This window comes from Podarcis liolepis (genome assembly GCF_965112155.1).
Source record: "Podarcis liolepis genome assembly, chromosome: 13".
Lineage (NCBI taxonomy): Eukaryota > Metazoa > Chordata > Lepidosauria > Squamata > Lacertidae > Podarcis > Podarcis liolepis.
Window position 1 is genome coordinate 52,135,830 of NC_139573.1, and position 144,179 is coordinate 52,280,008.

The 144,179-nt window shown below is 43.8% G+C and overlaps 1 protein-coding gene and 1 long non-coding RNA gene across 2 annotated transcripts; both read right to left on the reverse strand.

Annotated features, from left to right (window-relative positions):
* Positions 1–28,753: 28,753 nt before the first annotated feature.
* Positions 28,754–96,478, reverse strand: LOC310692424. The gene is made up of 2 exons (XR_014518800.1): positions 96,243–96,478; positions 28,754–29,571 (listed from the first exon to the last, which is right to left on the reverse strand). It is a non-coding gene; the product is annotated as an uncharacterized lncRNA (long non-coding RNA).
* TECRL (trans-2,3-enoyl-CoA reductase like) lies at positions 30,596–66,150 on the reverse strand. Its single transcript, XM_083473311.1, has 12 exons — positions 65,805–66,150; positions 64,206–64,257; positions 58,460–58,504; positions 56,972–57,075; positions 49,306–49,421; positions 47,227–47,332; positions 43,160–43,232; positions 39,807–39,850; positions 38,157–38,214; positions 36,452–36,537; positions 33,460–33,505; positions 30,596–30,785 (listed from the first exon to the last, which is right to left on the reverse strand). Exons 1-12 carry the CDS (start codon positions 66,030–66,032, stop codon positions 30,658–30,660), a joined length of 1,086 nt encoding a protein of 361 aa, XP_083329437.1. The 5' UTR covers positions 66,033–66,150; the 3' UTR covers positions 30,596–30,657.
* Positions 96,479–144,179: the final 47,701 nt, after the last annotated feature.

The window sequence follows — 144,179 nt, forward strand, 5'->3', positions numbered from 1 at the left end:
GGAAGAAATATCAACAACCTCAGATATGCAGATGACACAACCTTGATGGAAGAAAGTGAGGAGGAATTAAAGAAAATTTAATGAGGGTGAAAGACAAGAGTGCAAAATATGGTCTGAAGCTCAACATGAAAAAAAGAAGATCATGGCCACTGGGCCCATCACCTCCTGGCAAATAGAAGGGGAAGAAATGGAGGCAGTGAGAGATTTTACTTTCTTGGGCTCCATGATCACTGCAGATGGTGACAGCAGTCACAAAATTAAAAGATGCCTGCTTCTTGGGAGAAAAGCCATGACAAACCAAGACAGCATCTTCAAAAGCAGAGACATCACCTTGCTGACAAAGGTCCGTATAGTTAAAGCTATGGTCTTCCCAGTAGTGATGTAGGGAAGTGAGAGCTGGACCATAAAGAAGGCTGATCACCAAAGAATTGATGCTTTTGAATTATGGTGCTGGAGGAGACTCTTGAGAGTCCCATGGGCTGCAAGAAGATCAAACCTATCCATTCTGAAGGGAATCAGCCCTGAGTGCTCACTGGAAGGACAGATCCTGAAGCTGAGGCTCCAATACTTTGGCCACCTCATGATAAGAGAAGACTCCCTGGAAAAGACCCTGATGTTGGGAAAGATGGAGGGCACAAGGAGAAGGGGACGACAGAGGACGAGATGGTTGGACAGTGTTCTCGAAGCTACCAGCATGAGTTTGACCAAACTGTGGGACGCAGTAGAAGACAGGAGTGCCTGGGGTGCTCTGGTCCATGGGGTCATGAAGAGTCAGACACGACTAAATGACTAAACAACAACTACAACACACAGTTAATGTAGAAGGGCAGAAAAGGTGCTCATAAACTGAAGGAACTGATGCTGTGGCAAACTAAGTTTAGAAATGAAACAAGGAATGCAGGGAATTAAGAACCAGCCAAACCAGCTAGGAATTCAGATGAGAAGAATTTTGGAAGTATCTCTAATGGCTTTGCATAGTTGTAAAGCTAGTGCCATGGAGTATTTATGTAGTCCTAAAATATGTACAATGAAGGAACCAGCAGGGGGAAATGCATTGCGATTCTATCCCATTCTCTGATATAAAATTTTCACATATTGCCTTGGGCTGAGCTTCATAGCTCTAGGATATTTATTAAGACGGATTAAAAGTGCAATACTTTTCTAATAAAATAACATTATTTATGGACCAGTTTTGTAAGGCTTGTCATTTTCTGCTGCAGGTTTGGCAAATTAAATTCCCTAACCTGATTTCAATAGAGCAGAAAGTCCATACATGGTATGTTGTGCTCTTGCTGTTACTCATTTGTCAGGCCTCTGACAGATGATTGGCGCACAAATTATTCTAGAAGGTGCAAAGTAGATTAATTGAAAGAGGTAAAAATATTCAGTGTTCGGGGGGAAATGAGTTGTAAAGCCTTTATTCATGGAGAGAAAAAGAAGAAACATATTGGTAACATTATTACAAAAGACCAACAATATGCAAATTTCAAATTAAGACATTATAAAATCTGATAGGTAGATATAACAATCTTGTTTCCTAAAACTAAAACTTCTAAAAGTTTTTATGCAAACAAGTTCAAGGATATCGTATCTTCATGAATATTTCCAGAGTTCAGAGTTGTCCCTATGGAGGGATTTCAGTTGCTCAAGAAAGCCATAGAAGTCCTTTAAAATGACACACATGTGCTATTGATGGATCTGCTTCAAGCATCTGATGGAAGTGGGCTCCAGTCTGTGAAAGCTTAAAGGTCAAGGTAAAGGGACCCCTGGCCATTAGGTCCAGTCATGACCGACTCTGGGGTTGCAGCGCTCATCTTGCTTTATTGGCCGAGGGAGCCGGCGTACAGCGTACAACCAGAGCAGCGCACGGAAACACCGTTTACCTTCCCGCCGGAGTGGTACCTATTTATCTACTTGCACTTTGACGTGCTTTCGAACTGCTAGGTTGGCAGGAGCAGGGACTGAGCAACGGGAGCTCACCCGTCGCAGGGATTCAAACCGCCGACCTTCTGATCGGCAAGTCCTAGGCTCTGTGGTTTAACCCACAGCGCCACCTGCGTCCCCTATGAAAGCTTAAGACTCAACAATTTGTTAGTCTTTAAGGTGCCACAATAAACTTTGTTCCTTTTGCTGCAACAGAATAACGCAACCTGCTATGCGTCCTGAGAAATCTCCAGATCAGGACTGGGTTGGTAGACAGAGACCGAGGAGGGGGGATGGAAAGATGATGCAGGGAGGGGTTACAGGGAGGGTCTGAGACCAGGAATGGAGGCTGGAGGAGGTGGGCACTCCAGGATCCAGGTACTCTTGCTGGGGAGGCAGGACTCCCATCTCCCCTCCTGAGAAGAGAAGAGAAGCAATGGCTCACTGCTATGGTGGAGGAACCAGAGTCAGAAGGGGAGGGCAGGACCTGGAAGTGCTCCCATCACTGGGCACAGACACTTCCTCCCCATGCAGTGAGCCTTTGTACCCTTGGCAGCATCTCCCCTACCTTCTCCAAACATCCCTCCTTGTACAACTCTATAATCCCATTTAGATGATACAATTGTCAATGAATGCAGATTGCGTTCACTTCAAGGGGTTCTGAATTTTCTAACAACCCTAATCTCTTTAGCTTCAGTTAGGACTAAAGGATCAGTTGTTTCCCCTTCAGTTCATAATGGTGCAAATAAGGCCTTCAAAGTGGCCCAGACTCTGACCTTTCATTTAAAAAATTGCAAGCCTCTAGCCCTACCGGGACGCGGGTGGCACTGTGGGTAAAAGCCTCAGCGCCTAGGGCTTGCCGATCGAAAGGTCGGCGGTTCGAATCCCCGCGGCGGGGTGCGCTCCCGCTGCTCGGTCCCAGCGCCTGCCAACCTAGCAGTTCGAAGGCACCCCCGGGTGCAAGTAGATAAATAGTTACCGCTTACCAGCGGGAAGGTAAACGGCGTTCCGTGTGCTGCACTGGCCCGCCAGATGCAGCTTTGTCACGCTGGCCACGTGACCCGGAAGTGTCTCCGGACAGCGCTGGCCCCCGGCCTATAGATGTGAGATGGGCGCACAAACCCCAGAGTCTGTCAAGACTGGCCCGTTCGGGCAGGGGTACCTTTACCTTTACCTTTAGCCCTACCAGAAGGAAAGTTATGAAGCAAAAGGTGCAGGCAGTATTCTAAGTGATTTCTATAAGGGATGCCAGCCTGACTGCTCCTACCTTTCAGTGTTTTAAGCCAACAAGTGGAGTCAGAACTGCAATTGCTGAATGAGTTCTTTCGACTCCAGGCTATAGGAATCCCTGGGGTCCTAAAGAACTGCAGCCTTAATCTGGCCCTGCCATCCTACAGTTAACTATTTAACAATCCAGCAGAGATTAGGTCGGAACGACAATTTTCTCCTAATAACAAAAAGTGTAAGGAAAAAACACACATTAGCTGGGGACTCAGAGAGGAGGGATGGAGAGCCACATTCCTATGGTGGGTGCAGAGGAGGGGGTTCTCTTATTTAGCAGGCAGCTTGTTTTCTAGCAAGGAAAGAACAACACACACTGCTGCCCCACCCTCTGCCCACCCACTCATTTGCCTGTGAGCAATTCCTGGTTGACCATGGCTACCAGGCTAGTGCTAAAATGTTGGAATAGGGATGCGCAACATCAACCCCCTGCAAAATAAAGGCCTGTATATTGGGCAGGTTTAATAGAACTATTTAGTGCCTAACCTTCTGCTCTCACCTCTTTATTGGGTCCTCCCTTAAAGAGGGCACGTATTGCGGTGAGACCTGGACAACCGACATCCTGTGTTGTGGGTGGGTTCAATAGGTAAGCCACAACACCCGATTGGTAGGTCCGTCGAAGCTGGGTACAATCTGGCCAATGGGACGCAGTCCAAATGGTTTGAGGGACCTATTTATGCCCATGCACGTGACCCAGAGCTTTCTCTTTTCGGCGCCTGCATCGGAACACACACCCACGTCTACCTATATTTAGGGCTGTGCGCTTGAACTTGCTATACTGTCGTGTGTCGTCTGTAGTTGGGACAGGGGCACAGCAGGAATTTTCTCCACTTGGCTGATTGGCTGTTGCCATTTGGGTTTCGCCTGCCGCATAGCAAATCGTCACAACTTGTAAGGTTGTGGATAGGCTCTGGTTCAGGTGATAGGGATGGGAGAACGCTCTCGCCATTCCTATGTGAAAGGTATTCCGTTAAAGGAATCCAGGGACTCCATGGTTTGGTCAACCCCTGAGAGGAGGTTGTGCCCGTGCCTGAGTCCAGGGGGGCATTTGGGTGGCAGAGATAGCCTGTTCCCGGCTTTCCGCTTATCCAGGTGTTCACTCTAGGCTGACCTATGCTGGTGCCCTGGGCCAGCGCTACCTGCAACAGTGCAGGGAGTTAATTGAACCAGAGCCTATGCAACCAGTCACTTTCTGTAATCAATAAAGTTGTGGCCTAAATTCTGCCAAAAACCAAACCTAAAATTTGAGTCAAATGTGTCTTTATTTAAGGGGGAGTCTGAATACGCAAAACAGAACAATGCCTTTTGTCAGCTGTTCTTCTGGTTTTCAAGCTTGAGCCATGGACTTCTGGGAGCATGAACTGGAGAATTTCACCAGTTCTGGATTCAGATATGTCTACCTGCATCCCTGGCCTTGCCTTGAGAGAAGGTCTCAATGCAAGTTACAAACTATTCATCACTCTCAACATACAACAGCTACTGGATTTCTCCTTTGAGCTGGGATTGTTCAGTGATCTTCCAGCTAAGATGTCAAAAAGTGGTAGAAAAGGTGAGAATCTGTGCTCTGATCTCTGCACCACTGGCTCTGCCTATTGGACAGAAAAAAATCTTATTTAAAAACTAATAATTCAATGGAAGACATGAAGAACCAATCATTATGCTGATGCTACATGGCAAAACACCATTCAGTTAATCAGCAAAGGCCTCCTGTGCTTGACAATGATGTACAACTATTTAAGTACAATTTATTAAATCCATATTTTGCACTCAGTCAGATTATTTATCTTTCTGACTATATTAGTCACCCAAAGTTTAATTTTCTAATAAAAGAACTCCTTAACCTTGTTATCCATAGAGAGTAGGGAAAAGAGAACATTCATCATCTACATTGTTTTTCCAGTTGGACAAAGTTATTATTTCTCCAAGTTAACAATATCTGTATTAATTACAGCAAAACTTTTGCTATAATAATAATAATCTTGGAGGCCTCTTGGATGCCTCTTGATCGATCCAGCTGCCATTTTACAATATTCTTGCATTGTCTCCTGATAGGGAAAGTGTTTTTGTGTGTTTTTTTTAAGGTACAATTGAATTTAAAAATAAGGAAAGGGCTATATTGAAATCAAGCCATTGACTGAAAGTCTGAGTGTAGTTGGCTTTGAGAGAGGTAAGGCGGGGGGGGGAGGGTCTAAAGAAAATAGAGATCAGAGAAGTTGCAGGGGAAATAGAGAAATTCTTTGCATCTTCCTCCACTGTATTAATGTGCCCAGTCTAGCGCAGGGCCAACGAAATGTTTCTTTATTGAGGACTACATTCACTTGAGAATAATTGGTCGAGGATCCAGTTGCTCACTGGGGCAAGACAGTTTGATCATATTTGATCATCTTGGCCCAACTGCACTGACAGCCAATTTGTTTCCAGGTCCAATTCAAAGTGCTGGTGTTTTTGTTTTGAAATATTTTTTCCTCCAGAATATAAACATACAACAAAACCAATTCCGAATCCAAATATCGAGATTACTCTGAATCTCCTGACCTCCTCCCCTTCCCTTCCATGAGCCCTATTGATCCTATTTTCCACTGCATATCAATACTTCTACAATTTATTTTAGTTTTCTAAGTTACATTACAAGTGTGTTTAAAATCCTGCAAATGTTTTAACCTGCTTACAATAATTTTGTATATACAGTGGTGCCTCGCAAGACGAAAATAATCCGTTCTGTGATTCTCTTCGTCTAGCGGTTTTTTCGTCTTGCGAAGCAAGCCCATTGACAGATTAGCGGATTAGCGCTATTAGCGGCTTTTAGCGGCTTATCTACTGATCGGATCAGCTGATTAGCGGCTTAGAAAAAGGGCGGGAAAAGGGGAAAAAACCCAGCAGGAACTCGCAAGACATTGTCGTCTTGCAAAGCAAGCCCATAGGAAATTCGTTTTGCGAAGCACCTCCAAAACGGAAAACTCTTTCGTCTAGCGAGTTTTCCGTCTTGCGAGGCATTCATCTTGCGGGGCACCGCTGTACATTATAAACATTTCCTATTCTGATTTAAAGTTCTTGTCTTCTTGGTTCCTGAGCTTCCCAGTTAATTTTGCCTTTGGGGCATAGTCCCTCAACTTGGTTTGCCATTCTTCTCTGGTCGGGGTTGTCTCTTCCTTCCACCTCAGAGTGCTGGTTTTGACCTATAAATCCTTAAATGGCTCAGGACCACAATACCTCAAGGATCGTCTGTCTCCATATGAGCCTACCCAGACCCTGTGATTTGTTAGGATTTTCATCCTCTCATTGCTCGATCATGTGATCCTTATTTATATTCCACACTTCTGGAAAGTGTGGGAACGGAAACTCAGACACAGCACATGCATTCTCTGTACTTTTGTTTTTAGGGTCCTTGTTCTGTCTCCCGAACAGACAGGATGTTTGTGTGAGCTGCTCCTCACACTGTTGTTATTTTCTTTATTATGATTTGCTTTGATTTGATGTACAGCAATAAAATTAGCGATGCTGCATACTTCCGCAGCAAGCTTTCGTTTTCTCTGCTGTTTGTGTGCTCATATGAGCAGATATGAGTTGCTGAGATACATGACTGCTGCCCAACTCTTCATGAGAGTCCTGTTACCGGAGGGAGAGGCCTCAATATGATTATCATCTGAGGCTCTTCTCATGTGCCTCCTCCACATGAGCTCTGGAGGGAGGCAACATGAGAACGGGCCTTTTCTGCAGTGGCTCCCTGTTTGTGAAATGTTCTCCCCAGGGAGGTTTGGTTGGCACCTTCATTAAACATCTTTAGGCACGAGGCAAAAACGTTCCTCTCCAACCACACCTGGGGCTGCTTGACATCTGATGCCCTTTTAGATTTTCCCACTCCTTGCCACCCGCATGAAATAAAGGGATGGTCTAGTGCAATGATGGCGAACCTTTTATTTTGTACTTGTTGGTGCAGCACTTTGGGGTTTTTGGATGTTGAGTGATAGGCCAAGCTTTTCGTAAGCTTCTGCAGAGATATTTAGGATGGTTTGGAGGTCATCCTCTGAGCGTGCACACACTACGTTGTCATCAGCATACTGAAGCCACAAATCCAACCCAATGGTGTAACGTTGGAAAATGTTGATCACTTCTCCAACCTAGGCAGTTATCTTTCCACAAGGGCCAACATTGATGCCGAAATCCAGCATCGGCCGAGTTCTGTGAGTGCGGCTTTCTCCCGACTGAAGTGCAGTGTGTTTGAGGACCTGGACAATCGCAGGAAAACCAAAATGCTTGTTTACAAAGCTATTGTACTACCAACCTTACTAAATGCTTGTGAAACATGGACCACTTATAAACGCCATCTCCAACTCCTTGAAAGATTCCATCAAAGCTGTCTCCGAAAAGTTTTACACATCACTTGGGAAGACAGGCAAACTAACACCAGTGTATTGTGTGAAGCAAAGATCACCAGTGTTGAAGCAATGATTCTTCGTTAGACTGTGTTGGGAAAAAGCACCAAGGCAAAAGCCAGCTCCAGATGTCTGGAATGCAAAACAGGATGTTGTGGTTTCTCACTGTACTGTTGGGGAAAAGGTGGAGCCTATTCTCTGTACTGAGCACCGGATGTTAGCTCAGTGTGTCATGTGACCTGTGCTGGAAGTACAGGGGAGGAGTTGTGACTCTTCTAATGGAGTCTGAAGGGAACAGTCACATTTCTATGTACTGTTGAGTGACAGGAATAAAACATGTAGAAAGGACTCCTGTCTGTCTCATTTCTCCTCCCTGGGAGAATGCAGGGAGGGAGAGAGAAGCAGAGGGTGTGTTCTTCTCACGACTAATGAGAAGAATCGCCGGGTTTGTTTACCTAGCCTGCCGAGGTCGCAGACGGACGGTAAGCACAGTATCTCGCTCAATTGCCTCGGGGGAGGCCAGGTACCTCTGCCTGTGAGCTGAAGATACTAACAGACTGGTCACATTGTGCGGATGCCTGGTGATCATCTTCCAAAGCAACTACTCTATTCTGAACTTAAAAATGGAAAGCGTAATGCTGGTGGTCAACAAAAAGAGGCTTAAAGACTGTCTCAAGGCAAATCTTTAAAAATGTAGTATAAACACTGACAGCTGGGAAACACTGGCCTGCGAGTGCTCCAGTTGGAGAACAGGCTTTACCAACGGTGTCATGGACTTTGAAGACACTCAAACTCAGGACACAAGGGAGAAACGTGCTAGGAGGAAGGCACGCTTGGCAAATCCACACTGTGATCAACTCCTGCCCAGGAACCAATGTCCCCACTGTGGAAGGACGTGTGGATCCAGAATTGGCCTCCACAGTCACTTACAGACTCATTGTTAAAACCGTGTTTATGGAAGACAATCTTACTCGGCTATGAGTTATCGTCAAAGAAGAGAATAAGAAGAAGCCTTTGTGGGAGGCTGTTCCTTCTCGAGTGTCTCTGCACTGGGTGTGAGTGAATCATTCAAACACTTGCAATGCAGAGATGGAGAAAATTAGCCATCCTCAGATGACGCAGCTTGGGCAACGGGGGGGGGGTGTTTCCCGTGTATGACGAGTATTTTTAATTATAAAATTATGTCAAAAATTTGGGGTCGTCTTATACACGGATAGTGCATGGGGGTGGTGGGACGTGGGATTGATTGCTGCTGCGACCCGGAGCTTGTCAGCGGCTGTTGGGCGTGTTATTGGTTGCTGCGGCAAGGGCTGGTGTTGATTGGCTGCTGCTGCTGCGGTAATCTGGCAGGCGATTGGCGGCTTTTTTGATGTGTGCAAGTGTCAGCGCCGGTCAGACAGGTGAGAAATTTTGACAAACTCCCCCCAAAAAATGTTCAACAACTGTGCCCCCCCCCAAAAAAATATCAACAACTCACAACTCTGAGCAATCCTTCCCAAAAGGAGGATTATACATGGAGGCGTGTTATACATGGAAAAATATGGTAAATTGGGCACTATGAACGCCAACTTTTCAGCCTCTAATTTTAGTTTGAAGGAGGAAGTATGTATGGAGAACCCAGGGATTAGACCAAAGGCCCATTGATTCCATCATCCTGTTCCTCCAGTGGCCAACCAAATGTTTCTGAGAAGCCAGCAAGCTGGGCATGGGTTCAACAGCTATCAAACTGAATGTTGCTCTCAAGCGTGTGGGGATGCTGACATAGCTGTTGGAGAAAACAAAAGATTGTATATGAAATATACTCAGAGTCGCAAAGTGATTTCATGCTCTTTATTCAGCTCATAGTGGTGAGGAGGAATGAACAAAAGTCCCCTCACAGTATCTGCTTTATATACATTATTTACACAATGGGCTGCACATGATTGGCTAATTCCGGAATTCTACTGTAAGCCAATCAGGTTGTGGATTCACTTCTATCTGGAGCAGGATTGGGTGGTTCCTGCCGACCAATCATACTGCTGCATTGTTCTAGGACCAATCAGACTGCTGCATTTTGGATCCTATTGTTCTAGGACCAATCAGACTGCTGCAGTTTGGATCCTATTCAACTCAGTACATAACAGTATACCTTTTGCATTTTACAGCTCTTTACTTCCTAAAGCTTTAAGAAGCCCCAGGGCAGCTCCTATCTAAGATACAACTGTGGAGAATGAGACCAGTGTCTTTTTGGTGGCGTTTATTTAATTACAAATATACAAAAGCAAGTGGGTAGCTGACACTCAGGCAATCATAAACTCAGCGTCATATCCCCCAAAGAGTACGCACGCTGCAGTTTTTACCGCTCTGAATTATGTTGTGTTATCCATAAATGTGGCCATCTTACTGCTCACCTCTAACTCTTGGTCATTTATGAACAGCTTTAAGGCACCAGTGTGAATAGGAATTTCCAGCAGGGGAAGAGATGAACTCAAAAGGGCACTTGAAACCAGGCAAAGGGACACTTTTTCAACCATTCATAAAAAAATAAAAAAAATAAAAATTACACACTAAAACAAAATGCCAAAATCCACAGTAGGGCAAGACCTTTTTAAGACCAGCCAAATTGTCACAAAACACCATGCAGGCTTATGAGTTCTCCACAATTCTTCATCAGGCTAGATGTTAAGCAAATGACGTGGGATTTTGGGGGTGGGTGCTTTTTATATATATATATATATAATTTTTATTAGGGTTTTCAAAAAAAAAATTTGACAAACACAAAAACATACAGACACAACACACACATAACAGATATAATTTTAAAACCTTAATTTCTTAACCACTTTCCCGGACTTCCCCCACCTCCCCTTCTTGCATCCCTATTCCAATAATTAACTCAGCAAGTTCTTATCCCCAAATTATCCCTTATTAACATTTTACTTAAATCATCTTAATTAACCGAATTTAAACTTCTAAACCTCATTTTAAAACATGACATTCACCCCTTTTTCTAAGGTCGACCCAAGTTCCCTTTCCCAAGTTTCCCAATTTTTATACTTATTACCAAACAACTTATCCAATAAAAATATATAATTATACCCCTTTGGATTCCAAAATTCCCCCCCCTTCCCCGGTTTTGATCCCCAAAAATTGTCTTTCAGTCTATCAATTCTCAGCCTGGGTCTATCACGTCCGAGGCCCTTAAGTCTCTTTCAGTCCCTCTCAGCCGGTTTTGTTGACAATCCTTCATGTTGAACATCAAGTCTCAGCGCAGCTTTGACCCACTAGGGTCTATATTTTTTCCAACCAGGCCTCCATATTCGAAGAAAAAGTCCAGATCCTGCTTCTTAGTCTTTTCAGATACCAATGTCCCAAAAGTCCCAAATACTTCAATTTTCACCTTTATCGAATTTGTAATCCAAGGGTCTTCCATCGAATTTGTAATCCAAGGGTCTTCCGGACTCCCCATAGGGGAGAGTCCCCAATCTTCATTCTCCATTTCATACCAAGTTTTCATCATCCGAACCTTGCTTTCCTTATATTCCATCCTAACAGGCCTCTGGTTGTCCTTTTCCACATGCCGCATTTCAGCTCCTCCATTCGACTCCTCTAAAACAAAACAAATTTCTTCTTCTCCAGCTGCAGATTCTTCTTGAATCAAATCCTCAACAGTTTCAACAGAATTGTTTACTTTAGAGTTCAAGGTTGTAAGATTTGTAGCCATAACATCACTCAACTCTTGCAATATTCCCAGGAAATGAAACACTCTATCCAACTCTGCCTGTACTTTTCCATCTACAGCCATTGTAGTATCTCAGAACCCCCTCTAGAGGGATTCTGGTTACGATATTCTTTCTCCAACAATCAGGTTATTTTGTTATTTTGTTCTTATTTCTTCTTAATTTTCCAAAGCTTATAGTCCAATGTAACAAAAATAACCGGTGAAAATAGCACAAAGCCAAGTTTCCTGACTTTGACAGCTCATTTGACAGCTGTCAAACTCCATTTAAAACCTCCACAGGCTCTCTCTCGGTTCGCTCCCGGATCCGGGGGGTTAAACTTCAGCTCTCCCAGTCAATTCTAATCCTCCAGCACCAAACTTATGTAGTCGAATCGTGAAATTAAAAGTTTTTATCTCAACGAGAGAAAGACAGTCTCTCGACCTTAGTTATCCAAATTCTTGCTTTAAGATGACTGCAAGGGGGGGGAGGCGGACTTCCTTTTAGCACCTCCCCCGGTCATGCCAAATTCAGTTAAAAGAAATTTTTAATTCCAATTTCCGTATTACTCACGGGTTGTTACTTTGTAGTCCGAATGGTCAAGGAAAGAAGTCAGCGCTCTCCAGCCATGGCTTGCGGCTTCACTCCGTGGAAGAAGCGGTCTACTCACAGCACCACGCCACTCTCCGTCACCCGCTCCGGAGCCTTTAAAAAGGCTTCTTCGCGGGTCGGGGAGGGCGCTAATGGTGCCCACCGAGTCACCAAGTCCACAGGCTTCAGCGCCTGTGGTTTCTGAGGGTCCCCGCGTCGCTGCTGCGGCAGGACCCCTCTTCCACAGAGCCGATTCCCTCCGGAGCTCGGAGGGAATCCGCCATTAGCTGATCGCACCACCCCGATTTTGGGGGTGGGTGCTTGGTGTTCATGCCATAAAGATTGAATTGGTGCCAGCATGAAGATGGAGTGTTGGAAGAGACGGGAGATTTAAATTGCAAACCTAACCCACAATGATCTTGATTTGGGAGTTGGTTGTGTTGGAATATTTGGGGCAGATACTCTTTAGTATTGGTCCTGTATACCTGAAGGAGCGTCTCTACCCCCATTGTTCTGCCCGGACACTGAGGTCCAGCGCTGAGGGCCTTCTGGCGGTTCCCTCGTTGTGAGAAGTGAGGTTACAGGGAACCAGGTGGAGGGCCTTCTCGGTAGTGGCGCCTGCCCTGTGGAACGCCCTTCCTTCAGATGTCAAGGAAATAAACAACTGTTTTACTTTTAAAAGACAACTGAAGGCGGCCCTGTTTAGAGAAGTTATTATTTTTGTATTTAATGTCTTTATTGTTTTAAAATAAATACATTTATAGAAAGAAAGAAACAAAATAATAGCATAATGAACATTTATACACCCGACAATACAAATAATTATAAATCTTGTGGGGGAAAAGGAAAAAAACAAACAAACAAAAAGTTAAAAAATGACTTCCAGTTAGTCTCACTGTAAGGTAAAGGTAAAGGGACCCCTGGCCATTAGGTTCAGTCGTGGCTGACTCTGGGATTGTGGCGCTCATCTCGCTTTACTGGCCAAGGGAGCCGGCGTACAGCTTCCGGGTCATGTGGCCAGCATGACTAAGCCACTTCTGGCGAACCAGAGCAACGCACGGAAATGTCGTTTACCTTCCCGCCGGAGTGGTACCTATTTATCTACATGCATTTTGACATGCTTTCGAACTGCTAGGTTGGCAGGAGCAGGGACCGAGCAACGGGAGCTCACCCCGTCACAGGGATTCGAACCGCCAACCTTCTGATCGGCAAGTCTTAGGCTCTGTGGTTTAACCCACAGCACCACCCGCGTCCCAGTCTCACTGTACTTTATCTATTAATTCCCTTATACCACACAGTTACATACATATAGTCTCTTTTTACATTCCTGTGAATTGGTCAGTTACTTTTTATACAATACAAGGGTCAGTCTAGTTCTGCCAGGAGGTCTCCTTTTATACTATGTTTTTTTAAGTATTCTTTTAAAATTCTCCATTCCTTATAGACTATTTGTGGTTTTTTTGCCTCTGATCCTTCCTGTCGTCTTTTCTAGCTGCAGATATTCCACCATTAGGGTTTGTCAGTCTGCTATATTGGGTATTGTTATATTTTTCCAATTTCTTGCTACTAAAATTCTGGCCGCTGTAATCCCGTACATGAACAATGTTCTTTTCGATTTCCCTATTTCTTTTGGCAGCATAATTAATAGGAATATTTCTGGCCTTTTTTTGAAGGTAAATTTAAATAGCTTTTTAAATTCTTCATATACACAGATGTCTGTACAATTCTACTACATATGCAGATAAGACCCAATTTCTCTGTTACATCTCCAACATATAGATGATCTATTTTTATACATTTTAGCAAGTTTTTCTGCGGTTTGTTTAGGGAAGTTTTTAATGTTTGATGCTGTATTGTTTTTAATATTCAGTTGGAAGCTGCCCAGAGTGTCTGCCCAGAGTATTATTATTATTACTATTATTATTATTATTATTATTATTATTATTATTATTATTATTATTATTATTATTATTATTTAGTGAGAGCACCCCAGCAGATTTAACATTGCAAAACATGCAGCAAAGAAAAGCATGGAAATATAGGTCGTAATACCTATAAAATATGTCCTTCGAGTCAGTCCCAAAATGTCCCCTTCTGAAAAGCTCTTTCTAAGCTATCCCACTTCCTTAGCACAGAAACAGACCACACGTTTAGTAAGTCATCTTATGGTTTACTTACAAAACTTTTCAAAGGTCAGATTCATGTGCTTTTCCATACAGCAGTCAGAAAAGATGCACAGGCAGTCAAAATGTTGTTTAGTTACAGAGGGTAAAAGGTTCTAAACCATTGGTATAGGGGGGGGGGGTATGCTAGTTTCAGACTCCATTTTGGTCTGTAACAAGAGACTGGTTGAAGCCATGTGCTCAGAGCTCCTTACATACTGAAATCCACATGGCGAGTGAGAGATAGAAAAGGCTTGGCGACTCATTTCCTCCCAAAGTTGGAAGTGATGACATAGACTACACTTGTCAGGACAGCCTAACTCTATGGTTTAACCCCCTCATGCACTAATTGGATTCAAACATGCTAAGGTTATACCCGACCCGAATCCTACAGGTTGTTAGGATAGAATGTTCACTTTTTCACTAGCCTCCACTAGCAGAAAGGAATGCCTTTGTTGAGGTGGGGGGGTGATAGAGCTCCATGTGGTGGGCAGGAAGCTCGCATTTGGGGTCAGAGCGCTGGAGGCTTCAGATCTGCAGGACACAAAATCCCCTCAATATACAACCCGCCTCCAGCTCTCAACCTCCCTGGCCCCAGCTAGGATTGCTTTGCCCATTGGATCAGCCTCTCACATGAGCTCTCTAGGTTTCAGATGAGAAACAGAGATGCTGGAACAAAGAAAAACAACAAAGCAAAATTATGGATCAATGCATTCTAATGTAAAATGTGATTTAAAGAGATTTCGCAATTACAACAAACTTCCTTTCTCCCATGGCACCTCCGTTCTCTACCGAATGCAGTTCTTTGGAGTTCACATTTAAGGTGACTTGAATGTGTTTTTAAAATGACCCTCCTCAGGAGCTTTTATGCCGTTAGCAGCTGGAAGCGTCCTGTTCTTTAAATGCCATTTTTGCTGCTTCTATATATTCTCAACATAGTTCACAGGCAACATGTGACAACCCCTGCCCTGCCCTGTCCAATGCACACCATTCTTTACAGGCTCAAAAATAATCCAATCTGGGTATATTTATTAATTTATTTAAAAATAGACTGCACATCAAGTCTTCAGCCTCAGCTGACTCGCTTTTTATTGGCCGTGTCTTTTATACAGCACTGCTTGTCAGCTTTTGATATCTTTCTTCTGGGGCTGTGATTCTTGAGAGCGAGTGATTTGTCCACATTTTGATCAGGTATTCTCTGCTCTACTTTTCATTCCAAATTTTCTTTTTCTGAAGCAACGAATGTTGCAGAAGAGTGCCTGGTGAAAGAAAGAAAGAAAGAAAGAAAGAAAGAAAGAAAGAAAGAAAGAAAGAAAAGTTTATTGCTTTTGATACCATTGACAATGATGTTACTTCATACTACTATTACTGCAGTAATAGTTGGAAGGCAGATATAAGAATTAAAATATATTAAGAAAAAGTTTAATAATGATTGTAGCCTTATTAGACTTTACTGATTGGTGGGCTCTGCGTTGCTCCCGGACGGGAGGAAGGAAGTCAAATGACACCGAGGGTTGGTTCAGAGAAAGAGTTCTTTATTTCTGCTCTCTGGAGCAGCAGAAAGGCACTTGCGTGGTCAGTCCACAGCAAGTCCAAAGAAATGAGAAATTTCATGCAGTATATATATCCTCCAGGCACCCTCTTCCCCCTTCCCCAGGAATCCAACCACGTCAGCCTATACACGCAGGTTGACATCACATATGTTCTTGCATATGTGTATTCTTAACCATAAAAGGGTATTCCTTCCTGTACTTCTGACCATAAAAGGGTATTCTTGTTCCTACTCTTATCTTGGAGCGAGAGGTCACCAACTCCAAGAACACACTCTGGCGCTGTTCCCGGACTAAGTCTGTGCGTCAGGACGTAAGATAAGACCTAGACATGTCATCCCTACTCCACTGAAACAGCCAAGGTCATCCTTGCCGTCACGAACTGATAAAGGAGAGGGCTCTGAGCACTTGTTTATACAGCCAGGTTTTTGTTTATACATTGACTCAGAGCTCAAGTTAATGGATTTTAGCTAAGGAAAAATAGGGATTTTGGTGCCCGTTTTAAACTGCCTGCACAGTCAGTTTTGGGTTTGGGAAACCCATTCCTTCATGATAAAAGTGTGTAATGGCAATACGTTATATGAAATCGAAATATGGAATAGATGGGAGGTTGGGTCTTTAGTGTTAAGACCAATTTATGTCTTATTGTTTGTTAGGAAAATTCAGTATCTATTGTTATTCCTGTGTGTAAGTTGGTATTTGTGTTTTCTCTTTTTTCTATATCAATAACAAAAAAAGAGACAATGCTGTCCTCCTGGACCAGCCCCGGAGAATGGTTATCAGGAGCACTGTCAGTCCTAAATCCAGTCCTAAATCTAGGACCAAGTCCACAAAGTAGCATTAGCAGAGTGCTTTGGGGGGCCCTGGCAGCTACATTTTGGGGTGCAAGGGGCTATCTTATCTCCAATGCCGTTTAATATCTATTTCAGGGGTAGGCAACCCAAGGCCCTGGGGCCGGATGCGGCCCAATTGTCTTCTCAATCCGGCCCATGGATGGTCTGGGAATCAGCGTGTTTTTACATGAGTAGACTGTGTCCTTTTATTCAAAATGCATCTCTGGGTTACTTGTGGTAGGTTACTGCCTGGTGTTTTTACATGAGTAGAATGTGTGCTTTTATTTAAAATGTATCTCTGGGTTACTTGTGAGGCATAGGAATACGTTCATTTTTTATTTCAAAATATAGTCTGGCCGATCACATGGTCTGAGGGACAGCTGAAAAAGGTTGCTGACCCTTGATCTATATGAAGCCGCTGGGAGCAGTCATTACTTAGGAGTTTGGGGGCAAGCTGTCATCAGTACGCAGATGGCACTCGGTTCTATTTATAACATCTGAACTGGGAGAGACCATGCAGTCCACGAACCACTGCTTGGATGCAGTGATGAGATGAATGGGGCAGGGGAAATAAGCTGAACTTGATTCCTGGCAAAATGGAGGCACTGTGGGTGAATTGGTTTCCATAGCTGAGAAATTGGTCAATTGCAACTGGAGGCACATGGGGCAAGCTTCCGCTGACTGCACTCTGCCAACTCAGCCTGGAGAAGAGGTGAGCAAGAGGTAACATGGTAGAATGCACAGGGGGTGGGGAAGTGTTGGTGGGAGGGTGATTTTGTGTTGGGGGTCTGAGTCGTCTCCGGATTTACACCACTGGGATGTTGGAGAGTATGATATAACACCTTTGCTCAGAGGCCTGCACTGGTTGTAGATTTGCAACCAGGCCAAGATGGCGGTGCACTATTAATAATAATAATTTCATTATTTATACCCCACCCATCTGGCTGGGTTTCCCCAGCAACTCTGGGCGGCTCCCAACAGAATATTAAAAACACAATAAAACATAAAACATTAAAAACTTCCCTAAACAGGGCTGCCTTCAGATGTCTTCTAAAAGTCAGATAGTTGTTTATTTCCTTATTTCCCTGATGGGAGGGCGCTCCACATGGTGGGCGCCACTACCGAGAAGGCCCTCTGCCTGGTTCCCTGTAGCTTCACTTCTCGCAGGGAGGGAACCACCAGAAGGCCCTTGGAGCTGGACCTCAGTGTCCGGGCTGAACGATGGGGGTGGAGATGCTCCTTCAGGTATACTGGACCAAGGCCGTTTAGGGCTTTAAAGATCAGGGTCAATACTTTGAACTGTGCTCGGAAACGCACTGGGAACATTCACAGGAAATCAATCTTTTCATGTGGTTGCACCCACAACTTTGGAACTCCCTGCCTATTGACATCTGACAAGTGCGCTCACTGTACACTTTTCAGTGCCTGCAAAAAAACAATTTTGTTCGGGCAAGCCTATCCAGATGTGTGGAATGTTGTCATGTGCTTTAATCTGGGTGTTGTTTTTTCCATTTATGCTTGATTTCAGTTATTATTTTAAACTTTTAAATAGTTCTTTCTAACAGTTTTTGCTGATAGTTTCATTGTCTTATTCCATTTGAACACCACTTGGAGAGTGTTTCCCCCCCTCCCAACCAAGCAGTATAGAAATTTTAATTCATAAGGTGGGGCTGTGTCCTTGGTGACTGAGGAACATTTCCAGGCCATGCAAGGACCTCATCTTGCATGCCTTTGCTACAACAAAGATGAAAGCACGCATCTTACATTACTCTGGGTGGTTTTTTGAAACACCTTCTCCATGAACAGCACCAGAACTGCAGTATGGATTTCAGCCGGGTGGAATTCAATGCTACCCTTGATGATTACATGTATGTAAAGACTGACAGATGTGAAGGACACCATATTTATCTTATTCATCTTGGCACAAATTTCTTTGGCACTAAAGGCTGGCAAGCTTTCTTTGTCTCATGACAGATAAGACACAAGAAGTCCTTCCCACATGCATTGTTGTCGTTATCGAATGCCAACTCAAATCAATTGTGAGACATTAGAAAGACACAATAAAAGGACAAGCCTAACTCTGCAACCATCTGTTCATTCTGCTGGGAGAATTTGCGATACAATAACACTACAGAATTAACCCCTTGGGTGTGCTTTTTGTTATAAACTCAAATGACTGCTTTCGTGGGTAAACTTACATAGTCAAGTGACTCGGGAGGATGAATGTGTTGGCAAAGACAAAATGAAGAATCATCCCGACAAGACAGAAGTAGTGAGGAAAAGAGAGAAGGCAGATCTGAATAGCGGTGTTCAACGTGTTCTCAGTGGATTGTACAGTCAAAGCTTGGTTCTCAAACGGCTTAGTTGACAAACAAATTGGCTCCTGAACGCCCAAAACCCAGAAGTAATTGTTCCGGTTTTCAAACGTTTTTTGGTAGCCGAACAGCCAACGTGGTTTCTGGTTGAGTGCAGGAAGCTTCTGTAGCCAATCGGAAGCTGCACCTTGGTTTTCGAATGGTTTCAGGAGTCGAACGGACTTCCAGAATGGATTGAGAACCAAGGTTCCACTGTATTCTCCTTGAATAATTTGGAATTGTACCTGGACCCAGGTTTATTCCTGGATATATATGTGGCAGCTGCAGCCAATAATGCTTTTCTCCAGTTTCATCTTGAAATGTGGCCATTTCTAGGAAAAGCCAAGTCTTGCCCCATTTTCAGTTTGTTCTGGGGCTGGGTTCAGACAAGACTCAATGTCAGGGAACTGCCATCAGAGGGAAGAGGAGAGGAAAGTCGCTCCAGTGATGCAGGGGAGGGCACTAGCAAGGAGAGAAAGAGGGTTCCCATGGGGAAAAGAAATCCAGGGGACACCAGGGAGAAAGGGGAAGCCGAGAGCAAGGCGGAGGGGAGGCTCAGAGACTCTTCCAGTGAAATCAGCGGAGAGAGCACAGGACCTCCGCTTGGCACGCCCACGCTGCGCAGAAGGCTTCCATGCAGGGAATCTAGGCGGAGACTTGGAGTCAAACAACTCCTATGTTGGCGCAAATTTAGGTCCCGCCCACTGACGGATTCTGCCAGTGACTAAGACAGTCGCGTTTCAAGGGCTGTCAACCGGGGAAAGTTTTAGCTACACGGCTAGCTTGGAGCAGTTTGCAGTTTACGCACAAGCAACCCCAATTCCCATTACACTCAACTACTCATGAAACTTCCTGTTCTCGTGAGGATTTGTGGCCCAGAGGCTGGCACTGCTTCAAAGAGGACAAGTCTTCTCCCTTCCCTGGTTGCACCACCTCTCCCTGGAGAAGTTTGCAAGGCCTGCCTCCTTCTCAGAAACCCTTTGCTCTGTCACAGCAGGCTGCAACCCAAACCCCTTCCTCACCTTCCACAGGTTGAGAAGAAGCAGTCTCTGGGTCTTCTTCTTCATCTTTAGATCAAAATACAAGAGTTCAGAGGACCATGATCTGAGGATTCCAAATCAATCCATTTGCAATTGGTTTTCTTTCCTGGCTAGTGTAGATGTCCCCATTACATGGGTTTGGAATTCTAATTCTAAAACACTATGATTCTTCCATTCTAAGTTACTTTAATGCACTCCCAAAGATGCTATTTTGTTGTGTTGGGGTTTTTTTTAAAGTGAATTGTGGCTTCTGTCTTTGACCTACTGATTTTCTTTTACTTTCTGATCTCTGCTTTCTCTCTGGGGATAGTTCATTGTTTCATTACCAAGCCTTCCCCTGATTTATTAATGTTGTTTCAATTTCTCTTTCATTACCTTCTTTTCTGTAAACTGACTTTTAATCTCTAACCTAAAGGGTTTTTTTGTTTTTCAGAGCCTACAGCACTTTCCAATTATATACTGCTTTTAATCTTCTGGGGGTTTTAAAAAGAAAAAGAAAAAAATCATTAATTATAATGTAAATGTAAGCTTTCCAAATGCTTTGAAAAAACAACAACCCCTGAACATGGGATTCTCCAGTGTTTGCAGTTTCCGGTGTAATGAAATTGCAGCTGTTCCAGCAGACACAGTAATTTTGTTGAGAGCAACATGCTGCTATTCTGCTTCTTTAAATATTTAAAATCACTTTGCAACTATTTCCACAAAGTACACAAGCAAAAAGCAATTGAGCAAAAATAGCAATCATTAAGTCTGGAGATGTGCTAAGCGCAGCAGGTAACAAAAAGTATACAGATTCACACTTCTACTCTTCAGGAAGCAAAGTCTGGGGTTACAGCTTTGGCAATCAACAAAACAGATTTAAAAGGAAGATGAGACATGGGAGGGTTGTGGGGTGAAGGTGAGGGCTGTGCCAACAAACTTCTTATAAAGTCAAAGAAAAGGAACTAAAGATGAGCTGAAAGTTCTCTCCTTTTCAGTGATTCTTTGGCAATGCCTGAATAAATATTCATCGCGGGCACACGTGCTAAACCCTGTCTGTGGTGCCTACCCCTTTACCTCAAATGATGAGGCAAGAGACCAGAGTATGGGTTCAAATTGGCCACAACTTTATTGAACTCCAGAAGTGGGAAGCTTGGCACAGGCCTTGGCAGGTAACCCTCTCAGCCCGCCTGGCTGACGATATGCAAGCAGATGAGGCCCGGTGAGAGGGGACCGCAAAGCGCAAACTTAGACAGCATGCCCTTCCACCGACCTCGTCCCGGGAGTTTGACCTACATGCCACTGCTCTACGGCCAGGGACTCCCGGTTTTGCCCTTTAACGGGCCCTGCAAGCGCTGCCGCATGGGGAGGGAGCATGAATGCACCCGTCCCAACTTGATGTTAGACTAAAGGATACCTTGCCAAGGCCTAAAAACCACCAAAGTTGTGACAAAATGCTATGGGGAAGGCGAAACCTGCCAATGCAGGGAAAATTCCTTCCTGGTTCTGAATACAGCAACCATCTTACGACCTCAGCAGCGCCCGCTGACCTGGAAGGCAAAATATTAGCCTGTGAGGAAAGAATCATTAAATTGAAGATTGCTGACCTAGAATGAAATTATGGAGGCAAGAAATTATTAATTTGAGGGAGGGTGGGTGGGTGATCCTGGAAGGAAGAACAGCAAAAGAGGCTTGAGCAACAGAGTCATCCTCTTTCCTTTTGGCCTTAGGCCCACCCCTGGCCGGCCATTGTCCTTCTTGGCCAAGGGCCGGTCAAAGGCCGGCTCAAGCAGGTGGGTGGCACCTGCCCAGGTGAGCCCTGCTCGGTGCCACAAACCCCGCCCACCTGTGGGGAAGGAAGGGTGAATATTGTTGCCTTTTCTTGATCTTCACAGGCTTCGTTTGCCCTTTGTGACAAATGACGCCCCCCCTCCAGGAGTTCAGGGGCTCTCTCCCTTCAGAGATATCCTCCACTCCACGTAGGGTGATGTTGAGAAAATTGACAAGGTGGCAAAACTAGGACACTCATCTCCGTGGACAGTTACTGTGCAGGGCATTGTGTTCTAGATTGATCCAGTTTGGTATGTGATTCCTTGCATAATCCAGTCTGGAGTTGGATTCTATATGTGGCTCATTGCTCCCCCATAACAACAACCCTTGTGGTTAATTTAATTTAAAAAATACCCACTTACAAGACATTTGTACTGACATTAAACACAGAACAAAAGTAATATATTTAAGCATTTAATGTGCCTTGTTTTTATCAACGTAGGTGAGAGATTGTGTGTGTACAACTGCTGTACAACTACTGTTTACCGTATTTTTTGCCCTATAGGACGCACCGTCCCATAAGGCGCACCTAGTTTTTTTTTGGGGGGGGGAAATGAAGGGGAAAAAATTATTCCCCCCCCCAGGCGCAGGGCTGGGGCGGGGGAGGCCCGAGCTTCCCCCGACCCCAGCCCCCAAACAGGCAGCTTTCTGCAAGCCGTGGGAGCCCAGCGCTGGCGCCCGCTGCTTGCAGAGAGGTCCGCGAAGCCTGGACGCGCTGATCTCAGCGCGCGCAGGCTTCGGCATGCAGGCAACTCTCCGCAAGCAGCGGGAGCGAGTTTGCCTTTGCCTGCCCTAAATTAAGGATAGCTATTGTGATGCTGTCCAGATGTATTTGAACTCCAAGTCCCATCAGTCCCAGCCACATGGCCAACTCTCAGGAATTATGGGAACTGTAGTCCCATGTAGTCTGGACATGACCCATGTTGGCCACTTCTGCCCCCTAAATGATGGGGGACCAGAATATGTCAAATGTTACCTTCTCTCACATGTGCTTACCTGGACAGCTGGAAGTTCATCTAAGGGTCTTCTGAAGAGGACAGGGCTTTTGCTAGAGCAGTGCCAAGACATTCTCAGCAATGTCTACACTGGTTTGGTCACGTCCAAAGAATGGAAGATGGCAAGATCCCCACAGACGTGCTCTATAAGAAGTTAGCTTCAGGCACCAGGCCCTTTGGCAGACCAACTCTGCATTACATTAACCCTGCCGTGTGGGAATCCCTTGCAGACGACTGCAATGCCTGGAGACAGACACAGACAGGTCGTGCAGCCACAGCCGTGACCAGAGGAGGAATCACTGCTGGGAGGAATTCAGAGAGAAGAAATCCCATGGTGCATCTGCAGCAGCACAACTGGACGCCTTCACCTGCCCCCAAACACATCTCACCTGTATCAGTCTCTACAGCCACAGCCGGCACTGCAAGCTTCTAACAGTTTGACTTTGCCCCAGAAGGTACTGTCCTCTATTGTCTCCTGAGACAAACAGATGCCAACAGCCACGATGTTCTGAACAAGATCAAGTTCAACCCTCCTCTGCTGGCTTCATGACATAAAGCTTACAAGTGCTTTTAGGGGATACTTGGTTCTGCCAAATATTTATACTGTTAAACATAGGTAAAGGTAAAGGGACCCCTGACAGTTCAGTCCAGTCGGAACGACTCTGGGGCTGTGGTGCTCATCTCGCTTTACTGGCCGAGGGAGCCGACGTTTGTCCGCAGACCGTTTTTCTGGGTCATGTGGCCAGCATGACTAAGCTACTTCTAGTGAAACCAGAGCAGCGCACGGAAATGCTGTTTACCTTCCCGCTGGAGTGGTACCTATTTATCTACTTGCACTTTGACGTGCTTTCGAACTGCTAGGTTGGCAGAAGCTGGGACCGGACAACGGGAGCTCAGCCCGTCGTGGGGATTCGAACCGCCGACCTTCTGATCGGCAAGTCCTAGGCTCTGTGTTTTAGACCACAGCGCCACCCACGTCCCATCTTGAAACATACCAGCAAATTAAATGCACTCCCGAAGATGTTATACGATTGCAATAAAATATCTTCTTTCAGTTTGTCCTCCTGACCCCCAACTTTTTTTCTTTTTTCTTTTTTGCCTACTTGGCATTAGCATAATAAATAAGTACCTTCATTGATCTGTACATCAGTATTTCCAGGAGAGAACTTATGCAGGAATGTCTTCAGTTACTCCCTCCCCTTTTAAAATCTTGCAAGGTTTTCCTCTACCACAACTATGTTCAGAGAGTGACATCCAGTGGCTGCCAGCGTCTATGACACTTAAACATAGATCTAATTTACTGAGTTCCATCTTAATGCATCCATTTTCATCTCAAGGCAACCTAGCTAAATGTTTGTCATCATTAATATCGCATGTAATTGCAACATATAGGACTTGCCGGGGGGAATAGTACCTTCATTCTGTCATTTGGTTATTATTTAGTGTTTTACACTTTTATATCTTACCTGTCAAGCCATCTATATCCCAGACCGTTGGAATAAAGCAATAAAACCAAACAGCAAAATAATAACTAGACAACAGAGAATAAAACAGCAGATAGCAGCATAAAAACACAATAGGGGGTTAAAATTGTTTTAAAAATAGGAGGAAGAAAGTTCTTCATCTGGTGCTTGAGAAAGCACGACCTCATAGAATCATAGAATTGTAGAAGGGACTCTGAGTGCCATCTAGTCCAACCCCCTGCAATGCTGGAATCTCAATAAATGGGTCCCCCTCCAGTTTGAAACCATACTGGACCCTGCTTAGCTTTGCAAATGTGCTAGCCGTTTTTACTGCTGCACCTGGCACCAGGTAAGTTTCCCTGAGCAGGGTATTCATAAACCAGCATGACAGCCAAGAAACTACACCCTGCAGTTGTTACCTGCTTCACCACAGATGATGAGGGCACCTGGAGAAGGTATGCCAAAACTCCCCTGAACTGACATTGGAATGGAAATAGGCATTCCTTCAGGTGCCCAGGTGCCCAGCCATAAAGAGTTATGAAGGTAGCAGATGTTCCTGGTGACTGGTCCCAGTTAACAGCCTGCTAGCTGTAGTTTGAGCTAAATGTAGTTTTTGTCCTTTTTTATTAGATATATATATATATATATACATACAACAAAAAACAATTCAAGATTCAAATAGCAAGCGTCTCCCATTTTTGGGAGACGTGAGGGAGTCAGGAAACTAAGTTAATCCAAGAGGAGAAATTAAGAAAGAAGGAATTTTTGTCTTTTTATATGTGTTTTTCTTTTCTTTTTTGTGTTTAATGTTTGTATTTCTGTATTTTGTAACTTTGTATCTTTTTGTATCTTTTTTGTAACTTTGTATCTTTTTTGTTCTTTGTATTTTTCTAAACTTTTTTATGGATAAAACCTAATAAAATATTATATATATAAAAAAATCAAATAGCAAGATTACTCTGAATCTCCTGACTTTCCCCCATCCCTTCCATGGGTCCTACTGATAATATTTACAACTGCATACAGTGGTACCTCAGGTTACAGACGCTTCAGGTTACAGACACTTCAGGTTACAGACTCAGCTAACCCAGAAATAGTACCTCGGGTTAAGAACTTTGCTTCAGGATGAGAACAGAAATCGTGCTCCGGCAGCAGTGGGAGGCCCCATTAGCTAAAGTGGTACCTCAGGTTAAGAACAGTTTCAGGTTAAGAACGGACCTCCAGAACGAATTAAGTTCTTAACCCGTGGTACCACTGCACCAACGTTTATCCAAATTTTATCCTTCCAAATTATCCATACCTTCCATTACTTTACAAGTGTGATTAAAATCCTGCTGTTGTTTTAATCTTACAATAGTCTCATAATGGTCTCAATGTTTACAATGGTCTCATAAATAAATTATAAACTTTTCCCATTCTTTTCTTAAAGTTCTTGTCTTCTTGATTTCTGAGCTTCCATGTTAATTTTGCCATTTCAGCACAGTCCATCAACATGAATTGCCTTTCTTCTTTGGCTGGGGTTATTTCTTCCTTCTGTCTCTGGGCTAATAGCATCCGTGTGGCTGTTGTCACATACATAAACAATCTTTTCTGGTCCTTTGGTATCTCAGTACCTGTAATTCCTAATAGAAAGTCTTCTGGTTTTTTTAAAACAAAATTGTTAATATAGTTTTCGAACAGTGTCCAAAGGTACCCAGTATGCAACATAGACTAAGTAAATGTTTCCAAAGCGAAAATAGGCCACTCCATAGGAATATCTTGAGTCTATAATCACTCCTGCTATATGAAAAAAGCTATATCAGCAGTGGAGCAAGCTGATTGGGCGCCTGGGGCAGCATATGTGCCCTGTGCCCAGGGGCGGGGCCAGTTGCTGGCAGGGCAGGGCAAGCCACAGGGCTTCAGAGGAGTCTGCCTGCCTCCTCCCACTCAGCCGCCCTACAGCTGGGGGGGGGGAGGAGGCAGCAGGCAGATCGTTTGGGGCAGCGTGGAGACTGTGGGCGCCCAAGCCACCACGTCAGTCCCAGGAGAGTCATGTGGCTCAGAAGAAGAAGAAGAGTTTGGATTTGATATCCCACTTTATCACTACCCTAAGGAGTCTCAAAAAGGGACATGGGCGGCGCTGTGGGTTAAACCACAGAGCCTAGGACTTGCCGATCAGAAGGTCGGCGGTTTGAATCCCCACAACGGGGTGAGCTCCCGTTGCTTGGTCCCTGCTCCTGCCAACCTAGCAGTTCGAAAGCACGTCAAAGTGCAAGTAGATAAAGAGGTACCACTCCGGCAGGAAGGTATACGGTGTTTCCGTACGCTGCTCTGGTTCCCCAGAAGCGGCTTAGTCATGCTGGCCACATGACCCGGAAACTGTACACTGTATCCCTCAGCCAATAAAGCGAGATGAGCGTCGCAGCCCCAGAGTCGGTCACAACTGGGCCTAATGGTCAGGTGTCCCTTTACCTTTAAGGAGTCTCGAAGCGCCTAGCATTCTCCTTTCCCCTCCTCCCCCCCCCCCCAACAAACACTCTGTAAGATGAGTGAGGCTGAGAGACTTCAGAGAAGTGTGACTAGCCCAAGGTCACCCAGCAGTTGCATGTGGAGGAGCGGGGAAGCGAACCCAGTTCACCAGATTACGAGTCCACGGCTCTTAACCACTACACCACACTCCCCTCAGTGGTGACACCCAGGGTGGCCCGCCCCCACCGCACCCCCTTCCACTAGAAGGAGAGAGTTGGGTTGGGATCTTTAAACTAACTCACCCAGACTTGCGCTTCACAGGTCTGAGCGGTTTCCCGCTTGTCTCTCAATTTCTAGCCATGGGTCCAAGCAGTCTGGTCTTTGCCTCTCTGCTTTCCCTGGGAAAATCCGCTCTTCAGCGATAAATCAGAGCAAACATCAATCCAGAGAAAACCTGTCTGACGTTTGCTCCGATTCAACGGTAGAGATTGGGTTTCCTCGGGGGAAAGAGGCAGGGCACTGGCAAGTCTGGATGGCCCCCTTAGAGTCACTGACAGTATGGATGATAACAGAAGAGGGAAAGGAATATGGGGACAACAGGATGATGCCTGTGATATTTCAGTAAACATGGTTTATCACAAAGGTAGGCAGGGGAATCTTATGTAAACTGCTTTGTGGTGGTGTTGTTTTACATTCAAGCAGTGTGATTATTTTATGAAATAGATGAATTTAATTAATTAATAAAGTGTGTGCTGCTGATCCAGTACAAATCCACCACCAACAGACTTACGTTATGTCAGATTGTATGCCATTTTATACTGGAAATATACAGGGCCTTTGGCACCGGTTTCAACTGTGCCCACAAACCATGCTTAGCTGCCCCCACACCCACCCACACCTGATGTCACAATGTAGTGTCAGGTGTGAGGCAGGTAGACAGACAGATTGGTGGATCAGTTGCAGTGTTATCTGTTCGTTTATTATTTATAAAAGCATATCAGTACTACTGTATTAGGGCGGTGTGCAATGTAATGCAGATCTGTGTGGAATCACATTGTGCACAAGGTTGGGAAGGAATTAGTTTTTGTAATCAGATTTTGTTCATCCTATCTATTGTAATAAATCTCTCTCTCTCTCTCTCTCTCTCTCTCTCTCTCTCTCTCTCTCTCTCTCTCTGTGTGTGTGTGTGTGTATGTGTAGTGTATAAATTTTAGCCCCTAGAGGGTGCTGTTAACTTACTTGTCTTTCAGTTGAAATGGCAGTTAGTTATTTAGGTTTTTAAACTGTTGTTACCTTGCCTTTCTTTCTTTCTTTCTTTCTTTCTTTCTTTCTTTCTTTCTTTAAAGGTGCAATAACAGCAGAACAGATTAAAATAATGAACTCAGACAGCAGGAGCATTTCTAGATCTCAGAAGGTCTGGGAACTGAATGATCTCTCCCGCCCTCCAACAGGATGATATAAGAGGCTTGCAGTCTGTTGTTCTCTTCATAGAGAACCGTTTGCCGCTGCTTTCGGGTGCTGAAAGCCAAACCTCTTGACTCGTATGACATCTCTCCATAACTACAATTGTTTTCTCAGCTACAGTGGTGCCCCGCAAGACGAATGCCTCGCAAGACGGAAAACTCGCTAGACGAAAGAGTTTTCCGTTTTGGAGGTGCTTCGCAAAACGAATTTCCTATGGGCTTGCTTCGCAAGACGACAATGTCTTGCGAGTTCCTGCTGGTTTTTTTTTCCTTCCTCCCCCCCTTTTCTAAGCCGCTAAGCCGCTTATCAGCTGATCCGATCAGCAGATAAGCCGCTAAAAGCCGCTAAAAGCCGCTAAAAGCCGCTAATAGCGCTAATCTGTCAATGGGCTTGCTTCGCAAGACGAAAAAAACGCTAGATGAAGAGAATCACAGAACGGATTCTTTTCGTCTTGCGAGGCACCACTGTATTCAGTCTAGGAGGTCACTGTTTAGGGAAGTTTTTAATATTTAATGCTGTATTGTTTTTAACACTTGATTGGTAGCTGCCCAGAGTGGGCAGGGTATAAATAAATTATTATTATTATTATTATTATTATTATTATTATTATTATTACTCTAGAAATAACATTTTCCATAAGCAAGCACATTGACTTGTATCCAGTTGAAGTCATTTTGACAACTGGTCATGCGTAACAGTTTTGGGAGAGGAACGCAGATACTGATGGATGTCTTCCATGCATGTCAAAATATGATGTTGCACACAGCTCTCAAAAAATAGCATTTTTTATTTAAAACTCCCGTACAACTTAAAGAATAAGTACTGTAATAAAGAAAATAATGAATATGTTATTGATACAATTGAACTCTATTAGATCGAGTCTCGATACATTTGAAAATAAAAAGTTTTACTTAGTCTGCTAAGTTTAAACTAATTTAATCCATCCATTTCCTGTCATCTAATTCCATAATAACCTAGGAACAGAAGCATATTTAATCACAATTACCATTTAATTACTAATTCAGACCGTGGCTTTTGTATCTGCTCATTCATTCAAGAGTTACCTAATCAGAAGAGGCAAATTAATTCCAAACCCCGAAAGAATAAGAAGTCTGTAATCCATTCAAGCAAGATTCTTATATGAACCTTAGCTTGTTTCTGGTGGACAGTAAACAAAATAATTGCATGGGTGCATTGCCATGTTTAGAACATGAAAAAAAATATGTATTTGCAGCTGTGAAGCTCAGTGACTATGTATCCTGACCCAAAGCATGTTACAAATAAATTCAAGAGAGTGCAATGGGATTTATCTCCTAATCAAGGTGATATCAAATTCTAGCCTTAGCTTTGTTGGTTTAAGCTGAAGAGTTATTACACTGGGTATCAAAAAGCCCTGTGCAGGCCTAGTGCCATGCACTACACAAGCAAACTAAAACCTGATTTTGTGTGTGTCATACAAATCTGCCTGTGTTCTTGGTTTATTTCTACATTTGTGCCTATGATTTATTTGAAACAAACAAACAAACAAAAAACTAGAACCTGGTCTGCATGTGATATTCTATCCACATAACACCGGACCTACATTGGCTCCCAGAACGTTTCCGAGCACAATTCAAAGTGTTGGTGTTGACCTTTAAAGCCATAAACGGCCTCGGTCCTGTATACCTGAAGGAGCGTCTCCACCCCCATCGTTCTACCTGGACACTGAGGTCCAGTGCTGAGGGCCTTCTGGCGGTTCCCTCCCTGTGAGAAGTGAAGCTACAGGGAACCAGGGAGAGGGCCTTCTTGGTAGTGGCTCGTGCCCTGTGGAATGCCGTCCCATCAGATGTCAAGGAAATAAACAACTATCTGACTTTTAGAAGACATCTGAAGGCAGCCCTGTTTAAGGAAGTTTTTAATGTTTGATGTTTTATTCTGTTTTAATCTGTTGGGAGCCGCCCAGAGTAGCTGGAGAAACCCAGCCAAATGGGCAGGGTATATTATTATTATTATTATTATTATTATTATTAGTCCAACATGGAGTTTGGATTTGATATCCCGCTTTATCACTACCCGAAGGAGTCCCAAAGCAGCTAACATTCTCCTTTCCCTTCCTCCCCCACAACAAACACTCTGTGAGGTGAGTGGGGCCGGGAAACTTCAAAGAAGTGTGACTAGCCCAAGCTCACCCAGCAGCTGCATGTGGAGGAACGGAGACGCGAACCCGGTTCACCAGATTATGAGTCTACCGCTCTTAACCACTACACCACGCTGGCTCTCAACATGGTACCTGCAGATTGGGGGGGTCCACAGGGGGAACAGGGTCTTTTTTTTACAATTAATGTGACACACAAAGAAGCCCACAGTGCCAGACCATTGCTACATTTTGTCCAGTTTTATAAATTCCTACTAACAGTGGCTCCAGGGGCAGAAACCGTCTAACCTGCTCCCGACAACTCTTTTGAGCTGGAGATGGCCAAGTTGAACCACGTGACATTTTGTATGTCTAGCACATGCTCTCTGTTAACTTAAAATAGTGCTTTGGATCCTGGGTCCGATATTTGCATTTCCCTTAAACAAAAAACTTAGATGTAGGTGTGTCTGAAAGCATCCTATTCCATAACTAAACAAATCAAATTTCTGTTGTTGTTTTACTTTTCATGCTGGATCTTCACAGGCCGTTTCTGCTTGCATTTATAGTATAAATGGAATCATGGCTCTTTTTCTCCACCTGTACGTAGCGCACTTCTTCAGGTAAAGTTGGTGCTTCTTTCGGGCCCATTGAGCCATCTGGATAGCCATTAGTAACGCAAAAACTCCAACTGAAGAGAGAGGGAAGAGAAAGACTACTGATCTCCAGGTATCGACAGTGGCATGGCAGAAGAATCATTTCCTACCTAACCACATAATGAAGAAGACACAAAACATAACATACTTGTTTTAAGCATATGACCAAGTCTTGCCCATCCCTATCTGTGCAGGAATAGTTTCTGGAGGGGGTGTAAAACTTCTTCTTTTTTTAATTAAGTCCAGCAGCTGCAGCTTATCTTCCTTCTTCCTCATGAGTGAGGTTTAGAGATGGGAGGAAGACTCCTGCTGCCAGACATGATCTCCCTTGTTCTGTTTGGGATTCAATTCAGGTCATATCCTACTTTGAGGGGAGTACTTAACCACAACTTCCTGGTTGACACATTAGGGAAAATGCTGAACCTGGGCATGTGAAGGAACAGCTTGGGTGAAGAAGACATCTGAAGGCAGCTCTGTATAGGGATTTTAAAAAATTGTTTAATGTTTTATTACACTTTTGAATTGTGGTGCTGGAGGAGGTTTTTGAGAGTCCCATGGACTGCAAGAAGATCCAACCCATCCATTCTGAAGGAAATCAGCCCTGAGTGCTCACTGGAAGGACAGATCCTGAAGCGGTGGCTCCAATACTTTGGCCATCTCATGAGAGGGAAAGACTCCCTGGAAAAGACCCTGATGTTGGGAAAGATGGAGGGCACAAGGAGAAGGGGACGACAGAGGATGAGATGGTTGGACAGTGTTCTTGAAGCTACCAGCATGAGTTTGACCAAACTGCGGGAGGCAGTGGGAGACAGGAGTGCCTGGTGTGCTCTGGTCCACGGGGTCATGAAGAGTCGGACACGACTAAACGACTAAACAACAACATCCCTTGCTTTTTCCTGTAGGACTAACTGCAGTCGTTAAAGTTGTCAGCAGGTTTACCATATCCATTGAGTCAATCACCCGTCTCCTACTACCCTTCTGAGAAAAACCCCACCCCACTCTCCCACTATATATAAGGATCTAGTGACTTCTGTTTCAGTGTATCTGAAGAAGTGTGCATGCACACGAAAGCTTATACCAAGAACAAACTTAGTTGGTCTCTAAGGGGCTACTGGACAATATTTTAATTTTTTAATTTATTTCGGCTGTGTCAGACCAACATGGCCCCTTCCTTGAACCTACCCTATCTGTGCAGGAATAGCTTCTGGAGGGACTGTAAAACATTTTTTTTTTTTAATCGAGTCCAGCAGCTGCAGCTTTTCTTCCTTCTTCCTCATGAGTGAGGCTTAGAGATGGGAGTAAGACTCATGCTGTCAGACATGATCTCCCTTGTTCTGTTTGGGATTCAGTTCAGGCTCATGGCCACCTCAGCTCCTTGGGGTTATAGCAGAATCTCAAGAGCCAAGGCGTAACCAGTCTTGGGTAGGGTATCTTCCAGGGAGGCACACTGGGGTGCCCACTAGGATATGCCAACTTTGCTTGCTCCTAAAAAATGAGCTGGGGTCAGCTATGGAATTCTTCCAAGGAAATGTTCATCCTGTTCTATCCACAAAAATGTAACAGAACAAAACTTGTGGGTTTTACCCATCTCTAAAATTACTTTACACCAGGGGTAGCCACTGTAATGCCCTTCAATGTAATGTGGACTCCAATTCCCATCAGCCTCAGTCAACATGGCCAATGGTCAGGGAAGATGGGAAGGCAACACGTTGACTACCACTGATTTACATATGGATAGTGGGCATCATCCAAGCAAGATAAATATAATCCAGTCAAAGGTAAACATGTTCCTCTCCCACTTATTTCACTGGGAGTTCATTCCTAGTTCTCTACAACTGAAGTTAATAAAGGTTCTTAATCATCTGGATCAGGTACATTATCAGTGCTGCAAGTGCAATCTTAGCACAGGGAAACTAGAGGGGCATATTTTGAATACCAGTGTTAGCAGGGGCAAGCAGAAATACACAGTGGAAAAAAATGTATTTCATAAAGGGGTATGGGCTTTTTAATGAATTTGATAGGTTAATCAACAAAGATTTAGCTCTGGGGTCAGCAATTTTTTTCAGCAGGAAGCCAGTCCACTGTCCCTCAGACCACAAATAACCCAGAGATGCATTTTAAATAAAAGAACACATTCTACTTATGTAAAAACACGATGATTCCTGGACCGTCCGTGGGCTGGATTTAGAAGGCGATTGGGCCAGATCCGGCCCCTGGGCCTTAGCTTGCCTACCCATGGTTTAGCTGATTGGTTAGTGGTGCCAATTTTAATCAGCAGGGCTGAAAGTTTGTTTCTTTTGCTTTCTGGTTCACAATCATGGTAGGGAAAGAAAAAGAAAATATTACACATTTCCATTCCTTCATACAACATTTGAAAACTTCAGTCCATTACAGTTCAAGTTATGCTCCCTGATCTTCCTTCCAATGTCTCAAAGGTTAAACAGAGACATGCTTTTTTAAGCATGGTAGAAGTGAGGTGGACGCACACCAAGCCTGTAAACAAATGTGCTTAAATGCAGTGCACTTCCATCACACTTAAATGTATATTGATAATATACAGGTATATTTAAATTCATTATTGAAAAGATGATCAACGACAAATAGTTGACTCAGTTAGGATATGATCATTTTTCTCATCTAGAATGTTTTCTGGGTGATGGTGAACAAGCTTATTCAAAGATCCCAGCTGGAAACTATTTCTGCTCTTACCTGGCAATGTTTGTGTCATCACTGTAAAGCTCATCCAAGAGCCAATCTGTTGCAAATGAAGGGGGAAAAAATCACAGTTCACTTAACAATAAACAGTTGCAAAGCACTGGTAGGTGAGTGGACACAAAGGTGACAAAATATGCATCACAGGTGGGAGGAGACTTGGAGTGCAGCTGGATTCTACTAGAACTATTGTTACAAAGGCAGACCCAGGAAGGTTAAGGGTCCAGTTTGTGAAAATGGATTTCAAAGCTTCACTCAAGAAACCAGGTTGCGGTTCTCCTTAGCATCCTTGCTGGAACCACAAATTAGCTGTGGCCTTATGAAGGCAAACCATGCACATTACCAAAGAGCTTCAACAGAGCTGGCTGGATCAGGCCAATGACCCATCTAATACAGCAATAATAATAATAATAATAATAATAATAATAATAATAATAATAATAATAATTTATTTATACCCCACCCTTCCCGGTTCAAAAACTGGGCTCAGGGCGGCTAACAACAGATTTAAAACACTTTAAAACACATAATTATAAAACCAGCATGAAATACAGTATAAAAAATGAATAACAACAAAATTCAAAAATAAAAAATCAATTACCGTATTTTTCGCTCTATAAGACACACTTTTTCCCCTTCAAAAATTAAGGGGAAATGTGCGTGCGTCTTATTGGGCGAATGCAGGCTCCTTGTCTTCAGCGATAGCTACGGGAAGCCTCCGAAGTGCAGAGGGAGAGCTCCCTCTGTGCTCCAGAGGCTTCACGTTGCTTTCGCTGAAGCCACCTGAAGCCCGCAGAGTGCAGCGGGAACTCCCGCTGAGCTCCGGAGGCTTCAGGCAGCTATCCGCAAGCCTTTGGAGCGCAGCAGGAGTTCCCGCTGTTCTCCGAAGGCTTGCGGATAGCTGCCTGAAGCCTGGAGAGCGAGAGGGGTTGGTGCACAACGATCCATCTTGCTCTCCAAGCTTCGCTTCGCTGGAGGGGCGCTGCACAGTTTTCCCTCTCTGCGCAGTGCCCCTTCAGCGAAGCGGGAGGAGAAATGGAAGGGGCTCTGTTTCTCCTGCTGCTTCACTGAAGGGGCACTGAGCAGAGAATGGGAGAATTTTTTCTCTCCTGTTCTCCCCCTCCTATGGTCCGGTGCGTCCTATAGAGCGAAAAATACGGTAGATAATCCCCAGGGCTAGCTGACTGAATTGGTCCTACTTGGGCCAGCGAGGAGGCCAGGGGAGAATTAGCTGTGGGGTCTCAGAGCGAGTAATCTTCATAAAAGGGGAGGGGGAAGGAAGAGAAGGGAAATGAAAGATCAGGCGAATTCAAATTAAAGGCTAGGCGGAATAGTTCTGTCTTACAGGGCTGACGGAAGGAGGTTAAATCATGAAGGGCCCTGGTCTCATGCGACAGAGCATTCCACCAGGTCGGAGCCATCACTGAAAAGGCCCTGGCCCTGGTGGAGGACAGTCTGACTTCCTTAGGGCCCAGGACCTCTAAACTATGGTTATTCATGGACCTTAAGGTCCTCTGCGGGGCATACCAGGAGAAGTGGTCCCATAGATTATGTTCTTACAGTAGACAAGCACATGCTTGTGGGAAACCAAAACGCAGGACCCGAGCACAAGAACATTTGCCTCTCCTGTGGTTTAAAGCAAGTGGAATTCAAAAGCATTGCTGCCTCCATCTGTGGAAGAAGAGTATAGCCATCCTGGCTTGTAGCCATTGATAGCCGTCTCCTCCATGAATTTGTCCAATACTCTTTTAAAGCCATCAAAGTTGGTGGCCATCCTTGGCCCCGTGGGGGAAGTGAGTTCCATAGTTTACCCATATGCTGTGTGAAGAAGTACTTTGCTTTATCTGCCCTGAATCTTCCAACAGATTCAGGACAAAGCTTATAAACCATCTGTGACGTTAACATATAGGAGCAAGTGCTGGAGGTGAAATAGTTAAACAGGTTACTCCACCCAGGGGGGGTGGAGTCAGAGGGACTATAAAACCAGCTCTGGGCGGGGCGAAAGGGGAGTTCATTGGGAGTTGGGTGGTTGAAGTGGGAGTGAATTGGGATAGAGTCTGTGGGTAGGTTGAGTTAGTGTAGAGAAATAAGCTGAGTCAGGAACAGTTAGGGGCAAGTAAATATCTGAGAGGTGGTTTGGTGAATGAGAGCAGGTAGTGGAAGTTCTAGGTCTGGATAGGCACCCTATGATTGTAATGGACCAATACCGTTTATGAAACCACACGCTTGTTAAACTGCAATAAATAAACAGAGGTTTATGTTCCAATTTAACCCTGATTGGACTCAGTATTTTACCCGGTAGGGCCTGGGTGGTGGCAGTGAGAAATAAAGTGGTGGCACAGGGATCAATAGATGGTGAAACGTCCAGGGACCCTGTGTGATCACCACACCATTTATTTTATTTTATTTTTTTGTAAAACAAGCTCATTTTATAAGCCAACACCTTTTTCAAAGACAGCTCCTCTGGAAGCCGTGAGCGACCTGGATCAAAGCAGAACTCACTGTGAGATATCTGTAAGGGTTTTTTTTTTTAGTTTTTTAAATATTTTATTTTTACCAACCACCAAAACACAAACAGTGAAACCCTCCAGGCGGCTGATACATTGAGTATACATATTCAATAATATACATATTCAATAATATTCAATAATATATTCAAATCAACCATATGTACACTTCTATATACCTTAACACTCCTCCCTCCACAAGGTTTACTTAACTTTTAACATTTTAATTGCCCCAAATTGTTCAAACCTACCCAGATAATTCAATATCTTCTCAAACCAATCCTCCTCTTTCTCACTGAACTTAAACCCTTTCATTCTATGTATCTTCACAGTTAGGTATTCTAGTGAGATATCTGTAAGTGAATTAAAAGTACTTACAGTACTTGCTTAGCTAGCTGGCACAGATGCAAGGCAAGAAGGGGGAAAAATAAATAAATTAATAATAATAATAATAATAATAATAATAATAATAATAATAATACCTCATATGTATAGTTTGGACAGGAAACAAACAGAAACAACCATGTGAAAGGGTTGATTGATGGGCTTGGGAAAGAGCCTTTATTGCCTATAAGGAAAAGGAAAAAAACCAATATATCATTATAACAGTTTGAGGAATGAGAAGTCAATTCCAACCTATGAATTTCTATCGTCTACGGACCACACTACAGATAGAAATCAGCTTCAAACACATTTTAACTGTGACCGCTTCTGAACCAAGGATTCCTGAGAACAAGCGATATGGAAAGGACTAACAAAAGGATTCTTCTCACATTCACAATCTTAGTTACCAGGATTTGAGTGGGTGGGGGGGAAGGACTATTTAAAACAAATTGCAAAGTGTTTTAAATCGTATGGTGTAGATGCAGAATATACAATAGTGCGGTGGTACTACCACCATAGGGAACTGGCCACAAAATACAGTGGTGCCCTGCAAGACGAATGCCTCGCAAGACGGAAAACTCGCTAGACGAAGAGACATACTAAATCAGAGTAGACCCACTGAAATTAATAGACATTATTAACTTAGGTCCATTGATTTCAATGGGTCTGCTTTGAGCTGAACTTGGTTGAATACAGGGATAGAGGGACCTGTCAAATCTCTCAAAGTTTCTCAGTTTCCCAATGTTAAATTCTGTTGTCAATATTTTGCAGCAAATTTGCAATTAAAAAAAGAATCAATCAACATTTTTGCATGAATTTCTCCGAATAAACACATTTTAATATGCTGTTACATTTTTAGCAAGCAGTTTCCCCTAATTTAATGTTTTTTTGTAAACATTGCATGGTTAAAGAACTTCAAAACAAAATTCAGACAGCTGCAAATTTCAAAGAATAGATGTGTTTTGGTTCACATACCATTTTGGAAAGTATGAATTGGACTGATTTTGTTTTAAATGAGTAGTGAATCACATTTCTCCTCCATTCATCTGTAATAAATTATGTTTCCAAGTATCCTACACTCTGGCTTGTCCACTTGCTGCCTATTCCCTTTCCTGGAAATTTAATTTTCTACTGGGCCAAACTATGACCCTGGATTAAAGGCCATTGTATTGGGACATGCGTACTTTGAGTGTTCTTATATAATCATATACATATGTAGATAAGGAAACATGATGAGTGTTCACAGACTTGCCCCCAAATGAATTATTGTGAAAAATAGGAAATATTTAAAGGTAAAGGGTAAAGGGACCCCTGACCATTGGGTCCAGTCGTGACCGACTCTGGGGTTGCGGCGCTCATCTCGCTTTATTGGCTGAGGGAGCCGGCGTACAGCTTCCAGGTCATGTGGCCAGCATGACTAAGCCACTTCTGGCAAACCAGAGCAGCACACAGAAACATCGTTTACCTTCCCGCCGGAGTGGTACCTATTTATCTACTTGCACTTTGATGTGCTTTAGAACTGCTAGGTTGGCAGGAGCAGGGACTGAGCAACGGGAGCTCACCCCATCGCGGGGATTCGAACTACCAACTTTCTGATCGGCAAGTCCTAGGCTCTGTGGTTTAACCCACAGCGCCACCCGCGTCCCTTTTAGGAAATATTTAGGGGGCGCCAAATTTTGTCCTTGCTCGGGATACCAAATTACCTAAGTTCACCCCTGAATATGGTCACTTGAATTTCTAACCCAGACAGACGGAACGTTAGGAGGATTATCATAGGTAAGCAAGTATAATCAAACTACAGACCTGATTGGTTTTGATGGACTAATGCAACATTGATAAAATGATTCCCAGCTTCACACAACTGGAAAAAAAATTGCAAAAATAAAAAAGCATTAGGTTTTCAGGCTTTAACTGTAGAATCATAAATTTAGCTTGTCCCCACAATGATGGGGAAGATGAAGGTGCTTTATGCACCACTCTGAGATCCCTCGAGAAGAAAGGCAGTCTAGAGGAATGGCTAAATACAGTGGTGCCCCGCAAGACGAAAAACTCGCTAGACGAAAGGGTTTTGCGGTTTTTGAGCTGCTTCGCAAGACGAATTTCCCTATGGGCTTGCTTCGCAAGACGAAAACGTCTTGCGTTTTTTGCAAGTTTGTTTCCTTTTTCTTAACACCCTTAATACAGTTGCGACTTGGTGGCCTTTTTTGAGGTTTTTGAAGACTGAAGCTTTTCCAAAACTTTTCCGACACCGTGCTTCGCAAGACGGAAAATTCACTAGACGAAAAAACTTGCGGAACGAATTAATTTCGTCTTGCGAGGCACCACTGTATAAAATAAGATCAGCCAGGGAGAATCACAACAAATTTTCCATTCACACCCACTGGGAGAGATAGGGCTTTCACGATTTGAAAGAACATGGGCATCAAGAAAGGAAAATTTACTGCTCACACATCACAGAGCCCTGGTAACATCAACAACAAGGTGACTTGCGCAAATGACCTCATCCATTTCTTGAATCGATGTTCCAGTCCTCAGAGAATTTACTTTGAAGTATAACCCTTAGATATCAGTGGCATTTACTTTCAAGAATGTGTGACTACCCAGCCTACGTACAAGCCACCAGCCAATATTTGTTCCCTGCCAGATGCTTCACACACATACACAATTTTTACAGTCCTAGGCAGGCAGCAGAGCCAAGAGATTTACGAGGTCTTAAATACACTGCTATCCATCACTAGCGGACTATATTTGGCTTTGATGGTCATACACTGTGCAGGCCTGATCCAGAGAGGAATCATGGAAGATGTATTTTAATAGTGAAGGTACGGAGAGCTTTGTCATCTTTTTGCAGGCAGACTTGCTGCCCGGGTTCACAATTGTCTCATTTGGAATGTACCCTTGTGTACATAAAATATTAAGAAATAAAGGAAAATCGGTACGCTAGGTTGTAAGAAAGTATTAGAAAGTATATTAAATGTAAGGTAATAATTATAAGTACATTCAAAATCACAAATGTCAACTATATCGGGAAATGATGGGAAGTCTATATTTATTTTACTTCAGTTTGTTGTTGTTTTGTTTTATTTTATGTACCGTTATATGATTTTAGCTTAGCTGAAATCTAAGTGGAATTAGGTCAAATTTACATTCTAAGTTAAACTAATTTAAGAATATATTATATATATATACAAACACACACACACACACACACACACAATATATTCTTAAATTAGTTTAACTTAGAATGTAAATTTGACCTAATTGCACTTGGATTTCAGCAACACACACACACACACACACACACACACATAATGTATGTGCATGTGTGAAGTTAAATCTGTTCGCCTGTCTTGGGAGAGTATATGCAAAAGTGTTTGTGTGTGTGTGTGTGTGTGTGTGTGTGTGTGCCACATTCAATTTTTTTACCCTCCCTCACTTCCTCCCCATACATACCAGAAACACAAGGGCAGAAATAGTAACTTGCTTGTTCCCAAATGCTAGAAAACAGAATGAAAACATAATTAGGACTCAGCTATACAGCTGCAATTAAAACATTTCAAGTGTGTTGTAAGGTGCATTATACAAATGTGGCACTAGCTGGCGATGGTGACCTATGGCAAATTCAATATCTTTTTCAAAACGTTTTCTAAAAAAGCATTCTCATAACGTTTTTTTACATGTGTCTAGATTCCACTTTAGTCTTACATATAATGTGAAGTCTACTTAAGCCTTTTTTGTTGCTGTTATATATTGAATAGGCCTTGTTATCCTTAGAAGCCTCATCTTTAGACATCTCTGGGATTTTTCTATGTGTGCCTCTCCTTATGAATCAATGCCTCGCAAACTCAGGCAGGAACCAACTTCATTTTACCTGTTGCCTAACTAGGAGACTTCTATTGCTACATCACCTTATAGAGAAGACTATTATACTGCCACAGGTTTCCAAAAGCAAATTGCATATTTCAGAAAAACTATTTTGGAGCAAAAAGATTAATTTGTTAGAAATCTGACAGTCACCCCAGAATTTAAATTAGACTCCAGATTGGATCGAGTCCCTCAGACCCTGAATCATAGTGATGGCATCCCTATAGCATCCCATAGTGATGGCATCAGTCCAGTATACCTGAAGTAGCGTCTCCACCTCCATCGTTCTACCCGGACACTGAGGTCCAGCGCCGAGGGCCTTGTGGCAGTTCCCTCACTGCGAGAAGCCAAGTTACAGGGAACCAGGCAGAGGGCCTTCTTGGTAGTGGCACCCGCCCTGTGGAACACCCTCCCACCAGATGTCAAAGAGAAAAATAACTACCAAGCTTTTAGAAGACATCTGAAGGCAGCCCTGTTTAGGGAGGCTTTTAATGTTTAATAAGTTATTGTATTTTAGTGTTTTGTTGGAAGCCGCCCAGTGGCTGGGGAAACCCAGCCAGATGGGTGGGGTATAAATAAGAAATTATTATTATTATTATTATTATTATTATTATTAACATGCCAGGGCCTGGGGGTGCCTTTGGTACCTTTGGTGCCTTTGAACCCTAACCAAAACTGCCCTTCCTCAATCATGCAACTTAAGAAATGGAGAGGGGTCCAAGCAATTCCATGACAGAGAATGAAGTCTGAGATGCTACAACAAAGCTCTGAATGCAATGGTATACACTCAATGCAGTTTTTAGCAGAGCTGAGTTCCCTTCATTTCTAGTTTCCTCAGAAGCTGTGGTGAAATACTGTCTTTAGTACATCTTAGGAGGGTCTACTCTGGATCTGACTGAGAATCTGATTACAGTGGTGCCTCGCAAGACGAAAAGAATCTGTTCTGTGATTCTCTTCGTCTAGCGGTTTTTTCGTCTTGCGAAGCAAGCCCATTGAAGGATTAGCAGATTAGTGCTATTAGTGGCTTTTAGCGGCTTATCTGCTGATCGGATCAGCTGATAAGCGGCTTAGCGGCTTAGAAAAAGGGGGGGAGGGGGAAAAACCCACAGGAACTCGCAAGACATTTTCGCCTTGCGAAGCAAGCCCATAGGAGATTCGTTTTGCGAAGCACCTCCAAAACGGAAAACCCTTTCGTCTAGCAAGTTTTCCGTCTTGCGAGGCATTCGTCTTGCGGGGCACCACTGTAGTTTTAAAACTAGAATGGCAGAAAGAGGCCTAGCTTAAGCTCCCCCCTCCCCCCGTGTATTAGTTTATTACAATATGCAAGGCATATGAACAGCCTCCCGCTTTTATAATAAAGTGGTACAATCCAGAATTTGTGGGACATCAGTGCAATCCCTCTCCATGTCTCTGCATGTTTTGCTCCAAGGGACAGAAAGCGCTGTCAGCATCTTATGAAAATATATTGATTTCCATGTATAAGGTCTCCTAATTCACAACTAATTTTACCCTTGGGGGCTTGTTGAGATGAGGGAAAGTTACACCCCAACTACAATATGGTCTGAAATCATCCTCTGTCAATGTTCTAGAGTGGGGAATTTTATCCACTCCGATTCTCTCCTCAGCACGGGGACAGTATTTTTTACTGACCCTTCACTGGGTTGGATTCTAAAGCTAGACTTCTGCATTCCTTCCCTCCTTTCCTGTCTAATATCTGAAATGTTGCTAGAAATTTCCATCCTGTTTTGGTGTGGAATTCTCAAATCCTGACTTTAAAAAAGGAAAAACAGCCCCTGATATAAATATAAATATAAATATAAATATAAATATAAATATAAATATAAATATAAATATAAATATAAATATAAATATAAATATAAATATAAATATAAATATAAATATAAATATAAAAAATAAAAATAAAAATTATTTATACCCCACCCTTCCTGGTTTAAAAACTGGGCTCAGGGTGGCTAACCTGGGTGGCATAAAACACTGATTAAAATGTGACTTAAAAACAGCATAAAACAGCATAAAATATAACATAAAATGCAGCATCAATATCAATAAAATTTGAAAATTCAGGGGGGGTCATTTTTTTTGGGGGGGAACCCAGTCAGTAGACATCAAATGATCACCAGGGCTAACTGGCCAAGTCCTACTAGGGCCAGCAAGGAGACCAGGGAAGAATTCAAATGTGGGGTCCTCTTCTTCATAGAAGAGGAAAGGGAAAAGGCAATAGGGGATCAGGCTAATTCAAACTGAAGGCCAGGTGGAATAGCTGTGACTTACAGGCCCTGTGGAAGGAGATCAAATTCTGCAAGGCCCTAGTCTCATGGGACAGAGCATTCCACCAGGTTGGAGCTGCAACTGAAAAAGCCCTGGCCCTGGTACAGTGGTACCTCGCAAGACGAATGCCTCGCAAGACAAAAAACTCGCTAGACAAAAGGGTTTTTTGTTTTTTGAGCTGCTTCGCAAGACGATTTTCCCTATGGGCTTGCTTTGCAAGACAGAAACGTCTTGCAAGTTTGTTTCCTTTTTCTTAACACCGTTAATACAGTTGCGACTTGACTTCGAGGAGCAACTCATAGAACGCGGTGTGGTAGCCTTTTTTGAGGTTTTTAAAGACTTTGGTGATTTTTGAAGCTTTTCCAAAACTTTCCCGACACTGTGCTTCGCAAGACGAAAAAAATCGCAAGACGACAAAACTCGCGGAAAGAATTAATTTCGTCTTGCGAGGCACCACTGTAGAGGATAGTCTGGCTTCCTTAGAGTCCAGGACCTTTAAGCTATTATTATTCATGGACCTTAGGGTCCTCTGCACGACATACCAGGAGAGGCGGTCCCGTAAGTACAAAGGTCCTAGGCCGCAAACTCTATAGGCCAATTCTTGTAGCATGAGGCAAGTTTCTAGTGCAACACGTGCCCTTTGCATTACTTACATGGAGGAGTGTACTGTGGGTGATTGATGTAGTAAGCAAGCCAAGACGTGAACCCCCAGTAAAAAGTGCAACCCTGTAATGAGAACATAGAGATAATGAAAGGATATACCAAAATGAACTACTGTCTCTACAGTGTCCGCTTCTCTGGAGCAGCAGAAAACAACCTTTCTCCCTCCTGTATGTGACATCCTTTTATATATTTGAACATGGCTATCATATCACCCCTTAACCTCCTCTTCTCCAGGCTAAACATGCCCAGCTCCCTTAGCCGTTCCTCATAAGGCATCATTTCCAGGCCTTTGACCATTTTGGTTGCCCTCCTCTGGACACGTTCCAGTTTGTCAGTGTCCTTCTTGAACTGTGGTGCCCAGAACTGGACACAGTACTCCAGGTGAGGTCTGACCAGAGCAGAATACAGTGGCACTATTACTTCCCTTGATCTAGATGCTATACTCCTATTGATGCAGCCCAGAATTGCATTGGCTTTTTTTCCTTGTTCCACCAGGATTTTGAGAACTCACTGCTTTTAATGAAGGGGCAGGCGCCATGCTGTTTTTATTATAATTATTTGTATGGTCTTAATATATATATTATGTGCATATATACAGTTTTAATTGTATCCATGTTTAATTGTTTTTTAGTCATTGGTTTCCCCCCTAAGTTTTTAGCTGTTTTTGTTTTAATATTTAAACTGCCTTGAGTCCCTGTCAGGGGAAAAGGTGGGGTATAATAATAATAATAATAATAATAATAATAATAATAATAATAATATACTGTTGGTTTTAATTATCTTTTTAATGTTTTTACATGTTTTTAACGGTCATATTGATAATTTTAATGTTGTGCTTTTGTAAACCACTCAGGAGTTTTATTGTAATCTGGTAGTATTTAAATTTTGCCAAGTAGATAAAATACTCAACAGAGGAGCAAGAATTGTTGTAACTATTCTCCTTTTCAAGAAAATGCACTTTTAAAGTTTGCCTAGCAACAGCAGAGGCTGAGAAACAGTCCCCATTGTGATGTCATAATGCTTTGCAGCCAACTCAGTCTCTGCTGATGCCAACTATTCAGTTGGATTTGCAATCTCTTTGATAACGCTGCTGTCACCTGTTGTGCCACAAACCCCACCAGGCTCTTCAAGTGAACAAGATGACGCCTTTTACAGATGAGAGGAAAACGAGGACTCTCTTTCTCCTATATCACTCCTTATCAAGTCACCCGTCACTTTTCTTCAAGCCATAACAACCTTGCTATGACAGCTGGCACAGCAGACCTTTTGAGGGTGAGAAGCTTGCAGTCCTCGTTTTGGTGGGGAATGGAGACGGCATCTTTCTCCATCTCCCAGGCTGCCTCAAAAGGGGATGAAGTGGTGGAGAGCAGAGCACAGCATCCAAGGAGAGGGGTCCCTAGATCTGAGTGAAAGGAGAGGCCTTGGAAGGTACGTAGTCTAGAGTGCATCCTATATTGTAGGAGGAAATTCCCTGGGCTGGAAGGCAAGGATATACAGGAGGAGGACATGAAGGCATCTATGTACTCCCCAGGGTATGGATTGAAGCTCCTTTCATTTGCTGGCTCAACCCTAATGGGAGAAAACATCCTCTCGGAGGGCACTTCAGCTGGGACCCAAGAAGGTACCAGACAAGCCTCAAGCACTGCATCAATTTAGCTAGTGAAATATTTTTAAGGATAACTATACAATAAAGAAAAAATTAGAGGTGTGAGGAAGGATGAACTATCATTATTGGGAAGGATATCGGTAATTAAAATGAAAGTATTGCCAAAAATGTTGTTTTTGTTCCAATCTGTACCCTTGATCAGCAATGCAGGTCACTTCAGAGAATGGCAAAAAGATATTACCAGATTTATCTGGCAGGGAAAGAAGCCAAAAATAAAATATAAATTGCTGATAGACTCTAAAGACAGAGGCAGATTCTCCTTACCGGATTTAAGATTATATTATGAGGCATCCTGTCTATGCTGGCTAAGGGAATGGATATTATTAAAAAATACTGATGTTTTAGACGTTGAAGGTCATGATAATAGATGTCGTTAGCATGCATATTTGTGGTATGAGAAAGTTAAAGTACATAGAGCTTTTTAAAATCATGTACTAAGAAAATTGGTTTATGAAGTATGGGGAAAATATAAAAGTCTATTAGAACAAAAACACCATGGTGGCTGTCCCCGCTGGAAGTGATATCTTTTTAAAAAAACAATATGAGAAATGACTGGGGAACGTATAAAGAATTGTTAATGGAAGTAGAACACCAAGTGAAGTTGAAGAGGTATGAGGATATAAGAGAATTATTAATGGACTGGTTACAATACCATCATTTAAATGATATATTTAAGATGGACAAAAATAATTGTTTTGTATGAAACCTCTAAATTTGAAAAAGAGCTGTTAGAGAACAAAACAAAATTGCTTTCAAAAATGTACAAATTAATATTAGAATGGCATAAAAAAGAGGAACTGGTTAAATCAGTAATGATACAATGAGCAAGAGATTTTGGGTATAATATACAATTCACAGCAAGGGAGAAGCTATGGGATCGAGATTTGAAATTTACAGCATGTTGTACGTTGAAAGAAATTTATATAAAAATATTGTATTGTTGGTATTTCTAGTAAATTAGCAAAAATGTACAAAACAGGGTCAAATACATGCTGGAAATGTAAAGAAAAGGAAGGCACCTTTTATCATATGTGGTGGGCATGTAAGGTAGTAAAAAAATTGGGAAATGATATACAATGAACTGAAAAAAAATGTTTAAAATAACCTTTTCTCCCCCCCCCCCTTTTTAAAAAAAAGCCCAAAGCTTTTCTTTTAGGAATTCTAGGTGCTGAAATCCCAAGGGAGCAGAAAAAACTATTTATGTATGCGACCACAGCTGCATGGATATTATTGGCCCAGAGATGGGAAGAAGAATAAAGTCCCTACCAAAGAAGAATGGCAGATTGAGTTGATGGATTATGCCCAAATGGCAAAAATGACCGGAAGAATCAGAAACCTGGAAGTTCAAAATTTTAATAAGGAATGGGGAAAATACATAATTTACCTTAAAAACCATTGTAAATAACTAAAATCATTGGTAGGATTGGAATAACACTTGTAGTTTAATGTTGAATTTTGGATATAATGGAGATGTAGAAGATTTGGATTGATATAAAAGGTGCAGGAGGAAAGGGTTAATATAAGGACCCACAAAGGGGAGGAGGGAAATTCAGGTGATTCTCTGGAAGCATGTTTTTATGTTGGTTGTTGGATAATTGATTGTAAAATTTTAAAACCTGAAAAAGTCAACTTTTTCAGACACATCTCTCCCAACCATAATATGGGAATAGGAGTAGTGGCCTGCCTTTAGGGGTTGTTGTAACCATCACCGAGATAATGTTCCTAAAGCAATGGAGTGGCAGCAGACTGATTGAGAAAGAAGAGAGAGGCCTGAGGGCATCAACACCAGGCAGGTGAGTTGCGTGGCAAGGCCCCGGGCCCCGCAGTTTAACCAGAAACAAACGCACAGACACGAATATGTTGGGTTAATGGGATAAATTAGGCCACAACTTTGTCGGTTATAGATGTGAGCGGTTTGGCTTAGGCAACTGGGTGAAGCAAGACTATATCCTGTCTGCAGGAAGTCTCGAGGGTCAAACACGATAGGGGGAGCCCTATGATATACATCAATTAAGAGACCCCCAGAATCACCGTTGGGGTTGTGGCATGGCCCTAGCCCACACCCAGCCTTCAGACAGGAACCACACCCCCGGATCCCTTTAACAGGATACCCCTCCCATGACAAGGCTTACCCAATGCCTAACCTTACAAAGTTGTGACAATTGCTGCTAGGTTGGCGAAAACCAAATGGCTGGTGTCAATTTGCCAAGCGGAAAAATTCCTACCCGGCCCCGACAACCAGGTGACTGACATTAGTCGTAGCACATATTCACTTATTCATTCATTCATTTGTCTGCAATATTTACTGTATAGGCTGCTCTGCAACAAAGTTTTCAGAGCGGCTTTTCTCAATCAGTTCTATGGTACAATATGTTTACAGATGAAAATCACCTTGATCATATTTTTCAGGGGAGTGTGCCCTTCCGAAATCTTGTGCACAAAGAGTGTCTCCAGTAGATGTCTGGTATAGTGTAAACAATGACAGAAGCAGGCCAGGCTGCAGAAATTAGAAAGAGAAGGAAGCAAAAGTTTAAAAAATCCAACCAAAAAATTCCTTGCAATGTTTGATGTAGCCATCTTTAAATCTCACCTACTACCCAGAACTGGTTAAGAGGCTTGCTTCTCCCATTAACTCAATAGGTTATCTTAGGGAAGTCATCCACAATCTGCATTGTATAGGTCAGGCACGTCCAACTCCCAAAGAGACAGCAATCTACTCAAAGTATTAAAATACTGGCGGCGATCTACCAATTGTCATTGCCGGCAAAAGTTGTTGAGCTTTTTTTTAAGGGGAGGCAGAACAAGGGTGGCGGGACTTTTGCAAACGGTCCCACGATTGACCATAATCTACCAGTGTGCCAGTGTGGTGTAGTGGTTAAGAGTGGTGGACTCATAATCTGGTGAACCAGGTTCGCTTCCCTGCTCCTCCACATGCAGCTGCTGGGTGACCTTGGGCCAGTCACACTTCTCTGAAGTCTCTCAGCCCCACTCACCTCACAGAGTGTTTGTTGTGGGGGAGGAAGGGAAAGGAGAATGTTAGCTGCTTTGAGACTCCTTAGGGGAGTGATAAAGTGGGATATCAAATCCAAACTCTTCTTCTTCTTCTACCACTGACACCCCACGATCGACCGGTAGATGGTGATCGTCCTGTTGGACATGCCTGGTACAGTCATACCTCTTGTTACGTTTGCTTCATGATACTTTTTTCAGGTTGCGTCCCACCCACGCATGTGCAGACATGCAAAATGACATCACATGCATGTGCAGAAGTGGTGAATCGTGACCCGCACGTGTACGTGTGCAGGTGCACAGATGTGGGTTGCGTTCCTTTCAGGTTGTGAACGGACCTCCAGAACGGATCCCGTTCGCAACTAGAGGTACCACTGTATAGGTTAAATATTCCTCAAGATCTAAAAAGCCCACTAATCAAGACCTCACCCTCCTTGAATCTTTCTAAAAGGGAAAGAGTATGCACTAGAAACCTCATATCGTAAAGTCTGGTTCCCCCTTACGGTGTTAGGGTTGTGAGGCATGTACAAGGAACATATTGGCTAATGTGATCCTTCCAGGGTAGAAGGCTGCATCATGTTATTCTGTAGATCCATAGAAAGTCATGTTCATTGCCATTTCCAAAAAACTGATTCATACATGTTGCCATGGGTGATGGGGACCCCTCAGACTCTGCTACTGCTTGGGGGACATTTATGATTTATATGACCCAACAATCTCATCGTTGGCACATTCCCACTAAATATGCGTTCATTTGCCAACATTCATCATTATTTGATATGTTTGGTATAAATGTGAACCTTGTTTTCCACCATGGAATATACTTTCATTATCTTGTAGTTTTTATTCTTCTTGCTTTTATGACTGCTTTTGTGATTGCTTTTAGCTTGATTTTTGTTTGCAATTATATGCCTGTGTTAAAAAGAGGGGGTCTAAAAAGCTTGCATAAGCTTATGGGCTCACGTCTTTCCTTTAGACATATTACCCAGCATAAAATCCATAAATAGATACAGATTTGAAGGGTGCGTGTGTTTGTAAATGACATGGCTAACCCATTCATGAATCCAGTGCTTTTTTTCTTTTTTAAAAAAATGTTTAGGGGTACTCTCATTCCGTCTGAGACTCAGGAAACACCTGACAGGAAATGAGGCCGCCATCAGGGGTTGCAGCAATGGAACTGATGAATCATCATGCTCTTCAACACAACTGATGATTCACCGTGCTAGAGAAGAAATTAAAATTTTATTTTTTTTTAGTTTCTTCTCCCATTAGATTCACAAAATGTTGAGGAGTATGCATACCCCCATGTCCCCCCAGAAAAAAGCACTGGATGAATCAGACTGAGGCAACCATGGTAGACCACCTCCACTAAACTTAATTCACTCACATTTTTGTCTGCCTTTGCTCTAAGAGGGCATCATCACATCATATCATCCTTGAGAACAGACCATTCTTACTCACTGAACTACAGGATGGCGTAGACTTCTTGCGCTCTCCTTTGCATCGTAAATACTTGAGAGGCGAAGGTAAAAGAGCAGATAGATTAGAAGAGGCCCAGTATATTCGGTTAGGAAAACCTGGAAGAAGAAAGAAAACAGGGCATCTGAAGCTAATGGGATCATAGAGTGATATTTCCCTGTGCAGCCTTAATATCATCTGGCAAATGCCAAATGGCTACGGTATAAATAATAACATTATTATTATTATGGAATGGGACGTCCTTATTTTCATTGGAAGGTATGCCTGCATGCAAAGTCAACAAGTCTTTTTAAGTTCACCTTTAGTTTTCATGGGGAATAGTTGGGTAAATTCAAGATGTTGCTCTTAGTATATAAAGCCCTTGAACCAGTTTACAACAACAACAACAACAATAATAATAATAATAATAATAATAATAATAATAATAATAATAATAAATTTTATTTATATCCCGGCCTCCCCAGCCAAAGCCGGGCTCAGAGCGACTAACATCATGCAAGTAAGACAATGCATAAAAACAAGCAATCAATAAATTAAGATACATTCCACAATTAATTCAAACAAATTAAAATTAAAACTGGACAAGTGGCAATCTTCAGGTTAAAATTAAAGGCGGTTACCAACTGTTTCCACTGACATTATAAGCACCTGTGAGCGGGCCTTACTCCTTACTCATTGCCTTACTCCTTATGTTTTTGTTGTTGTTTTTTTACAAAATTTTTATTGGTTTTTCACAATTTATATAAACACAAACAGTGCACAATACAAACACACAAACACATAAACAAACATGTATAATTTCAAATCCTTTTTTCTTAAACCTTACTTCACCGACTTCCCCGTACCTCCCCTTTCTGCATCCCAATTTCCAAATTTGTTTCAGCAAATCCTCCCCCTTGATTTTATCTAATTTTCCCTTATTCTTTTCTTTTACTTAATCTTTTACCGCTGTAGTCCCCATTTTTCTATAACCTCAACATTTTAGCATTCATTAATTTTACAATATTTCTTAAGATAAATTTTGAATTTCTTCCAATCTTCTTCCGCCGTCTCTTTCCCCTGGTCTCGGATTCTGCCAGTCATTTCGGCCGGTCCCATATAGTCTATCACCTTCATCTGCCATTCTTCCAGAGTGGGTAGTTACTCCTTATGTACCCAATCAACCGCTTCAGTTTGTGCTGACATTATTCAGAATGAATAGTGTCCCTTCCATTCCATATTTACAAGGAGTCAGCCCTCTGCTTTCACTCTTTGAAATTCTCCAGTTTCTAGGGCCTGCTAACAACCTTTTTTGTTTAGCCAAGCCTACCCAGATACATAGTCTTAACATGGAATTTTAACATAGAATTATATAGAATCACAAGACTGTAAAGTTGGAAGGGACAGTGAGGGTCATCTCGTCCAACCCCTTGCAATGCCGGAATTTTTTGCCTAATGTGGGACTCAAAGCCACAACCCTGAGAGTCTCATGCTCTACTGACTGAGCTATATCTGTTTTAAAACTGCATTTACTTCTATTTTCATGTCAATTAGTTTGAAACAGTTTATTTTATTGCTATTTTAATTAATATTATGTGGTGTTATATATAAATTGCTTACAGGGTCTTGCTGATTAAGTCGTAATTGAATTTTGTCAAATATATAAATAAAAATAAATACTGTAGTAAGAACATGTTTGTTTATTCATGCATTTTACAGAACAATACATCCATTATACAGTTATCCTTTATCCTACACTCTTTGGCTTCTCCACCCATTCCTCCGTGGGATCTTATTTAACCCTTGTTCAGCTGCATCTCCTTGATCCCCCCCCCCCTTCTGATTGTTTTTCATTGCTGTTCATGTATCTGGCCCTACTTGGAAATTTGGTTATTTCCTTCTTTAAGTAGTCTCCAAAGTATTCCCACTCCTCTTCTATAGCAGACTCATCCTGATTTCTTTATCTATGCAGTCAACATGGTTCATTCCACATATTCTATTAGCTTATTCTGCCAGTCTACTTTTGTGGAACTATTTTGGTCCTTCCCAGCACAGTCTTTAGCATATGCACCCCCAAATTTAGTTTAGCCCCCAAATTAACTTTTATTATGCTTATGTCAGACACAACGCTTACGCCTTATCTCTTGTTTATGAAAGAAGGGAGGGAAAAGAAACTTTTTTTTATTTGCTCATTTATTTACAATACACTTCTACTTAAGTATACAACACCACCACACTTAAACTTATAAGTATTGTTTAGGCACCTACTTAGGAGAAACATCAGCCGTGTCAAAGGTGCCGCTGACCCAGCTGCCGCATAGCACCTCAATACAATACGTAACATAATATTTTGATGTAAGAGTTAATTTTGCATGCACGGTGCCATTGAGAATGACAAGCGCCGTCGTTGAGTCTGACAAGCGCCGCCATTGTGAATGACAAGTCTTAGGTAAATGAGCACACAAAGTTGAAAGTCGTTTAGTGAAACAGTAGGTATACATTTAGTTAATACCTAGGTGTATATATGTATTTTGTTTTTCTAGCTTGATCAAAATTATTATTTCATAACAGGTAGATATTTAAGAGCTTAGGTGGCTTCAGCGGTGGGCGCCCCCCAGAATTCGGCGCCCGGTTGCCTCGCACCCCTTGCACCCCCAGGTAAAGATGGCCCTAGTCCTTCCACCTTTGAGCATAAATTATTCTGGCCGGTGCCGTTGGTAGAGAAAGACACTGAGTGCTTTCTTGGGTATTTCACCCTCTATTATACTCAATAAGAACATACCATATTTTTCGCTCTATAACACGCACCAGACCATAACACGCACATAGTTTTTAGAGGAGGAAAACAAGAAAAAAAATATTCTAAATGAAACAGTGGATGTATGATTTTTGTGGTTCATGCTGTGGCCACAGACATGTGATCTGACAGTGAGTTTGGAGTAGCCCAATGCAAAAATCCTGAGGATCCATGTGGATCCATGCTTTGTAACCACGTTTTTGCACCACTGCGACCCCAGGCAACAGTGGGTGCGTGATTTTTTTGGTGCAAGATGTAGCCATGGACATGCTATGTGATCTGATGGTGAATTTGGGGTGACCCAGTGCAAAAATCCTGAGGATCCATGTGGATCCGTGCTTTGTAACCACGTTTTAAGTGGGAAGGGAAGGAAAAGCACTCAAGGGACAAGGAGCACGCATGGAGTGTGTGGAGAAGGATGCTGCTAATAATGCTATTTAGCGAGCTGAGTGGGGAGGAGAGAGGGACAGAGAGCCTGCTTGCTTTAAAGGAGCCAACCGGACAGGAGCCGCTTACACTCATGTAAGCGGCTCCCCTCCCCTCCCGCTTTGCTCCTTTAAAGCAAGTAGGCTCTCCGTCCCTCTCTCCTCCCCACTCAGCAGCTCTTCTCCCGCTTTACTGTTTCAAAGTGAGCCACGGAGGAGGGAAGGAAGGGGAACCATGGATCCTCTGCTCACAACTGCAGCGGATCCCCCCCGCCACCCGTAGGCACTCGCTCCATAACACGCACAGACATTTCCCCTTACTTTCTAGGAGGAAAAAAGTGAGTGTTATGGTGCAAAAAATACGGTACTGTTGCAGTTGGCATTTGTCTATCTTGGAATACAATGGGAGAGTACACCTTTGGGGGGTGAAGTCGAACTCTTGTAATTGCTGCCTCCTGTGTTGTTTTTGCTGCACTAGAAGCACCAAAGTGACCTTTCTGGGGCACAAGCCTGGGCAGCGTGTGTGGAAGTCCTGGGCTACCCAGACAACAAGAACCCCTTCTCAGCCTTGCTGGCGTGGTCCAAAGAAAAGCAGAGCCATACACTTGGCACCAGGTTGGCTGCAGGAGTTGCCAGAAGGAGACATACAAGATGCCACCCAACCTTCTTAGGGACTTGTGTGGGGTTTATTCCTTAGCTTTTTCTAAGAAAGCATGAATTAGTCGAACTTGGCAATGTCACTGGGCATCTTTGTCATCAGTCAGCTGGCACAGTTGAGGCACTGTGATGTCAAGAACAGAAAACTATTAAAGTTGCTTATTGACTTTGGGCGAGGAGGAGAGTACATTGAGGAGAGAAATTAGTAGCAACAGTGATAAAAGCAGCTGCACTATAGATTATCTAAAGCGCTGGCTTTAGTTTCTTGCCTGCTGAAATTGGAGCAGGATGCGTATTCACAAAAGAGTCCAGACCAAGTGATACAAAATGTACTGAATGCTTAGTATGCTTCTGTGTGTCATCTATTTATATGTGGCAGAAGAAGAGAAGGGGTGGATGTTTCCGTTAATGCCTGATTCCATGAATGCCAGAGAGAATTTTAAATTCAGACCGTAAGCATCATCTGCCTAGATCATTAATTTGAGAAACTCACCTTACAGTGATGGTGGTGACACAGCGTTTCTGAGTCACCACCGTATATTAAAGGCACATCCTGTGTTCTGTTTAACTAACTGATAATAGCTCTTTCTTCACCTTTCTTATAGAATCTCTTCTCTTGCTACTTGGTGATGCACATGCTACTTGGTGATACTGTTGGTGATAAAAAAATTGATCAACTGGTCTGGGTGACCTGGCTAGGAAGCATTTGCAAACAGTTCTTTTTTTCATTTCCTTCCAGGCTATTGAGCCACATAGATACACGAAACAAATGGGCCAGTAATTTTTTTCGCAGACTAGTAATATCTATGCACGTTAGCAAGGCTAATGTGGCTTCTTCCATTTGTCAGTTTAAGCATGAAAGCTCTGCATTCAAACCAACAAATACCTTTTCAGCATGGTTCAGCTCAACATGGTAGGAGCAATGTTGGAAAGCTTCTTACCATGTGTGTCATATACCAATTCTTACATCCTGGGTGGTAGCTAAAGAAGTTGTACTTTGATCTGTGTTTTTCCATGAACTGACCAAATTTAAATTTCTCCGATTAGGGAAGTCAGAGAATTCCAATGAAAATGGCAGCAGAAAATTGCTGGTGCTCACTTATTTGTCCCATGTTTGGAATGGGAATTCATCCAGCAAATACAATTGGCATTTGCTGTTGTTTTCAGTCTGAGAACGATGTGCAATGATACATAATGTAAGACGTTCTTTTTCCAATTTGCATTATGTTTCCTCTGCACTGAAATGGTGTGGAATAAAAATTAATTACATAATGTTTCACCATGGTGGACAGAGATGAATCATGTAGCTTTTTGCAGCGGCTGAGCTGCAGCGGACCAGGGACTGTGCTGCATGCACTGAATACGAGGTGGAACAAGTTGTATTTATATTTCACTTTTGTATATTCAAAAGGCAGCACAAAACATAATATTGGTGTAATCCTCACAACAACCTTATAAGGAAGAGCAGTAGAATTCTCCCCATATTGCTGAGGGAAAGTAAGTTGCCTAATAAGGTCATTGCAAAGTTGAAATTTGAAACAGGTGCTTCTTGACTTTTAGCCAGGCTTTTAGCTATTATGGGTTCTTTTGATAAGCTAGTTCCAATCTACCGAAACCTCTGTCCAAAGGAGCTCCAGGAATGTACAATAAGGCCTGGCATGGTGAAAGCACTTGTGGAAGTTTCATTAGAAAATGATAAAGACAGGTTGTGGAAGGAAGGTATTAATTTTACTGCATGCAGTGCACTTAAAGAAAATGTTATGAAAATGATGTAAAAGGTAAAGGTAAAGGTACCCCTGCCCGTACGGGCCAGTCTTGACAGATTCTAGGGTTGTGCGCTCATCTCACTCTAGAGACCGGGAGCCAGCGCTGTCCGCAGACACTTCTGGGTCACGTGGCCAGCGTGACAAAGCTGCTCTGGCAAGCCAGCGCAGCACATACGGAAACGCCATTTACCTTCCCACTGGTAAGCGGTCCCTATTTATCTACTTGCACCTGGGGGTGCTTTTGAACTGCTAGGTTGGCAGGCGCTGGGACCGAGCAGCGGGAGCACACCCCACCGCGGGGATTCAAACCGCCGACCGTGCGATCAGCAAGTCCTAGGCGCTGAGGTTTTACCCACAGCGCCCTAGAAAATGATGTACAGAAAATGATGTACAGAAAAATCCCTAGAAAATGATGTACAGATGGTATTTAACACCAGCTAAATTGGCTAAAATGTACAAGACAAGAACTAATGAGTGCTGGAAATGTAAAGAAAGGGAATGTGGTGGACTTGTAAACAGGTAAAGGCTTTATGGGAAATGGTATATAATGAGTTAAAGAAGTTTTTTTAAAAATACTTTTATTAAAAAACCAGAAGACTTTTTACTGGGTATAGTGGGTGACGAGATACCAAGGGAAGTTAAAAGACTGTTTATGTGTGTAACAACCGCAACAAGAATTCTTTTAGCCCCCAAATGGAAACAACAAGAAGTACCAACAAAAGAAGAGTGGCAGGTGAAGATGATGGACTTTGCAGAACTGGCGAAGCTGACAGGAAAAATCCGAAACCAGCATGATCAAGTATTCCAAAAAGACTGGAGTAAATTCATACGATATTTGAAAAATTATTGTAAGCAATTAACATCACTAGCAGGGCTGTCCAATGACTTGTAATGAGAAATTTTCTATCTATATTTATTTAATTTTTGAGACATTCTGTAACAAGTCTAATTAGAATTGGAAAATGTATAAATTGCAATGATATAAAAATTAATTTCAAAAGCCATGAGGCGGGAGGGAAGGAAGTCAATAGGCGCCAAAGAGCCAGGGTGGTATAGTGGACAATGATGATGTGAATGTATAGCATTAAATGGAAAATAAATAAAAATTATATTAAAAAAGAAAATGATAAAGCGTGTTCTCCCTAACAGAGAGCACGTGTTGCGGTTGGGGGAACAAGCCACCCTGCCGTTACTGGGCAGATTTGGTGAGGAACCCAAGCCTTTAAGTGGTTAAAATTGGGTTGATGGGGAGTTTTGATTGATGCCAATTTGGAGGAGGGGTCAGAGTCTTTAAATACAAGGGCCAGACGTTGGACGTCCTCTTGGCCGTTTTGCACCGGATCACCCGCCCTCCCTCCCTTTAATAGGGTGTTTTTTTCTTGATCACTTGACCTTACTATGCCTGTCATGGGGTCGTCCGCCTTGAAGTGGGGGCCTGGTAGGAATTTTGCCATCTGGCTGATTGGCTGGTGCCATTTGGTTTTTGCCTACTGCATAGCAAATCGTCACAACTTGTAAGGTTGGCGGTTAGGCATTGGTTAAATTGGTGCTTGGAGGGGTAAGTGCCTATCCCTCCAAATGATACGGAAAGGGAATTCCGTTAAAGGAATCCAGGGGCTTGCCATTCTTTTCGTCCTTGTCCCTGGCATCGGACTTGGGCCGTGAAAGCCCCACAAGAACATGAGCGTGAGAAGTGAGGGACTGATGCCCAGCTTCATTTTCTCACGCAATACTTGTTTCCCACGCTAGCTTCCGTTGGTGTCCGGAAGGCCAGCTCTGTCCCTGAGGGCATGGACAGATAGTCATAACCAATGCCTAAGCAACCACTCACATTTTTTGTATTTTGAATAAAGTTATGGCCAAAATTATGCCAAAAACCTTAATCAAAAAATTGTTGTGTGAAATGTGAATTTTTTGGGGGGTGGCATTGTGGGACTCAACATGCAAAAACCAACAAAGCAAGAAGCACCTCTAAAGTTAACGCACAACTCTGCCGTGTGAATTTTACCAAAAGTTAAACTTACTGTTGTCCAGGTGACTTGCTGACCCATGTCCGTGAAATACAGTGTAATGATAGAAGAAGCTGCAAGGGCCTTTATGTTGACAGAGTCTCTCAAGAAAGACCCATCTATGATAACAAGGAAACAGAAGGAGGTGACATGCAGTCTGAACTGAAACACTGCTTATGTGTTACATGCTTGGCTCAATTCCATGAGATGTCCGACTAACACATAGCCACTGAAATGCCAAATCTGTTCAGGTAGCGTTCAAATGGCCTCATACCACATTTGCTTCCTGCCAGTCCACAAATCACTTTTGAATGGGAGCACAAGATTACACGAAGTCTGCAACAGCTGCAGGACAAGTCACTGGAGTATATACCACAGTGACCAAACATTATGTGGTCAGCATTTGATGCAATACCTTCACAGAGAAATCACCTGACATTGATTTAAGGATGCAGCATGAGAACATTGCCCCAGGGCTTATTTATTTGCCCAAGTTGCTCAAATGGTGGACTTGCAAAGGGTGAGTTCCTCATGGCTCAAATTCACGCTTCTAGCCCAGGGGTCAGCAAACTTACCGCACCTCAGGCCTATGTCTCCAGTGCCGATCACATGGCAGGCCAGAGGGTGGGGGAGCGCGTGCCCATACACGTGCCCATTTGTTATTTCCTGCGCACTTCCGGGTTGGAGGAACACCGGAAATAGCTTGTGTGCATGTGCACGGGCCTCCTCCAACCCAGAGGTGCACAGGAAATAACGCTTGCGCATGTGCAAATAATGCTTGTGCATGCGCACAAACTATTTCTGGTGCTCCTCTGACCCAGAAGTGGGCAGCCGCGCAGTGCTGCACCCGTAAGAGCGGGCGTCGGCAGCAGGTGTTGCTGCGGGCCGGATAAAGGAGTCCCTCGGGCCTTATCCAGCTCGCGGGCCTTAGTTTGGGAACCCCTGTTCTAGCCGGTAAGGAGGACAGGCAAGCAATCTCCTTTCTTGCCAGCATGAAAGAAACAGAGCAACAAAGATGGTTCAGTGCTATCAACACACACCATGTTCACGCTGGTCAGAGAGGAAGTTGACCTTTGGGGCTACCACCCCTTCTTCACTTCCCAAAGATCTTCTGGCAAGACTAGCAACTGAAGACGGCAATGCATACATAAAATATAAGACAATCTTCACATTTGCAAATCTGTGAAAATATTGGGGGAAATCTAAACTGGCACAGTCAGTATAGCAAAACATTTATTTCTTGGTTTGTCTATCCATATTATAAACATTGGGAAGCTCATTCTCATGTACAAAAGTTAATGTGGAAATTCATTCAGAAAACAAGCTCTAGAGCAGGGCTTCTCAAACTTGGGCCTATAGCTGTTTGAGGACTACAATCCCCATCATCCATGACCACTGGTCCTGCTAGCTATGGATGTTGGGAGTTGTAGTCCAAAAGCAGCTGGAGACCCGAGTTTGGAAAACCCAGCTGGGGAGTACCTTGGCAGAAAAATGAGTACTTACTGCGTTCAAGGCGCAGGCCTATGCGAGATGGCGACCACTGGGGACCTGCATTCAAATAAGTGAAAAATGTACCTTTCACTCCGAAACATTTTTTAAAAAAGAATAAGAAGGTTGCTCTTAGAAAGAACAGTCTGGCAACAAACGAGAGCACAGTGCAAAAGCAGAGTAGAGATTCAAAGACCTCAGCTAACCTAATAGAAAGATATTTAAATCCCCTACTTTATGTGTCTTTCATATCAACCAGGGCACATATTTTCTGTGAACGTGAAATGCATCAGTTTTGATGTCTAGGTTGTCCAGGCCTTAAATAGCAAAGGTCATCATAAATGTCATTTAAGGTGAATGGGAATCAAGTGTCTGAGAATTCTCAAGAACACTTCGATGTAACTGCAGAGAGATAACGGTATCATTTTGACAACCCTGTGTTTCATTCTCCCCCAGACTGGAAAATGCTCCTGGAAAGGAGCTATACCACCTAGAAGGCTTTCTGTCTGAAAAGAAATATATATCGGGAGCTTGCTTCACTTTGCCTGGACAGTCCTGTTAAAATTTGTGCTGCTTGTGGTAGAGGAACTGAAATACTGTCACTGTTAAAAGTTTATAAAATATGAAAAAATATGAACAAGACACCAGGGAGTTCAGATGTGAATGCAAAAGGGAAACATATTTGTTTTCTCCCCAGAAATTATCCAGCCCCGCTGCAAAGGAATACAATGGATTTATTTAGTATTTTAATAGCTAGGAGTTCTAGCTTATAAATTGGTAGATTAACCAAGTAAAAATTTAGTTGATTGACCTCAACCAATTTTAACTGATGGGGTAAGGATGAAATACACACGTATTTATATACTGAGGCTACTTCGGTTTGGCTATGTGGGAGGATGCTGAAAATTACAAGCTGGTTAGCGTAACAGCTGTCCCATGGAACCTGGTGGAAAGCTTTGTTAAATATGTAATTACCAAGCATATAGAAAAACAAGTCTTGTTGAAGCAGAACCAGCATAGCTTCTGCAAGGGTAAGTACTGTCTCCCATAAGATTTAGAGTTCTTTGAGAATGTCAACAAGTATATAAACAGAGAAGATCCAACTGACATTGTGTTCTCAGCAGGCTGGAGGAAAATCTCAGGTTTGCAGAAATACAAAGAGAGAGAGAGAGAGAGAGAGAGAGAGAGATTGAGAGAGAGCGCTTTAGCACTTTAGCAATAATAACAATAAACACCTCTCCAAGGGAAGTCCCCCTTCCAACTAAGCATGCTCATTTAAGAAGGAATTCAGGCAGGGAATCTGGGATAGGGCTGTGTGGATATAGTGACTAGCTGAATCCCCGAACAGAAGAAGCTCCTTGCTGTAACATTTTGTTGCAGGCCCCATGTATAATCCTAATTGTGGCATCGGTTCTCTGAGTGTTAATCCTTACATAGCCAAAACACAAGGTGAGATGTCAACAGGCTTGAGGAAACCCAAATGTTTAAAGAAGTACAAATATATATTCCATCTCCTCAGAGTATTGTGAAAGAACGATGTCAATCAACATTTGATGATCTCCTTCTACCGGTCCACAATAGAAAGTGTCCTTTCATACTGCATCACGGTGTGGCACGCTGGTTTGACATCAACTGATAGGAAGTGCCTACAGAGGCTGGTGAATACAGCAGAAGATATTATGGGCTATTCCGTGAATCTGCTGGATGACATCAAGGAAGAACATTGCCTCAGGAGAGTGAGGAAAATTCTCAGGGATGATTCACACCCTGGCCAGCACTTTCTTGATCTCCTGCCCTCAGGCAGAAGATACAGAAGCATGATTAGTCACACCAACAAGGTAAAGAACAGCTTCTATCCGTGGGCTGTGAGGCTGCTGAATGAAAAGATAATAACAGGGCAACTGACTTTCGGGTTTGGTGGGTGTGTGTCAGTAAACGAGGGGAATTAAGACTAAGAGAGCTGAGTGGGGGGTGCTCATGTAATCTCACTGTATAGAAGTTGTACAAGTGACAATAAAGTATTTCAATTCTCTCTATCTCTTTCTCTCTCTAATAAATATATATACAGTGGTACCTCAAGTTACAAACGCCTCAGGTTACAAATGCTTCAGGTTACAAACTCCGCTAACCTGGAAGAGTTATCTCGAGTTGAGAACTTTGCCCCAGGATGAGAACGGAAATTGTGTGCCGGCGGTGCAGTGGCAGCAAGAGGCCCCATTAGCGAAAGCACACCTCTAGTTAAGAACAGTTTCAGGTTAAGAACTAGAGGTACCGCTGTAAAGGAATACATTTTCTAAGCGGAAAAAAAAGCAACCCGAAACCACACACCCCAGACTAATGCAGACTATGCATGCTCAGTATGCGCAGAATAATGTTGGGTGTCTGTTATGGGGGTGGGGGGGGAATGAAAACCAGGAGGATAGGGGCAGTGACGTAGCTAGCTGCTCCAGCACCCGGAGCGGCAGGGGCAGGGCGATCTGCCCATGGGGCGGGGCAGCAATCTGCGCACGGGGACGTCGCGGTGATCCGCGCATGGAGTCCATCTGGGGGACGCAAGCCCCACACAGCTGTTTCAGACAGCATGGGGTCCCAAGTCACCGTGTCACTCCCAGGAGAAATGCGTGGCTTGGGTGCGCTGCAGGCCAGGCACCAGGGTAAGTGCCGCCCCCCCCCCGTGCGGTGTGCCATTTTCTCACCCCCCCTCCAGGATGGCACCCGGGGCGGACTGCACCCCCCTTCCTACACCCCTGGGCAGGGGAATGGCGCTTCCTGAAAGGTGGCTTGGCTGTAACACTGAAGAGGACCCCTTTCCACAGCATTGTGGTGGCTTATTTTTAGCTCCCTCTTAGTTATCAACCAAATCAGGAATCAATCAAGGCTGAGTTTTATGTATGAAAGAGTGGTGATTAAAGCTATTTCATCTGCACCGCCTCCATAATATTGGGATAGCAGCTGCACACATTTCTATTTCAACATTATAGCTGATTAAGCCACATTTTCTCTGATTAATAAAACGTGTGACACTGGATTATGCTGATGCAAGTATATCACCGCTGATGGGGAGAATGGACCAACATGTCCTTATGTTCCAATATTTGCACATTCTGCCTAAAGTGCTCACGCAATATGCCAATGTGTTTCTCCCGCGCTGCTGTCGCAGGGAGCCTGCCCTGCTGCTACTCCCCTCTCCCCAGTGGTGAACTTCAAGCAGAAAGCTTGCAGTCTTAAAGTAAATAAAGGAAAGATTCCTACAGAAAGCCTTTTACAGTACTTATTGTTTGGATTCACTTTTACAAGTTTTAAAGAACAGCCATGATCAGGGTGGATTTTCCTACACCCTTTTAATCAAATTAAACAAGTCTGCATCAAATACATAGACGAGAGGCTTGCAGGGAAACCTAGCCCAAGCTTCCTTTGAATAAAGGCCTGTTAAAGTTTAGCAAATACAATAGACCCACAATTTACAAGAATTTAACATTCAGTTTTATGTGCTTGGCTTTTTTTAAAAAAAAAGGGGGGCAGAAAGTGGGGTGGGTCTCCCGACCTGATTCAGGTGTGCTGCTGATGGTACAGTGGTACCTCAGGTTAAGAATTTGATTCATTCTGGAGGTCCATTCTTAACCTGAAACTGTTCTTAACCTGAAGCACCACTTTAGCTAATGGGGCCTCCTGCTGCTGCCGCGCCGCCGGAGCACGATTTCTGTTTTCCTCCTGAAGCAAAGTTCTTAACCAGAGGTACTATACTATTTCTGGGTTAGCGTAGTCTGTAACCTGAAGCATATGTAACCTGAAGCGTCTGTAACCTGAGGTACCACTGTATTAACTTTTTTCAAAAAAGCAAACATAAGATCTCCAGTTCCACTTCTCATTTGGCCCTAGATGTAAAACTTTTAAAAGTCTGTTCCTTTCAGTTCCAGAATTAAACTGACAGCTATATAATTAAACACTTAAATTAAAAAAGAGATATTTTTAAGGCAATTGCATTAAGCACTAAGTCCCTAAATGCAATACAGTGGTGCCCCGCAAGATGAATGCCTCGCAAGACGGAAAACTCGCTAGACAAAAGAGTTTTCCGTTTTGGAGGTGCTTCGCAAAACGAATTTCCTATGGGCTTGCTTCGCAAGACGACAATGTCTTGCGAGTTCCTGCTGGTCCCCCCCTTTTTCTAAGCCGCTAAGCCGCTTATCAGCTGATCCGATCAGCAGATAAGCCGCTAATAGCGCTAATCCGCTAATCCTTCAATTGGCTTGCTTCGCAAGACGAAAAAACCGCTAGACGAAGAGAATCACAGAACGGATTCTTTTCATCTTGCGAGGCACCACTGTACTTTTACAACTGGGATTTCCCTAAAAACTTGCCAGTCTAATAGTATTTGTGACTGTGGTGGGAGGAAAGATAAACACTTTCTGATTCAGAAAATAAACATTCTGCATCTTCAGAAGTCACATGAGGGTTTTTTTGTCTCTGAATTCCCATGTGGATGAACTCTAGATAGAATGAACACCAGCACCAGAAGACACTCAGCTGTCTCTAAATATCTATGGGCTCGTGGGAAACTTGTTGCTCATGAGGCAGAATTTATCTCCTACAGGTATGTGTCTGCTTGACACATGCATATAATAAATTGCAGCAAATTTCAACAGTTCATATAACTTGCGTTGAGATTGAGCTCAATGCGGCAAAGCAAGACTATGCACCATATTACAGACCATTCCCCACCCCCACACAAAAAGAGGAGACAAATGCCTCCGTTACTAACTCCATCCACCTGGCAGTAAGCTCCATTGAATTTAATAAGGCGTACTTCTGAGTAAAGGACGTGGGTGGTGTTGTGGGTTAAACCACAGAGCCTAGGACATGCCGATCAGAAGGTTGGCGGTTCGAATCCCCGTGACGGGGTGAGCTCCCGTTGCTCAGTCCCTGCTCCTGCCAAACTAGCAATTCGAAAGCACATCAAAGTGTAAGTAGATAAATAGGTACCACTCCAGCGGAAAGGTAAATGGCATTTCTGTGCACTGCTCTGGTTCGCCAGAAGCAGCTTAGTCATGCTGGCCACATGATCCGGAAGCTGTACACCGGCTCCCTCAGCCAATAAAGGGGAGATGAGCGCTGCAACCCCAGAGTCAGTCATGACTGGACCTAAGGTCAGGAGTCCCCTTACCTTTACATTTTACTTCTGAGTAGACCTGCTTACGATGGCAGGCTTTTTCAACCAGTTCCAATCCAGTTACCTTGCTGGTTGCTCTTCCTTTCGCTGTTCTCCCCTACCATTTTCGCCCTCACTACCCATCTCTTCTCCCATGCCTTCATATCCCAAATGGCTGTTTCCATCCCCACCAGTGGAGAACAAACTGTAAATAAGCCCATTCCAAAAGGGCTTGCTCCTGCATTGCTTCAGGCTGTGGCAAGTATGAAAAATTACCGTATTTTTTCGTCTATAAGATGCACCCCATGTATAAGATGCCCCCCCATTTTGGGGGACTCAGATTTAAGATAATGGGGGGGGGGAGATGATCCCATGTATAAGACGCCCACTAATTTTTGACATTATTTTTTAGGGAAACAAACCTAGTCTTATACACGGAAAAATACGGTCTGTTGTTTGCTGCCTCTTGGTCTGCCACCTGGGACTCAAGCCCCCTTTTGCCTACCCCTTCGATCTGGGCCTGTCTCTCTCTCACACACACATACAGTTTATTCTGAGTTCTTGGTGATAGATGACAGCTTTTTCCCTATGCAAAAGGCCCCGCCAGGTACTTACATACTTTGTGAAACTTATGTTTTACATCGAGAAGCGTTGATGATGGTGGTATCTGAAAATTGGAGAGGAAGAAAATATGTTGTACTCGGCTTTGTCTCGTCTGGTTTTTTTGTTTTTTGTTTTACTCTGCTTTGCTTTTGTATTTCTAACAGACCCCAAAGAAGTATTTAAGAAGATTCAAACATTTCCCTCTCAATCTGAACTGTGCCATACTCCCTGGGCACAACTGAACCAAAGTCAAGCACTTTAAGTTCCATTGTTCTCATTATTATTATTATTTTAAAAAGGACACACATCTCACAAATGCAGGCTCATGTAAATGATGTAACAACATGCACATTAAGGCATGCATGTAGATAGATGTTCAGTTCCTATGAACCCATGAGCTGGTGTCAGAGCGGTTGAATGACTGAGCTATGAGTCAGTAAGTTCAAATTTCACCTCTATTATGCAGGCACAAGATTCCTTTAGTCCAGCAATTCTGTCAATCCTTTATAACATACGAGCTGCAATACGGGGTTGTTCTAAGGATTATAGGTGAAGGACTTTTGCACCTTCTAAAGTACAATGCAAATACGTTATTATTACCCTTCTACCACAAAAATGGCCTGAGTGCATCCAAGAAACACTGGTTTCAAACGAGAATGTAAAACGCAGACTATTATGTAAACTGAATACCTCCTATCAAATTAAAGTAGTAAATCTAGATGATATATAACAAATATAGATAGATATAGATGTATGCAGGCTTATCTGGGACTAAGTCCTACTGATTTACTTTCTGAGTAAATATGCATAGGATTGCACATCCTGAAAATCAAACATTAAAATACCATCACATGTCAAATATAATCTGCTACCATAATATCCAATGTTAAATATCATCAGATATCAAACACTGGCACTGAACAGCAAGACTCTGAATATTCAGCATTATTTTAATGTTGAAATCTGCAGTAAAGGACATTACGAGTGCAAACTTGTTCTGTCTTCCTGCAGAAGAATCTATAGCCGTTGCTAAATAGGAGTCAAATACTGTGAAAAAATCTAGCCTAGGATATTAAAACAGCCTTCATTTATAGTGGAGGGTGGGAGGAGTAGGCAGAAAAGCAGAATTTGAGATTTACAGATAAATGCACCCATCTTCCAAAGCCTAGTTCTGCACTTAGGTCTGTTTGATTCACTGCCCTGTTTGAAAGTTACAGGGTTTCATCAGTGCCACAGGGTAAAAAAACAAAAGGCAAATCTGTCCTTTCCTATGGAAAGTTAAATATAAGCTGCAATATGAACATCACAGAAAAATAACACAATTTGATTCTTCCTCTCAAGCTGTAGAATGAGTTAGATGCATTTACAATTTGGCCAGAAAGGAGGTTAAAAATTATTGCATGTAGCCATATATATAGGCAGGAAAGCAAGACTCAGAATATTCCTAATCATGTCTACTCAGAAGTAAGTCCTATTGAATTCAGTGGGGCTTACTCCCAAGTCAGTGGAGTTTGGCTTGCAGGGCAAGTCATGCATTTAAGATCACACATCCCACAGCGTGCTGGAGTAGGTAGTGTGTGATAAAAAAACATGCAAACCACATCAACTCACCTTGTCCACTACACAAATCTGTTTTTTGGTGTGGGCATCAAGGATCTCCACTTCAAAGTAAGTTGTTTTGGAGTGCCTTAAGACTGGAGGCGGTTTCAGGTGGCCGGCCGAGAGGACAAGCTGAGACAAGCTGAAGAAACTTCTCGTGTCATTATGTGGCAGTGCAGGTCCATGGATAGCAAGGTCTCTCTTGTGCTCCGAAGAGCTGGGCTTATGTCTCCTGAACATGGCGGGGACAAAACACTAAGGCCTGTCATGTCAACGCTGGACACCTCTGAGGAGAAATCTGTTGTCCCGGCATCAGTTAAATACAAGCACAGGGCATTGGAACACGAAAGGTCAAGTGACATTCCATTTGGAGAGTCTTAGTTTTATATAGCAGGATTGGAAACAATGGGTCTCTAATCCGTGACTATATTTAGCGGGCTATTGTAATGTGCTGTGTTACCTTTTTTTTTATTTTAAACACAATGTTTGAAACAACATGTCCTGTTCAGTTCCTTATCTTCATTTGCTAATAATTACAAGCCAGTCTGTTTAAAAAGAAAAAAGAAAAAAAAGCCAGAGCTATAAAGGAACCAGAAGTGATATGCAATGGAATGTCATCATTATCTATAGAAGCCGGGTGTGTAAACAGGTCCATTTATGAAAATGCAAGTCAAATGTCATCCGCGTGGGAGATGTTTCTTAATGCAGAGCACGTCTATACTAAGCTTGGCATGCCGATCAATTAACCGGTCAAATATTGTCAAACGACTGCCAAACGTTCCATGAGCGATTGTGTAGGTGGTGGCTTTCCATTTTTAATTGTGCCGTGCTGTCATCCGATAGCAAAAGCGAAGGAGCGAAGGCTTCCTGGTTCCCAGCCTTGCAGGAATTGAGATGCAGACATGCACACAGACTCCTCCATGCTCTCACACATTTCACCTAGGATTAAGCACCCCAGTTCAGACATCAGGCTAGAGGCTGTCACATTCCTGGCCTTGGCTAACGACCTGGCCGTGACCCAGAGAATGTGGCGTTGTGGCTTCTTGCTGCTGGCATCAGTGCCCTGAACTGACACATGGTTCAGAGTAGAGTTCTCCAAGCCAAAGCACAGTACAAACCTGAGTACCTTAGTAGTATCAAGAACACATTCAAATAAATGAAAGCTCCATGGCTGGACTGGCTGGTTCCCAGACACCAGCCAGGGAATTCCCTAGGGAATCCTCCCCCACCCCCCGGAAGAAGACTCAGGGCCAGGGGATTGGTGGTGGGACAACGATGAGGGGTCAGAGGGAGAAGAAGGAGCAGAATGAAATGAATGAATGTCAGAATGATGTCAGAATGAAGTTAAGTGGTTTAAGCAGCAATGCTATAAAGGTGTATGTTAAAAAAGGGATTGTTAACAGGTGAGAATCCAAAGTTATAATATATTATGTTAAAGGACTAAGATAAAAACAAAGAGGGAAAGAAATTGCTGAACTAACTAATTGAATTGGAACACAAAAAAGGGAGGTGTGAGGAGGTCAGGGAAACAAGGAAATGAATGTAAGGTATGGAAAGACTGATGTATTTTTTTAAAGTGTTTTTTATTTTTTTGTATTTTGTATTTTTTCTTTTATTTTTTCTTTTGTCTTTCTTTTTCTTCTTTTTTAAAATTCATGTAATTCTTTTCTTTGAAACCTTAATAAATATCATTTTTTTAAAGAAAAAGAAGGAGCAGAATGAGAGGAGGAGGTATCGGAAGCCAAAGAGATAAAGGGGTTTAGTGAACAGGAAGAGGTTGCGGCAGAGGCTGAGGCAGAAATCGTGTCCTCCCTAAAATAGGGCACGTGTTGCAGTGAGACCTGGAGACTGACCTCCTGGTTGTGGGTGGTTTATTGGAAAGCCACAACACCCGACTGGTAGGTCCCTCGTTGCTGGGTTTAATCTGGCCAATGGGGTACAGTCCAAATGGCTCGAGGGACCTATATAAACCCATGCACGTGTCCCAGAGCTTCCTCTTTCATCTCGTGCCCACCCGCCCACCTCTCCCTAATTTTAGGGCATTTTGTGCTTGACCTTGCTATGCCGTCATGTGTTGTTGGGACAGGGGCACAGCAGGAATTTTCCCCACATGGCTGATTGGCTGTTGCCATTTGGGTTTCGCTTGCCGCGTAGCAATTCGTCACAACTTGTAAGGTTGCGGATAGGCTCTGGTTCAGGTGATAGGGATGGGAGAACGCTCTCGCCATCCCTATGTGTGGGGTATTCCATTAAAGGAATCCAGGGACTCAACTTGGTTTGGTCAACCCCCAAAAGAATGTTGTGCCCGTGCCTGAGTCCAGGGGAGTGAACAGAGCCTGTTCCTGGGCTTTTAACCTTCCTCAGGTGTTCACCTTTCTCTGACCTATGATAGAGCTCTGGGTCAGCGATACCTGCAAGGGTGCAGGGAGCTAGTCAAACCAGAGCCTATGCAACCACTCACTTTTCTGTAATCAATAAAGTTGTGGCCTAAATTCTGCCAAGAACCAAAACTAAAATTTGAGTCAAATGTGTCTTTATTTAGGGGGGAGGTCTCTGGGTCTGAACACGCAAATGGGGATGGAGAGGAGTGTGGCCAGGAGACAGAGAGGCTGGCTGCTGAAGAATCCAGGGAGTCTCCTCCTCCTGTGACCAGCTCCTCTCCCTCCAGTCTCCTAGAACACAACAAGACATGAACAGGCAGTGCACAGGGTGGTTATACACAGACACATACAAAGTGGGGCTGCGTGGGAAAGACCCTGGAGATGAGGAGTCCTAATGAGCACAGGAAGGCAGGAGCCTTCTGTCCTCACGACCACTTCATTGGGTCAAGACCTCCTAAAAAGATTTGTTGAGACCACTAGGCCTGAGCTGTGGATTGTTTCCTTGAATAAAGAGTTAACTTCACTGGCCTTGGGTGATTCATTGTTTTGTTGCTGACCCAAGCCCGACTCCAACTCTGACATCAATGCAGTTGCAGCAAATAGGAATGAATTAGTTTATTTCACTATTAATTGACCCCAAAGAAATTATTATTATTATGCTGTATTGTTTTTAACACTCGATTGGGAGCTGCCCAGAGTGGCTGGGGATGGGCAGGGTATAAATAATAAATTATTATTAGTAGTAGTAGAAATGGTAAATAATAATTGTCAGGGCTGCCTCAGGTCCCAGCTCACAAAAGACCAACGCCAAGTTCTTCTTATATACAAGGATGTTTATTGCAGTTCATTATTGGTTCCACAACCGAGGCATGCAGCCCCGCGTCTCTTAGCCTTAGACGTTAGAAGTCCCCTCTGAATCGGTCCCTCCCCTACACCAGTTTAATAAGCTAACGCTGCTCCACCTTTTTCTCTCTTTCCTTTTCCGCAGGGTCTTTCTGCCCGCCGGGGTTCCTCCCCTCCTGGATTCTCCTGAAGCGGAATCTCCAGACTGCTCCTCCCCCCTCCTGCGGGCTTTGGGACCTGGCCCCTCCTCCTCCGGGCTCCCTGTTCTTCCGCGCGCCTCCTCATTTGAACTTGGCGCGCGCGCCCAACCTCTGACCTTCCTTTTGACAGTTATGCTACTCCCCTCACTGCCCTCCTCCTCTTCCGGGAGAACGGCTTGCTCTGATCCCTCCCCTTTCTCTGTAGCCAGAGCTGCTCCCTCTGACACACTGGAACCTCCCCCCCCCCTTCGCTGCGCTCTGGTGGGGAGGCTGGCCCTGATTCCCAGCTGCCGCCTTGGGGTCCCCTGCTGGCCCCCCACTCCTGACACTTTCCCCCTGGGGCTCCCCTTGCCCTTACCACAGGCGCCCCCTTCTGGGAATCCTCTGATTCGCTGGAGAGACTCATGGAATCCCTTGCGTCATTGCTATCTTCTTCCTCGCTGTCCTGGGATTCCTCTCCATCGCTCCCCATTTCCTGCCTTCCCTGTGCCTCTGTCCCTGTACCCCTGACAATAATAATAATACCTTTATTGTCGTTGTACAACCTGTGTACAATGAAATTAACCAACCCCCCCCAACACTCAATCTCTTATCAAACAACACACCGCCTCACAAGTCAATTTCACTATGTTATTTTTCATTCAACAGCCTAACAGCCCATGGATAGAAGCTATTTTTTAGCCTGTTGGTATCGCTGATTATACTTCTATATCTTCTGCCCGAGGGTAGAAGATTAAAGAGGTGATGGCCGGGGTGTGAGTCATCCCTGAGAATTTTTCTTGCTCTCCTAAGGCAACGATCCCTTGTGATGCCATCTAGTGCAGTGTTCCCCAACCTTGGGCCTCCAGCTGTTTTTGGACTACAACTCCCATCATCCCTCGCTAGCAAGACCAGTGGTCAAGGATGATGAGAATTGTAGTCCAAAAACAGCTGGAGGCCCAAGGTTGGGGAACACTGATCTAGTGGACTCAAGGGACAGCCCATGATATCATGTGCTGTGTTCACCACCCTCTGTAGAGACTTTTTGTCCGTGGCTGTCAGGCCAGCATACCACACTGTGATACAATATGAAAGGACACTTTCTATTGTGGACCGGTAAAAGGAGTTCATCAGTTGTTGTTTAACCTTATTCTGCCGCAAGACCTTGAGGAAATGGATTCTCTGTTGGGCCTTTCTGACCACCTGAGTTATGTTGATTTTATGGTAATTTTTCTCCCCTTCCCTTAAGAATTTTTTTCCACACACCCCACTCAAGAATAGTCAGCAAAATCCCTCCACTCCATCACTTCCCATTTTGCTAACCAGGAATACAGATGGATAGTTTTGAGAGGCCATTTTCACTCCACCCTAGAAAATACATTAAAAAGTTTAGTGCCATGTGAAAATGAGTTCCGAACACCTCTTTGTATAGCAATCTCAGGGTGGATAGCAATCAGCACTGTCTCCTTTTGCCTACTGCTGTGTAGCGTAGCATAGCGTAAATTCCTTTCTCTCTTTCCTTTTTTAGGAGAAATGTGTCTTCTGCTTTTGATCCGTGGCACTTTGGACTTGCCTTGTCATTCACTGCTCCTGTCAATGGTACATCACCCATCACTATGTACCCCACACATTCCAAGCTCCTTCTTGGAAACAGATTGCTTCCTACTGTGCAGAAGCTCTGATAGAGGAAATCACTGAATGAATGCTGCCTTCTCAGGCTGGGAAATAGATCTATTATGACTGATCCAGGGTTTAAGTGTGGATTAGTCCACAGTTAAGTCCACATATTTAGGCACCTGAGTAGGTGTCCAGTTTCAGAGGTGGTGAGTCCAAGCAGCTGCTGTAGATCATGGGACAAATCATTTGCTATAGAAATTGTGCCTATGGAAAAAGAAAGACATGAGCAGGATTCGGTTAACAACACAACTAGTTCCATGTGCTCCAAGGGCGATTTGTGTTTTCCCCCCAAACAATAGCTCTCCGTGGTATATGTATAGCATCGGGAAGATTTTCACTAGAAGGGGGGAAGTCAAAATTCACACAAGGCATGCCCAAGCCCCCCGGTTGTCCTCAAGGGTAGCTCTAATGTGTAAATAATTTGGAGAAATTAATTTACTTCTTGCATTTGAATAGCTGGGTCATGCACTTGTCCTCAGATCTGTTTTTTGGCATGAGTAGGAGTAAGCTTACTGAAGCATTTCCTTTCCCCCCAAAAAAGATATTTATTAAAGTTTTTTAAAATATAACAATGAAAAAATAAAAAATAAAAAGAAACAAAATACAAAATTCAACATAAAAACAGGTAAAAAACAAATAATTTTCCATAACATATCTTCCTTACGCTTATTTCCCCAGACCTCCTCATACCTCCCTTCTTTGTATTCCACTTCAATTTGTTAGTTCAGCAAATCCTTACCATTAAACTTTTACCCATTTATAAACCTTTTTTCCCCCGTATCTCCTAAAGCATTACAGCTGGAAACCCCTTAGTTTCTATCCAACATCCTTCTAACATTCATTAATTTTACAATATTTCTGTAAATAGTCTTTAAATTTCTTCCAGTCTTCTTTCACCAACTCTTCTCCCTGGTCTCGGATTCTGCCAGTCATTTCTGCCAATTCCATGTAGTCGATCACCTTCATCTGCCATTCTTCCAGAGTGGGGCTTACTGAAGCATTTCCATTTATCTTTAAATAATGTGCTGATATGGCTATCATTGTGGCTTGCTAAAAGTGAGTGTCTTGGTTGATTATTAAGAGCAATAAATTCTGGCATGTCTTAATCACAAGGCATGAAGATGTTGATTGGAAGCTCCAGTTCTCGCTGAAGTGATAAACTTCTGCCCGGGCTGTAACCACTTCTGCTTGCAGGAACAAACAAACATATCTGAATGCTCCTCCATATAAGAAAAAAAATGTGACGCGGGTGGCGCTGTGGTCTAAACCATAAAGCCTAGGGTTTGCCAATCAGAAGGTCGCGGTTCGAATCCCCACGACGGGGTGAGCTCCCATTGTTCGGTCCCAGCTCCTGCCCACCTAGCAGTTCGAAAGCATGGCAAAGTGCAAGTGGATAAATCAGTACCACTCCAGCGGGAAGGTAAACGGCATTTCTGTGCGCTGCTCTGGTTTGCCAGAAGCGGCTTAGTCATGCTGGCCACATGACCCAGAAGCTGTACACCGGCTCCATAGACAGCTTCTGGATCATGTGGAAAAACCAGAGCAGTGCAAGGAAACCTATTTATCTACTTGCACTGGTGTGCTTTCGAACTGCTAGGTCGGCAGGAGCTGGGACAGAGCAACGGGAGCTCACCCCGTCGTGGGGATTCGAACCACCGACCTTCCAATCAGCAAGCCCTAGGCTCAGTGGTTTAGACCACAGCGCCACCTGAGTCCTTTATACCTTACTTAGATGCATTGAAAAAATTGGAAAAGCATGAATTTCAAAGGATGGCTGTGCTTTGGTTTTCTGTTTCAGAAAGCATGAATTAGGTGATTTGCTTTTAAATGCAAACTTAAGTGAATTTCTCTTGCACCCCTACTCTGAAGTTAAATTTCATTGCCTAAGAAAGTGTGCGTAGGGATGCAACCTTTGCCCCCAGAGTTTGGAGGCAAGATTTTCTGTGGCTCTGTTTGGGAATAATCCAGGTCAATGTAATTGCATAATTTCAAAAGAGTCAGAAATTTGAATGCCCCTCCCCGCCCCCTCACTGTAATCTTATGACTGAGAAACATGTGGGAAGTGGAAAGGCATTACGTGATTCCTGAACATTCAAAAAGTTAGCGTCAGCCTCCAGCAATGTCTATGTTACATTTGATGATAATATTACACCAGGCCTGAAACCTTTTGATCCACCAACTTTGCTGTATCCCATTAGCCGTTGTAGTGTGGGTTGCCAATACCTTGACAACATTCCTGTTTTTGCAGTTTTCCTTACAAACAGTGACCACAGCCTCTTTATGACTGTAGGGCTGCCTTTGGTCTGGCGGGTCACACAAGTTGCACAGAGTTTGTGTGGCACTCTTCAGTCCTTCTTAATTGAGAGATGTTGTGTCACTTTGCATCACTTCTTCAGTACAACATTGTGAGAAGCTGTGTTGAATCACAGGATCATAGAATTCTAGAGTTGGAAGGGATCACAAGTGTTACCTAGGCCAGTGTTTCCCAAACTTTTTTGGGCAACGGCACACCTGTTTACTGAAAAAAAATCTCGCGGCACACCACCATTAAAGCCCCGCCCCGTGACGTCAGCGCGCAGCGTCACGCCGGGAGGGACGCACGAAAGTGAAAGTTTTTTCCCTCCCCCTTGCCGGGGAACCTCCAAGCTTTGGGGGTGGGAGGAGGCAGCAGAGCGAGGGACTGAGGGACGGCGGCAACTGAGGCGGCGGCGGCTGTTGTGGTGGTGGCGGCGATAGCGGGCGGAGGAGGGGGCGGCGGCGGGGCTTGAGGAGCCGTCGCCGGGAGTTGCTGCTGCTGTTGTTGCTGCTGCTGCCCGGACATGCCGGCCTCCTCCTCCTCCGCTGTCTTGCGCTCCTCCCTTTTGCACGCGCTGCCCCGCCGCTCGGCACCACCACCGCGGAGCCGCCCCCAGCTCGACGCGGATCCTCGCCGCCGCCGCCTCTCACCGCCCGACTCGCCCGCCTCCCTCCCACGGCACACCAGCCAATGTCTCACGGCACAGTAGTGTGCCGCGGAACACCGGTTGGGAAACACTGATCTAGGCAATGCAGGGATCTTTTGCCCAATGTGGGGCTTGAAGCCATGACCCTAACAGTCTCGTGCTTTACAGACTGAGCTATCCAGCTTGGCTAGGAGAGGGCAATTGAGGCCAAATGTTGCAATCTCGCTGTGAAGTGGCAAGCTCACTGTCAGGGAACTGACATCGGAGCGAGAGGCGAAGGGGAGGCTCCCAGATGATGCTGGCGAAGGACCCACCCAGCGGGGGGAAGAAACAGCTCAGTAGAGGGGGAAGCCAATCAGCGCAACACCAGGGATAAAGGGGGGCAGACGGGGGAATTGGAGAGAGGGCTCCAGGACTCAGTGAGGAGAGCCCAGGTCCTCCGCTACCCACGCCTTCCCTGCGCAGAAGACTCCCGCGCAGTTAGAGGAGGAGGAGACTGGGTGTCAAACAACTTTTATGTTGGAAGAGGTTCAAGAAACGACCACTGACGGATTCTGCCAGTGACTGAGGCAGCCACGATGAGAAGGGGCTGTGCAGTCAGAAAGGTTTAACAAGGCAAATTAACCGAGAAAGGCACCAGTTTACGCACGAGTAACTCATACCCATTACACTCACCTTTCAAAAACCCAAGCAGATGACTTTGTAATCATTTCACCCACATTATATACAGAGATAGGTGAAGATATGTAGCAAATATGTCCCTGCGCAACAACTTTTATTCAGTTAGTCAAACTGCTGTTATATCTATTTAATCATAAGCTCCATACAGTGGTACCTCGGTTTTTTTAATGTAATCTGTTCTGGAAGACCATTTGACTTCCAAAACGTTCGAAAACCAAAGCATTTACTTCTGGAAAACTCAATATGGAAGCCGTATGGCATGTTCGACTTCCGGAAAGTGTTCAAAAACCGAAGCAGTAATTTCCAGGTTTTCGGCACTCGAAAACCGAAATGTTCAACTTTCGAGACGTTCAAAAACCAAGGTATCACTGTATACTGCAATTTTAAAAGATATAGAAATTATACTACAACCAGGGCAGCACGATATAAAATCTGGCCTTTATTAATGTCTGTCTGCCAACCACCCGCTTCCTTGATCTGTTTACAGGATGCAAAACAATTATGATACAAAGCTTTGATCTGGAAACAATTTGAATTATAAAAAGAGTGAGGAAGCATCTAGCAAAGAAGATGGCCATTCACATAAAGGAGAAGGGAGTCTCCTGGTTCAGGCATGTCCAATCAATAGATTGCAATCTACCGGTAGATCTCCAGCTGATCCTGGTATATCGCGGGATCTTTATCGATCATGGGATTAAATAAAGTTTACCGAAAGTTAACAAGTAAAAGTTGAAGAACTCTGGGCAATCCTACCCCCAAAAAACTCAACAACTCTGGGCTCAACGACTCTGGGCAATCCACCCAACCTACGCACGCTCCTCCTCTCTCCAGTGACAATGGGTAGATCACTGCCAGTTTTTTTATACTGAGAGTAGATTGCAGTCTCTTGGGAGTTGGACGTGCCTCTCCTAGTTGATTTGGGTAAGCATGTGGCAAGTCAAACCACGGCTGCAGGAGAGACTGAAAACTTGGCAGGACATGGATGCAATCTCACACTGCCAATAGAGACTACTCATCACTCTAAACATTTGGGTGGCTGACTATCACTCACTCACCACCTCCACAGCTCAAAACTGAAACTGAAGAACTTCCCGCAACGCTCATGACTTTCAAAGGGATTTGAGACGGCCATGTGATTTGCACAAACTCGCTGCATGACAACCCTAGAAAAGAAAGAGAGAAAGCAAAACAGATTTTGGATTACAAGGGCTGGCAGATCCATTGCACGACATGGGACACGGGTGGCACTGTGGTCTAAACCACAGAGCCTAGGGCCTGCCAATCGGAAGGTTGGCGGTTCGAATCCCCACGACGGGGTGAGCTCCCATTGTTCGGTCCCAGCTCTTGCCCATCTAGCAGTTCGAAAGCCCATCAAGTGCAAGTAGATAAATAGGTACCGCTCCAGCGGGAAGGTAAACGGCGTTTCTGTGTGCTGTTCTGGTTTGCCAGAAGCGGCTTACTCATGCTGGCCACATGACCCGGAAGCTGTTCCCAGTAAAACGAGATGAGTGCCGTAACCCCAGAGTCGTCCACAACTGGACCTAACAGTCAGGGATACCTTTACCTTTAAAGCATGACTTAGTTGTTTCCTTTATTATTTGTGCTTCTAGCCCACCCTTGACCAAATGGTCTCAGCGTATGTTACAAGAATGTCACAATTCGAACAAGTACAATTTGCATTAAAATATGTGTCAAAATCGTGAAATAAAACCGCTAAACAAACAAGGCCAATAGAACAGCAATATAGCACTGCCATGGGGGGGGGGATTCATTGGTTTCTTCATTCAAATGACAGTGATGTCCTGCTCCCATCATTTTATAACATTTTTGTGATAATTGTTGAATCAAAATATTTTATGGTCCACATTAACTTGTGTTTATCACGCGCAGAAAATTACTGTACAGCGCTGACAGTTTGAATATTGAACCATTTTGGAAGTCAAATGGTTCTTCTTCTTTTCTTTGCATGAATGATCTCGGCAGCCTCAAAGCAACACAAATGCTGGATGGTTGGTTCCATTTCCCCAAATAAATAGGGCTCGAAAAAGGAAGGCTGTGTGATTATGCTCTAGAGCTCAAACCCACCCAGTAACTTTGCATTTCTGAAAGAAGATGGCTTTTGCGAGAAAAGCTGCTATTTTATGCAAGCAGAATCGATAAACTAGGAGCACAGAGCTGTCTGTTTCTTCGTAAATACACTGCCAAGAGTAAGGCAGCAGTAACCCTCCACTGAACATGGAAGAATTTGTTTATGATGTCTTTTGAATCTGCAAAGAGATTCAGCAAAGGCCAAAAGTCTGCAGTTGGCCAGCGGGGATCATAGTTGCGTGTCAAGGTCCCCAGGGCCACCCCAAATAACTCACACAACACAGAGAATTTTTGTTTAAGGTTTTTGGCATAATTTTGGCCACAACTTTATTAAAATGCAAAATATGTGAGTGGTTGCTTAGGCATTGGTTGCGACTATCTGCCCCCACCATGGGGGACAGACTGACATTCCACACGCCTGCGAAAGTCAGAAAAGGGGAATACACTTGGGGGTAGCGACGGAGCAGGGAACCTGCCCTCAGCCTTCCCCAAATGCAACCAGGGGCTCTTGCGTGGCCCTAGCCCCTTGACGGGGTTTGGACAAAAGGAAAAGTGAGCTCCTGTATTCCTTTAATGGAATCCCTTGCAGCAGCAGCATTAGAGGGGCAGGCACAGCCAGTCCATGCCCCTCAACCAACCAAACCATAAACCAATGCCTAACCGCAACCTTACAAGTTGTGACGATTTGCTACACAGTAGGCAAAAACCAAATGGCCCCAGCCAATCAGCCAGATGGACAAAATTCCTACCAGGCCCCTGCCCCAAGAGCAGACGACCCCATGACAGGCATAGCAAGGTCAAAGCGAACAACCCTAAATATAGGAGGGTGGGACGGGCAATCCGATGCACGGAGCAAAAAGAGGAAGCTCTACGCCTCATGCAGGGAGTTTTAACATTTCTGGCTGTCAATCATCAAATGGCAACATTAACATCTTCCCAACAACAAGGGAAGCCCCAATCGCATCAGTGGCCAATGATCAGTTAGCCCGCCCCACAACTTTGGAGCGTTCTGCGGGCCCCACCGCAACACGTGCTCTCCATGAAGGAGAAGACGCTCTGTCAATGTTTCCATTTTTTAAAGGGAAATTCCCTTATTCCGAATAGGATTCCTTGCAAGAAAAGGGGAAAGTTGACAGCTATGGTGGGGATGGGGGAGCCCAGGGTGCTGCAGAGCTTGGAATCTAGAGAAGGGCAAATCTCACATAGTAATGTGAAATAACTTGAGACCTACCAAACCAATTCAGCCTACCAGACTCCAGATCGGTGGTTGCGTGTGTAGGTCCCCAGGCCACCCCTCAAATAACTTCACACATAACACGTAATTTTAGTTTTGGTTTTTGAGCACTATTTTGGCCACAACATTATTAAAATACAAAATCAGTGAGTGGTTGTTTAGACATTGGTTATGACTATCTGTCCCCCCTCCTGGGACAGAACTGACATCCCGAGGTCTGATCGGTAGCCAGTAGAAGAGAAAGTCAAACTGGGGGTCATTTGAGCTAAGCGTCGGACCCACGCCACTCACCCCAGCAGCTCCCCGAAAGCTTGTCGGCCCAGGTCCCATGACAGGGATTCCCATGACAGGGATTGGGCGGCTCTGGTCCCATGACAGGGATTGGACGAAATCGTGGCAAGCCCCAGGATTCCTTTAACGGAATTCCCTTCAGTGCAATTGGAGGGGCAGGCACAGCCTATCCTGACCCCTCCACCACCAGCATATTATAACCAATGCCTAACCGCAACCTTACAAGTTGTGACGAATTGCTGAGTAGTAGGCAAAAACCAAATGGCACAGCCAATCACCAAATGGCAAAATTCCTACTAGGCCCCTGCTCCAAAGCAGACGACCCCATGACAGGCAAAGGAAAGTCAACCGGAAAAGAGGGCAGGCGGGCGGGTGATCCGATGCACTCTGCAAAGAGAAAGAGAAACCAGAGTGCACCAATATTTAAAGTCTATGGTCCCACCCACCCAATTTGCAACATACAATTTGCCCCAGCAACCCGGTTACCCAATCATAGTGCCAGGCAACAACTATTAACCTGCCTGGCAACAAGAGGCCTGGCCTGGCGGCCCACACCGCAACACGTGCTCTCATTTATTGGAGAACATGCTTTCTCAAATGTTTTTTCCTCTTTCAGAATAAAAACTCGTTCATGCCACACCAGTACACCAGTATCTTGTTGATAAGAAATACACTGGAAAACAAAAACAGGCAACTCCTAGCAGTGCTTGATTTATACCATAGAACACAACTGCTTTATAATATGATCAGGAGACACCCAGAAAGTATAAAACAATGCAGCTACATAAGAACACAAATCTTTCCCAAAATATAATTATAAACAAGCTTCTTACATATGTACCTTAAGTATGTATGCAAACTCAACGAGAGGTGTGAGTTTGCTTTTGCTGGGTAGCCTAATTTATATGAGGTCCAATTTGCAGCAAACAAACTCTCATCTCACCAGCTTTTGGAACAGACCTCCGGAACGGATTAAATTTGGGAACCAAGGTACCACTGTATCTGTAATAAACTTGGAAAATATTACAGAATATACAGAAATATTACTGATTTCATCCAGGGCTGCTCCTGTTCACATGCAGTTAACAAAGGCTCAGTCAAGTATTAAGGGGTCTGCTAACCACATTCTACGCATAAACATGCACATACTGAGAAACAGAAACAAATTTTATTGCTGTGCAGCACTTAGTGCATTAGGAGGGTTTTATATGTAATAATATTTTGTGTTTTGGTCTTTGAAATGCTAATGCACTCGAGGCCATTTTCTTATTCCATGCAGGCTGTCAGACAGCAATTAAGCTGTTTGTGTGCCCCCTTTCCACTAAATTATCTGATTGCAAGATATCGCCGAATAGGCAGCTGATTGAATCTCTGAAGCCCATGACCTTAAGTCCCGGTTTACATTTAGAATGGACTGCATGAACTCATTCTCGTATCCACTGATGCAGAGCTTTTTTTCTTTCTTTTTTTAAAGCTACATGATTTGGCATAACAAGGAATGAGGGACGCTCACACTCAGGGAACTGCCAAGGGTGAAACATGCGTGCAATTTGAACAAAAGCCAAATACAGGGACAAAATAGATTTTGACTCCTCAGAAATTGTTTTCCCTGGCCAAAGAGTTCTAATAATAGTTTCCTCCTCAGTACAAAAGCACTTTTGTTTTGAATGCACTCTTGATTTCCAGATTTACTCAGTCAACCCACTGTAGTAAGGTTCCATGCAGTACTACTGTGGATTTAGGAATTTTGACAGACTTTCAGGCATGCCCAAAGTCCATTTCGGGGGCCTAATCTGACCCGCTGGTCGGGATAATCTGGCCCCTGTGGTAGTTCATTTCCTGTTTATAAACTTTGGGGTGATATCCCAAAAAAGCTCAACAACGGCCCTTTGGTCGCCCCCCTCGGCCCTTCACTTCATGAAATCTGGCCCTCTTTGAAAAAAGTTTGGACACCACTGGATGAAAACGCTGTGATGTAGCCTCTGCCCAGGTTGGTATGGTGGTTTAGGCTAGCTCTTCAACAAATCCCCTGGCTTGTTTATCGACACTCAGTTTCTAAGGTTCTTTCCAGATTGTGAGGTTCTGTTCCCTCAAAACAGAGGGGGAACTTTGAGTATATGTTTACAATACATGATTCACATGAAATGTTACCTGGTGCACCAGAGGGTAGGAAATTACCCAACATGATTTCAAAAGATCTGTGAGATAAACAATATTAAATTACAATGGTACCTCGGGTTAAGAACTTAATTCATTCCAGAGGTGCGTTCTTAACCTGAAACTGTTCTTAACCTGAGGCACCACTTTAGCTAATGGGGCTTCCCGCTGCCACCACGTGATTTCTGTTCTCATCCTGAAGCAAAGTTCTTAACCCAAGGTACTATTTCTGGGTTAGCGGAGTCTGTAACCTGAAGCGTCTGTAACCCAAGGTACCACTGTACTGTCATAAATGTATAAATTGCTCTTGGAATGGCATACAAGAGATGAACAGGTTAAATCTGTAATGATACGTTGGGCAAAGGATCTGGGACATATTATCCAGGTGGCAGACTGGGAAACAGATCTGAAATTCAAGGCGTGTTGTATGCTGAAAGAAAATTATACAAAAATGATATACCGGGGGTATTCGTTCTGGATAAGTTAGCAAAATCCTTTTTTTAAAAAAAAGATATTTATTAGAAGTTTAAGAATTACAGAAAAAAAGAAGAAAAGAAAACAACAAAAAATTTGACAAGACATACATTACAATACATAAAAGGAAAAGCAAAAAAAAAAATACAACAATACAGCAAAAAAACAATAACATTAAAACACACATCCAATGTTCCATATCTTTATCTTTCATTTACTTGTTTCATCGACCTCCTCACACCTCCCTTTTTGTATTCTAATTTCATTAATTATTTCAGCAAATTCTTCCCATCTTTCTCAATTTTTGTTATATAATTTATCTTAACGACCTAACCCATTAATTAACTCAACAAATCCTTTCCATCTTTCACTATATTCTGTCATTCAATTTACCTTAAATTATTTAACCTTATCTTACCATAAAAAAACCTTAAAACTTAAAAATTAATACTTATTTGTACATAACTCCTTATATCATTTCTACTAAAGCCAAATAGTTTCATTCCAACATTTTTCCTAATACTCGTTAATTTTACACTAATACTCAAAATAATTTTTTTAAAAACTTTCTTCCAATCTTCATCCAACGTCTCTTCTTCCTGGTCTCGGGTTTTCTCAGTCCTTCTTGTCCATTCCATCTAGTCCATCAACCTGGTGATCTTATGTCCGAGGCTCTCAAGTCTTTTCCATGTCCCTTCTGCAGATCTTCTTCTTGTTTATACCTGCACTTTACTTTATCTTTTGTTGATCTTTTTCTTAATTTCTTTCCTTTCTCATTGGGGGGTAGGTCTCGGGAGGACTCCAATCCAAAAATATCTCCATCGCCCCTCAGCAGATCAGCCCATTCCCCACAGTCCCATTCCCCACAGTCAACACTGTAATCCAGAAAGTATTTAAAAGCATGTTTCAAAGTCCTTCCAAAATTAAGAGCCCTCACAACTCCAGACCCCCCCTGGTCCACTCCAAATTTCAAGAACAGCGGCTTATGCTCCTGCAAGGCCTCGAGTCTCTCCATTTGTGTTACTTGAGGTTCAACAGCAACCTCCTCCATTATCTTCTGCACTTGCACTTGCCCTGTCAAGACAGGTTCCTGGGTTGGTTCCTGAATGGTTTCTAGATGGATATTCGCCATTTGTCCAAAGTTTTTAACTGCAACAGTCATCAAATCCGTCTTCTCATGCATCTGCTCCAGCAAAGCGCTTGTCTTGCAAAAAGCAAGCACCAAAACTTCTTCTAAACACATTTTTATTCAAGGTCAGAGTCTGGTCTCACAATCCTAATCTTCACAGCTGTGAAATCCCCAGATCGACTCCAGCAACAATTTAACAAGCTCCCTCTAGAGGAGACAATTTCTATTTGTATCCATCTTTTGAAAGCAGGACCAACAAAAGAAAATTACTTTCATTTTTCAAATATTTTGTTTCTTTTGAGTGCAAGAGACAACATTGGAATCAATTTGTTTCTCTTTTTTAACTATCTGTCCAAAGACGTTCCATTCACAGTCAATGAACTTCCCCATAAATTTCTGTCTCCGACAACCCGTTCCCAGGTTTGAGACGGTGGAAATTTATCTTTCTTTACTCTCTCTCCTGCAGGCTTGAACAATCAAAAATTCCCCTCCTTTTCTCCTGCTTCCAAGAGGGGTTTTGGTGGGAAGGGAATTTAGGCCTTTATATACGACTTTCCAGACTTTAGCTTGCAAAGTTTTTGCTTCAATCTATTTACAAAAAATGGGAGGCGGACTTCCTGTTTAGAACCTTCCCGCTTCAGTGCCAAATTAAAATGTTTCTTAATCCAATTTTCCATTCTACTCACGGGTACTTGTTTAGAGTCCAATTGTCCACAGGAAAAAGTCAGCGCTCTCCGGCAATGGCTGTGCGGCTTCACTCCGTAAAAGTAGCGGTTGATTCAAAACACCGCACCACTCACCCCACGTCGCTTCGGATCCCCGAAAAAGGGTTTCCCTGCGAGTAGGGGAGGCGCTCTTGGTGTCAGCCAAATCCCACGTTCCCAGGCTTCCTCCGCCTGGGATTTTTAAAGGGTCTCCGCCTTCGCCGCGGCGTGAAGACCCGTTTTTCACAGAGCGGGTTCCTCTCAGTCAGAGGAACTCCGCCATTGCCGATGGCGCTAACCCGGAAGTCCGATAAGTTAGCAAAATCCTGCCAACCTAGCAGTTCGAAAGCACGTCAAAGTGCAAGTAGATAAATAGGTACTGCTCTGGCGGGAAGGTAAACAGCATTTCCATGCGCTGCTCTGGTTCACCAGAACCTTAGTTATGCTGGCCACATGACCCGGAAGCTTGGCCAATAAAGCGAGATGAGCGTCGCAACACCAGAGTCAGCTAAGACTGGACCTAATGGTCAGGGGTCCATTTACCTTTACCTTAAGTTAGCAAAAATGTATAGAACAAGTACAAATACCTGCTGGAAATGTAAAGAAAAAGAAGGTACCTTTTATCATATGTGGTGGTTGTGTAAGGTGATAAAAGCTCTCTGGGAGATGATATATAATGAAATGAAAAAAAATGTTTAAGATAACTTTTGTTTTAAAAAAACAACCCAGAAGCTTTTCTGCTAGGAATTATAGGTAATGACATTCCAAAGGAGCAGAAAGGACTTTTTATGTATGCGACAACAGCGGCACGGATTCTACTAGCCCAGAGATGGAAAGAAGAAGGGGTCCCTACCAGAGAGGAACGGCTACGCTGAAATGGCAAAACTGACTGGAAAGCTCAGGAACCAAGATGACAAAAACTTTTTTTTTTAAAAAAAAAAAGGGAAAAAATTATAATTTATTTAAGAGATCACTGTAAGCAGATGAAAACATTAGCAGGATTTTAATTCCACTTGTAATGTAACAAAAACTATGGATAATATGGATCTATACAAAATATAGCTTATGGAATAATATGAAATTGTAAAGGTTTGACAATAGGACCTATGGAGGGGATGCGGGGAAAGTCTTGAGTTTCAGAGTAATCTCTATATATAGATATGTATTTGGATTGTTATAAATTTATATTTCTCAAATAAGAATGATTTTTTTTTAAAAAAAGGAAATTGCCCAACATGGGGCTCAAACCCACAACCCTCAAATTAAGATTCTTGTGTTCTACTGACTGAGCTATCTAGTTGCATGAGCCAGGGAGAAGGGAACAGGTCAATGCTTTCTGAAAATCTGGCATTTCTAAAAATGTAGAACATTTTTCATTGCCTACAGACAGCCACCCAATCTTAAACAACTCCTAACCCACAATAATACTACAACCAGACTTAACACGGACACTGGCACCAGAGCCTGCAATAAACCCAGATGCCAACTTTGCTGCCACATACACCCGGACAACACCATTACTGGCCCCAACAACATCACACATACCATCTCGGGACTATTTAATTGCTCATCGTCTAACATTGTGTATGCCATCAAATGCCAGCAGTGTCCTTCAGCTCTCTATATTGGACAAACAGGCCAAACCTTATGCCAAAGAATAAACGGACATAAATCTGACATCAAGAATCACAAAACAGAGAAACCAGTAGGAGAACACTTCAATCTCCCAGGACATTCTATACAAGATCTCAAAGTAGCTGTTTTACTACAAAGGAATTTCAGAAATAGACTGGAAAGAGAAGCTGCTGAATTGCAACTCATTGCCAAACTTAAAACCATGGAGAGACCTGGTCTGAACAAAAACATTGGATTCTTATCACATTATACATGACTAAGCCATTTTTCACCTTCTCACCCCTTGCCTTTTCCTGTAAGACCTATTGCAGTCATTTAGAGTCGTCAACAGGCTCATCTCAGCTATCTGCCAATCTCCCATTCCCACCACCCTTCTGAGTAATACCCCTCCCCACCTTCTCACTATATAGAAGGATCTGGCAACTTCTGTTTCAGTGTATCTGAAGAAGTGTGCATGCACACGAAAGCTCATACCAAGAACTAACTTAGTTGGTCTTTAAGGTGCTACTGGAAGGATTTTTTTCATTTTGACTAAAAATGTAAGAAGAACATGAGATGAGTGGATGAGGCTTGATTCTTATGCAAAGGCTGTGTGCGGAGAACAACTAGTAAGGGACTACATCCTGCCTAACCTTTTTTTTTTTTAAAAAGCAATCACTTTGGAATAAAAGGTTTTTAAGGAAATGCTGTCCTGCCTCCTGGAAAATTATGGGAAATTTTCATTATTGTTGAAGTTCCCTATTCCAACAACAGGTGACACAGGAACAAGAGAAACTCTAGTCCACTGTAGTGGGTCTATTTTATATTATTATTGCTACACCTCTGGCAACAAGCAGGAATCACATTAATTTAATGCATTATCTCTTTCAATTGGGCCATATTAAAAAAAATAAAATCGATCAGAAAACGGAAGCAAAGTAGGCAATTTCATGATTCTCTTCCACTCACTAGCCAGCTTGAAGTTGCAAAAGCTTTTCGGAATCACTAGATGGCAATGCTGATACACAAAAACAATCTGATTTGTGGGAAACAGTTTAAATATCACCACTGCCAGCAAAAGAGAAACCTTCTTAATGTGAAACGATCCCCCCACCCATTGAACTTTATTCCTCTTCCATTATCTGAAATAACGTTCAAGTGCTGGCCATCAACTTCTTCTTCATCATCATCATTTGATTTATATGCTACTGTTCCATAGTTGAAACTATGCTCAAGGTGGCTTACAATATAATAATAATAATAATAATAATAATAATAATAATAATAATAATAATAATATCTTTATTGTCATTGCCCCCCCTTCGGGGACAACGAAATTACTTGACTGCTCCATAAAAACACTAATTAAACAATACAGTATAATACAGCAAGGGAAATTAGATGACTTTCAAAGTCCGGGCTTCCCATTCAGGGCCGAGATCGCTCTGGAGAAGAAGCTGTTCTTAAGGCGGCTCGTTCTTGTCTTCATCCTCCTGTATCTCCGTCCCGACGGCAAGAGCTCGAAGAGACAGTGACCAGGATGCGATGGATCTTTTACTATGTCCAGTGCCTTCCTATGGCACCTTGTGGCATAAATCTGCTCTAAGGTGGAGAGTGGGCAGCCAACAATGCTCTCTGCTGCCTTAACAACCCTGCACAACCCCATCCTGTCCTGGGTAGTACAGCTTCCGTACCACACACATAAGCCATAAGTGAGCACGCTCTCAATGGCACAGTGATAGAAGGCAAGCAGCAGTTTCTGCGGAAGATGGTTTTTCCTTAGTATTCTCAAAAAGTACAGTCTCTGCTGCGCCTTCTTCACAAGCCCCCTTGTGTTGACACTCCAGGACAGATCCTCTTGTAATTCAATGCCCCAAAATCTAAAAAAATATGACAAGATTTACGTAATTACACAGATGACAGAAGTCATAAACAATAAATAAAACACATCAGAAAGTACACAACCTAATGGAAACATTTTCCACATAAATCATAAGATCTAAAACAGGGGTCAGCAAACTTTCTCAGCGGGGGGCCGGTCCATTGTCCCTCAGACCTTATGGGGTGCTGGACTATATTTTGAAGGGGGGGGAAATGAACAAATTCCTATGCTCCACAAATAACTCAGAGATGCATTTTAGATAAAAGCACACATTCTACTCATGTAAAAACACCAGGCAGGCCCCACAAATAACTCAGAGATGCATTTTAAATAAAAGGACACAATCTACTCATGTAAAAACACTACCGTCCGTGGGTTGGATTTAGAAGGCGATTGGGCTAGATCTGGGCCCCAGGCCTTAGTTTACCTACCCATGATCTAAAACTAAAGATACAACAATAATATCAATATCAGCAGCAGCTCTCTCAACCCCCCGCAAAAAATACTCCAGCCCAAGAATCTGTTCAACAGCCTCAGCTTTTGTAGCTGGAGTCAGTCAGCACTCCACTCTCCCAGTCCAGATGGAAAAGGGCCAGTAAGGCAGGGTGCAGATCTTCCAAGTTGGCTTCTGTGTACATGGAATGAGGGAAGCACATCAGGTTGCCGTTCCCCCCAGGCAGCAAAATGTCTTGGGCCAGTCTTGGCTAGGAATGGATTGCATGGCAAGACATTGGTTTGCACCATATTCCAGCGAAACTGTGCAATTCCCACGCTGGGCAACAAGCCGGGAGCTGCTGGCATGCCCCTACCTAAACCATGTTGGGAAGAGAAGAGAAGAGAAGAGAAGAGAAGAGAAGAAAGAGGGGAGTGCTGAAGAGGAAAATGCAGACCCTCCAACTGTCTAATTTTTACTGGCACATCCTGGAATTACAGAACCCCCTCTGGCTTCTGATTCCATGCTAGGATGTCCCGGGATTTCAGCCAAGGAGAGGACCAAAAGAGCACAGGACCAAAAAACACACGTTTTTGGGTTCCGCACCTTGCTGGCCTGCTGCCACATGCCCCACATGCAGGAGGAGAACCACAGATTCCTGCCCTCCGTGTGAGTGTTTGTGTCTGGCAAGGGCAGTGGTGTGCGGTGCCACGCAGTGGTGGGCACAGACACAAGCCAGTAAGGTGGTGGGCAGATGGGTGTAGCGATCACACAGGGTCCCCGGATGTTTCACCATCTATTGATCCCTGTACCACCACTTTATTTCTCACTGCCACCACCCAGGCCCTACCTGGTACAATACTGAGTCCAGTCAGGTTTAAATTGGAACGTAAACTTCTGTCTATTTATTGCAGTTTACCAAGTGTGTGGTTTCATAAACGGTATTGGTCAATTACAATCATAAGGTGCCTATCCAGACCTATAACTTCCGCTACCTGCTCTCACTCACTAAACCACCTCTCAGATATTTACTTGTCTTCCTAGCTCCTAACTGTTCCTGACTCAGCTTATTTCTCTACACTAACTCAGCCTACCCACAGACTCTTTCCCAATTCACTCCCACTCCAACCAACCACCCAACTCCCAATGAACCCCCCCCCCTTTGCCCCTCCCAGAGCTGGTTTTATAGTCCTTCTGACTCCACCCTCCCTGGGTTCTGATTGGGTAACCTGTTTAACTATTTCACCTCCAGCATGCTCATATGTTAACGTCACAATGGGTGAGCCTGCAAGCAGCAGCAGTGAGATGGGGGGAGGTGTCCCAATTTCTTCTTGGGAAATGTTGGGGCATATGAAACTGCAGAGCAAAATAAAGCGAAGCAATCTCTGAAGGAGCTCTGCTGTGCTCCTGCATCCCAGCCCTAAGCAGAAAGCAGGGAAGGGGGGGGGAGAGGTCCGTCCCAAAGAAGAAAGGATGTCCAGAGCCTATGAGGAGAGCTGTACACAACCTTTCCAAGGCAAAGAGTTGTTTGAAATACCAGCTTCCTGGAATCAAAGCAAAAACTCAGCCCGCTCACAAAAACTAGCACCGCTTTTTGATTGAGTTGTTTCATTATTAGCTGTATGAAATGAGACAAGCTAAACACTGGGGGAACCCAGGAGATTTGGAAGCAAAGAGCGAATTCAAAGAGATTATTTGAAGGTTATGTGGGGGAAATGCTCGGGTTCTCCAGCTTAATTAGGGCTGCTGGGATTATTGGGGGAATGTGTGGTTTCTAGGTCACATTAAGTTTGGCTGAACCATTTTACAGGACAATACAGTGCTATTTATGTTTATTATGGCAATGCCCTAGATAGCTGCTTAAGAGAGAGGGGGGGGGGGGAATCAGGGATGCTTAAACCTCTTGCTTCAGTGTTTTGAACTAACACTTCCTTTACCAGAGTGTTCTTCTGAAGCCAATCTCAGAAGGATATTCGGTCCACGTGCTGAATGAGCACACATAGGTCGGGCGGCAGGCTCTGCTCTGACCCAAGGTGTTTATTTCAAGGCAGCATAAAGCTATATGCTTGGGGACTTTGGATGATATTCAACAAAATAAGTGTGAGAATAGAATAACTTCTGCCAGGGCTCCCCCCCCCCCCCCGCCCAGCTGGAGCTCACCGGAGCTCAGCTCCAGCACCTCTCAGGTGAGCACCATTGCCACTCTAAGACAACAAGGAAGAAGTTCTTTATCTAGAAAAATAGCAGTGACTTTTGCATATGCAGCAGGACGTCCCGCCCTTCCTCCCTCACTGCTCATGCCCCACACTGTTCGATTTCTGTTTGTTCTTGAGGCTGCAGCAATGGCAGAAGCTAAACCCTACTCAGGTGTGGGAGCCCCTCTGCTGTAGGCTCAGGTGGATACAGAGGTACCTCGGGTTAAGTACTTAATTCGTTCCGGAGGTCCGTTCTTAACCTGAAACTGTTCTTAACCTGAAGCACCACTTTAGCTAATGGGGCCTCGTACTGCTGCTGCACGATTTCTGTTCTCATCCTGAAGCAAAGTTCTTAACCCGAGGTACTATTTCTGGGTTAGCGGAGTCTGTAACCTGAAGTGTATGTAACCTGAGGTACCTGTGTATTTGAGTAAATATAAACCATGTATCATAAAAACACCACAGCCTCTGATGTGCCTCATTTCCAAAGGAAACATGATCCCTGGGTATGTGACTTGACCCCTGGAATTGGAATCTCACACCACTCATAGATTGGCATGGTGTGCAACCATATGTTCCAAGATTCATCAATAGATGGCTGCCCATCTTACTTGGCTCCTCTTCACAGTATTGAAGGAGAAGACTATAAGAAGAGCTCTGCTGGATCAGGCCAATGACCCACTGTGGCGATCACACACAGGGCCCCCAAACGTTTGATGGCCTATTGACCCTGTGCCACCACTGCGATTGCTTTTTCCGCTGCCACCACCCCGTATCTCACGGGGACACACGGAGTCCAGTCAGTGTTAACATAAACAAATAATCAAGTTTATTTTTAAATGCAGGAACAAGCTTATGGTTTCAGTTACTATTTCTCTTGTCAGTTTCTTATTCTTAGTTCCTAACAACTCCAAACTGATTATTCCAACTATCTATCTGACTCCACCTAACAATTCCTCTCTCTCACACACACAATACAACTCGACCAACCCACTGCCTATTCCTCCCCCTTCCTTCTTCAACTCCCAAACCTCAACCTCCTAACTCCCAAACCTCAACTCAACTCCCAAACCTCAAACTCAACTGACTTTCAAAACCAGTGGCGTAGCGTGGGTTGTCAGCACCCGGGGCAAGGCAAGTAATTTGCGCCCCCTAACCCGTGGATTTGTGCCCCCTAACCCGTGGATTTGCACCCCTAACCCTAACCCCCAGATGCTGCGCCCGGTGCAGCCGGCCCCCCCTGCACCCCCCACGCTACGCCACTGTTCAAAACCTCCCACTCTAACTTTTATTCCCCCCTTGCATTCTCACTGGCCAACCACATCACACCTATTATGTTTATTATGGCAATGCCCTAGATAGCCAGTGTGGTGTAGTGGTTAAGAGCGGTAGTCTCGTAGTCTGGGGAACCGGGTTCGCGTCTCCGTTCCTCCACATGCAGCTGCTGGGTGACCTTGGGCCAGTCACATTTCTCTGAAGTCTCTCAGCCCCACTCACCCCACAGAGTGTTTGTTGTAGGGGAGGAAGGGAAAGGAGAATGTTAGCCACTTTGAGACTCCTTAAAGGGAGTGAAAGGCGGGATATCAAATCCAAACTCTTCTTCTTCTTCTATTTTAACCCTTTCCTTATGACCCATCCTAGGAGGCAAACACCACACCCACCTAGTCCATCATCCTGTTCCCAGAGTGGGCAACCAGATGCCTGTGGGAAACCAGTGAGCAGAACGTGAGCACAGAAGCAAAACTCTCCCTCCTGTGGTTTCCAGCAACTGTCATTCAGAAGCATTGCTGCCCCCAACTGTGGAGGTAGAGCTCAGCTATCCTGACTAGTAGCCATTGACAGCCCTCTCCTCTATGAATTTTTCAAATCCTCTTTGTTTAATCAAAGTTGGTGGACATCATTGCCATCTGGGGGAGCAAGTTCCATGGTTTGACTATGCACTGTGGGAGTACAGTGGTGCCTCGCAAGACGAAATTAATCCGTTCCACAAGCCTCTTCGTCTAGCGGTTTTTTCGTTTTGCGAAGCAACCCTATTAGCGGCTTAGCGGATTAGCGCTATTAGCGGTTTAGCGGCTATTAAAGGTTTAGCGTCTATTAGCGGCTTAGCGGATTAGCGGCTAAAATGCTATTAGCGGCTATTAAAGGCTTAGCAGATTAGCGGCTAAAAGGCTATTAGCGGCTTAGCAGCTTAGAAAAAGGGGGGGAAAGCGGAAAAAAATCGGAACACTTGCAAGACGTTTTCGTCTTGCAAAGCAAGCCCATAGGGAAAATCATCTTGCGAAGCAGCTCAAAAACGGAAACCCTTTCGGACTTCCGGGTTGACGCGATCTGGAAATGGCGGATTCCCTCCGAGCTCCGGAGGGAATCGGCTCTACCGAGGATGGGTCTTTGCCGCGCCGGCGACGCGGGGACCCTTAAAAACCACAGGCGCGGAAGCCTGCGGACTGAAGACTCGGCGGGTGCCTCAAGCGCCCCCCCTGATTCGCAAAGAGCCTTTTTAAAGGCTGCGGAGGGGATACGGGGGTGGCGTGGCACTGAGAGTCGATCGCTACCTTGGTAGAGCGAAGCCGCGAGCCATGACCAGAGAGCGCTGACTTCCTTCCTTGAAAATTTGGACTGAAAGAATCACCCGTGAGTAAGACGGATTGGGACTTTAAAAAATCTACCTTAAATTGGAGACGACCGGGGGGTGTGCTAAAAGGAAGTCCGCACCCCCCCCCTCTTGCAGACGATCTAAGCAACGACACAAGAGCTAAGCTGGAGAGCCTACCCTTGGCGGGGTGAGTTAAAAAGGACATTAACTTCCAAGATTTAACAAAAGGAAATTTTGGGCTGGAGAGTGGAGTTTTTGGAAACCCTTCTTTTGTTTTAAACAACCCCCCCTCCCGAGCTCGGGAACGTCCTGCCTTTGTGCCTGTGTAAGAGCTGCGGAGTTTGACAGCTGTCAAAGCTGCCAAACAGGCGGTTTAAAGTGAGAAATTGTCATTTAAGATCCCTCCGGACTAAGACGAGTTATAATTGAGCTAAAACTGTTGGAAACAAAGTAACAATAATTAGTTAAAGGATTGTTGGTGAAAAGGCAAATAAGTAACCAGATTCCCCCTAGGGGGAATTCTGTGAAACTACAATGGATACAATGGCTGTGGAAGGAAAGTTACTAGTGGAAATCGAAAGGATGTTTCAATTGGTGGGAAACTTACAAGAGCAGAGCTTGGCCATGAATAAACAACTTGAGACTATGACCTTGGGAACAGGCAACTCTGCTCTTTGTATTGAGGACCTCAATGAGAAAGAATCCACAGCGGATTGGGAAACAATAACTACAGAGCTGGAAGAGACTAAACAACAAGAAAAAGAAGAAGTAATCCTGGGAAGTAACAACCAAAAGTTGACATCTGTGGAATACAAGCAAGGAGACGCTGGGAACATATCTACCACAAGTCTGCGAAAGACACAGAAGAAGAAGGAGGAGGTCCCAAGACAAAACGGAATACAGGATTGTAAAATAAAGAAATATGATTGGGGCCTCCGTTTGGACTTAGACTTTGAAGAGATAGACTTTGTGGAAATTCTTCAGCAGTTACGTTTGAATCTTCTTGTGGGAAGAGGATACACTTTGATGGTGAAAGAACTTTTCCCAGACCCGACGACTGACATAAAGGACTACCAACAGGACAGGCGGAGAGGGACTGAAAGAGATTTGAAAGCCTCGGACGTGAGGAACCCAGGCTGAGAATCTCGAATTTGGATTTTTATTGGGAAGGGACAAAAACCGGGGATGGGAGGGAGGGAAGAAGAGACTCTTAAAAACTCTTAAGATTTTTAGGTTTGGTTAAGATGACTCTTAATTAAGATAAAATGAAAATCGATGGAAGAGAGTTTAAGTCCAACTTACGAAAATCAATTTTTATTATAAAAAAGGTAATAAGATGAATAAGATTGTTAAGAGGAGAAACACCAATTTGCTGATATAATCTTGAAACTGGGATGCACGAGGGGAGGTGGGGGGAAGTCAGGGAACAAGGTCATGAAACGGGGATATGCTGATTTTATACATGTTTTTGTCTTTTGTTTTTTTTTTCTTTGTGTATGTTTTGTTTTTATAAAAGCAGAAAACCAAATAAAAATTTTATTTAAAAAAAAAACGGAAACCCTTTCGTCTAGCGGGTTTTCCGTCTTGCGAGGCATTCGTCTTGCGGGGCACCACTGTAAGTACTTTATTTTATCTGTGTCAGGAATTGGGCAGAGGAGGAATGGTGGAGACCGCCTCTCCAGCCTGACCCTTCCAGAGAAGAAGGAGACAGTTCAGAATTACAACAAGTGGTTGAGGGAGGTCACAGCTCAGAGGCAGATGAGGGGGAAAGCTGGGAAATAATCAGAGAGGAGGAGGAGGAGTTTTTAGAAAGCACCAGTGGAGTTTTTAGAAAGCATTCCAGACCCCACCCTCTCCCAGAACCCGGCGGGCCTTGAAAGTAGGAGAGCAAAGAGTTCAAAGGCAGAGGGCACTTTTCAGCACCTCCAGGACTTTTCCTTGTCTTGTTCGTTCCTGGCAACCTGCTCTGGGGGTTGGTTGCTCTGCTGTCCTAAATCTTCCAATGCTCAGCTTTCTTGGACGTCCATGAGTTCTGGTGTTATAAGAGAGAGAGAAAATCTATTCTCTAGCCACCTTCTCCATGCCATGGATATTGGGCAAGCTACACCCACTTAAGTCTCAGGTTCAACCCTTGCTATTTCTAGTTAGGGCCAGAATGGACTCTTGGATAGACACTTCAGTTAGCCTAGACATTAGCAGGCTAGGTGATCCAATGGTCTCACTAGGTAGAAAACAGCTTCCTATGAGTCTATGTAAACTCCAGTGTTAGTAGTGGACATCTTTGTTGTAGGACAGAACTGTCCTGTAATCCAAATAAGTAATTTATTACAGTCAATGGGGGGCGGGGGCGGGAATGTTTAGATCCCATATGAAAATTCAGAGAAATGTACATTGTTCATCTAGGAGCCAAGCTGTCATGGCATGGTATGTTCAGATGGGGGTCTGGTTCTTGGATCCTGTGCTATAGCTATGGATTGGGGCATTTTACTATTCATAGTGCCGTGTTCCAAGGAGCCAAACCAAGGCTGTTATCCGTTTAATTATTCTTTGCTCTTTGTTGCCTTCCTGCTCTATATGACTATAAATCTTTCTCCAAGGCTTAAGTGCGTCCCTGCAGACAGGGGGGAATTCTCTTGAATGTGATACAAGACAAATAATGAAATACAGTCTCGGGAAAATAAAGCGTTTAATCCGGTGTCCCGTAACTCTAATTTAAGCATTTTATCAGTAGGAGAAAATTAATCTCTCCTGTGACTCTCTAATATAGATGTAACACAGTTGCTGTGGCAGCCTGCTTGTTCAAACATTAGGGTAATCAAACTAAATTTTCATTTGATCTCAGGTGCTGTTACTTGGAGGGCTTCTAGCAGTATTCCCTACTCTCTCAGAACATGAAAAAAAGCTTATGAGTGAGGCAGGGGTGGTCTCCAGCTCCACTTTACTGGTATGAGTATAGACTTCCCCCTGATATGAGCAAATGCTACAATACCTTTCAAGTTCCTTCTGGGCACTTTGAAGTTTTCCTATTAGGCCAGTCAGTCTGGAGTGCAAGCGCAGCCTAGTCCAAGGTATTAGCATGTCAAAGCAGCAAGTTAATTTTTGACTATGAAAACTCTATTTGAAGTTTGTGTGCGCTTGCCAGCATGAGACTCTGCAGGCGTCTGAATTGCATGCTGTCATTCCAGATGTGCATTGTCTCTGTAGAAATGCAATTTCACAGTCATTAAACATTTCAAGTTCATTGAGTGCTAATTATGGCAGAAAGCATGACAGCAGAGGCTTCAAAGCCCTAGTGGACAGGAACACCTATTGATCATCCAATTGATTTGTATTACCTAGATATTGAGCTGTCTTGTTCCCTGCTGTTATATAATCTCTCTGGATTTTTCTTGTCACTAACCCATAATAATAAATCTACCTGGTTTTTATTGGATGATCCTTAAGTCCTGTGTGTGTGTGTGTGTGTGTGTGTGTGTGTGTGTGTGTGTGTGTAGGTATATAAAACAGGGCTACTCACTCCTGCAGTCCTGGGGCAAATCTAACCTAGTAAATCACAAGGGGCTATATGTCACATTATACTGTATTTTATATTTTGCAAAGTTTTTTGCAGATAAAATCGCTCAGATTCGGGAAGAAGTAGACTCCACCGTGGGAGCAGGGCCGGGGCGGGAGAGTGCAAGAGTTCTGTCTGGTCAAGTTGAGTGGGATCAATTCCAATCTGTTACCTCCGAGGATGTGGACAGGCTGCTTGGACGAGTGAAACCAACCACCTGTCTCCTGGATCCTTGCCCATCCTGGCTAATAAAAGCAAGCCGGGAAGGACTGGGCAATGGGCTTCGTGGGGTGGTGAATGCTTCCCTCCGTGAGGGAGCCTTCCCAGACCCGCTGAAAGAGGCGGTTATTAAACCGCTTCTTAAAAAACCATCTTTAGATGCGGCCACGATGGCCAACTATCGCCCAGTCTCAAATCTTCCATTCCTGGGCAAGGTGATTGAGCGAGCAGTTGCCGAACAACTCCAGGCATGCCTGGAAGAAGCGGACCATTTGGATCCCTTCCAGTCGGGATTCAGGCCTCATCATGGGACTGAAACTGCCTTGGTCGCACTGGTTGATGATCTCCGGCGGGCTAGGGACAAAGGTGAGAGCTGTTTCCTAGTTCTGCTGGATCTCTCAGCGGCGTTCGATACCATCGACCATAGCATCCTTCTGGACCGTCTTGAGGGGCTGGGAGCTGGGGGCACTGTTATACAGTGGTTCCGCTCCTTCCTCCTGGGCCGTGTTCAGAAAGTGGTGGTGGGGGATGAGTGTTCAGACCCCTGGGCTCTCACTTGTGGGGTGCCTCAGGGTTCTGTCCTCTCCCCCATGCTTTTCAACATCTACATGCGGCCGCTGGGAGAGATCATCAGGAGGTTTGGGCTGGGTGTTCATCAGTATGTGGATGATACCCAGCTCTACCTCTCTTTTAAATCAGAACCAGTGAAGGCGGTGAAGGTCCTGTGTGAGTGTCTGGAGGCGGTTGGAGGATGGATGGCGGCTAACAGATTGAGGTTGAATCCTGACAAGACAGAAGTACTGTTTTTGGGGGACAGAAGGCGGGCAGGTGTGGAGGATTCCCTGGTCCTGAATGGGGTAACTGTGCCCCTGAAGGACCAGGTGCGCAGCCTGGGAGTCATTTTGGACTCACAGCTGTCCATGGAGGCACAGGTCAAATCTGTGTCCAGGGCAGCTGTTTACCAGCTCCATCTGGTACGTAGGCTGAGACCCTATCTGCCTGCGGACTGTCTCGCCAGAGTGGTGCATGCTCTGGTTATCTCCCGCTTGGACTACTGCAATGCACTCTACGTGGGGCTACCTTTGAAGGTGACTCGGAAACTACAACTAATCCAGAATGCGGCAGCTAGACTGGTGACTGGGAGCGGCCGCCGAGACCATATAACACCGGTCTTGAAAGACCTGCATTGGCTCCCAGTACGTTTCCGAGCACAATTCAAAGTGTTGGTGCTGACCTTTAAAGCCCTAAACGGCCTCGGTCCAGTATACCTGAAGGAGCGTCTCCACCCCCATCATTCTGCCCGGACGCTGAGGTCCAGCGCCGAGGGCCTTCTGGCGGTTCCCTCATTGCGAGAAGCAAAGCTACAGGGAACCAGGCAGAGGGCCTTCTCGGTAGTGGCGCCCGCCCTGTGGAACACCCTTCCAGCAGATGTCAAGGCGATAAACAACTACCTGACATTCAGGAGACATCTTAAGGCAGCCCTGTTCAGGGAAGTTTTTAATGTGTGATATTTTATTGTATTTTTGGTTTTTATGGAAGCCGCCCAGAGTGGCTGGGGAGGCCCAGCCAGATGGGCGGGGTATAAATAATAAATTATTATTATTATTATTATTATTATTATTATATCTCTCCACCAGTAGGGTAATACTGCAATGCAGTGTACTTGCATCTTGTGTGGCTGCCATGAAAATGGATGCAAGAGTTGGTGTCTTTAAACATGAAACACAGAATTGCATCCTGAATGTAAATGCCAATTTTCACATTGCTATCTCCATGTTCAACTGAGATATCTTGTCACAAAGAAAGGCAGAATCAAAGTATGCCATACAGGTGAGCTAAACCAAAGGTCACACTTCTCTTGACCAACTGATAGTACTGTATCTGCTGGGATTGCGCTCCAGTGCTCAATAATTTACATTTTATCATGCTTTTCTGAAGAGATTGCACTGTGGACATTTCCATGGTGCTGTGGAAACATGGCAGATTGGCAAAGGGGAAACAAAGCTTTCTCTTTCTCGGTTGCCAGAGCACACTTGTGGCCTGCAGAACTTTGTAGCAGCCTGCTTTTTACTGTCTCTTTTTTGTAGTAACTGTTAGGTCTTGGAAACAAGGCTGAGATAAAATGCCTCTTATCCAGGAAGTTTAGCTATTATGGCTATAGCCAGTAACAAACCTGTTGTCCATGAAATTATCTAATCCCTTTTAGCACCAACTTCTGCATAAAGGGGCTTTTGTTTGCAAGTTGACATTATAAATTACCGTATTTTTTGCACTCACTTTTTTCCTCCTAAAAAGTAAGGGGAAATGTCTGTGCGTGTTATGGAGGGAATGCCTACGGGTGGCATGCCTACGGATTTTCCTCCTCTAAAAACTACGTGCGTGTTATGGTCGGGTGCGTGTTATAGAGCGAAAAATACGGTATAATTATGTGTGGTATGATGGAGCAGGTAATGAAATGCTCCCCGAAATGTTGCAAAAATTGAACATATCCTTAAAGATTTTGTTCGGAAACCTCATTGTTCAAAGCATGGGGAGTCGGGGACATCTTACTGGAACATGGCTGCTCTGCTCTGTCTCCTTCATCAGTATCCAATAGGATCAGCCTCTTCAACCCCCACTACATTGTCTAATGCAAATTCAACTTCATATTCATTAGAAAAGTCTGATAGCTTGGCCACATTAGCTTTAGAGGAAAGAGTGTGCTTCAAGTTAAGAATAACAGACTGCTTTTTCTCCTGGGAGGCTAGAACAACAGTGTGGGTTGTATGTTGAATAGTGATACTTCCCAAAATTTTAGTCAAATTTCTCCCTAGAGTTAAATTTCAATGTGTGGTAACCTCAGACATAACTCACAACGTGACTGACTTGCATACGCCTGACTAACCCACTTTATGTCCAAATCAATTTACACATTTAACACCATATTTTGTGTATGCCAAAGTAATTACACAACTGCTGCTGTGCATAGTAAGTATTGATCAACATTGTCTAATGTGATCATGCATTTGCACCCTTAGGCAGTGGTCATGATTACAGTGGTACCTCACAAGACGAATGCCTCGCAAGACGAAAAACACGCAAGACGAAAGAGTTTTCCGTTTTTTGAGTCGTTCCGCAAGACAAATTTCCCTATGGGCTTGCTTCGCAAGACGAAACGTCTTGCGAGTTCTTGCAAGTTTGTTTCCTTTTTCTTAAAGCCGCTAAGCCGTTAATAGCCGCTAAGCCGCTAAACCGCTAATAGCCGCTAAGCCGCTAATAGCTGTGCTTCGCAAGACGAAAAAACCGCAAGACAAAGAGACTCGTGGAACGGATTAATTTCGTCTTGCGAGGCACCACTGTACATCCTGTGGCAATTAATTTTTCTAGTTAATTATGTGTTATGAGAATAAATACCTCCTTTCATCTGTCTTGGAACTATTCCCAATCAATATTGTTGAGTGACCCCAATTAATAAGTGTGTGTGTGTGTGTGTGTGTGTGTGTGTGTGTGTGTGGAGAGAGATCTATTCATTCTCCCAAGTAGTTGCAGCTTATAAAGTCAAATCGTGATTCTTGTTTGTTTGATCCCCTTTCCTAATGATTCCTAACACCGAGGTGTGTGTGTGTGTGTGTGTGTGTGTGTGTGTTTTGGGGGGTGTTGTGCAGCCGCACAATAAATCAATACTTGTGATAAGCTTTCCATTGTGATCTTTTTCATGACCTCTTCCCCGAGAAACCGCTATCTAGTTAAATCCCTTTAACAAATATGAAAAAAAATTAGTTGTGTTTGTTTGTTTGTTGTTGTTGTTGGGATGGTGATGTTTGTGCTGCTTTTTGTCATTGTCCAAAGTGCAACACTTTCCAGAATTCAGTTTTCTGAAAGAAATTGTGATTGATCAACAGGGTCACACTTATGTGTATTTCACTCAATATGGATGTGCACGGAGGCCTCACAACAACAACAACAACAACAACAACAACAACAACCATCATCTCCATCATCTCTTGGAGTTCACAGTTGTGGTGCCCATTGGAGGTGTTGAGAAGTGATGTATAAGATTGTTATGTGTTCTGGGCCTTGTGCCGAGTATGAATCGATATGCTCTCCACCACAAGACAGAGTTCCATAGATTTCCTGCAAACTGACTTTAGCTTATTACAAAAAGCCTGTTGTAAATTGAAATCATGGAATCATAGAATTGTAGAGTCTAGTCCAGGGGTCTGCAACCCGCGGCTCCGGAGCCGCATGTGGCTCTTTTACACCTTTAGGGACGGATACTAGCGAGGGGAGGAGGCGCATTGTGCGCCCCGACACTCCCCACTGTGGCAGGCGCTGTACTGGCTGTGACGTCGCATGGGGGCGGTGCGTGCGCTGGTCATGCACCATCCCGACGTCACCTTCCCGCCCACCCGCTACATTGTAAGGGGCATGTACACTGGTCACTGCATTGAAAGGGGGCATGTACGCTGGTCACTGTTTTGAAGGGGAGTGAAGAACACACACACACACAAAAAAGGTAACTTGTTAATTTAACGTTTATTTCTATGAGGAGGAGTAATTCTGAGGGGTCAAACAAAGAAATAATAAAAAAGTGACAAAAAATGTATTTTTATAATGATGAGTTTTGCGGCTCCCAGTTTTTTCCCCCCCTTCGGAAACGGGTCCAAGTGGCTCTTTTTGTCTTAAAGGTTGCAGACCCTGGTCTAGTCCAATGCCAGGCAATGCAGAAATCAACACACAGCTCTTAAGCAACTAGCAACGCAGTCCAGCTTTCTTTAGGTTCTTCATAGCATAGTCCAAGAACTATGCTATGATCCCAGAGAGAGACTCGGATAAGCCAGTTGCTTCCTCAATATGCTGGCAGCTTCTGAGGGAGACCAAGAGTCCCAGAGATGAGTCTGTCATTAAAAGAAACAAAGACTCCAACCTCTATCCCCCCCCCCAACTTCAGCTGTTTAAGCACCTTCTGCACTTGCTACAGTTCTTTGCGGAACAGACATTCTGCAAAGCGGGTTCTCCTACATGGAGAGCACGTGTTGCGGTGGGAGCAACCATGACGTTCCCTGTTGCTGGGCGGGTTAGTTTGGTTGGCCACGGATTTGATTGGGCACCTCCAATGTTGCTGGGGAAAATTGATTGTTGGAATTTTATTTGATTGATGGGGGTGCTATATAGTAGGTCCCTGTGCGCAGCGTTGAGCTTCTTCTTTTCGCTGTGCACATCGGATCACCCTCCCTTCATTTAGGGTTTGTTTGCGCTGACCTTGCTATGCCTGTCATGGGGTCGTCTGCTTTGGGGCAGGGGCCTGGAAGGAATTTTACCATTTGGCTGATTGGCTGGGGCCATTTGGGTTTTGCCTACTGCATAGCAAATCGTCACAACTTGTAAGTTGCAGTTAGGCGTTGGTTAATTTTTTGGTTGGTGGAGGGGATGAGGTTGGCTGTGCCAGCCCCTTCAATGAGGCTGCTGCAAGGGAATTCCTTTAAAGGAATCCAAGAGCTCACCATGCTTTTGTCCGTATCCCTGACAAAGGGCTAGGGCCATGCAAAAGCCCCAGGGAGCACTTGGGGAGAGGGGTGAGCCTGGCACCCAGCTTTTTCTCTCCCCAAAATTGCTTACCCTTACTGACTTCCGCATGGGTGTGGTTGTCAGTTCTGTCCCTACCCCCAAGTGGGAACAGATAGTCGTTAACCAATGCCTAAGCAACCACTCACTTACTGTAATTCAATAAAGTTGTTGCCAAAATTATGCCAAAAACCAAAACAAAAATGATATGTGAACGTGTTTTTATTCAGGGGTGTCTTGGGGGTCCTCAACACGCAAATGCAGACCTCCACTAGTTTCCATGCACAATGCACACGAACATAGCAAGTTATGCACATTCATGTTCTTTCTTCTCTCTCCCTTACTGCCCCCCTGGGCATAGGGCACCAAGAGGGAGAGGGGAAACAGCCCTAGGCCCTGGAGACTTCTAAGTGAGCGCTAGGCCTAGGTAGCACAAGATGCTTGTGTGTCCACAGGGTCTGGGGCTTCTTGCCTGGGCAAATGGGCTCCCAGTTAAAACTGGAGCCAAGTTTGCCTTCAGGCATCTACAACATCCCCTTCTGCATCGGCAGCAATTTTGACAGCAGCCTTCCTCCTGCCCTGCCCTCCCTGCTGCTCCTTTTTATGAATTCAGCAGTTGCTGCAAAAGGATATATAAACATTGGAGGCACAGTGATACAAAACCACATTAAGATCTATTTAGAGGCAATGAATTGGAAGCAGGTGTCTGCTACATAGAGGGGAAGCAACCTCCGAAAGAGAGCTGAATGCTGAAGAGGAATGAGACAAAGGGAGCAGCCCTGAATTCACAAAAAGAACTATAATCAAACCCCATTCGTGTCTATTAAGGGCGGGGGGAGGAGAAAAACAACAGCCATTGAAAGATTAAAACTGACTTTGTAACACACACACACCCTTCCCCCTGCGGCTGCTGTTTATTTCAATGAAATTTCTAAAGAATAATTGGAACATTTACCGAATATATCTATAATACCTCATTATCCAGATCTGCTTCAATTCAGTGATTTCAATTTTCTTTGAGACAAGTGGTGTTTATCAGGGGACTTAGCATATGAATGCAAAGACAGGGGCCGATAAATGCAAAACACATCCTTCAAATTTCACGTCTTTGGCTGCAGAATACCCATAAAAAGCAATTGTTCCTTAAATGCTGTGCAAACCTCACCTCTCATGTTGACCCCAATCGGAGTAATTAATTTCATAATGAAGTCTTTCATGGTGCAGGCTGGCTTATTATTGTCTTTACTATAAATTAATAACATCTGCTAATTATTATCATGGTATGGAAATGTTTCTATCGTTCCTCTTAAACAATGTGGGCCTGGGAGAAAAAGAGCACCAGGAATGATGATTACAGAACAATATGGCAGCTGCGCTAAGTGGGGTCCACCTTCAACCCAGCATCTGGCAAATAAGCCTATTTAAAATCTGAATATCATTTGGGATCGTCCCTCCACATCACCGCCCCTTGCCAATTGATTGCAGCTGTTTCATTCCTTCCGAGACGAAGTAAGCTCTGTCGCTTGTGGGCAAGAGTTTAGGGCTGGCATGCATGGATGTGACGTGAGCCACAGGCAAAGTGCATGCCAATGCAAGCAGTACAAACCCACCGCGTCAAGTTGAAATGCAGCTACCACGTCCATTGGCTCATATGCCTGTAGCATTACTACACCAACAACCAGCAGTCAAGGAGGGATCATGACTGGTGTAAAAGGTAAAGGGACCCCTGACCATTAGGTCCAGTCGTAACTGACTCTGGGTTTGTGGTGCTCATCTCGCTTTATTGGCCGAGGGAGCCGGCATACAGCTTCTGGGTCATGTGGCCAGCATGACTAAGCCGCTTCTGGTGAACCAGAGCAGCACTCAGAAACGCCATTTACCTTCCCGCTGGAGCGGTACCTATTTATCTACTTGCACTTTGACGTGCTTTTGAACTGCTAGGTTGGCAGGAGCTGGGACCGAGCAATGGGAGCTCACGCCATTGCAGTGATTGAAACCTCCGACCTTCTGATTGGCAAGTCCTAGACTCTGTGGTTTAACCCACAGTGCCACCCGTGTCCCCTGCATGACTGGTGTACCTTAATGCTAAATATAAATAGGCTAAAGCACATGGGAATTGCAATTAAGTGTCACAGGGCACACAAGAATTAACTATAGTGGTACCTCGAGTTACAAATGCCTCAGGTTACAAATGCTTCAGGTTACAAACTCCGCTAACCTGGAAGAGTAACCTCAAGTTGAGAGCTTTGCCCCAGGTTGAGAACGGAAATCGTGTGCCGGCGGCACAACAGCAGCAAGAGGCCCCATTAGCAGAAGCACGCCTCTAGTTAAGAACAGTTTCAGGTTAAGAATGGACCTCTGGAACAAATTAAGTTCGTAACTAGAGGTACCACTTAGTACAGTGGAACCTCGGAAGCCGAACGCCTTTGAACTCAAATGTTTCGGCTCCCAAACGATCAAAAACCAGAAGTGATTGTTCCGATTTTTGAATGCTTTTCGGAAGCCAAACGTCCGGCACGGCTTCAGCGGCTTCTGGTTGGCTACAGGACACTTCTGCAGCCAATCAGAAGCCACGCCTTGGTTTTTGAACTGTTCTGGGAGTCGAACAGACTCCCAGAACAGATTAAATTTGAAAACCAAGGTACAACAGTATGCACTTTCCCTGTCAGTTTCAGGCTTTGGAATTGCATATTTGAATGCTATGAAAGTTTGCAAGGGCCTTTCCGGCTGACCTTAGCAGACCTTCGGTCCTAGCCATAGAGCAGAACTAGATTTGACGTTCATGCATTTAGGAGCTGCAATGAATTAAGAAAATATCAGCTGTGGTGGGGAGCAAAGGAGGTGATCAGGATCACAGTGGGACAAAAAGTTGAACCCCCCTCCACTTCCGCCCTAAATTTGAATCATGGAAGTATAGTTAACTGCCTATTTTAAACAAACATCCCAGAGAACAGAAGTGGAAGAGGAAAAAGTCAACTTCTGAAGATGCCCCCATATGTTTCCTGCATTTGGATCACAAAAAGTATGATCTGCTTCTTTGAAAGATAGCGCCAATGAATAGCTCCAATGAGCCAGCTTAGTGGGTAGCCTCATTAGGCATAAAATAAGGCCAATTTTTCACATTGTAAGAGAAAAGGCTGAACTACTGAACTGAATCCATCCAATGGAAGAAATTCAGGATAAAAGTCTTCGCTGCTGTACGGCTACTTTATTCTTTTAATCTGCATATCTAAGCACCAGTTGTGAACATTACATCAGTATGAAAGCCGAAAGAAAGAAAGAAAGAAAGAAAGAAAGAAAGAAAGAAAGAAAGAAAGAAAGAAAGAAAGAAAGAAAGAAAGAGAAAATCACACAAAGGGGAAGGCCTGAATGTTGGCCATCTCTCTGGCATGGTTTTCAAACACAATAGTCCTTCCAATAGTCCTTATGAAATATGAGAAGGCCCAGTCCCTGTTTGAGGACTCTGCCAGTGACAAAGGGGGTAAGACTTTTCTTGGACTGGTAGGAGAAACCCATGACTGACTGCACCCTCATTTTCTGTTGTTTAAAAACACCAACTCCCTGTACATGGAAAACTAAATGTTTAACCATCTTCTAGCTTAGATAACTTGAATGAACAAGCTGTGTCATGCTATACAATTCTAAGGTTGTTGTTTTGTTCTCCATAACAATAGATGTGCCTTGTACTCTAACACTTTCTTTTCTACCATATTTCTGTTTTCCCCTATAATTATTTTCTCCTCAATTTATTAAATTCTTATACAGTGGTACCTCAGGTTACATACGTTCCAGGTTACAGACTCTGCTAACCCAGAAATAGTGCTTCAGGTTAAGAACTTTGCTTCAGGATGAGAACAGAAATCAGGCTCCGGCGGCACGGCAGCAGCAGGAGGCCCCATTAGCTAAAGTGGTGCTTCAGGTTAAGAACAGTTTCAGGTTAAGTACGGACCTCCGGAACGAATTAAGTACTTAACCTGAGGTACCACTGTAATATTCTTGGGATTGTTTTATCCACAAAAAAGTCCTGATTTAATTACAAGCTGGGAACCGGGTATGAATTTGTATGAGCAAATATCATAATTCAATGTGATAGTTTACTATTTGGTTGGATAGCATCTAATTTCTCTCTCTCTCTCTCTCTCTGTCACACACACACACACACACACAGAGAGAGAGAGAGAGAGGGAGAGAGAGAGAGAGAGTGTATTGGTGAGTTTTCTTCAACCTGATATCTACTGCCTTCACACCACGTATAATAGGATATCAGCAGTTTTATTTTCCATTCATTTCTTAATTATTCCTAGCATGGAATCTGCCTTTTTCACAGCTGCCTGCCACACACAAAGTTAATATCCTCTTCGACCTACCCACTTTGAGCCCAAGGTCTCACTCCCGGACTGCATCCAGGCAGTACTTTATTCCATGTTCCCCATTTTACCTCACCATTTTCATGTGTTCTATGATCTTTCACATGACGTAAGAGCATCTTCTGGAAATCCAGCAGAACGAAGCAGAAGTTTAGCTCCCATTTCTGTGCAAATTGCTTCCAGGAAAATGCTTGTTTGACAAAACCTTAGTAATGGGTTTGCGAGCAGCGAGGGAGCTAAGATAAGGAGTAAAAGATCTTGAGATCTAGCTGCTTGAAATTGCATCTCTCCAGGTAAAATGCACAACTCATTTAGCACAGTACTGATGAATGAAGGGGGAACTTTCCAGACAGCTTAGATCTGTCTTTATCCTACTCTGCTACTCTCAATGCCACCCAAAATCCATTGCAGACTTACCCTACCTCATACTAGTATACCTTTAAGCAAAGCTGAGCAGCTTTTTGGGGCTTAGTTAAGAGGATGCCAATAGGACAACATCAGTGCAAGCCAAATACATCAAATGTATTTTAAAGTGGATTTAAAGATAGAGCAGCCAGTCTTTTCACTTATTTTTGATGCTGACTTCTGGTGAATTAGTGGGGTGAGGAAAATGCTAGATATAATTTAACAATGCAAAGAGCAGATAGAGATAGAGAGAGAGAGAGAGAGAGAGAGAGAGAGAGAGAGATGATACAGATATAGATGCAGATACAGATACAGATATTGGAAGGTTAGAATTCTGTATATAAAAGAGCTTGCAATTTCTCTTAATTCCACTGGAGTGCAATATTTGCACAGGCAACAAAAAGCACAGCACAGACCTTTTGAACTCCATCCTATCAATTTCATTTCATAATTTATCTTGTAACAGGCATCAGATTCAGATTTATTTATTTGATCATCAGCCCATTACAAAACAAACACTTTGCAAACCAAATAGATTGCACAGAGCTATATAAAGATATCACGAGTTAATATAAATAAAATGAATAAGAAACCAGAATGCAATTACCAGTATGTAAAAGATATAGACAAACTTGAAATCTCCATGACAGTAAACAGTATTCTCCTTTTTTAAAAAATAATAATAATTCAGGAACATCAGTGAGAAAATGTGTGGTTTTCACAATTGTATATCTCTCAGCAAATAGATTGTAGTCTCTTAGACTGACCTCTTTATAGATCTTCTTAAAATGTAACCCAAATACTGTACTCTCGTGATATTAGATGAAGGGCAGTACGCAGTACTGTGTGACAGATCTTCAGCTTCCTACTGCAGGGAGAGGTATGCTCAGAAACAGTGCCGGCTCTGCCATTAGGCAGTGTGAAGCAACCACCTCAAGCAACAGCTGCTGGAGGTCAGCAGTCACCTGGGTGTACCCTTTGGTTGGAGTTGTGTATCTTCAGATTTGGTGGAAGGTACTTCTCTATTGCAGGGACACGGGTGGCACTGTGGTCTAAACCCCAGAGCCTAGGGCTTGCTGATCAGAAGGTTGGCAGTTTGAATCCCCGCAACGGGGTGAGCTGCCATTGGTCAGTCCCAGCTCCTGCCAACCTAGCAGTTCGAAAGCACACCAGTGCAAGTAGATAAATAGGTACTGCTCTGGTGGGAAGGTAAACGCCGTTTCCATGCGCTGCTCTGGTTCGCCAGAAGTGGCTTAGTCATGCTGGCCACATGTCCCAGAAGCTGTATGCCGGGTCGCTCAGCCTATAGAGCGAGATGAGTGTGCAACCCCAGAGTCATCCATGACTGGACCTAACGGTCAGGGGTACCTTTACCTTTACCTACTTCTCTATTGCCAATATTGAAATAAGATCCAAGTTATCCACCAAGTTCATCCGGCTTCTGTACATGGAATGGTGAGGCAGGGCCAGCTGGCCCAGGAGGCAGATTGAGGTAGCCACCTCAGGCACTGAAATCCCATGAGGTGGCACCTGGTGGCCATTCCATCCACCCCTTCTGCCATCACCAGAGAAATGAGAAGCAGCAGTGACTGCTTCCAACAAGATTGCAGAAGAGATCTTGCCAGAAGCTGCCACTGCACAACCCTAGTAAGTGAGGCTTCAACAGGGGGGCAGGTGGGACCTTCCTATTTCACCTTAGGTGGCAAAACAGGGCAGACGTATTCATTTGTCCTTTGCATTAGACAGCGAAATGTGCTGGCCTAACCCTGCTCAGAATATGTCCTACTGTTGCCTCCTCCTTCTAAAAGAGCTCGAGTTGTTGGGTTCAACTGAAGCTTAGCAAAGGACACCCTCCCTCTGAATTCTTGCAAGCCCTTTGAGGAACGCAAGGGAAATTCGTGCAGAACGGCAGTGGTTCAGAAACTGGTATAGTTGCTGCATCCCTAGGAAGAGAGGAATCCAACGGTCATTGCTTCAAAAACTCTTTCACATGCTTCATCTCCCCCCAACGCCTTATAAATAATACAGAAATTTTTAATTTCCCCACTAGAGATGAGACAAGCCACTTAGCCACATCCCAAAGTGATTGCTTATTTTCTCAAAGGCTATCCTAGAAAAGTATCATGACTTAAAGATAATTTTTAGCCTTTGCCCGATAATAAATGCTGGAAATGTAATGAGACTGAAGGTACATTCTTCCACCTTTGGTGGACATGCCCAAGGATTAAGAACTTCTGGGAGATGATTTATAATGAAATGAAAAAGGTATTTAAGTATACCTTCCTGAAGAAACCAGAGGCCTTTCTCCTGGGCATGGTCGGCCAATTGGTGCCAAAGAAGGATAGAACTTTCTTTATGTATGCCACAACAGCAGCAGGAATACTTATTGCAAAGCATTGGAAGACACAAGATCTACCCACCCGGGAAGAGTGGCAGATGAAGCTGATGGACTACATGGAATTGGCGGAAATGACTGGCAGAATCCGAGACCAGGGAGAAGAGTCGGTGGAAGAAGTTTGGAAAAAATTTAAAGTATATTTACAGAAATATTGCAAAATCAATGAATGTTAGAAGGATGCTGGAATGAAGTTATATGGCTTTAGCAGAAATGTTATAAAGAATTAAGTAAAAATAGATTGTTAATGGGTCAAAGTGGAAACTTAAGGTCAGATTGTTAAGATAAATTATAGAACAAAAATTGAGAAAGATGGAAAGGATTTGCTGAAATAGATAATTGAACTAGAATACAAAAAAGGGAGGTGTGAGGAGGTCGATGAAACAAGTAAATGAAAGGTAAAGATACGGAAATATTGGATGTGTTTTTAAATGTCTTTGTTTCTTTTTTGTTGTTTAATTGTATTGTATTTTATTTTTATTTTTATTTTTGATGTATTGTAAGGTATTGTTTTGTTTTGTTTAACTTTTATTGTTTTTTCTTCTTTTTTCTGTAACCATTAAACTTTTAATAAATATCATTTTTAAAAAAATAAAGATAATTTTTAGCCAACAGGGTGGAAGTAGCAAGGATCACAAAGATCTGTTTTGAACTGTCTCCATGCGGCTTGAATTACCAGACGTCCTGCCCACCCTTGGCCCCCATAAAATAGTTGCTGGCTTGGTTTATTTTTATTCAGTTCCAGTGTTGATGCTACCGGATGCCCACGCCTAGCTTTAGAGGAAGGCAAAATTCTCAAAGCTGCTTTGGCGCCCCCCCCCCCCGAGCTACAATAGCCAGTAGCCCACAGATATTTGTGGCATCCTTATTCTGCTCCCCTTCAAAATTGTTATACAAATAAAATTTCGTCTGCTCCATGGGCCTTCCCCCTGTGGGCAGTGCCCTCCTTCCTTGCATCCACCTGTCAACTTTATGTCAAACACTATGATGGACATCTGTAACAATATGTGGCATTTTTTTCAGGTGATGAGCTCTTCTAGATACCAATGGTGCTTCTGGCTCACTTACAAATTAGCAGGAAATGAAAATTGCCTTGTTGTATCTCTTCTTCTTGCATCCCCAGAGATGCCTCTTCACTAAGAAGCTTTGTAGCCATCCTTCTAAGAAAAGGCAAATATAGCAATTGCCCAAGATGTGAGAAAAGTCAATAAGTAAGGTAATTGGCTATGCCCGTGATTTACTTTTATTGCGCCTCTTCCTTTTATATTTTTACTGGGAAAAGCATGAAAATCCTCCTGCTAAATACCATGGCTAAAGTTGCCCGGCGTATCACATCACAGAACGCAGGAGAACAAGAGATGTTTGAAGAGATGCTTACACTTGTCTTGGGCCAATTTGCTGTTCAATTTTGTCACCATCCAAAGGGTTGAAGAGGAACTGTTTTGACAAGCTGACAGGAGCATAGCTTTTAATAAAGTCAAGTACAATGGTAAATGAGCAAACGTCAAGGAGCATTCGCGTGAACTGTATCCATTAAGGGGCTGAGGAAGAGGCAAAGGAGACATGGGATCCCATTTGCCTTCAATATATTATGAAGATCTTTGGGTGTGATGAGGCTACGTAAGAATACACCACTTTCATTAAGTCAACCACATTCATACAGAGCAAGAGAACAATTCTGTTGGTGATTTTTGCATAGGAAAAAGCAGGGCATAAAACAGGCGTCAAATATAAGGCAAAAGAGTCTTACTGGACTTTTGGAGTTCCTAATCCTGTTTGAAGCAACCCAACACACAAATTATTGAATGATTTTCTAGGCCAGGAAGCCAATTCCCTTGACAGGACAAATTGGCTGCCAAATTGGTGGCCAGCTATTAATGCAATAAGCTCTGTAGCATCTTGTGGGTTTGTGTAAGGGCACTATATGAGGAAACCTTGCAATGGATCTGCCCTAATAGCAGGAAGCAGCTTGAGTCAAGAGAAGTTGAGTTGTTGTGCTTGTTTATGCACAACAGAGTGGCAACTCAGCATAGCAGTTAGGAGTTGACACCAAGAAACAACGCAGCAAGAGAAGTACAGTTTTCAGATCAAGGGAAATGATAGTCTCACTCTGTTCTGCCTTGATCAGACCACACCTGGAGTACTGTGCTCAGTTCAGGGTGCCACAATTTAAGGAAGATATTGACAAGCTGGAACGTGAGCAGAGGAAGGTGACCAAGAAGATAAAAGGTCTGGGCTTCCAGGTGGAAAAGTCAAAATTAGAAACAGAACTGTTAGAACCCAAAACTAAGAATCTGTCAAGAATGTATAACTTGCTGTTGAAATGGAATACGCAGGATGAAACGGTGAAATCTGCTATGATTAAATGGGCACAGGATGTTGGACATCATATTATGTTTGCTGACTGGGAACAGTTATGGACCACAGGTATGAAGTTCACGGAATGTAATGCCTTAAGAGAGAATATTATGAAAATGATATACAGGTGGTACATGACCCCAGTCAAGCTTGCAAAAATCTATCATTTGCCCGATAATAAATGCTGGAAATGTAAGGAAACTGAAGGTACATTCTTTCACCTTTGGTGGACGTGCCCTAGGATTAAGGCTTTCTGGGAAATGATATATAATGAATTGAAAAAGGTATTTAAATATACCTTCCTGAAGAAACCAGAGGCCTTTCTCCTGGGCATTGTCGGCCAGTTGGTGCAAAAGAAGGACAGAACTTTTTTTATGTATGCTACAACAGCAGCAAGAATACTCATGCTAAGTATTGGAAGACACAAGATTTACCCACCCGGGAAGAATGGCAGATGAAGGTGATGGACTATATGGAACTGGCAGAAATGACTGGCAGAATCCGAGACCAGGGAGAAGAGTCGGTGGAAGAAGACTGGAAGAAATTTAAAGACTACTTAAAGAAATATTGTAAAATTAATGAATGTTAGAAAGATGTTGGATAGAAACTAAGCGGTTTCCAGCTGTAATGCTTTAGGAGATATGAAAAAAGGATTATAAATGGGTTAAAGTTTAATGGTAAGGATTTGCTGAACTAACAAACTGAAATGGAATACAAAGAAGGGAGGTATGAGGAGGTCGGAGGAAATAAGGGTATGGAAGTTATGTTATTGAAAATTAATGTGTGTTTTTAACTGCTTATTATTTTGTATGTTTATTTTTTATTTTTTCTTATATTCAAAAATTTTTCTCTATAAATATCTTTTTAAAAAAAAGAAGATCAAAGGTCTGGAATCAAAGCCTTATGAGGAATGGTTGAGGGAACTGAGTATGATTAGCCTGGAAAATAGGGGACTGAGAGGAGATACAACAGCCATCTTCAAACATCTCAAGGGCTGTCACATGGAAGATGGAGCAAGCTTGTTTTTCCCCACTCCGGAGGGTAGGATCTGAACCAATGGTTTCAAGTGGCAAGAAAGGAGATTCTGACTAAACTTCAGGAAGAACTTTATGACAGTAAGAGCTGTTTGATAGTGGAAAGGACTCTCCTTTACTGGAGGTTTTTAAGCAGAGGTTGGATGGTCATCTGTCATGAATGCTTTAGTTGAGATTCCAGTATTGAACAGGGTTGGACTAGATGACCTTGGGGTCCCTTCCAACTGTACAATTCTATGATTCTGTGGTTCTAAGTTTCCAAATGGTTCCCACTGAGCTATAGAGGGAACCTCACCCAGAGAAGTTTCACTTTATAGAACAAGCAGGCCTCTTAAAAGAACCAGGCCACCCACACGACGTGCTCTGCATAACCTCAGATACACTGTTGAAAAACTATTAAACTACAAATTTAAAAATGTGTCTCTTCTTGGAGGGAGATATGGAGCTGTGCTGATCCATGTAAGCTCCTTCTGCTGCCATCGCTCCACTTCTCCCTTCTCCCCCTTTGTTCTTCCTGGGGGGACTGGTTAAATATTTCTGGCACACTGAGTACACACTGCTTCATTTCTTCATGACCACCTATGTTTTCATCTGGTTGGAATAGTCAGGCTGCGTCATCACCAGGAGCAACATGGCTCCTGGTGGAAATTTACCAGGGACGTGAGCAATTTCAGCTCATGGAACAAAGGCAAATCCCACCGCCCAAAATGACATTGTGCTCCAGCTACAAAACACACAGACACACACTAAAATTTCACCCATTCACTTTGTGTTGTCTGTTGCTTCCTTTATACTTCGTGGAAACACTTGACAGATTATCATCTTCCCATGAAGGGGGTGGTTGGGTGAAAATCTACCTAGCCAGCCTTATTCTGCTGATAGTGCCCTAAACCTATTACTGTTCCACGCCGTTCTAATTGAAGCCTGAATGACTTTATAGGGCACTTATTCTTTGCAGCAGTGCTCTTTGATTTGATGTGGCTTGACATTATTTATGTGACTTCTACGTGACACAGAAACCGAGCCGTGCAAGCAGCAGACAGAAACAAACAATCACAGAAAGGTCATAACATGACCAAATGGCAGCCTGGCTGCTTCCTAATAAAGTACCAGTGTCTTCTCCCTTACACTGTGGTTGAACCTGCACCTCCAGCCTCCCATTGCTTCCAGGGCTCCAACCTGCTTACACTTACACTGCATAAAGGATACTGCAGGTGTGATGGGGCAGCAGGATCACACCCATCCAAAGAGCAACAAGCACCCATGCATTGGTTACAAATCAGAAGTGGGGGAACTGTGGTTCTCCGGATCTTAAAAGTTAAAGGTAAAGGGACCCCTGACCATTAGGTCCAGTCGTGGACGACTCTGGGGTTGCGGCACTCATCTCGCTTTATTGTCCAGTATGACTAAGCTGCTTCTGGCGAACCAGAGCAGCGCACAGAAATGCCGTTTACCTTCCCGCTGGAGCGGTCCCTATTTATCTAATTGCACTTTTTGGTGTGCTTTTGAACTGCTAGGTTGGAAGGAGCTGGGACTGAGTAACGGGAGCTTACCCCATCGCAGGGATTCGAACAGCCGACCTTCTGATCAGCAAGCCCTAGACTCTGTGGTTTAACCCACAGACCTTCAGCTCCCATAATCCCTGGGCCCTGGCCATGCTGGCTGAGACTGATGGGAATTGGAGTCCAACAACATTGGGAAGGACACAGGTTTCCCCTCCCTGTCATAAACCAACAACATTATGGTGACATCATTGATGTTTGTTACCTGTCACATCCACTGCGCACAGGTGAGCCAGACTCCATTGTGGTCTGGTTCACATCTCGCCTTAAGCCACAGTTTAAAGCTGCACTGCCAGGAGCTAAGCTAGTGCTACATTCAAAACTAAGCTTGTGGTTCATCTCTATCCAAACAAGCCATGAGATGAATTATTATCAGTGAATATCAATATCAAGACTTTGAGATTAGACCACTGAAGAAGCCCGGAAAACTATCTTGGGAGTCTGCTACCTGCAAGCCCCAGTTAAAGGGCCCCATCGGGGCGAACAGCGGCCTTTGATTACTTGGATTGCCAGGGCGAAACAGGTGCAAAATGCCGGCACCCTGTCGTCTACAACTTCATTGTCTACAACTTTAGTAACATCTACTGTATTTTTCGCCCCATAGGGTGCACTGGACCATAAGGCACACCTAGTTTTTTGGGGGGAAAATAAAGAAAAAAAATATTTCCCCCCCCCCAAGGCGCGAGGCTGGGGCGGGGGAAGCCCGAGCTTCCCCCGACCCCAGCCCCCAGAACAGGCAGCTCTGCGCAAGCTGTGGGAGCCCTCCCGCGGCTTGCGCAGAGCTACCCGAAGCCCCGGCGTGACTGCTGAGTGCGTCGGGGCTTCGGGATAAGAGGCAGCTCTGCGCAAGCCGGGGGAGCCCTCCTGCGGCTTGCGGGGGAGCCCTCCCCCGGCTTGCGCGCTGAGCAGTCGCTTCAGGTAGCTTCGGGATAAGAGGCAGCGCTGCGCAAGCCGGGGGAGGGCTCCCACAGCTTGCAACTGCTCAGGGTGCTGGGGCTTTGGGGTGCAGGCAGCTCTGTGCAGGCCGTGGGAGCCCGGGGGGAACTCCAGCGGGCTCCCACGGCTTGCGGATAGCTTCCTGAAGCCTGGAGACGGAGAGGGGTCGGTGCGGACCGACCCCTCTCGCTCTCCAGGCTTCAGCAAAAGCCTGCATTCGCCCCATAGGACGCACACACATTTCCCCTTCATTTTTGGAGGGGAAAAAGTGCGTCCTATAGGGCGAAAAATACGGTATTTACAACTCTACTAGCATCTCTCGGTATTGTGAATATCACCAAACTTACCTTTTGTTGGTATCTTCATGAACTTATCTAATAGACTGAGTTAAGCATTTGAAAAATCTATTGAAACCAGACATTATAAGTTCATTTTAGGCTGGGTAGTTTGCAAGTCTTTGTGGCTTTGTTTAATGTTTTGTATTTTTCTCAGAAGGTTGATAAAGTATGTATAATTATTGTTCTGGTAGTACAGCGGCAGGGGAGGAACAAAGCAGGCATAGTTTTCCCCCTATGCTTCAGCTCGCGACACGTTTACCTTAAAACCAAAAGGTAAGCATAGCTGTGGTTCAAAGCAGAAGTGGATAAACTTTCTCAGCCTGAGACCTACATTGCCTTCTGAGCAACCCCTTGGGAACCACATGCTGGTGGTGGGCAGGGCCAGAGGTAAAAGTTGGCAGAGCAACAAATGCCAATATTACCTTTATACGGTAGGCTACTTTCTACTTTCTTGTTTCCCCAGGAAAGCAAGAGGAACTATCAGAGTTCCAGGACACATTCCAGCCATGCAAAAACACTCAAGGAGGGTACAAAACCAGTAAGGGGTGTGGCCTAGGGAGGGGTGTGTGGCCTGGGGAGAGTGCCAAGGGCTAGACAGAGAGGCTTGGAGACTGCATTTGGCCTGAGGTTCCCTACCATTGATTTAAAACAATGGGCCTCAAATCTTTTTCTCTGGGCCACACTTTCAGCATAAAAAATTTTCTCGCACCACACCATTTTTTTAATTGATAAGAAATGCATCGGAAAACAAAAAGAAGCAACTCCTAGCAGATCTTGATTTAGAACATAGAACACAGCTATTTTATAATATGATTATGTGAAACTGAGACTTAGGTTAATTGTTAAACCGAACGAGAGCCAGTGTGGTGTAGTGGTTAAGAGCGGTAGTTACGTAATCTGGGTAACCGGGTTCGCGTCTCCGCTCCTCCACATGCAGCTGCTGGGTGACCTTGGGCCAGTCACACTTCTCTGAAGTCTCTCAGCCCCACTCACCTCACAGAGTGTTTGTTGTGGGGGAGGAAGGGAAAGGAGATTTGCCGCTTTGAGACTCCTGAAGGGGAGTGAAAGGCAGGATATCAAATCCAAACTCTTCTACTTCTCTTCTTCACTCTGTTTGAATGGCGATTACTGTATGGATCACAACAAGGATTGTTCTCAGTATTACTTGATTCTCTTGCTCTCGTTTTGAAAAGACATCTATCCATATTCTGCTAATTAAAAACATATATTTCAATACTATACCATACTACACTGTAATGTTCAAATGGTTTTTTGTCCTTAAATATTCCCACCACATTTGCCATCCACACCAGTGTGGCATACTACACCCTTTGAGAACCACTGGCTTAAAGTGATCTGTGAACAAGACCATTATATCCGCTAATATGTAGAAATAGTCTTCATTTTTCATCCTGAAATTGGATTTATATATAGCATTGTAATTTCTAACCTCCGAAGATACCCTGCTTCTGACCTCAAAGTAGTCAACAAAGAGAGTCCTGGATTAAATTTGTTTTGCTGCAGTAGAAACAATGAGTTTGAGTCCGTTAAATTACTGTATTTTCCCGTCTATAAAATGCCCCCATGTATAAAACGCTCCCTATTTTGGGGGACTCAGATTTAAGAAAATGGGGGGAGATGTATCCGTGTATAAGGCACTCCCTAATTTTTGGCATTTTTTTTAGGGGAAAAACCTAGTCTTATGCACGGAAAAATACGGTATGTATTATCCAAGATGCCCAGATTGGGGTTAAGCAGTAGCTGAGCTTTAATTATATTTATCTGAAAAAAGTTATCCTAGAATGGGAATTAGTGAATGAAACTTTCCCTTTAAAATGCTCAAGCATGAAAATGGTCGTCATCATCATCAGGCATATAAGAAGCTGTTTCCGTTTAAGAACTATCTACTGATTATGAGTGTTGTACTTCAAAATCATTATTACTTAACAATTCTTAGCTTTATAAAATTGCCGAATAAGTACTTATTAGAGTTTACGATTGTTAGAGTTTATTTCTATGTCACCTTTTGGAGAAAAAGGTACACTGTATACTATTCAACCCAACTTTGCATCAGCGTGAGCATCTGAATGAAGAAGAAGAAGAAAAGGCGTCTGATGACTAGAGACTCGACGTAATTGCAAAGAATATGTTCCGAAAGAGGTTTCATACCCCATTGGCAGGATACAGTGAAATGGGAAGAGAGAGGTGTCCAAAGGAGAATAAGGGCAGCACTGGACCAAATGAAATCATTAATGGTTGGAAAATTGGGACGAAAGGCTGTTAGGCAATTTAAGTCGACCCAGGGCTGTGAAGTGTAACACTCTCACCTCTGCCCTTCAAAGCTATCAGTCTATCAGTGCTACAACAGCCTCTTTTCTTTATGGTGTGATTTTCATGTTTTTAAAGCACACCTTTCACCTCGTCTGAGCATTTCCCCTCTTTCTCCGCTGCCCTCCTTTTGTCCTTCAAAGTCTCATTTTGTCATTTTTTTCAGTCTTGACTTCGGGAGACATCTTGGATCCCCTTAGTTCAGACTTTTCCCACTGGAGTACAGTTTTAACGCAAGACTCTGTCAATATGAAGGGGCGTGATGCAGGCCAGAAACCCACAAAACTGGTATATCTTTATATGTAGATAGTGCAATCTCATCTTGATGTAACTAGGATCATAGGAGAATAAGAAACTGCTTTATACTGAATCAGATCAATGGTCCAGCTAGGTAACTTTTGTCTGCAATGAACAGCATCGGATCTCCAGGGTTTCCAGAATTTCTCTCAGCCCTACCGGGAGGTGTTGGGAATTGAACCTGGGAATATCTTTATACCAAGCTGATGCTTAGCTATGACGTGCATGGCCATGTGTTAGCAACAGATAGTGTGGTGTAGTGGTTACAGTGTTGAAGAGACTGGCTATACCTGGCTTCAAATCTCCACTAATTCAAAGAAGCTATATTGGAGCCTAAAGTACTTCTCAGAGTTGTTTTAAGGACAAGGGGGGGGGGGGAGAGAGAACGCCATCTTAGCATTTAAAGTCACCCATAATGCTCCATCAAAGGCTCACAGTTTTTATTTTTAAAAGGGTCCACTTCCTGTGTTTTTATCAGACCCTTACTGGGGTTGCAGGAGTAACAGGGGATTTTTATTTTATTTTATTTTATTTTATTTTGGGGGCATGCTTCTGCTGTCTTCAACAGCTTCCATGAATTATTTCCTGAGTGATTCAGCACAGCCAACAGGACTGCATACAAGAGGCAGAATGAGGCCACCAGGTGATACATGAGAGGATGACCTATACTACTGAATCTCTCATCATGTGGGCAGCACCAGAAATCAAAATTTCATACAGCACAGACATCGGTGTATGTATGATGTTACTTCAACAATCCAATAGCAATGCTGATATACCTGCTCTGGTGATCATCACCTTGTTGTGGTGAGTGGGTTTGCATGTTCCTATAACCTTTGTGAGCGAAGCCATTGGGAGTCTCGTACTCCCAGCAGGGTCACCCAAGGCAGTAAGGTCAAAGGGGAAGAACTACACCAAGAGTGATCCAAAAAGTCCTCAACGGCTGGTTTGGTGGTTCTAACCAGAAAGTATACAAAGAATGGAAAATATTCAAAGATTACCTAAAAACATACTGTCCAAATAACAATCTCCTTGCGGAATTAAACTGATCCTTGTAAAATACAATGTACAAATGTTCATTTGTTCAAGTACACGAAAACAAATTCGGGTAATAGAAGGCTGTGAGTTAAACGTAAATAACAATACAAGTATAATGAGAAGAACTGGAAGTCTTTTATTTAGAAATTCAATGAACGATTGTATAATAATGCAAATTCTTGTTTTGTATGTGTGTGGATTTTCCTCTTTCTTTTCTTGTCTTAAACTTTTCTTTTTTATCCTTATGTATGTATATATATTTGTATTTTAATTCAATAAAGATGATTAAAACAGAAGAAGAAGTCCTCAATGGAAGAACAGGCGGAAGATAACAAGCAGTATGTTACAACGGCTGTGAAGGCGGATGGAGGCTGCAGCAGATAAGAATGTACCGGTCATTGTGAATACTCATGCCATCGGAACAGAGCCTTACTGCGAGGCTGTGTGTTGGTCAGCGTGCACTGATCTACACACATAAAACAAATTCACGCACAGGTGTCTTCCAAAAACCCACCCCAAATGAAAGGGAGAAACGCGCTAAGAAGAAGGCACGTTTGACAAACCCTCACCATGATCAACTCCCACCCGGAAAGCTATGTCCCCACTGTGGAAGGACGTGTGGATCCAGAATTGGCCTCCACAGTCACTTACGGACTCACTTTCAAAACCGTGTTTATGGAACACAATCTTACTCCGCTATGAGTGGTCGTTAGAGAAGAAGAAGACCCCATGTGGGTGAAGATGAAGGTTATCATTCAAACCTTTGTTTCAAAGGCTATTTTTTATTTTATCACAGGGTACTTGTATTTGATGTTAATAAGATTTGTTAATATTTATTATGTTAATTGGATGGGGGGGGGGACAAAGAGAAGCAAGTACCGTATTTTTCACTCTATAAGACACACCAGACCATAAGACGCACCTAGTTTTTGGAGGAGGAAAACTAGAAAAAAAATATTTTGAATCTCAGAAGCCAGAACAGCAAGAGGGATCACTGCGCAGCAAAAGCAGCGATCCCTCTTGCTGTTCTGGCTTCTGGGATGGCTGCGCAGCCTGCATTCGCTCCATAAGACGCACACACATTTCCCCTTACTTTTTAGGAGGGAAAAAGTGAGTCTTATAGAGCAAAAAATACGGTAGCTTCAGATCTGCTGTCTTTACCACCTGAGTCACTGGAGATGTGAGCTTCCAAACAAGCCTTTCCTAACATATTTATAAAGGAACTTGAACGTAGTATGATCCGAATTCATTCTACCTGTGTGCAAGAAAAAGAAAAAGACTGGTTGGAAACCTGGGTCTGCGTGGAGTGAGGGAGTTCCTGATCTCAAACCATCTTCTCCCTTAATTCATCAGGATTTATCACTTTGCACTCTGGCTTGTTCCTGGTCGCTTGCTAATTAAGGTGTTTGCTCTGGGGCCTGGGAGTCCAGCATAACTCATACACACGCAATTCACATCAGCCTCACCTCTGCATATATTAATAAAGTATTTGTCACCATTCCTATTGATTTGAAGTTGTTTTCCGCAGCCCCGAATAGCACCATGCATCATAAAAGACCATTTCCTTTCATTCCAAGCCTATTTGCATTTTACTTGTGTCTCAGAGGAGGAACAATCCAAACTGATTACAATCCACAGACACTGTACATAATGAAAAATTAATTGCATCAATCTTTTCTCTGTAGCGGTCTTAACAATTCATTTTCTGCTGGTCATTTTCCCACCTGCTCACCCACACCCAGGCAGCGAAGGGAGGCACAGCACAGATATTCACGGAATACTAATGAAGCTAAGGTCACTTTAACGTCAAGTGGCGAGGAAGGAGCCTCCTGGAGGAAGCATAAGCAGTCTGGAGCAGCCATTAGGCTTTGGAAACCACATAAATGCTTTCAGTAAATGTTACTGAGAATGCAGAGAGACACCAAAACAAAGGAGAGAGGGAAAACACTTCAAAACAGTGAGGCAAGGCAAGGTTGTTATGGTTCCCCTTTCCAGTGGCTGAACTTGATAAGGTTTGGTGACGGTAGTCATAAATCAAGATGCGAATGCTAAATCTGGGACTTTGATGTGCTCTGGTAAGCAAGGACACTTACTCAATGCATATTCATCATGGCCCCTTTCTTTCTTTCTTTCTTTCTTTCTTTCTTTCTTTCTTTCTTTCTTTCTTTCTTTCTTTCTCTTCTGCCTTTGACAACAAGGGGGTGCTCAAATGCATCAAGAATCTGATCAACTCCTCACCTTACAGAAAAGAAGGAATGTGGAACAAGTCACCCAGCTCTGCTTCATATTAATAAACATGGCGAACCAACCAAACAAATGCAAGCTTGCCTCTGCTCTGAGCATCCACGTGAAACTTTCTTCACATGCAGCCAAATGGCATTCAGCTTTAAAAGCAAATGACACCTCGGGGTGCTTCACATCAGTATGCTTGCCATGGGATGACTGCAGCATCAAGTGTTGACTGGGATGTATGAATGAGCCAACACACATCAAAAGCCGCCATCCACCTCACCCCAGAATGCTTCTCAAGGCAGTTGGATGATGCTTTGGGCTCAGAAGGCTCATGAAACGTTGAACATTCAGGTGAGTTCGCTCATGAATGTTTATTCCTTGAAGACAGTCACATCAAGTAACTATTATTACTTGCATGTGATATTGAAGGAACCTTCACACCCCTCATAATGCTTCGAACTCAGGGCTGTTTGCTCATGGAACAGAATGAAGTGGATCATCATCATCATAATTTATTACCGTCAAAGACCAGATCAAAAAGCACAACTGGGACAGCTTTCACAAGAATAAAATATACATTTAAAGCAGTGTACAACAGCTTAAAGATTAAAATCTAATGAACAGAATAAAGTGGATCTGAAATGGTATGGTATATTGCGAGCTCAAAATGTCTGAAACCGGTATTGCGACCTGAACGCCATGCAGGTTTCAGACAATTTACCAACATATCTCCCAGCTCTAGTGAATAGTTGAGTATTTGTTGTAGTTGTTTAGTCATGTCCGACTCTTCATGACCCCATGGACCAGAGTACGCCAGGCACTCCTGTCTTCCACTGCCTCCTGCAGCTTAGTCAAACTCATGTTAGTAGCTTCAAGAACACTGCCCAACCATCTCGTCCTCTGTCGTCCCCTTCTCCTTGTGCCCTCCATCTTTCCCAACATCAGGGTCTTTTCCAGGGAGTCTTCTCTTCTCATGAGGTGGCCAAAGTCTTGGAGCCTCAGCTTCAGGACCTGTCCTTCCAGTGAGCACTCAGGGCTGATTTCCTTCAGAATGGAGAGGTTTGATCTTCTTGCAGTCCATGGGACTCTCAAGACTCTCCTCCAGCACCATAATTCAAAAGTTGAGTATAGCTCTGTACATATCACAAGATCAGATGCTAATGATAAGCACCAGGGATTGGCTTTGGCATTCATTCCTTACTTACGCGCTTACTGAGAGCATCTGGCAGGCAACAACAAGAAATACAGTGCTGGACCAGAGGGACCTTCAATCTGATCTGACAGGGCTCTTCATACTTTTCTCAGGGTAAAATAGGCTTACCAAGAGATGTGTGTACATGTGTCAGTGTGTGGTGTCAATGACAGTTGTCAACGACAGGAAGGATGTGAAGATCAAACTTGCAATCCAACTCATTGCCCACTCCTCTTTCCATGGAAATCCATGGAAAAGTCTGTGTTACTGCATAATCCTAATGAATCAATTCTGTTTCCCAATCCAAGCATCGCTTTGTTTATTTTCTTCCTAACTCTGCAAAGCTGGCTGAGTTTCCTGCAGAGACACATGCAGAATGAAAAGTGATGATTCAAAGCGACAGCTGTATTTAAGAAAATATTGGATAGCACAAGACTCAACATGTTGGGCATGAACTCATTTCTGAATTTGCACAAATGAAATATTTTCTCAGGAATCGGATGCGCTCGATAAATTGAGCCAATCCCTGCAAGCCACACACAACATAAACTGACTGCATACTGCTCCCATGGCAGAACTGAAGGGAGGGTGGCAGAGATTCATGAACGTGGACGGAGAACATTACTTTAGAGCAGGGAAGGGACTGGATCTGATGAGCAGAGAGAGTGACTGGGTGACTGGTGGCCAATCCCACAATGTCCCAATGATGTCAGGTGATCTTTTTTGCCAATGCAGGTCTTGCAAAGTGCTCAGCATGATTGTGATAACTGAATTCTGGGTCTTGAGAAACCCCTTTCATAGCACTATCTTCTAAGACAGGGGTCAGCAAACTTTTTCAGCAGGGAGCTGGTCCACTGTCCCTCAGACCTTGTCGGGGTCCGGACCATATTTTGGAGAGAGAAAAAATGAACGAATTCGTATGCCCCACAAATAACCCAGAGATGCATTTTAAATAAAAGGACATATTCTACTCATGTAAAAACTCGCTTATTCCTGGAGCATCCGCAGGCCAGATTTAGAAAGTGAATGGGCCGGATCCTGCCCCCAGACCTTAGTTTGCCTACCCATGTTCTAAGATTTAGAGGCTATAAATAATTTTAGTGAATCACCTGGGGGACTATTCCATGTTCTGTCCTCAAGAACATGGTATGTGTAACATCAACCCCTCACTACTGGCTGGCAAGAAATAATTTGGGCAACCAGGATTTATTTATTTATTTATTTATTTCATAAAATTTATTCACCACTCAAGTGGTTTACAAAAAAAGATAAAACTGAGAAAACTTCACAACCATACATTGAAACATACAACGGTTAAAATACTAATACGGATTAAAATGGCCTCAACTTTCTGAGCACCTGGGTAAAGGTAAAGGTAAAGGGACCCCTGACCATTAGGTCCAGTCATGTCCGACTCTGGGGTTGCGGCACTCATCTCACTTTATTGGCCAAGGGAGCCGGCGTACAGCTTCCAGATCATGTGGCCAGCATGACTAAGCCGCTTCTGGTGAACCAGAGCAGCGCACGGAAATGCCATTTACCTTCCCGCTGGAGCAGTACCTATTTATCTACTTGCACTTTGATGTGCTTTCGAACTGCTAGGTTGGCAGGAGCAGGGACAGAGCAATGGGAGCTCACCCCGTCGCGGGGATTCGAACCGCCAACCTTCTGATCGGCAAGTCCTAGGCTCTGTGGTTTAACCCACAGCGCCACCCGCGTCCCAAGCACCTGGGTAGGCTTGTCTAAACAAGAATGTTTTCAGCAGGTACCAAAAAGAGTGAAGGCACCTGCTTGATCTCAAGAGGCAGGGAGTTCCAATGTGCCACACTAAACAATCAAGTTCTTACAAATGTGGAACAGTTATTATGTGGCACCTGTAGTAGTTCCAATAGTGATCCAGGAGTTGGAGCAACCCCTCTGAGAGGGAAGGTTGTATGCCCCCCCCGGGTGACATCATCAATTTGTCCCTTGGCACCGGTGTAGCACCCTGCTTGTGGTTAACGCTTAGCTGGAATGAAATATTCAACGCAGCAATAGAGAAATTAAAATAATTATTTATTTGTCAGACAAATAAATGAGAGGCACAGTGGTATATGGTTACCAAGCTCTGGCCTGGCCTCCTGCCATTATGGCCAGCACTTATATTCCCTTAATCCAGCCCCCTTTGCTCCTCCTTGGGCTGCCTCTGTCCAATCAGCCTGGTTGGATTTCCTATTGGCTGATTGCTATATCCAATCCTAAAAGATACACCCATATCCTCCTGTCCTTATATGGAGGACAAACAGCTATATATTGTTACATCTATAAATGACAAATAAGTAGTAATATATCTTACATGTGTCTCAACAAGGAATCTTAATTACCAGCTCACCTCTTGCCCTCCTTGCCCTATTGCCTTCTAAAACAAATGGTTAATCTTAAATTTTTATCTTAAACATATGTCAAGGATCTTGAGTTTCACATCAACATTGAAAGATCTACTTCATTTGAAGGTTTCTAAACAAATGTCTGACAGCTAATATATCAGGACAGCATTTGATGGCGTCTTCTTGTCTGGCAAGAGGCTGGACTGGTGGCTGACTTAATTTCAAGATAAATACAACTCTTCTAGCATTTGTTAAATCCTTTGCATAATTACATTTAAGCCAACATATTTAATACACAACACAGATAGCCTCTTAAAAGGAATAAGGCCTTTTTAAAGTAGAGAGAGAAAGAAAAAAAAGAACTCAGTTTAAAACAGTTTCAGAAGAAGGCTCTTCAGTTTACATCCCCCCCCTTCAGCAAGCTGCTTTTCCCATTATCTGTTTAAGGAAGAAACAGCTTTAAAAAGACTTCCCAGCTAGATGCTTTAAAAAGACTTCCCAAAAAAGCCTCTCTTTCTCTGTCAGCTAGATGTTTTTTTTCTCCCATTTGCCTCTGGCCTTAGAAAATACAGCTCAAGGTTTAAGAGAGGCCCATGGTATCATTTTACTATTTGCCCATTCCTAATTATGCTTATCTCTGCCTTTTTTATCTTCTGTAACATGTAGGGTCAATGTCCTGCTTTTAGTCTGTAATTTCAGCTTTTACGACTTTGAGAATTGTTTTCTGCTATAAATCAAAAGGGGCCCCTTGTCTTAGGAGAATGGCCAAGGTTTTCTCTGCCTGGCATGAAACATTTGAAAATCTAAGCCCATTTAATTTAGGAACCTGATCAAGATATAAGCCAATATAAGTCTTGATTAAATATGCAGTCTATATTCAGATGCCACATTCCCCCCTTTCAAGCTCAAGGACCTTCATCCCAAGTGTCCTTGATAGCTTGACCTTCATCATATTCCTGAGGTAAAGCTCTGTATAGGGCCATGATATGAGGTAGAGTTTCATTTGAAACCATCTTGCTAATTGTACTTCTAAAACATGAAATGATACATGGCATCATACATAAAACCATTACCACTACTGTCAAGAAAAACAAGCAAGACAATAGTATCCCTTTGAGTCCTGTGACATTAGGTAACCAATTGGTGAGCCATCCCATATCCCATCCTTCCCATGTTTGTACTGGGACATGTGCTATATTCTCCATCTTTGTGGCCAACACACGGATTGCCTCACCATTATCTGAAATGTTAAAGCAACAGGCATTCCCTGTCAAGTTCAAGACTCCACATAGGCCTCCCTGCTTGGCAAGTACATAATCCATTCCCATTTTCAGCTGCAAAATGGCGGCTCTACTTTCATCCAATTGTTGTGCAATAAGTCTCAAACTCCGGGCCGTTGCATTGGTTACAAGTTCCACTACTGCTTGCAATCGAATTATTCTGTTTAGATTATAAATAGGATCCCGTGCCCCTTGTATGAGCTCACCAGGATTCCAGGAGGCAGGATCATAATAGGCTATAATGCGCTCTGGTGGCCAATCATCAGTACCGCTCCAACTTTGGGTACTTCCTCCTGCTATATGAGAAATATCAGCGTTTCTTCGTGTACGCTTGGCCAAATTAGCAGGCATAATCCACATTGGTGGTAATACCCATCCCAGGAAACAAGTCCCACTCCATTTGGAGGGGAGTTTCTTGTATGCCCATTCTCCACATATCCACCACAACCATCGGGTCTGAGGTCTTTGGTACGTGGAGTACAGAAGGCGAAATAGCAAAAGAGGTAGAGAGTTCACAGTGCAGTATGTTAGATTGCCTTTTTCTGTCACAGTTATGTTCCATACCACTTTCCATGCATGAATAAAAGGAGGTGCACAGGGCAAGGCATCCCGAGTTCGATAGGTAGTATCGTGTGCCCAGGTATTCTTAATATTATCCCAAGTATAGTGACAATGAGAAGAGCCTATCATGGTAGAATCAGCTGCATCTGATGATTTATGTACACAGAATTCCCCTTGTACAGGTATAACTCATAATGGTTTAGTTGAGTTCCATCCGGGGAAATTCTGTACTTCTGTTTGGTGTGGTATTTCGCTTACCATACCAATGGCATCTAATGGTATCGGTAATAAGGGCATACCTCCCTCTGAATCATCTGGCCCGAGAGAGCAAACAAGGCAATTGGTCCTATTTGCAACATTGGCTACCATTTCAGCTAAACCTACCCACATATTGTGGTCATGGTGGAATCCATATTTAGTCAATTTGGCCAGATTCAAGGACCCTTCCCCTTCCCAAGGGATCAGGATTAATAATAGAATCATGTTGATGTCTAGCATATGCATTCCTTCCACAAAAGATTACCTTATAGTGATAGCAAATAAATATTAGTCCCAATATAATTCCCCCAGTGACAGAAATGGGGAACCACCAAGACCAAAACATATATCCCGAGGATCCCCAATGAGTAATATCTCTGATAATTGTTCCACAAGGGGGTGGGCAGTCAATTAATTGTATAAGAGAATCTGTCCTTTCACAATCGCTGGTTCAGATGCTCCTCAAGCTTCAGGCGTGCGCAGGTCAGCCAGCTTCCAGGTTGTGGCTGCAGCAGGCCGGTCGTCTAATGTTGCCCGTGACCTAGCCCGTTCCCGGTAGGGCTAGATACAGGGGTTTTTGGAGAGAGTCAGTTTAAGAGGATTAGAGGGGTCACCTTTGCACGTCCAACTGCCTTCGGACTTCTTCAAACGAGAGTGATGAATCCAGGGGGTCACCTCAGCTACCTTCACCGCTGTTGGAGTAGAGAGCAAGACGGTGTAAGGTCCACGCCACTTAGGTGCAAGTGGATCACGTTTCCACTCTTTCACCCATACGCTATCGCCAGCCTGGAACTGATGAATCGGCTCGGCAATGCTGCACGGCGTGCGCTCGAGGACCCACCTGTTAAGAGAAACAAAAACACGGGAGAGAGATTGCACTTGTCCCTGTGTCACATGGTCTCCTATTTGTTTAAGATCAGCTGGAATATCCTGAACAAAGGAGGGCGGTCTCCCATACAGGAGCTCAAAAGGTGACAACTTAAGTCTTTTTGTGGGTGCACACCGAACACGAAACAGTGTTATGGGTAACACATCTACCCATCCCAATCCCGTTTCCTGGGTTAATTTTGCCAATTGGGTTTTCAGAGTCCGATTCATTCTTTCAGTTTTCCCTGAACTCTGAGGCCTATAGGCTGCATGCAGTCTCCATTTCACTTGTAAGACTCGACATACTTCTTGTACTACTTGATCAATGAACGCTGGCCCATTGTCACTTCCAATGCATCTAGGTAATCCAAACCTCGGGATCAATTCAGTGAGGAGTCTCTTAGTTACCTCTCGTGCCTTTTCAGTTCGGGTGGGAAAAGCTTCAACCCATCCGGTAAGAGTATCTACAAACACAAGGAGATACTTGAATCCCTTAGAAGGGACCAGCTCTGTGAAGTCCACAATTAGGCTTTCCATGGGGACATATCCCACATGTTGGATTCCAGGAGGTTGTACCGGTCCCTGCCTGGGATTGTTTTTAGCACAAAGAACACATTTCTGTGAAATGCAAGTTGCTAATTGTGATAGGTTAATAATATACAACTTCCGACTGAGACTCTCTCTGGTTGCAGTACCACCAAGGTGAGTAGATTCATGATAATTTCTTACAATTGTGCCTGCTAGATGATGAGGTACATAAATCCTATTGTCTGGCAGGATCATCCAACCGTCCTTCACAACTGCTCCTTCCTGTTCAGCCCACTTCCTCTCTTCTGGGGTATAGTGAGGTTTAACTTCTTCTGGAACTACCTCTGGTATGAGGGCTGCTATAAATCCTCCCACAGGCTTTTGGGCTGCCTCTCGAGCTGCTTTGTCAGCAGCATGATTTCCTCTGGTTATTGGATCCCTTCCTCGTCCATGACCTTTGCAGTGCATTACAGCAATCTGTTCTGGAGCCCATACTGCTTCTAACAGGATTTCTACTTCAGGTCCATATTTCAAGGCCTTCCCGTGGGCTCCTATTAGACCTCTTTCTTTCCATAGAGCACCATGTGCATGCAGGGTTAAGAAGGCATATTTAGAATCAGTATAGATGTTTGCCTTACATCCAGCTGCCAATTGCAGAGCTCTAGTTAAACCTATAAGTTCAGCTTTTTGTGCTGAGGTGCCAGCAGGCAAAGCTTCAGCTTCCACAACTTCCTCATTGGTGACCACAGCATATCCTGCTCGTCTGGCACCTTCATGCAGGTAACTGCTACCATCAGTATAATATACAACATCTGGATTTTTCAATGGTTCATCTTTCAGATCGGGTCTACTGGAATAAACTTCATCCATTATTTGGAGACAATCATGTGATTCTTCATCATCTACCTCTGGTAGGGGCAGCAAAGTCGCTGGATTGAGCATATTCACTACTCGTAGATGAATCCTGGGATTTTCACACAATAGGCCTTGGTACCTAGCCATCCTTGGGTTCGTTAGCCAATAACTACCCTTATATTCCATGAGTGTCAGAACAGCATGAGGTACATTCACATACATCGTCTGGCCGAAGGTAAATTTATCAGCTTCTTTGACAAGGCTTGCAGTGGCCGCTACTGCCCTTAGGCATGGAGGCCATCCTTTTGCTACTGAGTCCAATTGTTTTGACAAATAAGCTACTGGACGGTTCCAACTTCCTAATCTCTGGGTCAGGACTGCCGCTGCAATCCCATTCTGTTCATGTACATACAGCTGAAAGGGTTTTTCCGAATTAGGCAGTCCAAGGGCTGGGGCCTCCATAAGTCGTTGTTTGATAACTAAAAAGGCTTGTTGCTGCTCAGGTCCCCATACGAATGGGTCCTTTTCTGCACCTCGAGTGCTTTCATGTAAGGGCTTGGCCAGACTGCTGAAATCAGGTATCCATAGTCTACAAAACCCTGCTGTTCCCAGGAATCCTCTGAGTTGTTTCCTTGTGGTAGGTTCCTTGATAAGGCAAATAGCTTCTTTCCTCTCTGGTCTCAATGCTCGTTGTTGGTGTGAGATGTCAAAGCCCAAATATTTGACCTTTTCTAAACATAACTGTGCCTTTTTCTGGGAAACTCGGTAGCCAGCTTGCCAGAGCAAGTGGAGCAGTTCCTCTGTACCTTCTTTACAGGTATCAAAATCCTTTGCTGCTAGTATAAGGTCATCTACATATTGCAGAACCACCTTTTCTCCAGGTATTGAGGGGTAACTTGTTAGATCCTTCGCCAAGGCAGTGCCAAATAAAGTTGGGGAATTTTTGAATCCCTGGGGCAATCTCGTCCAGGTTAGCTGGCCTTTTGTTCCTGTCAAAGGGTCTTCCCACTGGAAGGCAAATATAGGTTGGCTCTGTGGTGCCAGCCGGCAACAGAAGAATGCATCTTTCAAGTCCAATACAGTAAAAAATGTTGCTTCTGGTGGGATCAAACTCAGCAGGGTGTATGGGTTTGGTACATTTGGGTGCAAGGTCTCGATAGCCTGGTTTACGAGCCTCAAGCCCTGCACTGGCCTGTATTCATCTGTCCCAGGTTTTCGAACAGGCAAAAGGGGTGTGTTCCATTCTGATTGGCAGGGCTTAAGCAGACCATATTTTAATAGGCGGTCCAAATGTTTCTGGATGCCCTCTGCTGCTCGCCGGGGTAAAGGATATTGCTTTACAGATACAGGGGTAGCCATAGGTTTTAAGGTTACTACAATTGGAGCTATATTCTTGGCCATTCCTGGTGGGCTATTTTCGGCCCATACTCCTGGTGGCACCTGTAGAGTTCGGAGGAGCTTGTTTAACTCTGTATCCAATGTGGGTTGGACTTGCAGGGCTGACATTAGGCGCCATGATTGTTCCTTAGGTACGGAGAGGGAAATTATTCCTGCTGCCTTTGATGGCAGTTTCATTTCTGGACCTCGAGGAGTGAAGGTGATTTGGGCCTGCAATTTGGACAGCATATCTCTACCTAAGAGAGGTATTGGACACTCAGGTATATACAAAAACTGATGGGTTAAACGATGTCCCCCAATCTGGCATTCCAAAGGTTGGAGGAAAGACCTCTTAGCTGACTGACCAGTGGCACTTTTAATGACTACACTTTTGGATGCCTTTTTCTGCAATAGTTCTGGGAGTACTGAGTATTCAGCCCCAGTATCAATCATAAAGTCTATTAAATGGCTTCCTAATTGGATCGTGACCGTGGGCTCCTGGAAGCCTAACTTTATGGAGTCCGGTCTTTCCTAGTCTTGGGTAAAATCCTCCTCTGCCAGTCCAATGACATTGTCCCTACTCCGTCCTTGTCCAGGTCTCTGATATCTTCCATCTCGGATCATTCCCCGTCCCCGTCCCTGGTTTCTTGGGCCGGAGCCTGGGCCTGGGCCTGGGCCTGGGCGTACTTCTTCCAACCTCAGGGGTTCAGGACACTCCCGCTTCCAATGACCCTCCTTCTTGCAATTTGCACATTGATTCCTTCCCAGTGGTGGATTCCTTCCCTGCCCTCTTCCTCCATTTAAGGGGCGGTAGTCTTGCTTCACTGCTGTGGCTAGCATTACCATCTTTTCCTTCTGCCACTTCTTCTTCTCTTGTTTCTCAGCCTCATCCCTATTCCGATAAACTCGGCGTGCAATGGCCATAATTTGGCTCATCAGCATCCCTTCCCATCCTTCTGATTTCTGAATTTTCTTACGAATGTCAGAAGCGCACTGGGCCACAAATGTAGCAGTAATCATTCTGCTGTTTTCAGGGGCTTCAGGGTCAAAAGGAGTCCATATACGATAGGCTTCTTGCAGCCTCTCTAAAAAGTCTCCTGGACTCTCATTTGGTTTCTGTTCTACTTCTGAGACTTTAGACATATTAGTGGGCTTCTGGCATGCCCTGCGGATACCTTGCACAAGCGTCTGGCGGTAGGTGGTAAGTCTGGCCAGGTGAATTACATTGTTTGGATCCCAATTAGGATCTTCCAAGGGAAAGTTGTCTTGGAGATGACGGTCAATATTAAAAATATTTCCCACTCTGGCCTGCTCACGCAAATATATCTGTGCCTTTTCAATTATGTCTCTCCTTTCCTCAGTGGTGAACAGAGTATTCAGGAGCTGGCGGCAATCTGTCCAAGTAGGACTATGAGTATTTATTATTGAAGTCACCAAGTCCATCATAGCCTGAGGTTTTTCTGCAAAAGATGGGGTGTGTGTTTTCCAATTCATCAGATCTGTAGTCGTGAATGGAATATATTGCAGGGTCGAAGTTCGAGGTGGCCGTGGTCCGAGTTGCCCGTTAACCAGCACAGGCTCCTCAAGTGCATCAAATACTCTTCTGAGAGGGGCTACTACGTGATCTTTCTCTTCGCTTTGCTCTAAGGGCCTCAAATCATAGGGGATGGTATTTGTCCCAAGGCGTTCTTTTAGCAGCTTTATACGCCTGGCTGTATTGCTTGCTGACCGATTAAGGTCTCCCTGTAACTTCTGTAATAATTCTCTAGGATTTGGATGTACAGGAGTTTGGGGTAGGCAATCAGTTGTTTCACTAAAAGAGACTGTAGATGGAGTTCTACTGGGACTCACAGATGGAATAACCACTTCTGCTTGGGCTTTATTATAGGCCTCCAATGCCTCCTGAAAATATTTTTCATAATCTATCAAGGAATCAAGTTCTGTGACTCCAGCCCCATTATTCATTCCACTTTCTTGCCTTGGGGTTACAACTGGTGGAGGGTTTGGATTAGGCTCCCTTCGATGTGGAGCATAAGGTGGAGGTGGAAGCAGCTCTTCCTCTGGTCCCTCAAAAATGGGTTTGAGTTTATTTGGCAAGATTCCTTTTCTAGCTTCGGCTTTTACAGCCAATAATTTGCATCGTTGGACTTTGCATTCCCTTATCCATGGAGGATTTTTATTTAATGTGCTCAGCCAGGAATCTATATATGAAAATTGTTCTGGGCACCCTCCAATTTCTTTGGCGATGTTGGACCAAAGTTTGCTTACTAAATTTATATCAAAAGTTCCCTGAGATGGCCATCCAGTATTTTGCTTCGGCCACTCTAATTCACATAACGTTCTCAGGCGCTCTGGCGTCATTTTGACTCCATACGCCCCTGAGAAGGCTTTCTTAAAATTATTTAACATACATTCAAGAGGTGTATTTTCCCCTTTTGAACCCCCAACTCCCATTGTATGGCCCTGTGAAGTATCCACTCAGTCACTCACACACACGCTTCGTGGGTTTCCTTGCCCAGATGGAGTCGCCTCACTGGGAACCGAAGTACTACCCACTCCACACTCAGGTCAGCTACAGATTGCTCTGTACTTTCTCACACATACAATGCGCTAGATACTTCACCACACACTACCTCCCAACTTCCCTTTTCCCTACACCAGATCACCATCTGATATACCCAACCACCTAGCGTACTCAGTTCCCACTTACTGAGACGCAGAAGTTTGATCAAGACTTCTCTTCCTCCCAATTAATTGGAGGGCCAAAAATCCCTTTGTGCACTTACCCCTGGTTGGTTCCGTTTCCCCCCGGTCCGTCGCCGCCAGTGAGCAGGGTATCAGACAGACGAGACTTCTGCGTTCCCCCTGGAAAAATTTACCAGTGCGCGCTTGGGTAAGCAGTTTAGAGATCCTCTCTCTTGTACCCTGCTCAGTAGAGCGAAGGGGCTGCGTTCCAGCAGACCACTTATCCGAGTCACAGGGCACCATAAAATGTAGCACCCTGCTTGTGGTTAACGCTTAGCTGGAATGAAATATTCAACGCAGCAATAGAGAAATTAAAATAATTATTTATTTGTCAGACAAATAAATGAGAGGCACAGTGGTATATGGTTACCAAGCTCTGGCCTGGCCTCCTGCCATTATGGCCAGCACTTATATTCCCTTAATCCAGCCCCCTTTGCTCCTCCTTGGGCTGCCTCTGTCCAATCAGCCTGGTTGGATTTCCTATTGGCTGATTGCTATATCCAATCCTAAAAGATACACCCATATCCTCCTGTCCTTATATGGAGGACAAACAGCTATATATTGTTACATCTATAAATGACAAATAAGTAGTAATATATCTTACATGTGTCTCAACAAGGAATCTTAATTACCAGCTCACCTCTTGCCCTCCTTGCCCTATTGCCTTCTAAAACAAATGGTTAATCTTAAATTTTTATCTTAAACATATGTCAAGGATCTTGAGTTTCACATCAACATTGAAAGATCTACTTCATTTGAAGGTTTCTAAACAAATGTCTGACAGCTAATATATCAGGACAGCATTTGATGGCGTCTTCTTGTCTGGCAAGAGGCTGGACTGGTGGCTGACTTAATTTCAAGATAAATACAACTCTTCTAGCATTTGTTAAATCCTTTGCATAATTACATTTAAGCCAACATATTTAATACACAACACAGATAGCCTCTTAAAAGGAATAAGGCCTTTTTAAAGTAGAGAGAGAAAGAAAAAAAAGAACTCAGTTTAAAACAGTTTCAGAAGAAGGCTCTTCAGTTTACATCCCCCCCCTTCAGCAAGCTGCTTTTCCCATTATCTGTTTAAGGAAGAAACAGCTTTAAAAAGACTTCCCAGCTAGATGCTTTAAAAAGACTTCCCAAAAAAGCCTCTCTTTCTCTGTCAGCTAGATGTTTTTTTTCTCCCATTTGCCTCTGGCCTTAGAAAATACAGCTCAAGGTTTAAGAGAGGCCCATGGTATCATTTTACTATTTGCCCATTCCTAATTATGCTTATCTCTGCCTTTTTTATCTTCTGTAACATGTAGGGTCAATGTCCTGCTTTTAGTCTGTAATTTCAGCTTTTACGACTTTGAGAATTGTTTTCTGCTATAAATCAAAAGGGGCCCCTTGTCTTAGGAGAATGGCCAAGGTTTTCTCTGCCTGGCATGAAACATTTGAAAATCTAAGCCCATTTAATTTAGGAACCTGATCAAGATATAAGCCAATATAAGTCTTGATTAAATATGCAGTCTATATTCAGATGCCACACCGGGACATTCCCAGAGGAATTGAAGGAGGTAGTGGTGTGTCTGCTGTTAAAGAAAACATCGTTAGATCCTGGTGGAACGCTCTCTCACAAGAGACCAGGGCCCTGCGGGATTTGACATCTTTCCTCAGGACCTGCAAGGCGGAGCTGTTCCGCCAGGCCTTTGGTAGGGGTTCAGTCTGATTCTTCTCTTTCTGTATAAGAACAAGCATTAAAGAGGCCTCCTAGCCAGCTCAGAGGTCCTTTATAAGACCAGTGGTAACAGTTGGCCCTGGAGAATATGAACCACTCTCAATTTTACCTGTGGACTGCCATCTGTCCAGATTTTAATTTGCTCTGAACTAATTTTAAGATGTATTTTAATTAACTGATTGCCTGTTTTATGTTCTTGTGTTCTTTGTATACTGTGTTAGTTTTATGATGTTAGCCGTCCTGAGCCCAGGTCCGGCTGGGGAGGACAGGGTACAAATAAATTATTATTATTATTATTATTATTATTATTATTATTATTATTAGGTTACACATGGAGCATTTTAGTTTAGAAAACAGGTGAATAGAGATGTATAGAATTGTACATCATGTGGGGGAAGAGGATGTGGAAACATATTTTCTCCCCGTCTCATAAGTCCGCTCACCCTTTTGGGGCAGCATTACAAGACGGTAGAGGCTCCACAAAGAGGGAATTATGGCCTGAGAGCCCCATCCTGATAGGTGGCCTTCATCCTGGTTTGGCGAATGGGGATGCAGGCTTGGACAGGGGCGGAGCCAGGGGCGGAGCCAACAGAGTGGGTGGGAAGACTTCCCTCAAGTCCGCTCCCTGGCCATTTAAACAGCCCTCACCTTTTCCTTCATGGGGCAATCCTTTGTCTTGGACGGTGGGGAGGTTGTAGTCTCTGGCTGCCCCTCCAAATACTGGTGTATCCCAGTATTAAAGGGATCCTGGGAAGGGAGTGGTCAGGTCCGTGTGCCCAGGCAGGGCCAGGGTCGAATTCACTCCCCCAAACAGCGGTCCCTGCGGGGGTCACCCTATTTGATGTAAGTCTTAGGAGCCCCTACCTGGATTCACCTATGCATCACTTCCGGTGTGTGGGCCGGAAATATTTTGATTGCCCCATGCCCAAGCCAAACCTCTTTCATCTGCATTCAATAAAGTCGTGGCCTGTTTCGATCCAAACCAGTCTTCATGGTCTTTCATTTATCTGGGTTGGGGACTGGGGAGCACAACGCTTGGACCTGCAATAACAGAACTTGGGTCCATGCAATGAAACTGATTGTTGGAAGCGCCAGGACAGCAAAAAAAAAAAAAAAAAAAAACCAACACCCCCCCCCCCCAGGTCTTCAACCAGCACATGGTCAAACTGTGGCATTCACTCTCATAAGCAGTAATGATGGCTATGAACATAGATGGCTTCAAATGAGGAGTAGACTAATTCATGGGAGATAAAGCTACCAGCTACAACGATGGTGTTTTACCATTGCTCTTGAAAGCGGTATGGCTGGAATGCAAATTGTTGGGAATCATGACTAGGCAGAGTGCCTTTGTGCTCATATCCTGCTTTCATCTGGTTGGCCACCATGAGAATAGGGGGCTGGGCTAAATGGGCTTGATCCAGCAGGCACCTTCTTGTGTCCTTGGATACTAGACCTGAAGGAGCGTCTCCACCCCCATCATTCAGCCCAGACACTGAGATCCAGTGCTGAGGACCTTCTGGTGGTTCCCTCATTGCGAGAAGTAAAGTTACAGGGAACCAGGCAGAGGGCCTTCTCGGTAGTGGCGCCTGGCCTGTGGAACGCCCTCCCAGCAGATGTCAAGGCAATAAACAACTATTTAACTTTTAAAAGACAACTGAAAGCAGCCCTCTTTAGGGAGGTTTTTAATGTCTGGTGCTGTATTGTTTTTAATATTCTGTTGGAAGCATCCCAGAGTGGCTGTGGAGACCCAGCCAGATGGGCGGGGTATAAATAATAAATTATTATAATATCATTATTATTATTACTAGACTATGTTTTGCTTCCAGACCTCAGAAAGCAACTGTCAGAGACAATAGAGCTACTGGAGGGTCAGACTCAAGATGAGACAAGCTCATATATGTTCAGAGTCAACCCTGCCTAGTTACTCCTGTTATAAGGTGGACTTCTTTTCTTTCTGCAGAATGAAAAGGTGCAGGTAGAAGGATTGTCCACACTTTGTCTTGTCCCACTGCTTTGCCCCAGGGAAAACTGCTCTCTAGTGCACAATCAGAGCAAACGGCAATTTGGGTTTTCTTCAGATTGGCATTTGCTCTGATTTAGCACCAAAGAGGGAGTTTTCCCTTGGAAAGGGGGGGGGAACCACTCCGATTTGTCCCTAGAAAGAGTGGGATCAGTGGAAAAACGCTCCAACTCATGCTTTCTAGGCATGAGAGAAGCAGAAATGTGGACACGTTCTGCAAGATGACCCTAATGAATGCTGCGAATGCTGTTTAGAAAAACAATCTTAGGGATTTTAATTTAGTGCTGTGTGCATTTAGATTGAGGGCTTTAATATAATAAAAAGAAGAAACACAAAAATTCTGCATGTATCAGTGATGGATGAGTCTGCTCGAGTCTGCAGTTACTGTTATCACACACACACACACACACACACACACACACACACACACCAGTTAATGCATCATTAAATAATTTGCTGCAACTGATTTATTGGTACAATATATTTCACTGTATCAAACAGTGTAGGATAATAAATGACATCACAAAAATAGTCTTTGCTCCTATCAGTCTGTTTATGCTTCAGCAGGAGCTCTTCTATGGAATAGAATTATCCTACTGATCTGCACAAGCACACACAAGCAGAGAGAGTTCAGTTCATAAGGGCATTTGATTGCTTGCATTTCTTGGTTCCAGCTGGCCTGTCACTAGTTACAGATCGTAGAACTGCCACTGAATTTCACCAAAAGCAGAAATTTTAACTCAGACTTGCGTTGGAATCCTGGAAGCCAAGACCCAGGGGCACGTACTCTTTGGTGAGAGAACCCCTGTAGAGATTTAACATCACAAAACATGCAGCAAAGGAAAGCATGGGGCTATAGTATGCAAAACCTTTAAAATGTGCCCTTCCAATGAACCCCAGACATGTCACAATTCACTAGCACAGAGATAGACCACACATTTGGGAAGTCATAAAATAGTTTACTTACAAAACTCTTCAAAGGCCAATTTAATGTGCCTTTCCATACAACGGTCAGAAAAGGTGCACAGGCAGCAAAGCATTGCTTAGTTAGAAAATATAAAAGTTACTGAACTATTGATATAGGGGGAGAAACACTTGTTTCAGACTCCATTCTGGTCTGAGTAACATGTACACAGCCCTGAGTGTGAGCTTATGGAATATGCAGACCACAAATCCCAACCCTGAGCAGTATGGAGGTGTCAGAGATCCTACTGAGGAGGGCTGCACTGCGGAAGAATGGTAGGAGCCACCCTCTCCCCCTGATCCTGAATCTTCCCAGAATCAGGAGGACAGCATAGATTTGGAGCAGTGGTTTGCAGAGGGGCATAGTTCAGAAGGCAGAAGCTGGGAAATACTGGATGGGAAACAGCTAGCAGAAGAAACACTAGAAAGGAGAGAGTTAACAGAGTCACAGTCTCTGGACAGCATCCACCACCACCCCTTCTCCAAAGTCATGGAGAGCACAGAAAGTGTCAGAACAGAAATCACAGAGGGTACAAGCTCAGATCACAAGACGTAGGAGTGATGTAGATGAATAGGGATGGAGGAGGGAGTGTCCCACAATTGGGAGCACCGCCATTTCTAGGAGATGGTGTTCTTTGTTCTCTTGCTGTGATTATTAAAGATTTGAACTGGTAAGAAGACTCCTTTTCCTTTGTTCTGCTTATGTACTGCCAAACAGGGAGGAAGCCAATTCCCCGAAGGCTGACAGAAGGGCATAACAGTAGCACAGAGAAAATAAAGACAAGCAGAACAGAATAGCGAAGCATTAGCAACACTCACTTGGTGTTGAACTCATCTGTTTTTCTGAGACCTTATTACCCTACACAACTGGTAATTTCCCTTTACTCCGGCTCCAAAATTAGTGCTTAGGTCTCCAATTTTATTCCTTTATTTTCTTTATTGCACTTATATCCCAGATTTTTCCCGAGGAGCTCAAAGTGTTGATGTAAGTTCTCCCCCTCCTCATTTAATCACCACAACAACTGTCACTGTATTCTGCTCTGGTCAGACCTCACCTGGAGTACTGTGTCAAATTCTGGGCATCACAATTCAAGAAGGACACTGACAAACTGGAACGTGTCCAGAGGAGGGCAACCAAAATGGTCAAAGGCCTGGAAACGATGCCTTATGAGGAACGGCTAAGGGAGCTGGGCATGTTTAGCCTGGAGAAGAGGAGGTTAAGGGGTGATATGATAGCCATGTTCAAATATATAAAAGGATGTCACATAGAGGAGGGAGAAAGGTTGTTTTCTGCTGCTCCAGAGAAGCGGACACGGAGCGATGGATTCAAATTACAAGAAAGAAGATTCCACCTAAACATTAGGGAGAACTTCCTGACAGTAAGAGCTGTTCGACAGTGGACTTTGCTGCCAAGGAGTGTGGTGGAGTCTCCTACTTTGGAGGTCTTTAAGCAGAGGCTTGACAACTATATGTCAGGAGTGCTCTGATGGTGTTTCCTGCTTGGCAGGGGGTTGGACTCGATAGCCCTTGTGGTCTCTTCCAACTCTATGATTCTATGATTCTATGATTCTAACTCTGTGAGGTGAGTTGGTCTGAGAGGCAGTGACTGGCCCAAGACCACCCAGGGAGCTTTATGACTGAGTGGGAATTCGAACCCTGGTCTCCCAGGGCTTGGTCTGACACTCTAACCACTATACCACATGCTGAGACCCTGATGGTGCTGTAGTGCTCTCCTTTATCTGAATTTATTAACATCATTTGACCTAATAGCATAGGCTTTCAAGTAAGTTTTACTCAGAGTAGACCCATTGAAATTAATGAACATGACTAAATTCGGTCCATTAATTTCAGTGGGTGTGCTCTGAGTATGACGTAGTTGAATACTACTTTCACATCAGCAGACTAGCTAAACTTTTCACCTTATGGGGAAAGACTGTTTTATGTTTATTTATTATATTCATGTTGTGATTCTTGCATTGCCCGGCGTTGGACTAGATGACCCTCAGGATCCCTCCCGACTCTACAGTTCTGTGATTCTATGTTGTTGTATTGACTCTTATTTTTCTTTCCCTTATCACAACTCCAGTCGTGGAGTTTTGAAGATCACCCGAAAGGTATTTCCGAATCTATTTTAGGCCGCCATAATGCTACGCTAACTGTTATGTTGCAGTTTTCCAGAGAGAGCTGTAAAACATATATAATATGAAAACTGTTTTATTAAACATTTCCCCACCAGTTTATATTTCACAGTACTCCCAAGAAGACCATAACATAGCAGCTGGTGAACCAATATGGAGGCCTAAAGGGGGATTTGGGGAATTGACTTTGAATTTCTTCAAGAGTGATCTTCAAAACTCCAGAACAGCACAACAGAGAAAATAAAACTAAATCACACTAATAAATAAACACATAATGAATTTAAAAACACATCCACAACTGGTTGACATGTGGATCTGTCAGTAAGACCTGAGTAGCAGCTCCTATGGACTTTAATAGCTTCTAGCTCCTAGGCTTTTCTTTTTATTATATGCTCTTGTTTATTTATTTATTGTGACTGTTGCGGTGGTGATGGTTGCTGTTCTCGGCTATCTTAGATGTTTGCAAGGGTCAGAAAGTCAGAATAGGATTTAGAAGGAAGGAAGGAAGGAAGGAAGGAAGGAAGGAAGGAAGGAAGGAAGGAAGGAAGGAGGGAGGGAGGGAGGGAGAGAGGGAGGGACGGAAGACCAGAGGGGCCGTGGGGCTATAGGTTGGGCTGCCCAAGCCCATAAGGATGTGCCTTCTTTTGCGTGTTGAGGTCCCCGGGGCCACCCCAATAACTCACACATCACACCAAAATTTTAGTTTAAGGTTTTGGCATAATTTCGGCCACAACTTTATTAAAATACAAACATGTGAGTGGTTGCTTAGGCATTGGTTGTGACTAGCTGCCCCCACCATGGGGGACAGTCTGACATTCCGCACGCCTGCGAAAGTCAGAAAAGGGGAATACACTTGGGGATAGCGACCGAGCAGGGAACCTGCCCTCAGCCCACCCCAAATGCAGCCAGGACCTCTTGCAGTGGCCCGAGCCCCCTTGACAGAGTGGACAAGCAATAGTTATCCCCCGATTCCTTTAACGGAATCCCTTGCAGCAGCAGCATTAGAGGGGCAGGCACAGCCAGTCCATGCCCCTCAACCAACCAAACCATAAACCAATGCCTAACCGCAACCTTATAAGTTGTGATGATTTGCTACGCAGTAGGCAAAAAAACCAAATGGCCCCAGCCAATCTGCCAGATAGACAAAATTCCTACCGGGCCCCTGCCCCAAGAGCAGACAACCCCATGACAGGCATAGCAAGGTCAAAGCGAACAATGCTAATTCTAGGGAGGGGGGGACGGGCAATCCGATGCACAGGCGAAAAGAGGAAGCCCTAGCCTCGTGCAAGGAGTTTTAGCATTTCTGGCTGTCAATCAACAAATGGCAACATTAACTTCTTCTCAACAACAAGGGAAGCCCAATCGGATCAGTGGCCAACGATCAATTAGCCTGCCCCCAACTTTGGAGTGTCCTGGCGGCCCCCACCGCAACACGTGCTCTCCATGAAGGAGAACACGCTTTCTCAAAACAGTCACTGGAAATCTTGAAATCCATGCTTTAAAACAGAGTCACTTTTCTTTGGTTAGCTGCAAGGCTGCTCCTTGTGTGTCCGTGTCTTCTACAGCATACCTTAAAAAAATGGATGACCTCAGGGTGGAGCATTCCTTTTTAAAGTGATTGTGTGAATGAAAACATCAGGTGTAGAAGTCTCCTTGCTGAGGCACCCAGATTACATATTATTTCTGTGGGACATTATTTCAATCAAACCAGAAATTCATTCATCCAGAGGTCTGCTCTGGTCAGACCTCACCTGGAGTACTGTGTCCAGTTCTGGGCACCACAATTCAAGAAGGACACTGACAAACTGAAACGTGTCCAGAGGAGGGCAACCAAAATGGTCAAAGGCCTGGAAACGATGCCTTATGAGGAACGGCTAAGGGAGCTGGGCATGTTTAGCCTGGAGAAGAGGAGGTTAAGGGGTGATATGATAGCCATGTTCAAATATATAAAAGGATGTCACATAGAGGAGGGAGAAAGGTTGTTTTCTGCTGCTCCAGAGAAGCGGACACGGAGCAATGGATCCAAGCTACAAGAAAGAAGATTCCGCCTAAACATTAGGAAGAACTTCCTGACAGTAAGAGCTGTTCGACAGTGGAATTTGCTGCCAAGGAGTGTGGTGGAGTCTCCTACTTTGGAGGTCTTTAAGCAGAGGCTTGACAACCATATATCAGGAGTGCTCTGATGGTGTTTCCTGCTTGGCAGGGGGTTGGACTCGATGGCCCTTGTGGTCTTTTCCAACTCTATGATTCTATGATTCATTTTATAACACAAATAAAAAACACAAACAGAAAAGACAAACAATACAAACAAATTCTTGTCATATCCTTCTTTTTCTAAACATTGTTAGGTGGGCTTCCCCAGGTCCCACCTATCTGATTTTCATTTTACTTCATCTTTAGCAGTTTACATATATCATAATTTCTAACCATCTTTTTTTTTAATCCCACTTAAAATAACTTCACATTTTATCACTTACAAATGATACTATTTTAAAATACCCTATCTTCTACTTCTAACCCTACAGCCTATATCCACTTCCAAAGCTATTCTAAGGTTTAAATATTAACATATTTTTTCAAATATTCCTTAAACTTCTTCCAGTCTTCTTCCACCGTCTCCTCTCTCTGGTCTCGGAGTCTCCCGGTCAGTTCGGCAAGTTCCATATAGTCCATCATCTTCATCTGCCATTCTTCGATAGTTGGTAAAGCAATTCATTCTTTGCCAGATGGGCACATAAAGGGGCTGAGACTCACAGAGCTATCCTGGAAAACCTGCTAGAGGGAACACTGTGAGATCACTTCCGTTGTCTTCCTTTCCAGAAAGCTGTAACACTGTACTTCCTGCCTACCTGGGCAGCCTCCTCTTTCTTCATACTTCCAAGCTGACCACATGTTCATGTTTGAACTTACATCTTGTATTTTTGTGACTTTGATAGTAGTAATAAACCTGCCTTCATTTTGCCCCTGTAACTGCTGCTTCGAGACCTAGGTAATGTAAGTAAATGCTGCTTTTATTTCTTTACAAAACGATGTGTATGTGATTGTTATTTCATGGGGAGTAAAGGGGTAATCCTGGGAAAACCCAATCCACCTTAAAGCATCTTGGATTAGTGTTTCCAGAAGGTTAAATCAATCCGATTTTAGCTTCCAAGTTTAAACTGCAAAGGATGGTACTCTGCTAATCTCACTCACTTGAGCAAGGAAGGATAACACCTAAACAATATATCCTCTCCTAGTGTTGAAATCCATTCCTACAATTTCCTGTGCATAATGGAAGGTAGGGAACCTCCATATCCCATGTCATTCATGTCACGTGCTGACACTTCTCCTTTTGTATCACTGTCTGGTTTTGATCAGTGCCATTGACACTGAAGTCACATATGACTTGGAGCCAGAAGATGAGCAGCTGCTCCCGGCCTCTGGAACATAGCTGTCAACTTTTCCCTTTTCTTGCGAGGAATCCTATTCGGAATAAGGGAATTTCCCTTAAAAAAAGGGAAATGTTGACAGCTATGCTCTGGAACACCTTCTCAAAAGAGGTCATCTTGCCTGATCTTTGATGACTCTCTGCTGGCCAGCAAAGACAATTTTATTTAGCCAGGCCTTTAACCCTAAGCTGATTTATAAATATATTGAAATAGGCTTTAACTGCCTGCTTTTATTTACCTGTCTTTGTTTGGACTTTATGTTGCATTGCTGCCTTATTGTACTGTATTATATATTACTGAATTTGTATGTTTGTTGTTGTGCAGCACTGGGGAAACAAACAACCACGTCAGTAAACAAAACAAGTGATGGGGAAGCAAGTATCATCTATGCTTTTGTGAGTAAAGCTGCAATCCTTACCCTACTTACCTGGGAGTAAGTCCCATTGCATTCCACTAGGACTTCTCTAAATACTTGTTTTAGGATTGCACTCTTTGTGCCCTAATCATCAAATTCCATTCAACCCGAGAAGCTCCTGGAAAGCAGTTATAACCTATAATTTTGTACGAATTGAAATGAATAAAGTATTTGATCCATGTAATCATAGAGTCTACCTTCCACTCTGTCGTATTTGTTTTATGCCGCCCCGTGCACAAACATTTGGATTGTTGTGCTAGATTTTTATTCATTATTGTAAATTATTCAGCAAATACTTACTGCAACCATATTTCAGCCTAGGGCATTCTTTGCTCCGACTCCTCATTCAAATATTTGGCTATCCCAGTGTGTCACCTTGGTAGTATTGCACCATTTCTGTTCGTTCTAAATTTGAAATATTTGTTTATCGGTGTTGCGAATGCTTCTCACATGGCTGCTTCTTGCCTCTAAGGAGAACCCATTACAAACAAATATTTATTTCAGGCACACCTTGGTCAGATAGATCCCTGTATGCAGGTATCCAGATGATTTAGTATGACATTTCCCATTGGAAGTCATAAGACACGAGCCATTAAGCCACTTAAGTACTTTCGAAAATTTCATCTTAAATAAATGACTCAATTTTCCAAGATGCTGAGCATCCATTCCCATATCTGACGTCTTTGGTGTCAGTTGTAAACACTTATCCTTTTGTATTATTTTCTGGTTTTGAATCACTCCTGTGGGTCTTTCCTTAAGTTAGATATTTTTCAATCAGTGCCATGTGAGGCGGCAGCCAATGGAATTACATTACAATGTATTCAGTGCGTGCCAAACCTGTGTGGAGCTGCTTCAAGGCCTCCATTTGCTGCTGGAACAGCCACTTCATTTGTGCAAGCAAATAAGCAAATGAAAAAGGAGTGCTCCTCACTTTCCCAAAGAGAGAGAAGTTATAGTGACAGTCCTGATCAAGTTCTGATCTCTTGAGCGGAGAGAGCACTTTCCATTGGTTGGTTGGTTGGTTGCTGGTTTCGGTAACATTTGCTTTACTTACAAATATACAGCTAAAGTGTATACAGTGGTACCTCGGGTTACAGATGCTTCAGGTTACAGATGCTTCAGGTTACAGACTCCACTAACCCAGAAATAGTACCTCGGGTTAAGAACTTTGCTTCAGGATGAGAACAGAAATCGTGTGGCGGCAGCGGGAGGCCCCATTAGCTAAAGTTGTACCTCAGGTTAAGAACAGTTTCAAGTTAAGAACGGACCTCCAGAACGAATTAAGTTCTTAACCCGAGGTACCACTATACCCCAAATATTGTCAGCTTTACACAACATACATGTCTTCCCAACATTTCTAAGCAGAAAGCTATTATGTACATGGTTTTATTAATTAAAAGTTCCATCGTATTCCTTTTGAGGTGAACTTCTAAATCTGGTTAGCAAAATGAAATTTAGATGTGTGTGTAGCTTAGGGGGGGACACACACACAACATTAATGCTATTATTTTATACCAAATATCATTTTCTTCATCCCAGGTCGTATTGTTGAAGGACAGAAATTAAGAATTAATTAG

Excerpts from the sequence above, each read along its gene's own strand:
- TECRL (XM_083473311.1), bottom strand. The coding sequence starts at position 66,032 with ATGTTCAGGAGACATAAGCCCAGCTCTTCGGAGCACAAGAGAGACCTT. Across the intron at positions 57,076-58,459 it reads AGGCCTGCGCCTTGAACGCA|ATGGGTCTTTCTTGAGAGAC; the intron begins GTAAGTACTCAT and ends TTGTTATCATAG. Across the intron at positions 39,851-43,159 it reads CCCACAGTACACTCCTCCAT|CATTTGGGAACAAGCAAGTT; the intron begins GTAAGTAATGCA and ends TCTGTTTTCTAG.